This window comes from Pholis gunnellus, assembly GCF_910591455.1.
Source record: "Pholis gunnellus genome assembly, chromosome: 4".
NCBI classification, from domain to species: Eukaryota; Metazoa; Chordata; class Actinopteri; order Perciformes; family Pholidae; genus Pholis; species Pholis gunnellus.
This window is the reverse complement of record NC_136530.1, coordinates 20467897-20612075: the sequence shown is the minus strand read 5'-3', so window position 1 is coordinate 20612075 and position 144179 is coordinate 20467897. Positions and strand designations below refer to the sequence as shown.

The window sequence follows — 144179 nt, the reverse complement described above, 5'->3', positions numbered from 1 at the left end:
ATTATGACTTTATCTGCATCTCTGTAGATGTTTCTTTTCTACTTTCCTCCCTCTTTTCTTTTTTTTTTTTATGTTTCTGCTCTTGCACTCACTGAAGATACGGCTGGGTGGCATGAATGGCCAAACTGTTTACACCAAAACAGAGGCAGTAGCCACACACAGATCACAAGACTGATGTCTGCTGATGTGTGTGTGTGTGTGTCTGTGGGCTTGTTCGCCTGTAAGACTTACAAAAACATGTTATTGACTTTTCCCCTTATTTTTTTTCTCACTTTCTTTTATCCTGTTGTTCTTTATTAAAGCATGGACATCTCTATAAACCCAACAGCGTGGACTATCGGGGACAGACAGACAGCCCTGACATTGTCCCTGCTACTCCGGCCTTCCCAGTGTCTCCTCCGACGCCCTACGGTAAGAGATAAGGTCAGAATGGACACTTGATGCGTCTTCATGTGGGTGTGTCCGCAGTTTGGAATCTTATCAGCGTCTGCCGTCTCTTCCCAGCGAAACAATTCTCAGGATTTTCCCAGCTCAGGACTGGTGGGCAGTGGGACCAACACAGCTGGACACAAGGTACACTTCCCAGAGAGAGTGTGTGTGACCATGTACTGTATATGTATATGTGTGTGTGTGTGACTGGCGAGGCCATTAGAGTTTGAACGCTTGAGCTCCTGATTGCTGCCGGACAGGGTTCAAGGGCCGGCTGGAATGTCCTCTTGGCATAATTTACCAAATACACACACACACACACACACACACCTGTGTGTGTGTCTGTCCTTTGGCCTGTCCTTTGTTGGCTGGATATGTGGGCACGGCTCTGTTTGTGGTAAGTCGGGTCTGGCTTGAGGTAAAAAGTGGTTGGATGGGTTGATAAAATGGATTGGGTTATCCATGAAGGGACAGCTGATACTGGACTCTAATAATAGTTGACGGTAACAGAGGAAGAGACCACTGCAGGCAGGATGTCCACTCACTTCCTGTTCTGGGAGGGGGCGGGAGGAGAGGGGAGGGTCTTTTGTTGCTGGGACATCCTGCCCGAGGAGATAATGTACCACACAGCTGCAGAAGAAATTGACTGTGGTGTCAAAAAACACAAGCGTCTTTCAGCGGTTGTGTCTCATATCTGATCCGAGTGCCATGTGCTTTTGTGCTTTACCGCAGAGGGGAAAAAGACAACATATGATGTGACAATAATTAGCACAGGGAGGGTGCCACTGTGGGAACACGACCAAAATCTCGGACAAAAATAATTTCAACAGTTTCTGTTGACTCATTCTGTTGTGAAGTAGGAAAAAGATGGTAAATCCATCTTTGTATCCTGAATTGACTGCCTGCCTTCACCTCAGCTAAAGGTTTGGAGGAGCTGCTGAACATAACTGGCCTCTGCAAAATAATGAAGCAGAAAACAACATCAAATAGCAAGTTGTTCTACTTTAATAGTCCAAAACCAACAAAAACAAATGGCTGAAAAGGCACAAAGTATTTCTAAATATGTGACCCTCTGCGAGGCGTCCAGGTGGGTGCGACAGAATACATGTATTCAGCAATATTTTGGCAACAATAGAATGAGTATTCACAACATTTGTTAAAGGTAGAACCACTATTTCATAAAAACCTTTATAAATGATCATATGGAGGCATTGAGTCATGAAAGGGAAGTAAATGCTTCCTGTTAAAATGCTCATTTTGAAGAGATTTAGCTGATTGCTTGTCAACTGGATACTACATAATGTACTCTACTATCACACACTGGATTCATGATATCATGGCAAACGTGCAGAATTCTGCAGTATAATTCAAATGCAGCAGAGTGACTGAGTTCATGACTGTATAAGTCTCTGCATTTTGACCATTTGCACATGTTAAATGCTGAATTATAAATGGTATACAGGGCTGTGTTTAAGGTGTTAAAAAACAGAAACAGATGGCAAAACAGACAAAAGTGATTTCATCGCACCGCACAGTTTTTTTTAAACTCAACTCAAGAACCTTTATTTAAGGGTTGTTTGAGTTTAGGATGTTAATCAAGTCAAGCTTGTTTCAATCTTAAAATTGAACGGCAAACATTTCAATGGCAAATCTGTTTATTATCAGTTCACATCAAATATTGAGACCAGAGCATATTGTCATCCATTTATTGATAACAAAACCAGAGAACTATTTCTGATGACATGTTGCTCCGTATTGCAGACGGATCAGTTCATTCTCTTAAAGGGCAGATCCGCCTGTTTATTGTAAACACCTTTTGAACAGGCCGGATGGAGAAGGAGCTGATGAAAGAGTCATTATTCCTTGTGTACAGAAAAAACACACCAGATTACTTTTCTCCTCTGGATGGACAGAAGAATTAACAAAGGACACAGAATATCTGGAGCGCACCACCAGTCTGGGGGGGGCAGACGAGAGTTTCCTGTTTCCCACGTTAAAGGCAGACGATTGTCTGGAAAACAATTCAGATTCCCCCATTTCAATTATTTGTACTTAACGTTAGTCATTACCGTGATCACAGTTTGACCCGAGGCTACTGTAATGTGGGCAGCAGCAGATCCAGCTCCAAAACAACAGCGGAGCACTCAGCCAGCCGTGCTGAGCCCTTCAGCTGTGCTCCCACTGTGTTATCACCGGGCTGATCACACTCTGGCGTTCTGGGCTCCTGGTATGTGATGTGCATGCTGTGAGGTTATTGTACAGATATTTACAGAAGTACACAGTGATCCAGGGAGGTACTGTTTGGGGGATGTTAAGTCCAAAACGTCTACACATCAGTGAAAAATGCATAAATCTAGATTAAAACTAAACGGTGTTTCTGTAGATCATCAAATCGCTCTAAAAGGGATCTGCCATACACTTGAGTCCGAACGATTTTTAAAACGACGGCCCTGTTTCAATACTCCATAATCACGTGTTTGCGTTACGGTGCTGGTGTGTACCACCATCATCAAAAACTGCCCTGACTTTCCAAAATGTCACGCTGCCCAAAAACACCAACACATGTTCTATTTTTATTCCGACTTTTTCCACTTAACATCACTGCAGCTGGAGGAGAGGTTGATGAGAGCAGTAAGACTGAACCAAAACAGTACATTTATAGTGCTGCAAAACCAAAACAATGAGCTGCTAGAAACGCTCTGCGGAGCTGAGGGGAACTGCAGAGTTTGGTGATAATTTGTCACTATGAGCGACTCCTTTCACGTTACACATTTCATCCATGGTTAACATGGAAATATGGATTATTGTTGCTTTGAGTTGAATTTCTGCTCAAATTTGACGAGAGTTTACATAGAAGCATTTCAGGATCTACATGTCAATGTAAAATAGTTTCTAACTACATTTTGACACCAAATGTCTCCCAGTTAGACCACTAGGTGGCTTTTGACCTGCAAAATCACCAAATCAGTCCTTACAGAGATTACTTAAACGCAGGAATGTGGCTGATGGGTGACACACATGTCATTTGAGAAACCAACCTGCCTTTGGCTTGAAGATATTGTCGTTCTGACTTTATCTGTTGGGTTTTAAAAGTATTTCATCAAAGAAAATTCTTTAACCAAAGACAGAAATGTAAATCAACAACATTTTTCAGTGTATGTCAACAGACGGACTGCATCCTTTCTGTCTCTTCTATACTTTAGCCATCGCAAAGCCTCGACAGCATTTTGCCTTGCATCAACCCAAAGACGAACTCTGCTGCTGCCTCTGTATACTTTCATTTCCTAGTGACGACAAAGCGCAGCCCTAAAATGTTACTTAATAACATTTCCTTCATGGACTTGTGGCCGAATCAAAATAAACAGCGATAAATGCAGAAGCTATCAGCCACCGGACGCAGGTTTCGGCCAAAGGAATGTAGATGCTGTGAGGAGCCGAGGCTTTAGCGAAGGCAGATGGTTGGTTCAGACAAACACTTGACTGTCTGAACCTCAGGGGGTCAAAGGTCAGGAGAAAGTACCGGGGAGTGGGCAGAGAGGACAGGGGAAACCTCTCCTCCTCCTTCAGATGATTGGATTTGTTGTCAGTGATGAACGAGAGAGACGATACATCTTACAAGTTTTCAGTGCTTCCCCCTGTTTCCAGTCTTTACGCTGAGCTACGCAGCTTCACACTGAACAGCCGTATAGTGGAAATCTTCTGACATGAACGTGAATAAACGTAGCCAAAATGTAAAAACTACTCCTTTTAATACAGGGACGGACACTAGACAACAACACACTCTTAAGTCATTGTCCTTTTCTAATGCTTTCTGAGGTTGTCACAGATGGACAGAGCTCATTTCCTGTGACACGGGACAGGTTCAAATAATGCACGCAGCACATGTCCCCGCCGACACACACAAGTCAATTCAACGCAATTCAATCAAGAGCTGTACGGTGTAATTTATGACGCGCTAAGATTAGACACATGGCAGGAGACATGGTCAGTGTGTGTCTGCATGCCTTTGTCTCTGTGTTTGTGGCGAGCAGATGGTGGGAGTGGACACACATGCCTTGACAGAGAGGCCATAGAGACACCCCCCTCCCCCCCCTCCCCTCCCTCCCTCCCCACCCACCCGACCACCACCACCACCACCTCCTCCTCTCGGGTCCATAAAAGGCCACATATGACCTCTGACCACTGGAGTCCATTCTGATTGGGGGAAAGTGCTTGCAGTGGCCCAGCAGGAACAATGCTCAGTGGTCAGTGAGAGGAAGAGGAGGGAGGGTACGTAGACATGCATGGAGGGGAGGGGGGAGCAGCTCTCTACCTCTTGTCCCTCCCTCCATACAAACCCAGAAGTGAAGCTGTGTCACAACAAGCCAGGAACAAACGGGGAGCTTATTTTTTTTTCCATCTGGGGGAACGCAAGGATTCGGGCATGGCGGCGAAACAATCCAGCCACTGACGAAAAAAAAAAAGACCAAAACTTCTACGAGTCGGGGCTCAGATTGCTTTCAGGAGAAAGAGGCGAGGAGGAGATTCTGGTAATAGGGAGAGTTTCATTCACACTGGGAGGCAAAACATACCAGACAGAGATAGAGACTTTGGAACAGGAAGGTGAAGGAGTGATCCTAAAACAGGAAACCGGGCAAATAACGGGAGACTTCAGAGAGTGTCACACCATGACTGCGTCTCTCGGTACGTACGAGCATGCACATGTGTGTCAGAGAGCTTTGTGTGTAAAAAAAACCCTCCCAATCTCTCCAAGCCGCTTATGAACTCTTAACACCTTTTCCCTTCCTCCTTGCGTTCGATATTGTTTCTCCTTCTCTCAGCAGGATTTTTTATTTTTTTTCCTGTTTTCTCCTCATTCTCTCTCCTGTTTATACAGCGTTATCTCTGTCTCTCCTGGGAATTTTAAGGAGGGTACACATGCACAGAAACACTTCACATCTCTCCTCCAGGCCGCTGGTATTTGCAGACAGCTTCTGGAATCTTTTTTTTTGTCAGATGCCTTTTTCTCTTTTCAAGAAACAACCCCCATCCAAACTTTGTCTCTCTGTCTCTTTGTGCATGAAAACACTTTTTTTTGTGTGGCTCTGGACAGCTTGTATGTATGCAGCCCCTCTGACATCGCACACTCGGTGGGATGATGAGATGGTTTGTTCCACTGCATCGTTCATGATCTCATCCTCTTAAAGGCTATTTTGGACTCCAACGTGCAGCCATGGAAGACTGATGTATTGGTGGTTAACCGATGGAGGCTTTTTTTCCCCCTTTTTTCCTGCAGAAGCCTTTCGAGATTCAGCTGTTTTTTTTCTTCTTTTTGTCGGGGTGCTTAATGCTTCCCACATCTCCCAGACATGTCATACACGATAAAACTACATCTTGCTGAGCCACGAGTTTGCAGTCATTTCATACAAAGAGAACATTGGAAGTCTAGCACATATTTTCCACGCGTGTTAAAACTGGAATGCTGGTGTGCTCGATGCCACTTCCATTAAGTGAAATTTCTCAGCCTTTACAGCCCCCCAGAAGTCATGTGGTTTTGCAGAGAGCAAACTCAACTAGAGCAGAAACAATTAGTCGATTAATCAATCAACTTGAGCTTCTCATTTGTGAGGATTTGCTACCAGCTACACCTTGGACCTCAGCAGATTGGACAATATTTTACCTCTAATTTCCACAACAGTTTCTGGATATAACCTCGTAAGTTGGTGATGGTAATAATAGGTAAAATAGCAACAATGTGTTCAAAACATTTTCAAGTGATGTATTCCGATTAACTGCAAGTGTAAACTCGGAGTTCTTCAGTCACTGCACACCAGCCTTCATGCAAAAATGTCAAATGTGATGACAGGCAAGCATACAATTCAAACATATATGAATCGATGAACACTGAATATTTACCTGGATTACCAAACTGTGCATATCATTTCTCCCTACTTTATGACATATTGTAGACCAATCAATTCTGGATAAATTCAGAAAATAACTGTCAGATTAATTTATAGTTCCGCCCCACAACAGCAACGTTTGGCCAGCGTTGAAAGCAGGTTGACGACATTCGCTGCCACATGTGAGATTGGGGGAAATCAATAATTTCCTCGGGGAAAAAAGTTATTAGGGAGCGCTGCTACGAGACGCTGTACAGACGTCTGCTGAGAAACATTCGGCTTTCACAGGACTGCAGGGAATTAAGGGCAAAAAAAAAGGCCGAAGTTTTAAGCCACAAGGATGGAAAATGTTGACAACGCAGTGGAGAGAAGGTCAGTTCAGGGTGCAGAGACCAAAGTGTAAAAAGGAAACAAGGATTTTGTTTGCAGAGAGCGTTGCTCGACAAGTGGTCTGTGGTGTCACGAGCTCAGTCTGTGTGAGATGTACCAGAGCATCAGTGTTCCTATATGTAATGACGTAATGGTGTCTGGTATATCTACACTATACAGTAGATAACATGGCAACAAGACACTTAAAACTACGGACAGGATTGGATCTATACGCAGACTATGGGACATGCTCTCTCTAAGGAAAGCAGAGAAATGTTGTTAAGTATTTCCCTTCTGTCCTTCAGCCAAGACTTTGAGTTCATGTTAGTTGGCTTCTTGCTGGGAGGGGAGGTTATTTAGTTTTCTTGTGCCCTAACCAGTAGCAAGCAACGTTTTTATTTATTTTCATATATTTTTTTCAAATTTCAGTTGAATTAATGTTTTTCTGGAAGATTTAAGAAATATTCAAAAGGATTAAAGAAACTTTTCTTTACTTTGTGTTTAACTATGCTTGTTGTCATTTAATGTTGCTGTATTTTTAATGGATGTAGCTAGCTGACGATGATATTCTTAAGTTCTGGTGTTGAAATATCTGTCAACACCAGACTTAGTTGGATCCTTAATAAATGAGGGATGTAGGTGTTGATTCAGAGGTCTGGAGCCAGGATGCATATGAAATAACTCCCCCAAAAAACCTTAACAGTGGTACAAGTTGGCTATAGGCAAATTTGACAAATCCAATCAAAGCGATCATCAACAATACACAGGATGTTGCACAGAAACCAGTGCGACAGAGTACAGCTTTGTTCTTCCAGCGTAATGATCTATTGTGGATTATTGACCGTGTAACCTAAAATACTGTGGATGCACTTGCAGATAAAGGAAGTAAAACACAGTGCTAGTGAAGTTCAGGAACCTGGAGTCAGTGTGACCTGATGGCATCAGAACTGTGGACAGCTCCCGGTAGACACTGATAGTGGTGTCTTGATTAAAACTAAAGCTTTGAAGACATTGAGGTTACATGTTGTTATTTCATCAGCATGAAGTAGGTACTCACTACAACTTAAACTGTCAATACACAAGTTTCTTTGCTTTAACTTATCGTTATGAAGTAAATGTTGATTGCACAATGCAATGGCAGAATAATGACACCATCAGCGTTTATATTGGTCCCCTATAAGCCTCGTTTTCAGTATGTTATTCTTTCTGCCACCGGATACGATCTCCCAGGAAATGAAGGCTGGATTTACATACATAAAGGGCGTGCATCAACCATTGCGCAACCAAAACAGGATTTCGCTTTTGTTTTTCCTGGTCACTATCGGTAGCCATCCCCAACCAACGAGTATCCGTGCAAGTTTCTTGCAGTTACCTCCCCGCAATAGCGGAAAAATGGCAGACAGTGGAACAACCAAAGTAACTGGAAAACAAAGTGCAGTGTTGTTGGTAGTTTCTAAGATCTTAGGAAAACGGACAGTGATCCGGTTGTCTATGCAACAGTACTACCATGCTAGGGGAGGAAAAAGTTGAAAAGTGTCTGTTTCCACTTTAAAATCAATTCTTTTGAAATAGTATTGAAACAGATTAATGTCCTAGATGTCTAAACAACCTTTACTTTTTTGACAGCCACCCAAACTTTGTGATACAGTTCAGCTACAGCTGAGCATCGTCTGTAAAGAGCTTTCAAGAACAACAAGTTCTTCCTGCAACACAGCGGCATGTCATAACTACAGACATGTTTGGACCCACCAGGAGAACTACTTATGATCCATGATCACTTCCCCAGATGGGTGAAAGCTGAGGAATTTCACTTGAGCTTCAAACCATGATCGAATATCTAGGACAATTCTTTTGCAGTTAAGACATCTGTATCTCCACATATGATCCTAAACTCAAAGAGAGAGTCAGACATATTCTTCATTAGTCAAATTGTCTCTGCCTTCGGTTTATAAAGTCATCAACTTATTGCCAGAATACTTCAGACACCAATAAACACCTCGCTGATGACAGTATTCTCTTCCAAAAGCTTTTCTTTCAAATCCGCCGTTACTCCCGTTACTCTTCACCCTGTTTCTCTCCCTCCACTTGTTGGTAGCGCTGTTATTCTTCACTCCCTCCTCAGCTAGCTCGTAACCTTAGCCTCTCCTCTGCTCACTGCGCTAAGTCGATAAAGCTGTCCGTTCGCACGCCAAGAAAGAGCAGAGGAATCTGATTTACAGACGAGCGCCTATACTAGTTTGTCCACTTTTATAGGAAAATTCTCTGTTTCTGTATAGGAGGAGGAGGAGAGACACAGCCGGGTCTGAGGCTGATTGATTTTTACTGAAGGAGGGAGGCCACTGGGCGACAACTGATCGCATTCTGATGCAGCACCCAGTGATACCAAGGAGAGAGCTGCACATCACAAATCACTCAATAGTTCTTAAAGCTCTACTAAAGCATTGTTTTTGTGTTATTATCAAAGGGTCAGATAACTACCTGCTAAGGATCACAAGGAATTATCACAAACTCTGCAGCTCTACTGAGCTTTAAGCCTCTTTAAGCTCATCGTTTTTGGTCTTACAATCATTTACAGCGTAGTTCAGTCGCTCATCAAACCCACAGTGAACAGCAGACGACAGACACAGCTAGCGACTAGCTGGTGAAGAAAGTGGAGCAGTGAGCAGCTGGAGAGTCAGATAATGTTATTGGTGGAGACCAAATCAGAGCTAAAAGGAGAGTGAATGATGGACTTCTATTCATCAGGTGGACACAAACATGAGAGCAGTGGGATAACTGTGTTGCTCTCTGTCTGCTGGACAGCCATGATGATTACAATGCAACGATATATTGGGTGTTTATCAGGTGTTGGTGGTGGTCATCTGGCCAGAAATGTATCAGTGAATACAATTTGAAGACACTGGCTGAGGATTTTGTTGATCACATATTAATTATAGGAATTCCTGCCATTTGCTTTAGAGGTCAATACTGCAGCAACATGTATAATATAAAAAGCAACGTTATTGTGTTTCTCTTCCATTCAACGTGCATGCAAGAAGTAGGGGATGTGGCGACGGAAATCCCTACTCTGTGCCGGCTTTACACAACTGTTGACACTTGCAAAAAGGTGAATTGAGTTTTGACAACTCCTCCTCATTTTCATGCCTGAAAATACTCTCTACAGTCGTGAAACACTTGTTACTAAAACTTGTACCCCCGATCCTGAAAACAGTCTTGTTTTTATTCACATATCTGATAATAAGATACTGAATTTACCAAGTCAGTTCACAGAGTTAAAACAGTATCGTGATTGATCTGCCTCACAGAGTTTAGCTTTATATCCCTCGTTTTAATTTAACGCAGATTATCAATAAGAACTTAACTTTTTAAAACCAACGCATTATTACTCAACAAATATCTTTCAGTGGGCCGAGGGATCACAGCAGGTGTCTTCCTCCTCATTGTGTTCCTATTTCCTCTCAGAGTTATTCTTTCGCTCCCTTTTCCCTTCGTCCTCCTGAGAAGCCGAAGCCTGTGATCGCTGTGAACAGCTGTAACATGCCGTAGACCTTCAGACCTGTCAGCCTCAGTCTCTGTGTGTGTGTGTGTGTGTGTGTGTGTGTGTGTGTGTGTGTGTGTGTGTGTGTGTGTGTGCATACAAATGCTTGCGCTCACATTCCTGTGGTCAGCAGGGAGTCTGCGAACCCACTGTTGTTCTGCATAACTCCACATGCATCCCTGTGTTTATGCATGTGTGTAGGCTCACCCTCCTGTCTAATGAGATGCTGCTCAGAGAGTAAATGTTTGGATGCGTGAGAGGGAGAAATGAAGAGAGAAGCGTTTCTTTGTCACAACACAACACAGGAGCTCCTCAGCTTCAGCGAACGTGCGACGGCTGTATGTTTCTCGTCTTTCCCCTTCTCTTGTTTTTCGGTGCCTTGCCTTTCATACCATTCTGTTTATGCTACCACCTGCGTGGTCTGAGGTGAGAAATATGAAGAGAAATATGAGCTCCAGATGACCTCACTGTGGTTTGATTGATTAATAGGATTATCGGCATACAAAGCATGAAGGTATGCGCACAGTTTCAGTCTGAGCCATGTAACCGTTTCTCTCCACGATCAGGAAAGTGTGTGTGTGTGTGTGTGTGTGTGTGTGTGTGTGTGTGTGTGTGTGTGTGTGTGTGTGTGTGTGTGTGTGTGTGTGTGTGTGTGTGTGTGTGTGTGTGTGTGTGTGTGTGTGTGTGTTATGGGTTATGGGTTATGGGCGGGGGCTATTGGCTGGTGGAGGTTGGCAGGCGTGCCCACATGGGTCTGTGCCATCTGGAATTGGTTTTGCACGGTTCGACCCGAACTGAAGAGGCTTTTGTACTCACCCGGAGCTGCGCGAGGGAGGAGAAAACAATAGACAGAAAACAACACAGTTGAAAAAACAAAAAGGTTAAAAAAAAGTTGAAGCCCAGAGCTGAGTATCACTCGGACTTGACCAAATACTGTGCCAATACAATGCCTGACATTCAGTAACAACACCAAAAACATACTTGCTTTGTGAAGATATCGTGCCAGTTATGCAAAAGTCCCTGACTGTCCGTCCACAAAAAGCGTCAGCATCAGTCGTGTCAGAGAACACCCCGAAATGACAAACTCCGTGTTTATGTTGGCATAAAGAAGCCGAAGCACAACATTTATGAAACCGATGAGAAGGTAGTGATAATATTTCACATCCAGACGAGAGCAAACACCACAAACTGCTGTTCGTTTCCTGTCTGCAACAGACATCAGTCTCTTATTACCACGACCACCATCGCTCCCTAACCATAAGTGTTTGCTATCCTCACCATGACGACGTAGCTCCACTAACGCTAATGAAGTACTTATTCTAACCCAAACAATTACCTTTCCCCAACCCAAAGCCAAGTTTTAATGCCTAACCCTGACCAAACCTTTAATCACGGCATTGCAAGATCAGAAAACAGTAGTTAGTGTGACTCTTTTGGAGGCACCGACAAATGATGTCGTCCTGGTTATCTATATGTGGGCTCGTTTCCCCCGGACATAACGTCTCATTTATTTTATATAACTTCCCGTACGGGCACATTTCATTTGGTACCTATTGAGGTTCGATACCCTGACCTCTTTCTGGATATTTAGAGAGGGAGAATGCTCTTATTTTGTTACATGTTTTGGTGAATTTTGAGAAGATTTCGTGGATTTCACTTTTTAAAATATTTGGAGCATTAAGACAATTGCTTCTGTTGCCCCGTCTGTTTGACTTGAGGCTCGCTAGGGGGCTGTTCTCCCTCTCAGTCCTCTCTCCAGGTTTCTTCAGCTGAAAGTGAGTAGCTATGGATACTGTGTCGGTGTGGATACAGGCGGTGAAAGGTGTGTTAGGGTGTAATGACGGCCAGCGGAGCCTCACAGAGCTCGAGTCTGGTCTGAGGTCAGGGGTCAGGGTGAGGTCAGCCATCGTTGCCACAGACTTGGGCTCTTCTGTAATTAACTGGATGAGCTGCGGTGCAGCAGATGTGACGAACCACGGTGAGGACAGTCAGCCGTGGGAACGGAGAGAGACGAAGCTCGGCTGCTTTCAGAGAAACGTCCCAAGAGAGAGAGAAACTGACAGGGACTGTGGGAATGTTTGAGGAATCCTCAGAGCATTCCCCTCATTTTGTGTTTGTTTTCTTCATGGAGCAACAACAACTTTAACTGTGGATTCTCTTATTTTCTGAGCTGCGCATGAGTACGAGTCTGCGCGTCGGCGATGAGAGGTTTGGGTCCAATCAGAGGCAGCTCACAACATAACCAGCTCACTGAGCCCTAAGACAGCAAGTTGAGTACTGAACCTGTGTGGTGTATGAGATGCTCCGCTGGGAGTATCAGATGGCACCAAACCATCATCACGTTTAAATAGACAATTATACATAGCAAAATGTATACTGACTGACGCTGGTTACATATTCTTGAGCAAGTATAACCAATATATGAAAACAGTGATAGGCGCAGTACTGAGATCCTTAACTTAAGTAAAAGTATAGCAATATAGAAATGTAAAACAAAAACTCCTCCTCAAGCAAAAGTACTGCAATCTAAATTCACATTCAAAAGCATGAAAGTGTTACATTACTAACGCATTAACATGTAAGTAGCACTGGCTCAAGTAGAGCCAAATTCATGTTGAACCTTCAGCAATGGATGATAATTAATATAATAATCAAATGTTTTGTACGTCAAACTTTTAAATCGGCCATATACAGTAAGTAGTGACCGCAGGCAAATCAAATGAAGCAAACGTGAATTAAATTAAAGTACAAAAAAGTACTCGCTGAAATTTAGTCCTCCAAATCCTGAGTAAATATACTCATGGTCAATGGTTGTTATTAATTCTCAATTAATATATTGTGTGCTCCTATAATAAATAAATTGATGAACTGACACAAAAACAAAATGTTTAGTATGTTTAATTAAAGAGTCCGGCTCACAGTAGCTGCCAGCGAAGTCAGACTTGTGGACATCTGATACTCCGCACGTAATGTTGCCACTATAGAAGTGAGTGTGGGGAACATCCAGCCGTGGGAAAGTCATGTTGAACCATAAACAATTAATCAGTGGTGGAGCAACTTCAGATCCTTTAAAACTTAATTTCGTTGTATCTTTTTACGATGACAATAAATCCTTATCCTTATCCTTATCCCTAAATAAAAGTAGCAACGGCAAAATGTAAGGATAATGAGCTAAAACTGACCGCGTCTATTTAACTGTCATCATAGTTGTTCAAATTCCATAACAATTAATCAGCTTTTGGGACTCTTGGGATTCTTCAAATTCATTAACAGCCCACGTGTGATTATATAATCCACTCGAAGACGATGCAGCTCGTCCAATATGATCACAGACAAAGCTGAGTCCAAATCCCTCCATCTCAGAGTGCTTGAATGGAGGGAAGGAGCGGAAGAGAGGGGGGGGGGGGTGGAGAGCCGGCCGAACAAGGAGCCTCTTTATAATGAACGACTCTTTACACGGTGACTCATCGCACTTCACAGGCCCGTCCGTGGCCTGAGGAGGTCTGCCCTCGTGTTTGCTGAATGACACACTGTGTTGTCAGAATGTCATGTTTGGAGTGCTCCCCCCCTACATCCCACACACACACACACACGCACACACACACACCTACACACACACACACACCTCTGCTCCTATTGTACGCTGTCAATCTCTGCTTTACTGTCATGATTATCATGATGCAGAGTGCTGCCGGTGGAGTTTGTACAAGGCCTCCGCAGTAAGCCTAAAAAAATTATAATTATCATGCCATGCCTGTGCTTCAATTATGGGGCCGTAGCAGCGACCTAGCTTAGCATAAAGAGTGAAGGTTTAGTTGGAAACAGCTAGCCCAGCTCTTTCCAAAGATCTAATATATTCGCTTAGCAGTGTGTCCAGTGGTGGACTGGTGTCTACGGGGGACAAGGGAAACAAGAACTAACTCTTTGTTTTCTTTGAGGGTTAGGGTTAAGTAAGCACCGTATTATTAGACGCGAAGGATTCAGACTGATTAAAATGGCAATCTGAGGATATTACATTTTGATTGCTTCAGATCTTGCTGAAACAAACACACTGAGGTTTAGGAAAGAAATGCTGAGATTTTGAGAGATAACTCAACTAAAAGGTGGCAATGATGTGAGGAAACAGTCGCAATTTTGGTTAAAAAAGTCTTAGTACTGTGAAAATATGAAAAAAGTACATTGAAACTATTTGGTAGTTATAGACAAGAAGCTGACAAGATGACGCGGCAGGAAAATATGATGTAATAGATGAGGTTTGCAATATTTGAACCCTAACCCTAACTTTTCTTATTTGTAAAAATGTCCTATTGCTGCCGGATTCATTGCCTGAATAAATGAAGGTAAAAGAAACGGTCTAATTCTACTCTGCCGATACACGTTGATGGTTTTACAATCCAAAGAAAAGTCCGGTCCCAACCACAGCAAACACAAGTACCAGTAGTGGTAGTAGTATAGACAGTTATTATAGTTTATGGAACAAAGTCACATCAGTACGCCTGGTTAGTATTTGATATTTGAGAACTGCGTGAAAAAAGAGTTTTGAGGATTTTTTCTCTTGTGTGTCTTTTCCTCAAGATTCCCGGAGTTTCCTGGACAGTTTGAACCACGCCGGCGGCTCCACAGAGGGAGAGCTGTTCAGATCAGAAGTGTCGGTCACTCCGGCTTCCTGTCAGAGGATCTTTGGCTCCATGTGCTCGATGTCATCAGACATCAGCCCCCTCACACACACAGACAGGTACACGCTTCCGGTCCGTTTCTGGTGTTTATACAACAGCGTGCCATGTAAGGGCCGGCTAATGGCACCGCATGATGCGTTGTAACAACAAGAAATCATGGCCAAAATAATGCAAAAACTCAAATGGGCTGATTAATGTTCATCAATTTCCAATTTCTATGTCTTTGATACTAGACTTTTAATGCTTTTATTCATGTTGTTCAAAATATTGACATATTTACGGATTATTTGGACACTTGTGTGTCTTTCTATCTCTCCTCCTCCCTACTTCTCTTCTGCAGCTCCACTCCTCCTCCTGTGTGGCATGACCGAACTCCAAACTCCCTGAACTCCCCGTATTCCCTCCAGCCCTCACCTCCCCTCTCCCTCAGCACTCCCAATGCCCACAGCTCTCCCCGGGGGGCTCTGAGAGGCCTGGGTGGAGGTTCGGGGGTCCGCAGGGAGACAGACAGCGCGGACTTGTCCTCGTTGTTGTTGGGGAACGGAGGCCTGGAGCACAGCCTGCTGGAGGCCATGGAGGGCCTCGGGAGTCTGAACCTCGGGGGAGACGGGGGCCTCCCTCCACTGCTGCCTGAGAAGAGGAGAGGGGGCGAGGGGGGAGAGCTTGGCTCCCGCTCCCCGTCTCTAAGCGGGTTTTCCAGCCCTCACAGTGGCAGCAGTCTCAGCATCCCTTTCTCATCCTCCGTGACCCCCGACCCCCTCAGGGGACTCAGTGGGGCCCCGTCGCCTGGAGCAGGTATACTGTCACAGATTGTTGTCTCTCTGTCTCTGGCCTTAATTCATTTATTTCGTTCCCTCTCTCTCTCTTAGCGCCAGCTAACAGAAAACATTGAACACTGACCAATTTCTGAGGTCATTCTTCAGTCCCTCGAGGAAGCAATCTCAAGACTTTTTATTTTATTAATTGTTTGTATTAACCTTTTTTAAAAAAGGAAACAGAACTCTCTAGTCCTGGCTAAAATAAGCAGTTGCTATTATATTATACTGTTGCACGGCAGATTTCTTTCGCAGGATCACATATTACACGAAATCCATCTTGTCAGTCTTCAAGTGATGCCTCTGTGTCCGGGCGTGACTTGGGTGTGTGTGGGACGACACAGAGGTGACTGTTAGTTCTAAACAACGATGGAGGCAATCGTTTGTAATCATGAAAAAGACGTTTTTTCTTTGCTCTTCTCCAGACTTCTCCTGAATGCCATAAAATGTTATCAATACGTGTCGTGCTTATGAAAATAATTCAGTCCAGATTTGATACTAAAGTCGGATAAAAAATGCCAAAAATCACAAGAAACGTCAAGCTATAGTTTTTGATTACATTTGGGAAACTTAACAGCAGCTTGTCATTTTAGAAACATCGTCTCGGTTACGGTTTGGAGATGTAAATCTGACATTTTGAGAATAAAGTACTTTCAAAAAAGTCACATTACGAGAATGAAGTCAATTTTACAAGCAACAGTCAGATGAGAAAAAGTCCTAATGTTGAGAACAAAGTCATGATATTACAAGAAATGTGTTAATATTCTGGGATAAAAACATGTAACATTTGAATTATAACTTATACTCCATCGTACTGCTTGCAGGAAATTCTGTGGATTTGTCGTGAGGAGCTGGGACATTGCTTTTGTAATTACACATTGAGTTTTTAAAATGTGCAGCTTCTTTAGAACCACAAACAGCATTGCTTATATATAAACAGGGTTGAGTGATATTTGTCATTTGGGTGTACTGACCCTTTAACCGTTCCCTCTTTATCTTCTCTGCCCTGTCTTGCCTTATTTGGGCCAAAGCCAGTCTGAAACCTAACGTAGAGTCTTAATCTGTGTCTTGCAGACTTCGGCAGTAAGCAGGACACTGTGAAGTTTGTTCAGGACACTTCCAAGTTCTGGTACAAGCCCGACATTTCCAGAGACCAAGGTAAATATTGGTGTTGGACAGGACAGGCGAGCCAAGCGGACACTTCCATACAGATAATAATACTGCTCCCTGTGCAGTATATGAACACGATGATTCTAACTTTAGCTTATCTCTGTTTCCCTCTTCCTGTTGACCTACTGAACAGCCATCACAGTGCTAAAGGACAAAGAGCCAGGCTCGTTCATTGTCAGAGACAGCCATTCATTTCGCGGGGCGTACGGGTTGGCTATGAAGGTGGCCACGCCCCCTCCGTCTGTATTACAACAGAGTAAGAAAGGTAGGCCGACATTGTCAAGAATTTTTTTTTTTTTACAGAAACTGTCTTCTATTGGGAGAAAATATACATACAGCCTTAGTGGTGGTTTCTAAACACATGCGTGTGATTTTTATAGATACAAAAAAATATTTGGGAATTGATCAAAGTTCCAAACAGTTCTACCAACATGTTTAACAACTGCAAGTCCAACACAAAAGAAAGCATCACACCTTTCACATTGTTCTTTTCAGTGACTCTACACGTTCTACAGTGTGATTCACCGTATTTCATTTTTTAAGTTCTTTTTTCTCTGAAATAGATTTTCTGAGCCACTGATATGAAGACGAAGGGATTTAATGCTGTTTTTATTCATATGAGTACATTTCCAGAAGGTTTTATCTACCAGTCAGTAACAAAACGTATCTATGCAAATGAACCAAAATATACTAAAATATGCAGAACATCTTGTTTGTTTCTGCAGTGGGAGACCTGTCCAATGAGCTGGTGAGACACTTCCTGATAGAGTGCTCGCAGAAAGGAGTTCGTCTTAAGGGCTGCCCCAATGAGCCGTACTTTGGTGAGAATACTGAATCTTTACCGAGAGTCTTGAACAATTTATCACATTTTGTGACAGTTTAGCCAAAATCTAATCCTAAAGAGTCATCGTAGTATAGCCAACATCTACGTGCACGTGATCATATCACCTCTTCGATGCGTTATAAAGAATGAAAAAACTCTGGTACAATTAATCAAAGAGTCTTGAACGCAGGATTTCTTGTCAGCCAAGTGGATAAATAGTGCTTTATTTTACAGGTCTGTAATTATCAGGAAGTTACTGACCTGTAAAACCAATAAGCGTTGAAGAGTGATATGAACAATATTTCCCTCTGAACTGCAGTGGAAGAAAAGCATAAAATTGCATCAAACAGTAATACTAATTGTTAAAGTAAAGTACAAGAGCTCTCCACCAAACCAAGTCCAGAGTTGTTATACTGTTGGTCGAGTCACTGAGCTGACATTGTGTCTCCCTCTACTGGGCAGCGTGATGAGGTGCAGCTGGCTTCCTTATGAATCGTACATGCATCATGCATCTGGATAGTGAGGCTCTTTGTGAAATGTTTATTTTTCCTGCCAGGAAGTCTCACAGCTCTGGTGTGTCAGCACTCCATCACCCCTCTGGCTCTGCCCTGTAAACTCATCCTGCCTGACAAAGGTGAGCAACACGAGCTTTCATTTCAAACTGCAATCAAATTTGAATTGCAATTCCCAGCCCTACATGCGTGCGTGTGTGTGTGTGTGTGTGTGTGTGTGTGTGTGTGTGTGTGTGTGTGTGTGTGTGTGTGTGCCTGGTACAAATGGCTCGTTTGCGTGCATGGATGAAACAAATGTGTTTCTCAGTCAGTAAACTCTCCGTGTGTCGTTGCTTGCAGACCCGGTGGAGGAGCTCAATGACTCGTCTGCACAGACGGCAACAAATTCAGCAGCTGAGCTCCTCAAACAGGGAGCAGGTACGGGACAGACACCACATAATGTTCACAAATCTGTGTGCTTCTTTTGACTTGTGTGTGCAGGACATTCATTTATTTTCGACACACACCCTGCATCGGTTGGAACGTCAATTGAAGTTTACAGCCGCTTTGAAGTACACAAATCAAATCAGGAGATGATAACTTTAAATTGCATTTTGTGGTGAACTGCTCTTTTACTTTGTGTGGTCCTTTATGGCACTTCATGTAGCGTGTAACGTGTGGTACCTGGGCTCTGTGGAGCTGGAGTCTCTGACAGGACATCAGGCGGTTCAGAAGGCCACCACGCTGACCCTCTCCATGGACCCCCCTCCGGCGTCCACCGCCGTCCACTTCAAGGTGTCGGCGCAGGGCATCACACTCACTGATAACCAGAGGAAGTGAGTGTGCAGACATTTAGAGTCCAAGCAGAGATAAGGGAGTGAATCCACGTGTTCACACAGGACTGTCTCCGTTTGTCTCCCGCAGGTTGTTTTTCAGGAGACACTACGCGGTCAACACTGTCATCTTCTGTTCTCTGGACCCACAGGGCAGGAAGTGAGTGTCATATCTTGTAGTTATTCATATTGACATTTAAATACAAAGCACATCTCCTCCGAGGCGGCACAGTCCTCTTAAAATGTAATCGACCGGTAAAGACAATTAGCCTACCGTTTCTCTGTTTGTCATTGGGCAACATTGATTTTTCCTTCATGCACAATTTGGGAAAACACACGGTTGCTCCTTCATAACAATAAAGGAGATTTTAGATTGAGACCTCAGATCAGAGGCTATATTTTCGAACAACTGGAGTTATTAGTAGCAAAATACCACAAAAGGTCGAAGGAATCCTAATACATATTGTATCATACATATTATATAAGATGGTTGCAAAAACAGTCCAAAATTGGGATAGTGTGTATTATTATTTGACAGGTCCTTGTCCTGCTATGGCCATATTTTGAAGGACCGTCTTTTATATTTGATGTAATATTAATGTCTATATGTGATGTATAAATATAAACCTTTAGTGGGCAATAACAGTGTGATAACGTGTGTTGTTCTGTCCCAAACAGATGGACGAGGGGCAGCGCTTCTACTGCAAAGTAAGTGCCTTTTCTTTACCGTATGTATCGCCCCCTTCATTGCTCACTTCGCCCTGCTATGACACAATAAGTGTTTGAATTATTATTTTGTTTACTTAACAACTAAAAAAGTGTATTGCATGAATTGCACATTCACACTGATACAACTGATTTTGAGATAATAAGTATATCTTAGTTTCCAAGGAATTGGCCAAGTTAGATGTTCAGAGTTTCAGCACTTAATTAAGATTTAGGTCGCCTCGAAATGATTCTCCATCCAAGATCTGTCTTTAAATATTGAACACAACTCTGCACGGTTGAAAGGTGGCTGTAAAGAGATTCCTTTGTTTCGTGAAGAAAGGCTGGGGTTAGCTTGAAGTCATGTCAATGTCTATGCTGCAATGTTTTCATGGCGCATTTGAAATTATTGCGAGAATTATTGCGAATCGTTAGTAGAGACATAAGAGGTGGATATAATAGACATAATAGACAATGGAAAAGTAAATTTAGTTGCAGGAGTCGTCTAAGAAATAGTTTTTCTCCCACAAAAACTTGTTTCAGTCAAAACGGAAACTACAAACCTTTTTACGGTGACATTTTAAGCCTTCAAGTGATACCCGAAGAAGTACTGAACTTCTACCTGCCCACGATTGTCATTTGAAATCAGTGAAATGTAGTTAAGCTCTTGAATGAGCATTCCTGTCATGTCTCTCGTCCCTTTCTTCCAGGATCTTTGGATTTGTAGCTCGGAAATCTCAGAGTGAGACTGAAAATATATGCCACCTGTTTGCTGAACACGACCCCGAGCAGCCGGCGAGCGCTATCGTCAACTTCGTCTCAAAGGTCATGATCGGGTCACATAAGAAGTGAGGAGGAGGACAGAGTGAAGAGCCTGGACTGGGGATCAACTTCCAACCCCATCATTGTATAAATATATGAGTGTGGATCCCAAAACAAAATAAACAAACTCTTCCTCCCAAGAGCCAAAAAACCCCTCTAAACCCTCACACTCCAGCACCCTGGTCCTGTTGGTCCATCCGAACGGATAAACGTGTGTATTTAGTACTGACTGCACTAAAGGATGCCGCCACCAGAGGGAGCCACGATTGTCACGTATAAAGTTAAACTCATCAGCAGGACGCTTTAAGATGGATCCTTGGGATTTAAAAATAAATAAATAAAAAATGGTATAACATCAGCCCTTTCCCCCAGGGGATCTAGTATGAAAATCAGATTTCTACTTAATCTGACTGTATCTTCAAGCATACTCTAAATGTACCATATACTGACTTTGCTTTCTGCTGGCAGTCACAGCCCAAACAATACAACACATTTACTGATACAACTTGGAGAATATCTGATATTCTGCACATGAACATTTTTTTTTTTTAGTATGACTATAACTGTAAAAGCTTTTTATTTTTGGTAACATGTGTGAATCAGGTATCAACATCACGTTTGTGCGAGCCACAGGCCCATTTTTCTATGTTAAAACAAAACCAATGATATCGTCACACGACAAAGCCAGTAATGTGGTCTCCTTGTACTTACGATGGATTTATTGTGTTCTGTTTATAGTATTTATCCCTTTTTACAGATGTGACAGAAGTCTTTTTTTCCCCTAAATATACTTGTCATATATTTTTGTATATTAACATAGTGTACATTAGGTTTAAAGGCAGTGAACCTTAGAATGTATATGTTTATTTCACATATTGTTGAAGTATTTCACATACCAGTAAGATACTACATAAGCTGCCCACTCATACTTGTTGTATTACTAATACGGATGTCAATATGTTCCTTTTACAATAACTCGATACAGATTTATGTAGAGTTATTGTGCCATGAAAAACGTTATTTCCGATTTTCTCTAATAAGAGATCAAATACAGTCACTGTGAGAAATGTCACGATTAAAGTCCGCCTCACTATTATTTCCTTTCACAGCTTCCTCTGTTCATCACAGGCATCTTGATTTGCTGATTTGTAAATGAACGTCGGTCATTTACCGAGGCGTCTCTAATTCTGAGATCATATTAAAGCGTTGATGCGCCAAAGTCTCACCAAGAGAAAACATGTTGTTATTTGCTCTCTGTGGTATCCAGCCTTGCAGACTGTTATGTTTCATTTTTATGATGAGCTCTTTTTTAATGTTGATTTAACAGATGAAAACAACAATGTGGTGGTGGTGACCCAACCCTCCTCATAATTGCCACAAGATCTGCAAACAAGTTAATATTGTCACAGTGACACTTCTTGGATTCACACAAACAAAAAGCATGTTAGAAATGATTTAGGCCAAAAACAAAGTAAGGCTCAAAGCAACGTATACAAATGGTGATATTCACATAAAGAAGGTTTGCCCTGCTTTTGAGATCCACTGTGTTATAATGGAGGAGATTTGGGATTGTTTTTGATTTAAATTTGAATGAAACAGTTTTCTAATGAATAGCTCAAAACCAACAATGTGCTGGTCTATCACTCAAAACATACCTTCATATACTCTGTCTGTGGCTCTCAGGCCCATTCGGCGCTCTCCTGAGTATTTGGGGCAGCAGGACAGTGTATGTAGGATGGAGTCAAAGAAAATACAGAGCGCGTGTTCATGGTGATGAAGGAACATGTCACCCTGTGCCACAGTGTGGCTCGTTGATGGCTTTTTAGTAGTTTCTAGACAACAGTGGAGCCCTGTGACACAGAGGGAGATCTTATATCTGGCTTTGATGCACACACACAATGCGTGTTAGCATTATTGGTGTTGTTCTTTTCACTTGATTTGTTGACAATAAGTCATGTGAGTGTAAAACGAGCATTTCAAAACCTCGACAAATAACAGTAAAACCAGTTGCATGTCTAGATAAACTCGATGTGAGCGAACATGCTGTTTTGTGGTGAGCTGACACTTTAAAATCTAAAGTTGCAGTTTACAGTTTTGCTAATAGATGGCAGTAATCAGCCACCAAATTTCACACGTCACAATGGATCCAAGTACCGCTTAGTTAAGCCCGCGCTAGACTGCACAGAACTTGAAGGTATTTTGAAAATACTCAATTTCTGGATGATTTTCTGAATATTTATTTCAGATTTTAAAAGTTATTCTCTTCCTTACTCGCTTTTCTACTCACATCAGTTTTATACCAAGAAACAGTTGCAAATGGAGCTGAGTAGGTCCACACATGCAGGAAGAACCACCACTCTTGAATAAACTTGGCAATGTCAAAGTATATCCAAGCTTGTGCGTGCGTGCGTGTGTGTGTGTGTGTTTGAGACACAGGGACAAAAAGGTGGTTTAAAAGCCCGATAGGCCTCCAGGTGCCTCACAGACCTGCTGATCCATCTGTCTCCAGCCTCTCTGTGTGTTAGTTGAGGCTTTTAGAGGCCAGGTCATCAGATACCAGTTTTTGAATGAGGCTTTATTCAGGTTCCTGGTCTCTGTGGAGAGAGCTGAGGAGCTGGAAGTGGGACAGATAGACCTGGGGACACATCCCAGTCCTGCCCGGGCCTGGAGAAAGAGGGACTGCATGAGGGGAGTAGAGGGGGGTGTAGGGATGGTGTGTGTGTGTGTGTGTCTGTGTGGGGGGTGGGGGTGATGGAGGTGGTGGTGGTGGTGTGGGGGGGAGGGTTGTCGGTGGATGACCTCACCATTACGGGAAACTTTCCCACAGCCTGCACACAAAGAAGGCCGTCAAAAGGTAAAAAGGATGAGAAAGAATAGAAATTTAACACAGTGTGTAAAAAAGGAGGCAAAGTGTGGAAGAGCGGTTAGTCGATGAGAAAGAGGCTCTTTCGGAGGGGGAGTCGTCTTCCCCTTTTCAGCGATTCAGAGATTCTTCGGGGTTATTAGAAGCTCGGAAAGGCCTGAGAGAGAAAGTCTGCTCACAGCAGCAACCTTCAGTTTGGCTCCTGTCCTCTCTCTCTCGTGCTGAGTCACCCGCCGCCATTTTGTCCCGAAGCTGGAACTCTGCTTGCACTTCCTGCCGCACTTCCTGCCAGGCAGCCCACCAGCACCTAGTGGCGCGGCGGTTTTCACAACCGCCGCCGCCGCCGCCGCTGTTGCTGTTGCTGGACGACATCACATTCCTGGCATTGCTCGCTCCGAATGCTGTTTGGAAATCCAAAGTCCGGCTTCCGTTCGGGAATGCCTCCCTGACAGAGTCCCTCTCAGCCTCTGATCCCCGGCCTCCCCTCACTTTATTTGAGTTAGCTATTTAAAGCCCGTGCTAAGTGCGCTGCTGCTCCGGCTGCACAGGGGAGCAAACACACACTCCATCGCACACACTAGAACCACAACGGCCCACAAATAATCCCTCTCCTATTTTTAATTTGGTGGGCTGAAGGGACACAGCCTGCGGGGCTGACTGCGAGTATGTAATTAACTTTTGAAGATATGAAGATTTACAGCAGTATAGAAATGAGTGCGATCACTATTTACGCTGTTTTTCGCAGGTGACGAAACATTTACTCAAGTATTTGTACTTCTTCTGCAATACATTTCATTTGTAAATATGACATAGCTTCAATGACTTCAAAGAGTTGGAACAAGCTGATACAGAATAAGCTATAATGTACATTATACTGTCACATAGTAAGCCACAAGGAACAAAGAAGACAGAATTGTAAGAAGTTACACCATTTACACTTTTTCATTTATAACGTTTTAGTCAAACTGTGTAATTTGTAATCTCTTTTTTAACAGAAGTACCTGCAGTATTTGTTCAATATCTCTGTGTGTATTATATGTTACATCATTGACAAAATATGCTGTGAAATCATAGAAATTGAGATTTCCTATTCAGTTTATATCTGAGTTTCTTTACGTCTCTTTTTAAATCTACCATTGAGCAGGACTGCCATGGCAATATGAGATCTGTAGAATCTTCGTGTCAATGCGATGAAAATTCAGGTATTTAGCCAAAAAAAACACTGACATATCACTAGTGCCTCTTGGTTACCCTACAATCCATGTTTCTCCTAATGCACGAATACACCTGTATGTTAACTTGTATGAGCAGGAAATCAGCGTTACTCAGCATCAGCTTTTTCCAGATTTATGATTTTGACTCTTCCAACGACAGCAAAGCATTAACGCACCGCAGAAATATGATTCTAATACACCGCAGCATAAGAAACTCACACAGTTTGTGACTCTTACCACACTTACACACACACACACACACACACACACACACACACACACACTCACTCACTCACTTACTTGCTCACCAATAAAGATTTCTAGCCTACGTGCTCTCAGGCACATGCTGAGAAAGCAGTGCCTTTATGGCCGGCCTGTTCATTGCATTGTCTCTATAACTGACTGAAACACATTGTTTCACACACACGCACGCACGCACACACACACACACACACACACACACACACACACACACACACACACACACACACACACACACACACACACACACACACACACACACACACACACACACACACACACACACAAAAGGCCTGGCTACTTGGGTATCAGCGTCAGTCTTAATGAACCTGTCTCCAGGGGGCGGGGCCGGGGTAATGTCCCACACAAAGAGCTCCCGCTGGGCCAGCGAGCCAACCAGAGGCCAACAGATTAACTTGAATTACATCAGCATCCCCACAATACACCTAATGAGGGAGGGATTATGTATGTGTGTGTGAGCGTGAGTGTGTGTGAGTGTGAGCGTGCGTGCGCGCGTGTGTGTGTGTGTGTGTGTTGGCTCTCATGCTATTGCATCACTAATTAAATGCCATGACTCACTTTTGCTGATTCAGTGCGCAAGCAGCCGCGTTTTGGAGCGACGTATCTTAGCATACTAATAACTGTCCTAATCATTCATTTTATATTACTCTAACATTGGATCACATGACTGTGTTGTGAAAGGCGCTGCCCGCCGTGAAGAAGCCACAAAGAATTATCTTCAACTCAGCTCTATGGAGCATCTTAGCGTCTTTCAGATCAGTGTTTTTTGATTTTGTGGCAGTTAATACAAGTTTAATATCCTGATAAACCCACTACAGTACCTACTCAGCAGAAAACAGCTGGTGAACAAAGTATAGCATTTAACGGCCAAAAACCCAGATATTTACCTCAGGAGTTGATAGAGACCAAAAACGGAGCTAAAAGAAAACATTAGACTTGCATTCGTCAGGTGGACACAAACACGACGCGAAATCAACGCAAGATTCACCGCATTAGATATATACATTTTGTGTTTTCCGCTTGTTCAGCTGCCCCCTAGTGGTAAAGAAAAGTCAGTATTGCAGCTTTAAAGATTCATTACAACTTGAGGCTTACCTTCATTATCCTCATTCCCATTGAGGACGATAAAAAGAATGTTCTCACCAGGTTTATTTCTGAGAGGACATTATGACAAAGCTAAAAGGACGTCGGACAAGGAAAGCAACGTGATCTCACGCCGTGACAGTACGTCATGTGACGCATACCAATCACTGAACTTTTGGTTTTATGCAGGACACAAATGGTGGTCCCCTGCCCGTCTAATAATGACGCGGATGGGTTTACGTTGGAGTTTCTTCAAAGCTTGGTGCGTCACGAAGCAGAGGGCCACTGGCCAAGCGAGGGTCTTTGATGATAGTATGAAGGTAAAATCATGAGCCAAACCGTCTTTTGTAAACATCCATCGCAGTTTACAGACCCACTTGCTGGTTCACCTTTGACCTGCCGCGCACTGCAGTTTTTTGGTGCATTGAGGGATTCCTTTTACTCACTCTAAAACTAAAGTAAAGTGTAATTCCCCTTTAAGATGACAGAATTGACATGCTAGCGTGCTGTGTGAGTTTAGTTTGGAGTGAGGAAAGTCAGCCGAATGGTGTTTTTGTGTGTCTCTTTGTGCTGGTTCCTGCCTCTCTCCACAGTGTTTTATTAGACCCGACGTACCTCTGGGTCACGTTTCAACTATGTTTTTTTCCATCTTCAGTTTCAGCCTCATTCTTTCTTCTTTTCTCTTTTATTTCCTGTCTTTTATTTGGATTTGTCTGTGCACTTAAAAACTTTACAGAATGTGGGAACAAAGTAGTGAGTCTACATGTCTCTCCTGTGGAGAAAGACACATGCTGCCTGTGCTGCTTGGCCCTCTGCATCCAACTCTCTTTTCCTCTTTCTCTCTTTGCCCCATCAGTATTCTCATTCAGCATTTCTACCTCGTGAGTTTTTTTGGATGCCATGACCCAGATTTCTTTCTGTCTGCTGTCAAGGAAAGAAAGCAGAGCCTAAAAAGGGGGCCGGGCCAGAGGGGGACTCTCGTCAAATCAACAAATAAAATCAATGGACTGATTAATTGGAGAAAGAAAAAGTAAGTAAACTCTGAGTGGAGTGAAAGATGCTGATGGACAAAATGAGAGGGGCAGACAGAAACTAGAACAGGGTCGTTTGGGATGGCTGCACAGTTTAGAGAGCCTCCAGTATCTGTGCTCGCTGCCCCACATCTCTCCTGTCACACCCCTCAAATTTAACCAGGGGTTGCCCTGGGTAACGGGGGTGTGAGGGGAGGGGGGGGGCGGAAGGCATCCAACTGGCCCCGCGAGCCTCTAGTGTCTGACCCCTATAATCGAGAAACATTACGTGACTGCAGTTCGTGTTGAGGAATAGGAGTGATGATCACCTCCTCAGTCAGATGAACAGCATGAGTTACTTTCCAATATTTAAATATTAGGCTGTGATCTGACAAGAAATATCGGCTGACCTGACGATATCTTCTTTCAATATCTTACATTTGATGCCAGCTTTCGGTATACTTGACAGTTTTCTGTACTCTTTCCTACAGAAACACTCGGGTGCTTTTATCTGTGGCTAGATGTACAGATATGGCTTTTCCAGCCTAGCGCTCAGTGTAGTCAAGTTCCATTCTCACAGAGGTTTGCCTTTCTTTAGAAGGATTTTAACTTTAGTTCAGTTTTAGGGAGCTTTGCCGAACAATGTCAGTCAAACCAAAGTCTGGACCAAGATCGCCTGAAAACACGTGTCAATCTTCTTCACAGTGAATATAACTACAGTGCTTATACTGACAACACAAAACAGTCTGACTACACTATATCTATCAAAGCATGGCCACATTTCACATAATTAATCAGACATTTTGTTGTCTTTAAAATAATTGTTTCCATTTTCAAAAAGCTAATCCAACAGTTTCTTATGAAACGTTTTGAGTTATGTTGCACCACTTTCAATGCGATGGCTATACCACGTCCCTCCTCACGTTGCAGTAGAGACTGATTCCTCTGAGCATCAGCTGATGCTCATATTCTGTAGGTTTCTCCATGAAGGAAAATCAGACGCAAGTTAAGTGCAGTTAAGTGCAAATTAAGTGCATGATCTGTTAATTTGTTTAGATTTCCCTAAATGCTAAAAGGCATCCAGTGTTACATGCTGGCAGGTAACCGAAATACCACCTAAGAATACTAAAGTGATTGTTTGCCCATGTGACTCGATTTGCAAAGGGGCCGTGTAAACTGGTGCTTATGTCATAAATATAGGATTACTAAATTTAGGGTGACCAGATTTAGTATTACTAAATTATCAGGACTGCAACCCACTCTGACTCTAAATCAAGTCTTCTGAAGTAAAAATAGCTCCTCTGGATCTCACTTATTTTTGCAGCTAACTTAATAATCCTGCCTTGTGAGACGGGCCTCCGGCACTCAGATCAAAGAAAACAAACTACAGGCGTGAGCGTGTCCTTGTTCTGCTGTCAACTGCTCTGGAGCGAGGTTTACCATGATAATTACCAGATGTGTTGCTGAAATGGCTAATTTGTCTAACGAAGTCTTATACGAGGCTACTGGATTAAACCTCATCTCTCTCTGACCCCTACTGAATCCACCTTCTAGTTTTTTTTCACCTGGAACAGCTAATTGTGTCAGACAGGACTGATGAAATCTCGCAGTCGTCTTACTTTACTCATTACTGAACAGAGGCGAGTATTCAGGCCGAGCCCAGACAGTGTCAGTTGTCAGCAGGTCTGTCCATGCGCTGCCGGCCTCGGCCCTCCTCCTCCAGACTCCCTGGCTGTGTGTGCTGATGATGTCATGCTGCAGCGGGGGTTCGGGGGGGGGGGGGGGGGGGTTTAGGGGTGTGTATGGTGGAGGGCGCGGGCAGGATAACAATGTTCGCTGAACCCTTGACCTTCTGGTCGTGACCTTCTAGCACAGAGTCACCAGCCGGGTGGAACCTCCTTGCAGGAGCGGGGGCTGACCCCTCACGTGGCGACTAGCCTGCTGTTAGCATTAGCATGGGCTAAAGAACCCGGGCTCTCAAACTCCGAGGCCAGAAGGTCAGGGGTTAGACCCTGAACCAACACCTCGTTTTCGGAGCACTCGCATACCTGCATACAAAGCCCAATCGACTGCATTGCTGCACAAAAAAACAACAACAACAAAAAAGCAAAAGAGAAAAACACAGGTAACCTGATGCGCGTTCACACACTTCAGGGCATAGACTTATTCAAACCCAAATACAAGTATGCATGCACGCACACACAATCCCATCCAGGTAGGGTTACCTCTAACATAAACATCTACACCCAAAGAAAGCAAAACACCCTCTTGGGGACACATTCCTGTATCCTAAGCCCTGCCACAGTTAAGCGTCTTGTGTGACCGGGACACATGGGCCGAGTTTGGGCTAATTCAGCACCTGGGAACCCCTCCGCTCTCTTCCTCCAACCCTGTCTAACTCCCTCTTTGGGAACAAACCCAGCCTTGTGCAACTCCCAACAATGTCAGTGACACTCTACACTGCCCCATTGCCACTAATTGTTAGCTCACAATGCTTCCTGGTATTGTGTTCAACAATGCCCACTCTGAATAGAGAGTCTAACCTACTTGTATTGTCGCTAATTGGTTTCTTGAGAGGAGTAGAAAATGGGGAGAGAAAGGGAGAGAGGAGATGTTGGTAATGGACTGCAGTTTCATTGGAGTCGCCAGTAAATAGAGTTCACAAAGGGCTTTGTGGGGTCGAGGGCCGAGGGTCGGAGGTGAAAAAGAAGAGGTGCACCTGCACTCTCCACAGGCTGACAATGAGCTTATTCAGCCGCTCTGCCCAGCAAAACCATGGAGGACGGAGGTAGTGGCTGTCCCACAGCCCCGCGGAGACAACCAGACACACACACACACACACACACACACACACACACACACTTAAACAGTCAGGGCAGAAATAAAAGAGAGACAGAGGGAAGGGGGGGGGGGGCTTGAAAAAGACAGTATCTTTACATCTTAAAGAGAAGTAACTATTAATCTATTGTTCTGTGCAATAAATATTTATATTCCTTTGTAAACTAATGACAGACAGAGAAGAAAAGAGAAGTGAAGTGTCAGAAACAGCAGAGAAGAAACAAAGACAGAAGAGAAGATAGAAGAAAATAGAAAAATGGGAGTAAGAAATGATCGGAAAACACAGGATGTAAAAAAGGAGGAGACAAAAATGGGAAGAAGAGTTGAAGAAAAGGGACAAAAGAGAAACAAAGGATAAGAGAAGAAAAGTACGAGGGAAGAAAATGGAGGAAGAAAAATGGAAACGTGTGCGAGTTCACTCGCTCATGCATGAATTGACGGCTACGAGAAAATCCGCATGCGTGCACAACAAATGTGAAAATTGTTGTGTTTGGATTTCAAACGGATACAAATGGATAAAAAGCTGATGTAGCAGCACAGGGGTTTTCAAAAAGGGTTTTGGATGTTTTATAACCTTTTTGCTGTCTTTCGTTCAGCCTCCATCGAAGTCCGTTTGCATTGATACACTTTCATTTTTCGGGCGCTCTGCTCTCCTAAACGCCATTCAATGAACAACTATTTCTGGGACCATTAATTAAGGAGGTGAGTACTATACACAATTTATATTGGTTGAACTATTCCTTTAAGGGTCAGATATATTTCTCAGGAGTCGGTGGAGAACAGAGCGAGAAGGAGAGTGAGTGTTGGACTTACGTTCATCAGGTGGACACACCGGACACGACGGGATGCTCTTTGTTTACTGGATGCGAAAAAAGGCAAAAGTTTGCTAACATTGTTATCCAAAACACTGCATTGTCTTCGGCCCACCAGAGTTGGCTGAAGTTAGTTCGGCAGTGTGTGTTGGTCAGCCGATCTTGTTTGTCAGTGCTGATGCTGTTAGTCTGAAGGTGACGGGGTGCAAAACATTCAACAAATACAATCTCGAAAAGCTAATTATTAAGTCATTGAATCCAAAATGTTTGCGTTAGCTAATATATCTAACTTGCCAAAGCTGATTCTAGCACTCGTAGAAGATTTTCAATTCTTCTGTGAATCATTTTTTCTACCCACCCCTATTGCTCAGGGGCTTGGGTAGTACGTCACATCTTTCAAGTCATGACATTCACGTCCAAGTAAAGCCAAATGTCATCAAGGCTTTTTAAAATGATAATCTTTTTATTCTGTCAAGTCTGAAGTCATCACATTTCTGACTTGGGTCAGATGCAGAAAGCTTTTGCCGGTAGCCAAAACACGAGCTGATAAACCTTGCAACATCGCTGCACAGCTCCACACCTTATAAGGACACAGAGCTCATAACCCTGAGTTTGCAATGCATTTAGGAAGGATCCTTTGTTGATAGGACGAAGTGAACTGTTCTCCCTTAATGAGCTTATTGGTATTTCAAGCCTAATGTCTGAAACTCAGGGGACTAATAACAGGGCGATATGTATTGTGTACTCATTGCTTGCTGGTTCATGTTCCTAATCTCAACCTCTGCCACTAATTTTCTCTCTTGTTTTCGTAGTCCATTTTTGGTATCTCTTCTCGTTCCCAAGCCCAGTTGTTCTGCATGTCTCGCTCTAAGGAATCTGCGCTAACATTTAGAAACAACAGAATACTCTGTCTGTGTTTTTACTTCAATGTCACACAGATACACAAACCTATAAACATGCATACCGAGAGAACACACACACACACACACACACACACACACACACACACACACACACACACACACACACACACACACACACGTTTTTGTTTCCGTTGTAAATGTAACAGGGTAAATGCAGCCACTGCTGACAGAGGAGTCCAGGTGGTGGGGACACTCCCAGAATGTAAAGCCTGCAGTATTGAGTGGTTACGCTCGCAGGGTATACGTGTTACACTGCGTGTAATGTATCTGTGTCTGTGTGTGTTGTTGTTGTAAGTTGGTCTGTGTGCGTGCATTGATGTGTGCTATGCAAATTGATACATTGTGAAAGTAACTAAGAACTCAGCGTTTTACATGTGCATGAAAACAGATCTATATGTCTGGATCAGATCGTTGCGGAAGGCCACGGGAGCTGACACACACCTCCACAAAGAAATGACTACATGTCAGTGAAGACACTTTACAGGAGCTTGGGCTTCTTGTGTTCTCCTACATGTTTCCAATTGATTCATAGATTGTTAATAGTGACAACATGCAAGTTGAGGTTCTCTGCTTTAGTGACACAAGAAGGGCTGTTTTTTACAAAAGCTTTCAACGATCCGTATTTACATATTTTTTACAACATACAAACAATAGTCTGGAAAGTTACCGTATTGCTAATTAGTTATCTGTGGTTGTGGCGATTACAAGGCATCAGCAGAAATAGAGCCACTACCTAACAGTATTCTGCCCGTGCATTTGCACACATTTGATTTTCTAACACAGTGTCTTGTTTGCTATCATTTAATGTTCAGTGTTTTTTCAGCACCAGAAGGTTGCCGCTTGGCCAACTCATAATCTGATGAATCACTTTATTCAAATTGAGGATTTGGTGCAAGGATTTGGTATCTTATTGTGGTGATGTTGGCGTAAAATATGACGACAGACAGTCAACGCTTCATTAAGAACACCTAAATAGAAGCTTTGAATGAAAAAAAAAAAGGCATTCAGTAGGCCTACAGCCCTAATTACAGTACGACGCAGATTCTTCTCTTCTTTTGGTGCGAGCGGTGAGAGATTTCAGTGGAGTGGGGAGAAATCTGAGCTGAGCGCAGAGCGATATTAAGCGAAGCAGCCTGGAGCGGCTGTATGCGGAGGAGCGGAGGCAACGAACAAGCTCGGGGCGAGGAGAGGAAGTTCTCACCCCTCCACTCAGGTCACCTTGTACCTCTGCAAAATACACACCAGCAGCATAATCAAGCACGACAAAACACCGACTCACGTTATTTCCTATGAAACCCCTCCTAAACCAGCAGGTTGACAGTTACTTCAACTTGTATGGATACGCTGTCCTCTTCCCCAGCGTCAACACTCTCCAGAAAGGCAACAATATTTGTACATGTGCTCCCTGAGTTGGTGCATCCTGGCTAGTTACTTGACTACTGCTTCCATATCTGGTGTGTTTCGCGACACAGTCGATGGGTGTCGTGGATAAATGTGAGACGTTGACAAGTGAGACTCTGGTTCATGTGCCGTTTCTCGCCATCATTTTCCTACCAGCAATTCATACTAACCCAGAATGCAATCTTCTTTTAACCAATTAGATTTAGATGCAGCCAGACATGAGGCATGGAGGTGGCAGATCAGGAAATGCTCATGTGAGTGGAAAAAGTATTAAGGATATAGCCTTAGAAGGCACTGAGAAGCTAGCTGTATTGTCCTACAAGGACACACTGCAGAGAAGAGTAAAACAGGCTTTCAACCTGGCCTCCTCAAATTGTTCACAACCCCCACTAGAAGATGTTGTGAAACAGAAGTACTGGATCCACAGAGAGAGATACAGTAGAGGAAATAAATGCAGCAAGAGTCGTTGAGGCAGGAGGGAGCAGGAAAAAAAAAAGACAGATTGAAAAGAAGGGGGATGGGGGAAGGGAGTGCAGGGAGCAATACAGGGGGAATGGGTGAGGGGTATGTTATGAGGTTGTAGGAGAGCCAGTGCATGAGATAGGGAAAAAGAGTGGAAGAGAGAGAGAGAGAGAGAGAGAGAGAGAGAGAGAGAGCGATAGGGAGAGAGAGAGAGGTGTTGGTGCTTTTTAAATAGCCTACGTGGAACACCAAATCCCCTCAGCAGCACAAATCAGCTGACTGACACTTGCCAAGGAGCGCTGAAGGTGGGGGTGGTTGGGAGCGCAGGGCTTATAACTCTCTCCACTGACACATTCGCCGTGCAGAGACGAGACGGAGCTTTACCCATGTTGGCCCTGGAGAACTCTATCCTGTCTAAACATAGACCTCCTGGTGCACTGGGGGAGGACCAGGCAGACCGGCACGGAAAGAAAGAATGAGGGAGATCAGCTGTCTTTCTCTGTCATTATTCATACGTTCACTTGACTTTGTGATCAGGCTGTGACGGTGCATTTTACAGCTTTATTCCCCTCGTGATAGTTGATCACTCAGGTGTTTCTTATTCCCACATACGAAAAAATCTCCATCCCGTCAAGTCATTTTTGGCAATTTTTCGAACTAAAACTTGTGCTTTGAGTAGGGTTGGGTATCGAACTTATCAAACTGAATACCTTTAACAATGAGTATAGAACACAGTCAAGTACTCAAAAAGGGTCAGATTCATAGTTTAGGTGTCATTACAGAAAGATTTCAAACAACCGTTGGAACTCATTAGTTGGCATAAATTGTTTAAGACAGATATTTCTATTTTGCTGCTGTTCAAAAGAGAAGGCCCTGCTCTGCAAAAAGGGCAATTCATTCCTCCACATATCCTTTCTCAGCCAATTATCTGTGTCTGGGTTGTGGTGGCAGGCAGCTTAAGGCCAAAAAAGAACCGGCTGTCCCGCCACGTCCAAAGGCAAAAGTCTTTATAGCTGTTTCTGACGGCCACACTTGAAGATGGGGTAGACTGCCATCATAGAGAGGGGAACGAAGCAATAATTGTTTAAACATGGCCGCACATTTTCAGCCCTCTCAGGACGGAGGACGCAATCGCTGCTTGAAGTGAGCACGATGAAGAAATGTTCCAATGACGCATGAAGTGTCAACCAATCCTATGTTTTTGTTCCGTTCCGTCTAAAACAATGCCAGTGCTAATTAACAAATAACTACGTCAATGAGCGCTTGAGCAACAGTTTGGTAGAAATGTAGCTATGTAGCTGGCCACGCACGGCCGTTTTGTACGGTGTTAAAACAGCCAAGCGTTCGCAAACAAATGGCACGTAACTCGAAAAACACAATGCACAAATGAATGCAGTATGATTTGTATCTGTAACTCTGTATCGATATCTGTGCCTTTAATTTACAGCTAACATATCATCATTTGAACATCAACTTAGCATTTATCAAAGAAAAACCGACTTGTGTGGATTCTTTTGATACTGTTTCACACAAAATCCACAAATACAGGAAGCATCTGACTCGTTAAAAGTCACATGACTCGTGTCTCGTAAAACACAATGCACAAATAAATGACAGGGATTTGTATCTGTGCCTCTAATTTACAACTCGTAAATCATCATTTGTAAATAAACACAAACAGTTGTACAAGTTTAACTGTTAAATATTTGTTTTTCTATGCGGCATACATAAATGTTGCATTACCACCATCTACTGGAAAAGGCTAGTCTTCCCTTCACTGAACTTTACCTCACTACATTACTTACTACATTGTGTATGACACAATGACGCAATAAAAAAAAAAGTGGAGGTTAACAAATATATTTCCTTTGAAAAATGCTAAGTTGATGTACAAATGAATGATGATATATGAGTTTTAAATTAGAGGCACCGACACAGAATCACTCAGCATTTATTTGTGCATTGTGTTTTACAAGTTACGCAACCCAACGTTTGTTTGCCGATACAACAATCAGCGATAGTCGAAGAGGTGTCGGGGACGGGGCTTCCAGACGCTGTTCGACCCTCTGACATGTTTTGTTACTTTTGTTGGAGTATCATCTTGGGGAATCCCTATAAGATGCTGTTTGATGATCCAAAAAGGACTGTCAGATACCCAAACCGCCTCAAATGTCCCCTTTTCGACATGATGCGCTGAGGCTTTACTATAACATGTATATTGACTCAAGTTGTATTGCCTACATCAAGTGCTTTTTGGTAGTTTGAGATAAAAAAAATCCTACCAAGTCATTATTGCTCATCCCGTTGGCAAATTTGTTTGTTTGATCCTAGTAATTACTTTCAATATCTTTTCACAGTTTCCTGGACTGCAATCACAGGCCGTAGCTACAGTCATATGTCTCCTGTGAAGGTTTAGAAGAAAAATGATTATGAAATACTCTGAGGGATCGAAGATGAGCGACAAAGGGAGGGAACAGAGAGAAAAGGGCAAGATATATATACATATTTGTTTCTCTTTTTCTCTCACTCTGTCTCCCTCTCTGCTGAGGTCCAGCCAGTTTCCTGCTTTCCCAGAATAATGCACAGTTTATGAGGCAGGCAGAGGGCCACGCTTTGAAACACTGTCGTTTTAGACGTCATTTGAACTCGCTCTCTTAGTCCCTGTCCCGCTCCGTCGCCCTCCTCCACTCTCCACGGCAGTTCGTGGCATTTGCGTGAATGCCTGTAATGGTCTGACAATAGCGGCTATGAAGAGGCAGGGAGGTGTTGTGTCAAAGTGGAATTCAGTCACGGCGCACTTTTCACGTGTTTGGCCTCTTTTGCATCCCATTTTTAACCTTCCCCTTTCCCTCAATCCTTCACTTGGTAGAACTGTCACAGTCTCCTCCTCATCCCCCTCAGCTTGGCGTGAAAGGTGACCAACAAATTGTCGCCCTCCACTCCAGAACTGTTCCCTTGAAACGCAACTCTGAATACGAAGGTCTCGTCTCGTCTTACTCAGCCATCGCCTCAGTTCTTACCCTGCCGTGTTTCTCTTCTTTTCTTCACGGTCTCGCCTTTGTTGGGTGACTAACATCTTGGAGGATGAGGGTGGAAAAAATGCTTAACCGCCCTTAATGAATATCAGAGACGGGTGTGTCACATGTTTGTGATTCATATCCTCTGTTATCTCAAAGGCCTCCTTCAGCATGACACGAATCCCAAACACGATGAAGAAAGACGCAAAGGAGGCCGGTCCGAGGTTTGGCCAGGACCTTTGCTTCCAAGTTGACGAAGCTGATCCAGCGAAGATGTGATAATTAATGTGAACTCTGCTAATCTAACACATGTCATACTCAGATGTACATCCTAAAGGACGAGTGTGTTATTTTAAATCATCACACCTAATCACTCTGCCAATAAAAAAATAATGTGCTGCTGAATTCTGTCCCCCCCCCCCCCCCCCCCACACACACACACACACACTATTTACCATTTCCATTAACTTCTGTATGGTATATCATTAAGCAGACTTTTAACATCCATCACAGTGAACATAAAAACTACATTTTAGTATGATGACATAGCTGCAGACTTCTCAAATCACCCCGTCCTTAAACTGTATCATCATGAATCCATAAAGTAAATTGTTAACAGTATTTTCTTTTAAAAAGTGCAAAGAGCTGCCAGTGCTTGCACAATGATTCACTGGTGATAATTTGTATACACCAGTGTTTCCCACAGAATTTTGTGAGAATGTGGTGTGTGGACCTTGGGCCCTCTGAGGGGGATTAAAATGTTGTATATTAAGTTAAATGCGTCAATCTGGTTCACTTTGAGAGCAAAATGAAGAGGCTAGATCTGTGAAGAGCGTTGTGCTCTTGAAAGCAACGTTCTGTTTGTGTAAACATTTTGTTCTTTAGCAGTGGATTGCAACAAAGTGCATTTAAAATAATCAAGTACCCTACTATATACATGAGGTACTTGTAACTTCACTTTTTCCATTTTATGTTATTTTATACTTCTACTCCACTTCATCTCAGAGAGAAATAAGTCATTTTTACTTCACCACATTTAGTTGACAACATAAGCTGATTCTTTATACAAAATATAAATCAACAAATAACCTGTTGTGCAATGTTAAATAGCGTATACTTATTAAGTATATAAAGCAGTTAGCGCCAGATTCAGCAGCTGCAACATTAAAGTGTTGAACACATTATTGGATCAATCACTTGAATACAATGATAGTACACGTATAATATATCTCAATATATATATAATGTCACACATTCATATCATATATAATTCATGATAATAATACATGATTGTGATATTGATGCTAATACGTTTGTGCCTTTCTTTAAGCAACATTTTGAATGCAGGACTTTTACTTGTAACTGAGTAATTTTTACACTGGCTTTACTTGTACTCGAGTAAAAGATCTCAGGACTTCTTCCATCACTGTGCTCTAATAAACAATTTGGTTGTCAAGCTATGAATGGGCGTGGTCAATGGGCATGGTCAACGAGACGAGCTCGTCTCGAGAATGGTGGGTTGCCGACATCGCTGCAGTTCCCTGACGCCCCGTGACAGTCGCGCAAGGAGTACCACCCCTACCCGCAGGGAGAGGGACGCCAGAGGTGCTGTGAAGCCGCTCACCACTTTCCCCGGGCGTTTACGAACCAAACTAAATGCATACAGGTTGGCAGGCATTGCTGATTCACTTGCCTGAGGGCTCAGAAATCCAAAATAACTTAAAGGAGTTTTAGCAGTCTGCTAATTAATGTTTATACTGTGCCATACAGGGAATGTCAAGTATTCATAATTTACAGTCGGCTAATTGATGTTTATACTGTTCCATACAAGGAATGTAAAGTATTCATAGTTTACAGTTGAAGATCTCAGACCCAACCCACTGTTCTCACAGCTTCTTTAACTCAATGCAATTTCTTTCATCGGCCTTTCTGCAAACATGTTTCAGGGGTTTTCTCTCCAAATTCTAATTTAATTAATTAATTTCACCTCTTATTATGAGTTTGGAATCATCATGAAATAAGGTAAGAAGGTGTATTGTTATTGGCATGTCTGAACTAGGTCTGAATCGGACAATCCGACAGGTATGGTGATTTCCTGCAGCGATTGGTCAGGTGTGTGGGGGTATGAAAACAAGGTGCGAACTCTCTCAAGCTTTATTTGTTTTCCAATCTTCACATTACTACTTCCATCCCTTTTTGTCACAAGTGCAACACCACGAATGCCTTTGAGGGAGAGATTGTCCGACTGTGTTCGCCACTATCCCCATTTGAACAATCATCGTGTCTTGTCCCCACCTTCGAGTGCGACAATTCCCGAACAGGTACAAACACTTTTCCCTGCAGACGTGGTTGGCGGAACCCTTACGGACGTCCAATTGTATCACATACAAACTAGTTATTTTCAAGCATACCACAAAGTTTACCACAAAGTTGAACTTTAACCTTCCGCTCTCTCTACGTTTAGCAGTTAAAGAGTAAAAAACTTGAAAACACGCTGGTATGGTCCTTCAGGTATATGACAAACGCTACAAATGACAGCCCCGGCATTCTCTCGCCGAAAAACCCACAAAAGCATGCAGGCATGCAGCGCACTCATGTAACACACACACACACACTCACACACACACACCAGAATCAAACCAGGTATGCATCACACATAAAGTGACTGAGTGGAATGACGTGTGAGAGTAAAGGCTACAGTGTCCTGTCATCCTGCTGCGGAACATAATAAAATGCACTTTGATTACACTCCTCTGTGACCAGTCCTGTCCCACTTTCCATTCTGCTCGCCGCCAGCGAGTGTTTTATGCACAGCCGCACTGTTTTCATGATGCAGGGCAGCGATCTGGAGCCGGTGGGGGTGACTCACCCATGATGCATCCTTTTGATGTCCAGAGCCCGAGACCTCCCAACATTTTATGTCCCACCTGCCACTTAGGTTAGAGGTGGGGGTGGTGGAGCAGAGAACAGAGGAGGAGGGGATGGGGGCATTAAAATACAGACGTGTAGAGAAGGCTGCAGGATTAGTGGGGACATGGACTGACTGCATGAGTGGCTAACATGCGTTTAATGATCTGTGAAGTATTGCATGCATGTGCTCAGGTGAGGGGGGGGGGTTAACCCTTTGACGGCCACAGCCCAGGTAGTTCCTGTGTCTGTTAAGAGCGCGGAGGGGTTGCATCATCTTATCAAAGCTTAGAGCCCAGTCCTCGTCCCGACTGTCCTCAGAGTGGGAGAACTGGAGCCACGAACTGAGAGCTGTTTTTTTTTATTCTTTGCGGGCAATGGTCTGTTTTAATGCGTTACAATGATTCATTTATTTCCCTTACTCTTTATTCATGTTTAGTACTGTTTGTTTTGGTTTGTGGAATATAGTCATGCTGCTATTCAGGCCACGATGCCAACAGATCTCCAGAGACCACCACAGTTAAATTCACGTTTACATAAATGAATGCTACTGTGTGCTACCTTTCCTCCCTCTTGTCTTCTAGCCATTGTTTCCCATTAATTTGATTCAATATTATTTCTTCCTCCTTTATTATATGTTCTTCTTTAAAGTGTCTGTGTTGTCAGGACTCTCTCAAAAAAGAGAATTACATCTAAATAGACCATTCAGTTTAACTTTATGGTTAAATAAAGAAAACACTTACTGTGTTTTACCAATTCAATAGCAATGTTCCAACCATTCCAGACAGCCATAGGTTTTTACTTGATTCTTTACTCCCTTTCATTGTTCTTCCTTTCCATCATTTCCTTCATTCGCAGTTGATGTTGATTCTTAGAACATTACATTTATGGTCAAATGGATAAATGCAACTGTCTTCTTTTTTTTTTTAAACTGAATTTCCTTTTTCCTGCTATTCAGGCCGCCATTGGTTTCCATTAAACTCTTTTCTGGACTTTTCCTCTTTTCTTTTTTTTGCTTCCTCTTCTTTATTTTGTCTCTGTATCACTTTATGTCAAGAGACTTAGATCTAACAGACCATCCTGGTGAAAAATGGTACTGTGTTTTAGAAATGTGAGGATACAAATATACATTTCTATAATTCCAGGCAGTTATCTTTTTTAATTTTTGTATTTCTGTCCATGTTTCTTCTCCCTCTTCTTCATATAGTGTCTGTATTGGTTCATGTGACAATACTGTGATGGGCAGGACTCTCTCCAGAAAGATATCAAGCGACATGATCTAAGACGCATGGTGACAGTTGAAACAGTGTTGCGCAGTCTGATGTGTTGCATTCTGGGTTGACAGAAATGAGGAGGAAAATAAGCCTGACGGTTTTCTGTTCCATCAAGCTATCAGATGATTTGACCAGAATGAATTTCTTTTTAACCCTTTGACTGCACAGCTCAGGGAGGAGGCAGGGCTTCAGCCCAGCTGCAGAGTGAGCCATTGGTTGTAGTACGATGATTAACAGACTGCACGGCTCAGCTGCGATTGGCTGCTGAAACCTCCTGATCTGTCTCCACCAGTCCCCTCCAGTCAGGTGACTGTGACCCGTTGCAAAATCAATGTTATCAATCTGTCCTCACAATCAGCAGGACCACCGCTAATAAGGAGTTGAAAATGTATCAGCGCAATAACTTGTTTCTCTTTCTCCCCTTTAGGAAAAAGCCTGATTTCACCTTCTGTTGCTTGTTTGCGGTTTATTGCAGACTAGATTTATCATCAGGCAGTTTGGGGATCGAATGGGTTATGAGCTGTTTGTGTTTCGTTTAAACTCTTGGCCGCATAAACACTGAATCATTATTGGATGGATATGATCATTACAAAGCACTGCTGAGGCATAAACTGCCGGTTTGTGATGTCTCTGGTTTCAATCTGGCTCACAAACTTCAACATATGACGTCCTTTCTCCTTTCTCTCATCTATTTGGTCAGCGAAATGAATCCCGATGAAGCAAAAGTACCTTGTAAATAATGTTGTTTTGACACAACGTGACGGGAAATGAACTCAATGACTTCTACCCGTTTGTGGTGGGGGTGTGTATCAATTTGTGTCTGTGTGCGTCTGGGTTATTGTGAAACGTCTTTTATCCCATCCTGACTGTGCAGAATGTGTGGTTTCTTGAGCAACATGGACAATGTTTTCTTTTAATCATTTATACATCTGTGTTAATCCGATCAATTGTTTATCCCCTTCTGCCCTGAGACACACACACACACACACACACACACATCCACATAGTACCTGTGCGTCTGAGGTTAACCCGTCACTTCAGTTTTCAAATAACAATATATTCAGTAAATATACTGACCATTACTAATATTTACTAAGTCAAATGTCAGGGTGTTCCTATTGCAGGTATTTTCCTACTAAAAAGGTGACTTAATCATATTCTGTGAAATGAAGAAATAAATTCATCTATTTGACATTTTGTAACAGCACTTGCACATGTTTCATGAAGTCATCTCTACAGTTAAGGCTGGAGCATGCTTCTCCAAAGCTGCATGTGCAGAAGGAGAACAGGAAAAAGGCTCATTTTTGCTTAGCTGCTTCTTTTATACTGTAAGGTTTTTTTTCTTTTCTATTACGAGGAATGTACTACACACAATGTATTGAGTGAAGGTCATCCGCGTTCAGAGCCCAACACACAATCACTGTAGTTCCGCGTGAAGATGGAAGAAAATAAGCTGAAAGTGTAAAAATAAGTTGCAGGTCACAGTTATGCAGGTATAGCGCAAGTGAAACGATTGTTAGACACCTGTACCGGCTGCAACGCAACTCAAGGATAAAGTGTTGACAAAGGTTGACCAAAAGTAGATCAAATGTCTCGTCTTCTGTTAAAAGCTGCACTTGAAGGCACTGCACAGACCACAACCAATGGCCCGCTGACTGCTGATGTTCCCACGCGTCCTGCACAGATGTGTCTGTCTTTGTAATCCCCAAAAAAAGATGTGAAACTTTTTCAAACCTCCATGAACACGTTTAAAATGATTATTCAAGATTAGGTTTGATAAAAAACGTGAAACTTTTGGTTGGAGTTATAGTTTTCTTTGTATTTTTCAGCCGCTGTTCTTTATGCTTACGGAAAAAGAGATAAAACGTCAGAGGGACAAAATAGAAACCACACAAAATGAGTAAATCAGCAAGTGGTGAGGGCTAGCTACAGGCAATGTCGTCAGAGACACCCGCAGGGACTTCAAGTGACGGTCGATGGGCCCTCAGATGCGTAGCAGTCGCCGGCTTGGTGTACTGAGCCTTGAACAAATCAGGTCACGTTGCTTTGGTTTAGATCTGGGAGCTAGAGCGGTCAAGCTCTTGAATGCTGCGCATAAACAAATGTGGAAATAAAAGGTACTTCTTCTCGGTTATGTTAACTGATTGCCCAATACTCACACACACTTCCAGCCTCTCCAGTGAGTACACACACACACACACACACACACAGACAAACTCTATTTGCGCGTGCGTTCTGTTGACGTTGCAGCTCTGCCTCTTGGTGTGAACGGCCTGGCTCCAAAGCACCATGTACTTTTGCGGCGGACGGCGGCACTTTCAACTTAATGAGGCCATGTACAGCCTGATTCATTTACTCTAAAGTACATGTTGCGGGGACGAGAGCAGGGTGTCATTAGAAATCACTTGACTGGGACACCCAAAACAGAAACGTCTCCTTACTCTTTTTCATCCGCACAGAGAGGGAGTGAGAGGCAGACAAAGGCAAAGGGAGACAGGAAGAAGGCAAGGAGAGTAGGAGGAGGAGTGAGAGGGGGCGAGGGGTGTAAAAAAAAGTGTGAACTCCTGCTCCTTTATGACCTGTTAAAATCACTCAGTGAGCATTCAGGGTCAGTGAGGACGAAGGAGGGAGGGGAATCTGTTCTTTCTCCGCTCGGCGGGGAACAGTTTCAGGCTTGACTAACTCTTTGACTCCCCACTGAGCCAATCTATATGCTCTTTCTTCTCCCCTTGCATCTGCTTCTGAAAGTGTGTCAAAGCCAATCACTATGTTTGTTTCAGATATCATTGACCTCTGTGTGCGCGCGCGAATCCCTGCGTGTTTTGGAAGGCAAAAACCTCCGGGCGTTTTTCTCATGCACCGACCGTTCAGCATCGTACCCAAACCGCAATGCAGAGCCTCTCTGGGAAAGCGCAGCGTTGTCCAATGAGTTTTGCGCTGCATGCAGCTCCAGAGGTCTAATTATGCTCAGTTTGAAAGCACAGACACCCCCATGTCAAAGGCAGGCTCTATAAATCACACACAGTCATTAGTGGGAAAATATGCTTTTTTTTCCTATTCTTTCGAGGGCTTGGCAATACAACATAAAGCCATGACAAATAAAAGCAATAAACTATTTATTGTCTCTGGGGTAGAAATGGTTACATCTCTCCGCACAGACAGGAATGGCAATTACGCAAACGAATTGGCTGTAAACGCTTTTTATTTGAAACCCAGGATATAATTAGAAACTTGTGGCTTTCCAAGAAAGAATATGTATGTGTGTGTGTGTGTGTGTGTGTGTGTGTGTGTGTGTGTTTGTGTGTGCATGCATGTGCGTGTGTGTGTGTGTGTGTGTGTGTGTGTAAGCCTGCGCAACAGCGTGTTTTCTTCTCTCTCTCTCTCTCTCACTCACTTTCTCGTCTTCATTATGCCAAGTAGCTCCCAAATATTTTGTGTCAGAAATAAAGTTCACATGAGGAATTTCACAGGTGGTCGCGGCAAAAAATACATTAGACTATATGGTCAGGAAATATGAATCTGACATGCACCAGTTGTTCAGCACGAAAAGAAGCAATCAGGTTTTCTGTCGGCAAAGGGGTTATTTTTGTGTCACCTCAGCTGCAAGTGCATTTGTTTATTTGTCTTTATTCGGCATTTTTTTAATGCAATGGACAATTGTACTTACTTTCTTTGTTTTTAAGACATTTCAAGTCAGCTCTGATGAATTGCAAGTCGCTGAAATTGTAATGCGCGCGTACAAATGCACATTTCACACAATGTGGAAGGTGATAGCTGACACCGGGCATTTGACTTCAGTATTGCTTTGTCATCCTCGTCTTCTCTCTTCTTTACATATGCACACGTTGCTCTTCATTCAATTGCGTTTCTTACAGGGTATAGCAGCTCAAGGTGTGTTTACTGGGCCCAGTGGCCAATAGATTTTCAATCTTTTTGAAGTGCAACCTGTAAAAACAAGGTGTTGCCGTAAGGCTCTCAGTGCTTCTCAGTGTCTGAAATTCAGTTTCAAAGAGGCTGAAATTGGATGTCGGGGTGCGTTCTGCCAGTTTTATGCACATTATGCCTACTACACAGACACTTTATTAATAACAGGGATAATGGTTAAGTGTATGATTTGGATGTGTCTTGTACGTGTTGTACGATTTAGTTTGTTTGAAGCACATTGAGGCCTCGAGGATTGTACCTTAAGCTATACTTTTCAACGAAGAACACTGCAATGACAATAAACTACTGTATAATACATTTAATGCCATATATTAAAAGTACATGGATATAAATAATCATTTTAAATACTAACTGAAATCTAAATATTGTTTTATATAACAAAGAATCTCCTTATCTGCTTTGAATTTTCTTTTGCAATAGCAGTGTCACGGTCAGTGGACTTGTGAACAATATGTTTTGGTACTGATAGTTGATGTTGATGTACTGTGATCTTGGAGGTGAAATGTCAGCATGAGTGGGCACAAAAATGTTATATCAGCTCACTTTCAACAGCACAGAAGGCAGACCACAAATCAGACAAATCTTTTTCAGATGTCACATGCACATGACCTCAGATTCACTTTAACTACAAACTGCCAAGTGGGGAAAGAATCTCCCCGTGGCAATTACAAACAGGATAAGCTGGATGTGTTGTGGTGTTAGGTACAGTATCTTCTGGACTGTTCTCTTTTTGTAAAACAATTCACTGTCACGCTTCTCCGCTGACAGTTTTGCTACTACTTTTCATATATCTCCATCTGAAATCTCTTCAGTTTCCTCAAGGTTTGTGTGTATATCAGCCGACAGACCTCGTTGTCAGCGGCTCTGCAGCCTTTTAACCCATTGCAGGCGGTATGGAAACACAACCTAGAAGAGGCAGCTCTTCAGAGAGATGTTGGCCCATGGGGTTATATTGCTTTCACTCCTGCCATCTTTATTATTGCTCTCTCTTCCCCCAGACTCCCCACAAATCAGATGATATGATGCGCACACTGAGCCCTTCTTCCCGTCTCCCCCCTATCATCCCTCATGACGCCGGACTCCCACACAGACTTCCCGGCACTGTGAGAGGACCGGGATGTGCATGAATTACGCAAGATTAATCTGCCGTTTGATGGGAAGCGTGTTGTTCTCAAGGTCTCCCGCAGGGGAGACAGATTTAAAAGCTGGAGTGAGATTACATTTTCATTCTTCTCTGTTTTTCCACTGCTGAAAGAGGAGCACTGTGTATTTACTTTACCAACCTACTTTACTGCAAGTCCCACCCCGCCACCACCAACACCACCACCACTACCACTACCCCACCACTGCCGCCTCACTCAGCCTCTCTGCTAAGCGATAAACAGGGGGTGCCATTAAATTCTCCCCCCCCCCACATACCCTCAATCTCCTAAACAATCTGCAGAGCTGCACATGCCCTTTACAGAATCACTGATGTCAGGAGCACGGTGAGGCTTCATGTCGTTCAGCATGCAGGAAGCACATATACGTTGGATCATTTAAAGGAACGATCTACTGAAAACATGTTTTCAAGAGTCAAACACCCACCAAAAGGCAGTTCTGAAAAGATCCCATTGCTCTTTCATCATTCAGCTCGGTATGGTCGTTTACTATGGTTAAAAGCAGTATAGGCTCCAACATATATACTGTATGCACAATATACTATATTGGGCATATTTCACCAAAGTAGAGCTCAACCAAAGTAAGCAAGTACAATGACTAACCTTGAAAGTGAAACCGTAGCAATTTTTGGCAAAAATATAAGTTTTTGGAATATATTTTTTTGAAATGACTAAATCTGAGGCACCAAACTTTTCTAATCCACAAAGGGTGGTCATTGGATGCTCAAAACTACCGAATTTTGTTTTTTGAATTTGTTGATCGGCAGAAAACTAACCGACCAACCAATTTTGATAATCTTATCAAGCATAAATACAAAACATGTGCTGCCTTGTGCTTCTCAAATGAGAGCTCTGCTGCTTTAGTCTGTTGTGCTGAGAATAATAGCATATGTGTAGAGTTTGTGCTGTACGTTGGGTAAAACAAGCAATAACAGGCTCTTGCAACTTGTTATGGGCATCGATCGTTGATAATTTATAGATTAACCGATAAGGAAAATGTTCATAATTTATGTATTGCTGTAACAGCAGGGTCCGATAAGTTGGGCTCCATACACCATCTAACATGTCGAACATCATGGCCACACCTCAATTTTCCTATACAGCCTGTCAGCCCTTCCTCATGTATGCCGTGGAAGCCATCCATTAGGCCACAGCTAGGTGCTGCTCAGAGCAGCTGCTAGCCGGCTGAGTGCAGCAGCAAAGACGCGTTTTGGTTGAAGGGCTCCACATCGCGACCTAATCAGTCACCCGCAATCCAAACAGCACGTCAGGCGCGCGGGTTTAGCTGTCGGCGGGGTTCAGCCAGAGCCATTCTGCAGCTGGTGTGCAGGACATGCTGCCTTTTAGCCCATTCTGGCACACACCTGCTCAATGTCAGGTCAGGCTCCAACATGTGTCAAAATATACAGGGGTTACATTCATATATAATCAGCTGTACTCTGGCCTTTTTGGCACAACTCTCTGCAGCACTATAACACCTGTCCTTTTATCAGGGAGAAAGAAAGAGTTTTTTTTGTTTTTTTTTAGCTTTTATCTTTTCAAATCCATAAGCTCCCTTTGCTTTCCATCATCTCTCTGTAATACAAACTTTTATTAGATTACATTTATTTAGCTGTCAATTTTAACCAAAGCAACTTATAAATAAGTGCATTAAACCATGTGGATACATCCCAAAAGGGTCACTTCACGAAAATTCCCCCCAAAATAAAACTACATATTGGTATTGGGATATTTGTTTGAAGAGCTGTTTTTAGGGCTTCTGGGGGTGAGTCAATGTCAAGTCACAAGTCACTTGGTGTGAAGTCACCAGCAAATGTCTTTTAGGTCTTTGAGTACTCATTCAATTTTGTTTTATTCTCTTGTGTTATTACTGCTTGTGTTGTGTTTTTAGCCACATGGAGAAATGATTTAGTTGTTATGGTGAGTGTGTGGGCAAACTGTTCGCTACTTACACATCTAGCAGACATGGAGTAACATTAGCATTCATTTGAAGTCATGTTTCTGGCCACCTGATGAATGTAAATTGAACAGTCAATCTGCTATAAAACCCTGTTTTGGTCTCTGGTTCTTACTGTCGGTTCACCAAAACGTTGTTAAAGGAGATGAACATCAATATAGCAGCAAACAAATATTTGCTGCTAAATATTAAAGATAAAGTGGATTTATGTCTACCTGAGAAGAGAATGAAGTCACTCTCCCTCTGTGTGTTGTTATCAGAGCTTCTCTGGGATTTGTCTACCTAGCTGGGCCGTATGTGCTTCTAGTGCATGTTAGTGCATCTGATGTGCCCCACTGGTTAGCTCATGTCCGCCCTCTGCACTGCTCTCATATGCTGGTTACAGCTGGTAATGCCCAACTGACAATCGTTACGGAAGCGTATCACCCCACCCTCCAGTTCCCCCTCAGGTAAACACGGTTAGCTCTGTCATCGCGTTTGACGCTGTTTGAACCACCGGCTGGTTGTCGCCATGTTGAGAGCCTTTGAGAGGCAACGATATGCTCCCATTATGTTATCTTGCCCCTTTGACTTTGAGAGTTTGCCATTTGGTGCTTGAAAGGTATAGCGTAAAGTTGGTGAGAGTGGACCAGAACGGGTAAAATTGTGGGCCAAAAAAAATGCAGAATTCTGTAAAAATGAACGGCGGGTTTGACACCATTAGACGCAGTCATTTCTTCCATTGTTAATATTGAAATATTGATTAAAGCAGCTATACGTCTGACTCTTTATAATGAGCCCAAGTGCCTGTCTGTGAGCCACGACCCCAACACAGGATCTATTGAGACATGAAGAACATGCCCAGCTCTCCGGATGTAACATCACATGTTGCATGCTCTGTGCAAGGCTCACCGCTCCAAGATCCAAGCTTAGACACCTCTCTGTGTCTTTCCCCCACTGTGTCATGCTTTTCTTCTGTCTGCTCTTCTTCCTTCAGTCTTTTTAAAATCTCAAACCCAATGCATTCCCTTGAAAATCATGCCTATCCAACTCTATTCTTGTGTAGTCTATTCCAACCACCATTACCCGGGAAAAGCGACAGAAAATGGATGCATGGATCTACTCTACTCTGTTTGAAGAGGAGCTACACTGCTGGCCTTTTCCTGCTGCCGACCTGTGGTTACAGTTAGACTTTGTGAGAGTTAGGTTTAAGATTGCAATCCTCTTAGTGAGGACTTTGTCTTTGCAGGGAAACACTCTCTGATCCCGTCCACGCTGCAGGGCCGAATGTCTTCTAGAAAGCGCGGAGGAGTGTCTGAAGCTGTTGTGCCCGGTGAGCGGCGAGCCTGAAGACTTCTGAGTGGCGCTAGCTATGTGTGTCAAGACAGGAAGGGGAAACTGATCCTCTTAGCAGCCTGGAATTGGCCCACTCTCAGGGAAGTGTCACTCGAGTTGGTCAACTTGAGAGCACCAGGCGAGATTGTCTTACCTTGTATCTCCTTCCCTAAGCAGCCTCCTCCCTCCGCCCGGCCAGCAGTGGGAGGACTGCTGACCTAAAGACAGATGGCGACTGCAAGCACATGACTGTGATCTTTCCTCAGCATGCTGCTAAGTATGCCGTACCTGGCCTCCAGGCATGAGTTCAATCCAAGGTGCCACACTGCCTGTTTGACCAATTAGAGGGAGCCTCTGCTGGGCAGGACTCAGACCTCCTGCTGAGAGCTGCCAGGCATATCTAACTGTAGCCCAAACAAACGGCACAGACTTCACCACAAACACATCATAACACATAAGCCCAAACTCTTCGCTTCTCTTTGCTCCCACATGCAGCTGTCTTGATTAAAAACCTAGTTAACTTTTCTTTTTTTTTTTCTCTTCACCTTTTCTAGCTCTACACATTCCTCTTTCTGTCTTCCTCTGCTCACCTCCAGATGTTTCCCTAACCAAGTCATAAAGACAGTGACAGAGAGCAGTCGGGCTATGTTTATTATTTGAATTTATTGAAAACAGATATAACAGAGTTCATTGCTTTAGAGCAGCCCCCACAACAGCAATCAATAAAGAGCGGCTGGCATTTAATAGACTTCAATAAAAGCTATGTTATCATGAGAACACTTTCTGGAATATTTACTCAAAGTCCTGTGTAAGTCCTGTGCTTTCCAAGAAAGCACACACGCAAGTCCTTATGATGGCCGTGGAAACTTTCAGATTCATCCAAGTTGGAAAACACATAAAAACTGAACAGGGCTGTATTGACACAGTTGTTTACCTGCTTCATATCCACAAAAAAACCTAAAGGGAAATTCTAACCATTACCGACACAGTTACAACAACAACTATAGGCCTTGAACTTTCTGGAAAAATGATTCTGTCAGTCTCAACCTCAGAACAGCCAAATGAATGGGGTCTGAGGATGGTGGTTAACAAGGCAGATGTTTACCACCCAAGTTGGCATCCTACAAATGGTTTTATCCAAATCGTCTTTACTACTACTACCAAAAGAAAAGAAAAGGCCATTTTAAGTATTAGGCGGTAATACTAGATGTCAATTGTGATTATGATGGAACTAGCAGATTTCCAACATCCATAAACTAACCCCTCTATTTCTGTACTGCAAGTTCACCAGATTTTACTACATGCATAGAGTCTTGTTGTTTAAAGGCCCCAAAACATCCCAGATGCAATTACAGTATCAGCCTTCAGCAACGAACACAGATCTTCATGTTCCCCCATGACGGACGAGGCCTGTCCTCGCTGTCAGCGCCCCGGGTGAGTTAAGGTGCACCAAATGATTTTCCCCAACACAAAGTGGCAGAACATATTATTTATGTTTTTTTCCCCCCGTAAGCCACAGTCAACATCATTCAACTAAAATACATTTGAACCATTCTCCTGATAGGAAAAGCAACCCAACTATGTACAATAACAGACTATCTTGAAACATTTGGGCTGCGTTATGAAGATGTTTACCCATTTGAAATGGATTGATAAGAAAGACCTTTGTTTGGCTGCTTCATGGAATGGTAAATTAATTTCAAATCTGTCAGCGCCCTTGGAATGTGCTGAAATATTTTTAAAAGAAAACATATGACAAAGAAAACTTGTTCACAGTAAACATCCATCAAAGTTTACAGACTTCCTTCAACTCCGTCTCCTACTACCGTAATTACTGTAGTTGTGCACACAGTTTTCCTGTGAACTTCTTTTTAGTAATATCACCGCGTTCCGAAATCTCTGTAATAGTTAATCATCATTGACAAAAATTTGACAAAGATCGTAAACTCAATATCCACTTACTGGCTTTTTTCTTGGGTTAAAAACCTCTTGTCAGCGTGGTCACCAGCAGATGGAGTTTGCTCAGCTGTCTCTTAGGTCTCACTTAGGCCACTTGATGACAACTAAGCTTTTTCTATGAGAACAGAGCAAGCTTTTTGAAGAAATGTTTTTTGCAATTTTCTGTCAGGTGACTCGCAGATTGACCAACTTAGAATTTACAACCTCGCACTGACTTAAGAACTGTGAAAAACACCAAGACAGGATCCACTTTAAGCACACTGCGGACCAGCTGTATAGCGCATTGTGGTCAAATTGAAAGTTGCCCCACTGAAAAAAACACTAAATAACAGTGCTGTCGACATGATTCATGGTGCAAGGCATGTCAACGTTTTTTTCAATAAAGGGATATGCTGGCCATAACGCGGTCAGCGAGTGCGGTGCGTGCTCATGGTATAGCTCACATATGAATACAGCATATGTTGACAGCAAGACAATTTGCCGCTCAATTCACATGTGAAGGAAGGAAACAAATAAATCTGTCCAGATCCTTTCGTTCCCACAAAGCCTCAAATTATAAAGTGCATTGTGCCAGTGTTACTGAGGACCGTCATTGGCTTTGGGTTTCCAATTAATGATTTACGGCCTAAAATGTGCTGCATTGTGGGAATGCTACGAAGAGGAATGTTGACTGGGAGAAGACACTGTAACGAAGGAGAGATTAATAACCGAAGAGAATATGAGTTACTTTGACAGGGAGAAGACAGAGAGGGTGAAAGAAAAAAGGTGCATACGCAAAATGAAGACAAGATTGTTGAGTAAGACAAATTGTATCTCTTATTGCAGTTCGCTGAGACTGCAACATAGACGGGTTGAACATGTGCCAGCAGTTGTCTGATCTTTTTATTATATCCAAACTGTCCTGACGCAAATTACAGCTCTGTTCCTGAGATCTGGAGGATGCCAATGGATGTGCAGGACAAGGTGAATGTTATGTTGCGTCGCCATTGGTTGACTTTCTTCTGCATTGCATGATATCTGATCAGGCAAAAATGAACTTGAGAATGTCATATCCATTTGGCTGTTTATATATTGTCTGAAGACTGGTTTAACAGCTATTTTCAGCCAGGCAAACAATAACAGCACATTAGGATTAACCCTGTCTCCTTTATGGTATGACAAAATAAACTCTATCTGTATATCCTACTGTATTCACACAAAGGGGGCATAGTTTCCCAAAACTGTCTTTTTGCTGAATTAGTTTAAACGGTAAGGTGCTTTAGGTAAATCATACCCTGGACGGACGGGCAGACAATAAACAAGCCAAAGGTCAGAAGATGAATATTTCAGACATGAAAAAATGCAGGAATAGAAAAAAAGTCAAGTAATAAGAAAACTAATCTTAGCTGGAGACGTTTTCTTGCTATTCTGGGGGTGTTTCATTACCCTTTGCTTGTTTTTCATAATGCAGTCTCAACACTTTTTCTGCTTCTGTGGTGGAAATCACACAATGGCCAATACTGATTGCTTTATTTTCTCAGTGTGTACCCCCCTCTCGCGTTTGTTATTGCAGAACAGGAGGATATGCTGGACAGGGGGGCGATGCTGAGCCGGCAGAATCTGAACATTTTTTTTTCTAATAATTTGAAATCCTGTGGGGGGCCATTCAGGAGAAAGGTGCAGGCTCACCGATGGGACTCATGGGAGAGAAGAGTGTGTGTGTGTGGGGTGGGGGGGGTGGGGGGCGATGCAAAGTGCCAGATCACCAGGTCTGCTCAGTGTATGTGAAAGGTAAGCACCGCCTCTGAAAACTACTTGGGCAAAAGGGTCAGGTATGCAGTCTGGCCGGCATGTGCGCAGTTAGCTGTAGCTGGTGTTCTGACTGACATGTGCATCTGAACAGCTTCTACAGCCCAGAGCAGTAAAGCAAAACCTCTTTGGCTGTACCTTCCATTGAGCATGTGGTCGCGCACAAGTTATATGCAACAACAAAAAAAATCATTGTTTTTGTGGGTTAACATGGAGGCCACCTACACATCTGCCCAGAGGAATGTTTTATCAGTATAGCATGTGGGGGGTACCACCAATGGCATTCACTCACATACCTTTGATGTCAGCAGGGGATGTGGCCAGTGGTGTGGAAACCTCCACAAGTTTGGGAACAGTCAACACAGAGGAAATCTTCCCTGGCGCAGCACATTTATCTTCTGGAGGAAATCTGCATCTGTGCACCTTTTCTGTAACATACAATATGATATCAATAGTTCAATACTACTGAGAGTGAAGATAACCCAACACAGTCATTCTGCCATCTGCAGCTCCCGATACCTGCCTGTCTTTTAACAAGAGGCCAAATTAACAGATGGAAACAAACACCTCTGCTCTTATGCCAGAGCATGAAAGATGATCGGTCCTCAGTAAATTATTATAAGGGTTTAAACGAGTTGAGCGTTTGAGCAGCTCTCTCTCTCTCTCTCTCTCTCTCTCTCTCTCTCTCTCTCTCTCTCTCTCTCTCTCTCTCTCTTCTGACTGGATGTAGCGGTCCCTCATATCGGGGCTCTCCGTTTACATTATTCATACGGAGGAGGGTGTGACTTGTTGGCTCTTTTTCCGCCTGTATAAAATGAGAAGTTCGCGTAAAACAAAATACAGATGGAGAAGGCTAGCTGGCTCGCTGTGTCACAGAAAGTCCCCTTAAGCCGACGCGACAACTCACATACTGTCCCTTTGTGACCAGCTTAATCCGCAGAATGCCCGGTCTCTGCGTGCTCTGTCTCGCCGCCGCACTGGCTGCGTTCAGCGGGCTCGCCGGCACCGTGGGGCCGGTGGTCCGATGCGAGCCTTGCGACGCCGGGGCGCTCCTGCAGTGCAAGCCGCTGCCGAAGGACTGCGCCGAGCGCGTGAGGGAGCCCGGCTGTGGCTGCTGCATGACGTGCGCTCTCGGCGAGGGACTGGCGTGTGGAGTGTACACGGCGCGCTGTGGCTCCAGCTTGACCTGCCAGCACCAGCCGGGGGAGAGCCGACCCCTGCAAGCTCTGTTGGAGGGACGGGGAGTGTGCTCCGGCGCCGCGTCCAAAAAACTCAACGGCATTCTCATACCGGTGCCAAAACAAGGTAAGACGCGCTGTTATTATTTGCGCTTTTCACTGTTTGTTGACAATCGTGTTCCTTTTATTGTGCGTGTGTTGTTGTTGTTGTTGTTGTTGTTGTTGTTGTTATTTAGTGCATTTGACAGGCGCTCTCCCCATGAGGTGTTTCTCTGTGTTGACCAGGTCTGGGGTGTTCCCTGCTCATGGAAAAAAAAAACGATTAAGTGCGTTGTATTGATTGGGGATGAGATAATGATCCTTAGACTGATCTACTGAAGACATTAAGGCACAAGTAAATATGTGCAACGTGTTTTCAGTGGGATTTTTTTGCAGCATGCCACAATGAAAAACACAATTTCAGTCGTGGGCTTTTTAGAAGGGGGACTTGACGTTGCACAGTGATGGTGGGTTTGCCCGGGTTAAACAAGTCCCATAGGCTCCTGGATGTTTGAGTGGATAACGCCAGCTTGGGTTGGAGGTTTACGCAGCAATTAATCTTTGCTTTCCCACCAGGCGGACACTTTTTTTTCCATGTTGCGAGCATCTTTGGACCATCATGCTTAAATTGCCAAATTAAAATGAAGGACTTAAAAGATTGTCGTTTTGCCGTTTGCAGATTGTTTGTTTTAAGAAAAGCAACACTGCTCCTTCTCACTAACACACACACACACACACACACACTTAGAGCCACAAGCACACACACACGCACACAGCCTGGCTCTCTCAAACCAATAGTTAAGGAATGCCACATACATACTGTAAGTATACAGCATTTAGCTGAGGCTGAGCGCAGACCATGTCCTTGTCTTCTGCAATGTCCTTATTTTCCTTCAAGTAAAGCTCATGGATTTTTGTACACAGCATGAAAATATGTGCTGCTGCTTTCCTGATCCAGGATGTGGGCCAAAACATGTCGGGTGTGTGGCAAAGGGCAGGGGGGGGGGGCGGCGAATCATTTCTTTGAGTTACCCATAAGCATCCAACACACACTCAAAGACAGAGTGCACTCTCAAGTAATTACCAACGAGCCTAAACTGCATCTTTAACATTGCGTGCCACCCGGCCAATATCGAGGGACCTTATATCTGCACGGTGTTTTGTGTGAATGGATGCACGCTGCTCACACTGGTGAAACGGCACACATGCCACCTACATGTGAATACACACTGTTGTGTGTTTAGGCACTGCTGACGTCAGGCCTCCAGGAGCCTCTGTGTGTTTTCTTCCTCCTGGTTATTTGGTTTGGCCAAAGTAATGTGTGGTGTGCAGGCACTCAACAGTCACATTGTCATACACACACAGACATGCTTATGCATCCACCAGCGGGCACACACACGCACACACACTTACTTTTTCACCTCCTGTCACTTAGCCTGTATATTTCTCTCTCTACTGCTTTCCCTCTCGTTCTGTCATTTTATATCAACTTATTTCTATTTGCAGCATCCGTCTAACAGCAGTGAGACAGGTATAAATGCATGCTTATTTCCAGTATCTCCACTGTTGGAGATGGGGGGGGGGGGGGGGGGGGGGGGATGTTGGAAATGATCCTAAGCGCCCCTGTTGGTCAGAGTGTGTAAGTGCAGCCCAGTGGTTCCACCACCATCAGTCCCCATGGAGCTCCAGAGCAGCCTCTCCTCCCAGACATTTACAAGCTCTCCTCACCGCAGTTTGTGCTGTTTACCCCTGTCCCATTATACAAACAAATTGCGTAATGTGTTTATCTAAAACGCCCCAGACTTTCTTGAAAGGTTATATAAAAGTGTATATTGACAATACAAATTAATGCTTGCTGGAATCTTAAATAAGGGCTCAATATTTCTGTCCCTGGTTATGGACATTTATGGACATTTTTGCAGGGTTCAGAAAAAACATGTGGAGGCTATATCAGGTCAAAGATCACTGTTGGTTTCTGGCGCTGTCGTGTTCCAGTTGATGTTGTTGTTGACATCCATGTTGTTATTCTAAGTTCTGGGGAGCCTGGGAGACTGTGGAGCCCAATCACGTCACTAATTGATCAGGTGGTCACGGAGAAAGGGTGGGCTGCCAGCCTGCCTGCCCACACGAGCTACACCCCTGCATGCCCGTCCGCCGCCCTCACCGCAGCTCTCAAACACAAAATCTGCTTTGAGTTAACGTTTTAAAACTGTTTGGGTGTGTGTGAGCCGCTGCATGTGTGTTCCCATCGTCCCTCTGCCTCCTCCGGACGTCTCCGAGCTCAGTTAGCACGTGGCGGCATGGCTGACCGGGTGGCACATGGCGGGTAGTTTGGTTCTCTCCTATATTAGGGAGGAGTGTTCGGAGCCCCCTCCTCTCTTCCTTTCGGTCAGATGGTGCCCACTCTGTCTTTAACGATTTGACTGGAATCTTTGCCAGCACCACAGGCTATTAATATATCTGCTCCCTCGTCTCCCACTTTACCTCTTACTGCCCTAACCTCTTCCTCTTTTAGCCCCAATACCCGTTTCCTCTTCCCTACACAGACACTGCACAACATGCTCTTCTTTACAGCAAAGAGTCTTGTTTACACTCAGTTTGTCTCTGTGTCTATCTCTTGGTCTGCATGCTGTGGAAAGTTGTGGATATGAAATCGTCATGTTTCTGTTTATTACTTGGCTTCAGCTCTGACTCCAAACAGCCCACAAGGCAATGAGCTAACTTTGTTTCGTCTCTTTTAAACAGGCGTCTCTTAGGCAGTCAAGACTTCTCTGTTGGATTAAGAAAAGCAGACACTGCTGACATTAAAATGTTTCACCAGAGTACTTAAGTCAAATCCTAGCTGACAAGTAAATTAAGGGAAAAATGTATGACGATATTTAGTAGCTGATTCCCTGTTTTTGCACCACATAGAGTTTTATGGTAAGATATCATTATAAGCTTTAAAGGGAAAATGTGCCACCTTTTATATGGATGTCAAATCCTTGTGAGTTAATGCAGTTCATTGAAGCAATCAATTCTTCAGTGCGTGCTATATTTACCGCAAAAGCTGTTGTTCTTTCTGCATCCAGCGCCGTCATTTGTCGTAGTTGGAGGCAAGGAAGAACTACATTGTTTTTGCTGACTCGGAGGTTCAGCCGACGGGGATCCTCCGGACGTCAGTAGCTCACGCACAAGCATACCGGCATTTAGGCACTGCTGGCACGGCTCTACAAGCACGACAACTCAGCTTTCTCCGTCTAAATAGCACTGAGGAATGTATCGCTTCAATTTGCTACATTTATGATTAGTCATCCACAAAACGGTTGCACATTCTACCTTTAAGGTTGTTTGAAATCTCATTTTAGGATTTGTGTAACAAATTGTTCTTTATCAATGAAAACAAAAAGAAGGGCAATTTTATGCTTTTACTCCATCAAGGCAACTCAGGACCAGGTCACTTGTCAAACCCAGATGATTAGCCTGCAGAGTCTTTATTCTTTTTCAATTCAGGTCACATAAGACAGATAAGAGTGTTTAGTACTTGGTGTAAGTATAGTGATTTTTATTATCTGGGTTTTTATTTCGATACTAAACAATTTTTTACTGCTATAAATGGTGCAAAAACAGAGAATCTGCCACCAAATGTCATAATGTATTCATCTTTATTTCTACGAGTCGGATGTTAATTAACCTCAGCATTGTTCAGTAAGAATGAAACATCTTAAACTGACCGTTTATGATCTGAAAACTAATGACTCACCTTTACCCCTTTAGAGAACGCTGGACATCAGGTAGAAGGCTGTGCCAACGTGACCGCGACGGTGCCAGTGTTGCACGGTGTGGCGACCGCGAAGGGCGGGCACAGTCGGGGGTCGATGGACACCAGGCCTCCTCTGCACAACAAGCTGATCCAGAAAGATCAGAACAGGAAGACCCAGAGCTACAAGGTGGAATCAGTGTCAGGAGGAGCCAATATGGACATGCATAACTTCTCCCTGGAGAACAAGAGGGAGATTGAGTATGTAAGTTACACCCAGCGGCAATGAGAAGTCTGTAAAAAGAGTTATAGTGTTGCTCTGTGGAGGAAAAACGGTAAAGGCAGAGGCATTAAGACAGCTGTATGACTGTGGAATTAAAAGAAATGACCAGCTTCATATTTTGTCTTGGCTTAAAGCCGTTAGCTTGCTAGCTATTTATTCCTCAAGCTTCTTTGTATTCTTTTTAAAATATTTACCATTGGACAAATTTAAATTTGAACTTGATATTGTTGGCCTTTTGAAGAGAGACATCGTTAACAAACAGCCATGTCATTGAGCAGCAAAACAATTTTAGCTTTTTATACAGGAAATTTACCTTTTGACTAAGTAACGCTACCCAGGGAGAAGACTAGAGCCAGAGAGGCTAAAATGTTTTTTGCTAGCTAGTGAGCGCTAACGTTAGCGACCTTGTATTATTCAAATTCAAACTTGAAAACAATAGTGTTTCAAAAATCTACATTATGAACCACACATAACCGCTGAAAAGGAAAGTTTCACAAAGAGTGACTAAAAACGGCAAGTCGGCTAGCGTTAATCGCGGCAAGCTTTCATTTAAAGTATTTAGGCTAGCTTTGCAGCCACTTTCACAACTGAGCTGCCTGTTCAGAGTCAAGTCTATCCACTAAGGTTACCCAGTGCAGCGTCGTGGTTCTGTGCCTTGTCAGGATACTTTCACTGAGACATCACTGAAATTACATACATTGATGATGTGCAGTATTGCAGAGTAATTAGCTATATGTACTGTTAACAGAGCTGTGTCTTTGATTTACAAAATAAATGTAATTGTTATTAGTTACTGTAAATTTCGGCTTCTAATCAAAATGTTGGTGATTACAAAGGGATTACATCCAAATATGTTCTTTTTTGTAAAGTAATCAGGGGTATTGTAATTAAGGTGACACCAAGGTTCACAATTTTTCAAGGCTGTCTTACAACAATTGTTAGGTGCCCCTATTAACGTTAAAACAAACATTACAAACATTTTCTATGCCTTAAAACATTTTCAAAGCTTTTGTTAATATTAGCTTGGCCCATGTCTTTATTACTATTCTCTTTATTGTCTATTTTATTCTTAATTACCACCAACCTCTGTCGCTAGGCATCATCACCATATGCCTTGGAGAGACAGCAGCCTGCAACTTATTCATTCAATTATTCCCACGAAATGACAAGAAGTCAGGGGAGAGAGATGGGGAACGACTTGCAACAAAGGTCCACCTTGTCGCAGTAGAAAAAGCGCAGGTGCAAACAATAAAATGAATCAGCTGCTTTGATGTCAGGGTCCTGGTATTGATCATGCTGGCCTTTGTCACTCTCACTGGAGCACTTAAACAGAACGGAGGAATCGCTCGTGTTATTAGTAACACCTGTGCTATTGACAAAATGTCTGCTGGCCATTTGTTGGAATCAAAACACCTACAGACTTCTAGCTCTCCATGGCACATGGTTGCAGTTTGCAAGAATGCATATCACTGTCAACACGTGGTGTGTTTGCAGCCTCGAGCATGTGCAGGAAAACACAAGACACAAACACTACGGGGAATCTCTCAACAAAACATTGCTTTGCAGAGCAATTTGTGGTTAAACACTCCACAGGCTTTTAGTTTATCTACTGTAATTGAAACAATGTTGTATTCTATCAAACATTTTGTGCGACAAGGTACCAATTTTTCCAGAAAGTTGACATCTCATTTTCGGACCCTCAGTGGGATCATTCGTCACAGCAACTGGATGCTGTTCAGACAAGCAAAAACATTTACATTTTCCAAAAAATAGCAAACTCAGTTTTGGGGACTTTGGAAAAACCGCGTAAGACATTCAAATTATTCAATTTTGATGTGATGTTGCAGCCATGAAATGTATGGCCATCCACGATTTTATATCCCTTTATGTAAATATCAATTAGCTCAAAGGTTGTGTTTGACCAAGCAGAAACCAAAGATATGTTATCATACCGTGTACATGGGGGGAAAGTTAATGGGACATTCAGGGCTCAGGAGGTTAACTTTTATAGACTCTTATGTTCACCATGAACTTATAACTATAATTGCATGGACACTCCTCATGTTCCTCATGTCCGTGATTGTGTCGGGATGAGTGTGTAACACTGGCTGTGTTTGTCATGTTGCTAGGGCCCGTGTCGGCGGGAGATGGAGAGCATCCTAAGCGGACTTAAAATCAGCAATGTGCTCAATCCGAGGGGCTTCCGCATACCCAACTGTGACAGAAAGGGCTTCTACAAGAAAAAACAGGTGAATGGCTCTCCACTCTGTTTCATCTCTCTCTTTCTGTCACACACTTAAACACACACACACACACCTGCGGACATGCAAAAAGACCCACCGCATGCCTGAACACTTCCAAAGAATCCTCTGCGACTCATCCCACCCACCCACACATGCCCAATCCCCCCCTTTTTTTTCTTTTCTTTTTTTTTTGCAGCTCGGGTTGCCTTGACAGCCACATCAACACTATATTATCAGAATGGCTAATAACCATGTATTACTCCGGTAAATGCACTGCAGCCGTCTGACTCATGCCTCACAGGAAATGAAGTCGGTCAGGTGTGTTTGTGGGTGTGTGGTGTGGGAGAGTGTGGGGGGTAGGGATGTAAGAATGTGGTCTGGGAGTGTGTGTGGCACGGTAGATGTGGCGGCAGGGGAGTGTATGTATGGTGCTTGTTTGATGGCGGTAGTTTTGGTGAGGGTGTGTAGGTGTGGGGTGCTGTTGGTGAGGTAAAGAAAAACAAACAGGCTGTCACTGGTTTAGTTTTTCTTGTCGGTGGTACAGCAGACTCAGGGCCACCCATAGCCTGCTCATTTGTAAGACGGGGGAAAAAAACAAGGAAGCTATACTTCATTTGGAGTCGTCCGGCGGCTGATGTGCTGACCTTAAGGGGAGGGAGCGGTGAGGCGGGGTAGGCTGAGGATAGATGGGAGCTGCGGTGGGGCATTGTTGAGACACACGGCATGTCAAATAAATACCACCATCCCATTTCCTGAGGTTGGGAGCCTTATCGGAGGGATTCCACGGAGCTAGAGCCCGTTCTGAGAAATGCATGAGTCACCAAAAAAAAAACAAGCCACAAAAACCATGAGTCAGAGACCAACTCGAGCCATAACAGACACACACACACATACACAATAAAATCATCCTCTCAGATTCCCACCTCACTCTTTCCCCAAAGTCTCCAAAGTGAGGTTTCATCGTTACTTTCATTACAATCAGACACTTCTTCGTTCTTTTCCCGGATTCCAGCAACAAATACCTACCAGGAAAGCGTCAGCTCTGGTCTAAGTGTGTGTGTGTGTGTGTGTGTGTGTAAATGTGTGTGTGCAGCAGTGTGCCAGCCCTTGTCGCCCTTTTCTCAGAGGGCCGGTGGGGTGCAGGGTGTTGTGTTAAATTCATCCGAGGGGATGTGCCTTCACGGTGTGTTGCAGAGATTTATGACCGGAAACACAGCGAAGAGGAGACCGTGTGAACCGTCTAGGGTGACAATACTGTGAAAAGAAGGGAGCAAGGGGGGTCGGGGTGCGTTGGGGGGGGGGATGGGTGAAGGACTAAGCAGAGGAAATAGGGGCATAACCATACACATGATACACAGGCTGCCTTCGTATCTAAATCTTTTAATATCAAACGCTTACGAACTGTTGAAAGGTGGCTGGTAAGAGCTGGTAGTTTTATCTTTCATTTTCCAACAAATAGTGCCAGGAATCAAACAGGGAACTAACACACCCTTTTCAACCAAGTTCCAGGAAGGAAGGATCCATAGTCAAATAAGAACTATACTTAAGTCCCTTTTGTGCATTCCTTATAACAGAAAACAGTAGATAACTGTGACGGTTCTCACACAAAGAAACAATAACATAGAGGAATTGTGTGAGAATTGCGGAAGCGAAAAACCTTTCTCTTGTTTTTTGGCTATAGTCAAGGATCCAGCTACATTGCTATTGTTTCAATCCCATCCCGGTGACATCAGCAACAAGCACTTCTTGCTTTTACTTTGAATGAATACAGATGTTTTGTGTTTTATCAGGGATACTTGACCAGTATGTGATATGAAGTAGTACTGCAGACTCTGCACTAAAAGTCGCACGGCCACTGCAAAGTACTCACTGCGGAGAGGAGATTTATACTCAGAAAAAAGGTCCCGAGTTCCTCATGAGCATCTTGGATTCCTGGAAAACAAAAGCATCTGAGGTCTGATGAGATTCATGTTGGTTACAATGTACTCAATTGGTGATACGTTTTCACAGCAGAAGAAAAATGATCACACACTCCTGCAGCAATATTTGCTCCCTTACGGTCCACTCCACATACTATGCTCAGTATGTTGCAAACATACTGAGCTCTGCCAGAGTATGGCTGTATACACACTGCTGTCATTTGTCACTCTTCACATTTGGCACTTGTGACTAATTGAATGTACTGAGCAAACGGGCGGATTGTGGAATCTACATTAAGGATATAATTGTTTTATAAAAACACTTTTTAACAACCACTTTTTTAAGACTACAGAGGGTGAGTCTTGATACTGGAAGGATTGATTAGGGGGTGGAATCTTGTTTTAAGGTGTCTGCAATCACAAGGAAAAAAAGTCACAGGCATGCATGTGTGTGGTTTTCAGTGTACATGTTGCTGGTAATATGAGTGCCCCAGCAGTGGAGGAGAAGGTTGAGCAGGGTAAGCCTTACCTCGCCTACGGAGAAACCTATTTTTAGCAGCAGTTATATGAATTAGCCCAGTATCCCAGTTCAGGCCACGCATGCCCAACACTGACCCACTCATTACACCCCTCAAAGTCTCACACTCACTTTTCCTCTCTCTCTCTCTCTCTCTCTCTCTCTCTCTCTCTCTCTCCCTCTCTCTCTCAGTCTGTCTCTGTCTCTCTCTCTTATTCATCATTTCACCCACCCATCATTACCCCCATTGTGCCCTTCCCTACAGTCATCCACCCGTCTTTTGTTCTGCCTGCCCGCTCCATCATTCGGTCCATCCTGCCCTTCCGCCCACCTGGCTTTTTCCTTCCTTGTTTGGCCACGAATCACCCCGCAGAGGGTTTGTGAATGGGACGACAGTGTCTGTGTCCCTCTGTGTGCTCTTTCAGAGTTAAGTGTGTGTGTGTTGAGAGGAAGAGGAGGAGGAGGAGGAGGAAGAGTCAGTGGGTTACGGATGTGAGCCAGGTGCCTGCGTACCCTTATCCCTCCTCCCCCACTGTGTCCCGACAGTGCCAGGCCCATAAGGACTGACTTATTGAGCGTGACTCAGAAGGATCTGTGGAAACGTACACACCGACCACAATGGCTTTATAATAACGGGCCAACCTTCGGGGACCCAGACATCTATTTTCACTCTGTCTCTCTCTCTCTCTCTCTCTCTCTCTCTCTCTCTCTCTCTCTCTCTCTCGTTCCGTTCCCTCCCTGGATTTCTAATCCACCTCGCCTTCCTTCTCACTTGGGGATGTGCAAGTCTTTTTTAGGTTTTTTTTGTTTGCCAAGGCTGTTGCATAATAGTCATATTTTTCATTACCAATGCCAATGCGGTACCTGAGTTACAGTGCTGATAACAAAATTATAATTTATTAGAATATAAATATGTTTTGTACCAAACCCTTTTTTTTCATTTAGCAAATTTCAATGCATCAGTGTACAATGTTTTAACACAGTTAACTTAAACAACAAAAGTTATGATTAAGATCAAGAAGAATAACCAAACATTTAATGTCAACTTGTGATAATGTTCATTGCCTGATTTTACAGACACATACAGAAGTATTAAGGTTTGATACCCCATCATGATTTGGCTTCAGAGGCTTCAGATAATAATCACTTTCATTATTGAATGATGCTTGAATCCAGATTATAATTTCATATAAAGTAAACATCGTAATCTGACAATGTCCACAAGGGGTTTGCATCTGTGTGAACACACCCAGTGTTGTATAAAAATCTGTATACGCTCGACTGTGTATTTGAGGTCGTTATGTCTCAAAGATGTCAGAAATAGGGCCTGTCACAAGTCAGCGGATCAGTTATTGACGTCTTTGAATAGTTTGTTGTCCTTATTTGAGAAACCCAAAGGTATTCAATTTAGAATAATATGAAATGGAGCAAATTAACTTACATTAGCGATGCTTTAACTTGCAAATAATTGGAAATTGGTATTTTAAGTTCAGGAATGACTTTGGTGGTAATCAGATTTGCCATTGATTACGTTTCTAGAATCTTTGCAAAGTCTTTCATCACATTCATTCATTGATTTTTTTAGGCTTCTATTTTAAAGTTTGTGTGGCCTCCATTCTTCTAAAATGATTCACTGGGACTCTCATTAAACTATTTATCAGAGAACGCAATATCCTGTAGCTACTCCCAATGCACTTACACACACACACACACACACACACACACACACGCATACAGATGCACCCTCTTACACCAATACATATGCGTGCGCCCCTATACACACACATTGCATTTTATGAGCTTGTGTTTATCCTGTGGTCAGACTAGGCTCTTGTAAATGTCCGTAGAGCCCTGCGGCGCTGCTATTAGTTATAAAGACCGGCATCACAAGAGCACACATTCATGCGGACAACACACGCGCATACACGCCCCATAAAGGTGGCATTATGTGTGTGTGTGTGTGTGTGTGTGTGTGTGTGTGTGTGTGTGTGGGGCGGATGAAATGGGCTTTTTTAGTTACGGCCATGTGGACCGCGCAGGGCCAGTGTCAGCGCTGTAAGGCTCAGAATGCTTGGATCAGTGAGCACCTTGAGGGAATACTCCTCGTCTCACTGTGCTTCATGGAGGACACTTAATGGTAGTCAGCTTCAAGATGGATGCAGCAAATTCCAAAAGCAACCCAGTTTCATAGAAGAAGAAACAAATATCCAAAGAAAATGTTCTGTTTACCGCCATGAGTCAAAGCAACAGGTGGTGAGTGTCGATGAGTAGTCCTTTAGGTGACCAGGAGTAGTTTGTATTTAAAAGGAAACAAGTGTGGAAACAATGTTTACAACAAAGGGTAGAAAAAACTTCTATCAGTCTTTGTCAAGTGACAGCCAGTCCTCAGCAAACGTTTGGCTGTCTTTGACATTCTTGTGTGTGTGTGTGTGTGTGTGTGTGTGTGTGTGTGTGTGTGTGTGTGTGTGTGTAGATTCAAGCCGTAAAGAAAGGATTGCTTGAGATGACTGCTAATAGTTCTCAGATGAAAGAGAGACTGAGCGGAAATTCAAAGGTAGCCAAGCAACAGGGGAATGCACACATGCACATTTTGCTCTTCCTCTCCCTTCTGCCTCTCCTTTGGCTTTTCAACCCTCACATACACACACACACACACACACACACACACACACACACACACACACACACACTCACACACACATTCACACGCACACACCAAGCACATACAGGACTCCATCATCATGAACCAGAGCAGAGGAACACAATGTTAAGCTCCTCTCCCCAGTCGCGTCCACTGGGTCGGGGCCGAAATAGAAGTTGGCCGCAGACTCAGACGATGGCACCCTGAGGGGTAAATGGAGGGAAGAGAGGAGAGAGAGGAAGAAAAAAGAGTAAGACACAAGAGGAGGACGAGGAGGAGGAGAGGAAGGAGGAAAACCGAAAATAATCTCTCGATGATGTTAGTGTGTGAGAATGGGGCGTGTTTGGCTGCGTACTTGCCCCTAGACTGCTGCGGTAGTTGTTGGCGAGGTATTTTAATAGGCCTCTGTCTCTATAAAGCTGCCTTTGATCATGCACTCAGGCTGTACGTGGATGTCGAAGACGCTGGAAACACACCTGGTCACACTCTAAATTCTGTCGGGTCTGTCTGCCTCTGCATCGCTGCGCAGCCGCCTGCAATGCAGTCTGTAAGTATTACGATCGTTTTGTTTTTGGCATTTTGGGAAATATCCCCAAAGGGAGTTCGAAGGAGTACAGAGTGCAGGGGTTCTCCACCTCTTGTAACTTACGGCCCACTTCTGATTTTTCAAAGATTTCCGTGGACCACCTTCCCAAATACATGAGAAAGTGAAACATAACGTAATAAAGAAGAAAAAAAAGCGAACCTGGCTGTTAATATGTGTTATGATTCTCTCAGCTTACCGTTACCCATCACTACCTGCCATTATGAATGCAAATTGAATGTATTCAGGGTAATATTTCCTCCCCACACAATAAGCCTAGAATAAGCTTTTCATACCTACACAGAGAGTGGGTCCTCTTCACGGAGTCCGCCCTGGAAAACCGTTCCATTTTGTGCCCGAGGGAACGTAAGTTAGTCAACAGTGGCAAAACAAGTTTGTCTCTACCTGATGATTGGAGTGGTGAAACATAACCTCCTCGATTCCAGTCTTCATGCTAAGCTAGGCTAGTAGTCTCCCGGCTACAGCTCCATAGTTAACGTCCAGACATAAGAGTGGTATCGATCTTCTTTCGCAACTCTTGGAAAGAATGGGAATAAACATTTAGAATCGATGTTGACTATTGGTTGAAGATGCAACACAGTTGCAGTCTCCAATGTTGAAGTCATCAATATAAGCCAACACACCAGTGGCGTCTTGACACATAACCGCAAGTTATCACGTGTCGGTATAAACCAACGTCCTAATTCCCAGTGTCATTGTTCATCAGCTCTTCGGAAAAAAAAGCAGCTGTTTCATCACACTTGCTCCCCAACTCATCACATCTTGGCTGGTGCTAAATGATGCAACGCTGCCTGTGTGTTTTGCACTTGTGCAAACATTGTTGTGCTACTTCCGAGCTGGTTTGTGGTCTGATTCACAGCTCCTCCTGTCCACAAGGAGAATTCTCCTTGAGCATGACACAGAACCACATTGCTCCCAATGTATGGAAATGAGAAAACATAAATAATGCAGGTTGTTTTAAGCTTTTAAAAGGTACAGTGTGTGACATTTAGAGCAATTAAGTTGCAGAAAATAGAAGAGAGTGATTATGAAGAGCATAATCACCTGAAACTAAGAATCGTTGTGTTTTGGTGAGCCTAGAATAAGCCCATCATATCTACATAGAGAGTGGGTTCTCTACTCGGAGTCCGCCCTGTTGCACCGCCATGTTGCTACTGTAGCCCAGAACGGACAAACCAAACATTGGCAAAAGCCTTTTGCGTTTTCTCTGCTGGCCTAAACAGAATCACAAAGTTATAGTTATTTTATAATTTAATCATTTTTCACAAATACACTACATGTATTATAATTATTTTTCCATTAGCTTATTTTCTCATTGCACAGCTCCTGTCTTCCTCTGTTGCTCTGCTTCCAGCACAGCTTGTTTTAAGGAGAGCTTTCATCCAATCAGATTCAGCCTCTATTTCTCTATGTAAGGAGAGAGGCCCGATGCCCGCTAGGTAGACTTTGCAGATTAAAGTGAATGGGGACGATATTGTTGATGGTCATAGTCTTCAACCAATCAGATCTTTAGTTTGACATGTTGGGCGTATTCTTTGACGTGCCACTGCTAACCAGGTAGCCTGCTAAGTACGTCTGCATTAACGTGCGCCGTGATTGGTCATTGGGCCAGCGTGACTTTTGTCATACAGAAAGCTAGCTTAGGCTAGTTTAGCGTAGCCTCAGCTGTTTTTTGGGGGGGGATTTTGTTCCGGGTTCAGAGGTCACACAGCCGGTTGTCTCCCACGTGAGCGCAGTCCACCGAAAACATTATATTTCCCAAAATGTAAGCATCTGCATTTTCCAAATGCACTAGTATTATTCAAACGTATTGTTCGGTTCGTAAGCCTCGTACCGAACGTTTTAATACGAATACGTGTATTGTTACACCCCTAGAAACAAATAAAACCGTAGCTGTGGCTCATAATTAGGTAATTCAACTGTAGTAGGACAGCACAGAAGGCCCAGGTATAAAATGCACCGCCCGCCATTGTTGAAAAGGGACGGGTGAGAGGAGAGGTATTCAGTTGGATGCAATTTGCAACCTCCCCACTAGATGTCACTAAATCCTACACACAACTCCTTTTAACTAAGGACCAGTGCCGTTTGTTAGCCTTCGACAGTCTTGATACTATATGGATTTGCATGTTGCTCCGAATACCTCTCTTCTTACAGTCCCTGGCAGCCATTGGTTTCCCTTCATTCCTGTACAGGTTATGAAAATGAAGTCCTCTCGTGAAACTTGATCCATCACATTAAACATCCAGTTTGCATTAGTTTAGTCAGGGTTAGATTGTCATTGCGCGGTAATATAGATTAAGTTAAGATTAATGTGAAAAGTCTGCATTAAAAAAAAAGTGTTGTGTAACTTACACACATGAATGTAGACCGCAAGTGTTGTATCGATTGTAGATTCAAGAGTCTGCTAATTCATTTTCATATTGTACAGAAATGGATGGTGACCAATGGCTACCTGTAAGGCAAGTGGTTTACAGTAAATGGGCTAAAAAAATGGTTTAGTCATTTTCATCGTCAAAGTAAGCAGCTGAACCTCACGCCATTGTCTCAATTGAAATCCAGTGTTCTGGTGTACAGAGAAAAGTATATATATTTATGGACTGCCCCCTATGGGACATCTGATGTTACTGCATATATATGTGTGTGTGTGTGTGTGTGTGTGTGCGTGTGTGTGCTGGTGGGGGGTATGTATATGTACAGTAGATACACATCTTGTTTGTGTATGCCTACATGTTTGCTGATGTGTGTTTATGTGCGCTCGTGCACGCGCAGGCCATAATCACCTCCAGATGATTTTTAGTTTCTGCCAGTTTCCCAGAATAGCAGCGCTGGTTTCCTTGCAGCCCTCCAACCTTGGCCTTGGCAAATACTTTAGCAACTCCATGTTTACCTTCACACTCCTTCACTCTCACTCACTCAGTGAGTTCCTCATTCCCTTGCCCCTCTCTATCAAAAATAATCTTGCTTTTTCATCGTTTGCCCCTACTGGTCAGGAGCACATTAGCCTGATAGATAAACAGCTCACAGAGGGGACAAACTCAACGGCCTGCTGGTTGCACGTTGGACGCCTGTGCGATACTCCCCAGCTCTGGTCATTATACATTTATCATCGTCTTTCACAAGGCGAGCAGCTGCATTATGCAGCGTTTCTCTCTCTGATAGTTACAGCACATAAAAGCTGTGCGGCAGCTCCAGACAGCAGGGCATTCCTCTCCGTGATCAATGGTGTTTTGTCTTATTAGAGTTCTGCTGAGGCATGGCTCGGCCTCCTGACAAGCATCCAAAACCTAAAAGCCAACAAAGAGAGATCGAGTCTTATTAAAATAAACACATGCACGTTGAGGGTTGTGTTGATAAAGCTGTGTCAGGGCAACTCCTCACCTTGGAAACGGTAATCTGTTTTCAGACAGTGTGTCCCAAAGCGATAAGTCCTCTGCTACTTTCCAGTCTTTTCTTCCGTCGGCCTCTAAACTAAGGATGGAAGTTGGAGCTTGTCGAGTGATGTTTGTCCATGAACTGTCTGTTGCGAAAACCTTTTTTCTTTTCGAAGTCTGTACATGTTCATCTCTGCATGGCGTTTGGTAAAAGCAAACAATCGGCATACTAATTCTTTTTCCCGACCTGTTTTTTCACAGTGCCGTCCATCCAAAGGCAGGAGGCGGGGCTACTGCTGGTGCGTGGACAAATACGGGCAGCCTCTGCCCGGCTACGACGGCAAGGAGCGGGGCGAGACGCAGTGCTACAACCTGGAGAGCAAATGAGGGGACGAAGGGATGACGAGTGGACGGAGAGATGAAGACAGAGGATGGGTGGGGTGGGGCGGGGGAAGAAGGTAGAAAGACAGAGAGAGAGCCTACTTTGCCCTTGCATGTAGTTTTATGTAAACATTTGAAGGGGCTCTGGGCCTTTTATTTCAGGTCCGATTTCTGTGGGAGAGTTAGGTAGAGAGCAATGGGGGGAGGGGAGGGAAAAGGGGTGGAGCACAGCCTCGGCGGCCGGCCGAGTCTCCTGCCCATCACAGCTATCTGTCCTGTGCTTAGGGAACCGTTATTCTTTCTTTAAAATACAACAAAACAAATACAACTAAGCTGAAAGCTGAGAGAGAAGGGGAAGAAAGAGAGAATCCTACCATCTGCACTATTCTTTTAGAGAGAGAGGAAGGAGGGACTTTTCCACTCACTTTAAAGAGGACTTGTTTGTGACTGTGACCCGAAAAAGAAAAACGCACCACCACCGTTTCTATTGTGTGTGTCTGTCTGTGAGTGAGTAACCGAGAGTCTGTGTGTGTCTTAATGTGTGAGCACTTGCATAACATACTTGTGCACAGCTGCATGTCTGTGCAAGATGGTGCGCTTTCCCAAAAAAGCGTTTATTTGTGTAAATACTGTAAGTCACTAAGCTCAGTTTAGAGTTATCAGACTGCCCATCCCCGGCCCCTGCTCCATTAAAAACAATGCAGAAAAGGTCACCGCTCTCTGGCTCAGGGTCCATTTTGAATTGAAGGATTGTGGGATGGCAGGACTTTGGCTTCTTATCCAGCTCCAAAGGCCCTCCCTGCTGCTTCTGGCTTGTCCCTCGCCCTGCTATAGGGAAGGGGATGGAGGCGAACCATGCAGTTACAGTGCCTTAAAGAAAACGACCTTTTCATGCCTCCCCTCCCCTTCACCCCCTGTAGTCTTCCAATAAAGGAATACTTCACTGAAAATCTACCTTTTGAGTATCAAATACTTTTTCGCTGCAGCGTTGAAATGTGGCTCGAAAAAATTTGTTGCTTGTTTTTTTTTTTTTTAACAAGCGGCTGCAGTTGGCGTTGCTACACCACATCTACAATAGATTTGAAGGATGATCCGGCAAAAACAGCATAAAAACATCCATAGAAACTTATGAAACCACTCCTCCAGCAAGGTACACTACACGCAGCAGACATATATGAGGTGGCGTTTACTGAAGTAACGGATCGACAGCCAATTTAGATGGAAAATGTTCCATCATATGAGCCTTGTTCCAGACCTTTAATGAGGCGCTGATGGAAAAGTCTTTCTTCTTTATTGGTTAGTGCAAAACTACCCAAAATAACAGCTAAACACATCAGATTGGATAATGAAGCAAACATGAAATGCCAATTCAGTCAGACTATCTGGCCTCCGAAATATGGCTGAAGGCACAGCTTTCGCTGTCGCTAGAACAGTTAGCTGTTTATGTTTGCAGTGTAGTTGCGATTGACAGACAGCTGAAGAGCTAACTGTGCTAGCAACAAAGAGAAGTTGTGTATTTACCCATAATTTGGCGACGGTACGAATGTATGGAAAGTGGACAGGTGGCTAATGCTGCTGCAGTGGTTTGAGGAGTTTCCATGGACATTTCTATACTTTTGTGTTGCTCTGGGTTTCCAATAGAGTCCACTGTAACTGCTGTGAATCTCCAGTATTGAAAACTCAAAGGCTAGACTGTCGGTGGAGTATTATTATAAGGCGATCGCATGCCGCCCTGCAGTCCAGTTTAGTTTAGATTCGTCTGTCTTTTGTCTCTTTCCCACAACTGTTCCTGTGCACATCCATGTCCCTGTTCCACTCGAATCCTGCTCTCCCGCGTCCTCCGGCGCTTAGGTCCTCCAATCCTACATGTCTTTAACCCCTGTCTAAAACGTTGTCCTCGTCTGTGTGCCTGATCCCGTCTCCAACCCACTAAACCGCGCTGTTAGTCCCCACTCCAGCACCCTTCCCAGCCTCTGGTCCTTTCTCCTGTCAGTGGTGCAACCTGGTGTAGGCTTGTTTGAACGGGACAAGCCCGTTGTGACCGGCCCGCCCTGCAGCAGGTGCCAGCTGCCCCTATGCTTCAAGCCCAAGCACAAGCACTTAAAGCACTTTAGCTGCGCCGCTACTCATCAATGCATGCAGTTAAAGACAATTGGACCTATCTGCATCTGCATACCTTTCCTTAGAGGTGATGTCAGATGAAACAGTGTGATACTGTAAGAAAACAATAATAACCCGGGGAGGAGGGGGAAACAAAGATCGGGAAAAAAACAACGAAGCTACACCAGGACTTCTGACACCAAACTTAGCGAACAGCCCCTCAGAAATTTTCCATTCAATGCAACTATTTTCTTTTTTGTTGTTGTTGTTTTTGTTTCTTTGAAAAAATGCTTGTATGATCATATGCCAACAAATCTCCACAAGGTGGACACAGCACCAAATATGCATTCACACAAGTGGTAGGGGGTCTGAGGGAGGAGGCGGGGTCCTCCCCGAGGAGCTTCCTGCCCGATGCTCTCCCACATCCTGTGTAAAGACTTGAAAAGTGGAGAGAGTGCCGACAAAGAATGCTTGCCCAGTAGCTTGGTAGCATGAAATCGGCTGTACACGTCCTTTAATAGAGAGCAGCAACCTACAACCAACCTGTTGGTGCTTTATCCCATCTATTCAAAGACTTGATGTACAGGGAGGAACATACATACAAATATGTTTAAGCTATTCCCTCCCTCATATTTGTAAGTGTGTCTTTTTATATATTATTATTATTATTATTATTATTATTATTATTATTATTATTATTTCCTGGCCAGCTATGTGTCTGACTAGACATCATGTACAGTACTTAAAAAATACAATTATTTATCTAAGAAAGAATAATAAGCTGATCCAAACTAGGTTTTCTTATGAACAATTCAGTGACTCGCCGATTGCACAGCAAAGTGTATTTGATTCAGTGTATTTTGGGGAATATAATCACTAATGAATGTTTTTTTCTTTTTTTTTTTTTATGAACCGTTTCCTTCTGTTGCTCAGCAGGGTCATTTGTAAGCTCCGTGCCCAACAGGCGAGTTTCAGCCTCGGGCAGAATCTGTGTCAGTCAGGCACTCAGGTCTCTGGTCATCTTAGTTCACTGCTTCTCAAGGCCGGTGAACCTCTCACCTCTCAATAAGTCACTTCTCTCCATGCACACCCAGCCATCCCGCCTCCGTCTGCAGAGCCAAGGTCACACTTCTGTAATGTCACTTTTTGTTTTCTATCATTCTTTTTTCCCTGCTGGTCATGCTAAGAATCTCTCTGTTCTCGGGTCATTTTTTGTTTTTTCGTTTCAAGTGTATCCTTCAAAGAGGATTTTCTTTTTTTTTTATTATTCAAACTTTTCATGATACTTAACTAGAAATCACACTCACGCTATTATTTTCTCTGAGAAATGAAATGATTTTGATTCAAAATATAATTTGTATTTAATGTCTTTTTTTTTTTTTAAATAAAAAGTGAACACATTTTAAGATGCTGTCCCTGATGTTTGTTTTCGTGTCATCCGAGACTTTTTTTTAAATATCACTGGGAAGAATGAGGCCTGTGTTGTCACCAATAGGACGGTCATCTCCGCTTCATTTCTGCAGGCGATCGGGGAAACAAATGTGCTCCTCTTGGAAGTCCTTGAATGCAATCGGGCTCCCCTCAGTCTTGGAATGTGTCAATAAGGATAAAGCAAAGGTTCAATTTGTAAAGAATAAAAATAAATCTGGTGGTGCCGGGCAGGCTGGCAGTGGGCACAAGAGGTTGAGGCGAATTCCTGTGCCCGACCAAGGCAAACAGAGAGCGGGTCAAAAGGCAGCGTGGAGCTGCATCTCCCCGCGAACTGTCTAAAGTTAGACAAGGACCTCCACTTTAGATTCCCGTGATAACACCGCACACTGCACACGGCGGATATAGAAAATGTGGTGCAGGGGTGCATCTACACACAGACTTTCATAATCATGTCCTGATGAGGCTGTTATGATTCTGATGTTTTGCCACCTATGGATGTTTGTGCACAAAGTAAACCTGTCTGAGGTGAAAGAGAGGCCAGGAGCGCATAGCTGAGGTTAATGTTTTTATTAAATATATCACCTTTTTTTTCTTCTTACATTACATCTCAATTACAAAAGTTTACATACACACGTGAGCAGTTTTTCACTTTGGAATAGACTCACACAAACAATAATTCTTTCTCCAACAGCAGCATGTAGATGAAGAGCGAAGGCGTCCCACGGCCCGGTTCGCCGCGGGACTCGCTCTTTGTGGTCATGTGTTCTCGGTCAGAGAGAACAGCAACATGTAAAATAAACTAGCAAGTCTTTTTTGACAGATACATCGACACAACTTACAGCAGACACATCAATATTGGAGGTAGGTTAATGTAGAAATACCCGTCTGAGAGGCGGCGCAGGGAGGCACTGCCTGTCATGCAAACTGCAACCCCATGGAACCATGGGAAATGTTTTCTAGTACTATTTAAGGATTCCTGACTGAGAGTTTTGCATTCACTGACAAGAGCTGATCATGTATCAAATCAACAAAACAAAAAAACATAACAATGGCAACAAGGTGAAAATGAATCATAAAAACAAGATTTAGAAATATTTCTAAATGACATTTGGTAACTCAGTGCTTCTGTTCTTGCTCGGTTCATCACAAACCAAACCTCCAGACAACTCCTTAAGGGTAGAGCAAGCTCAACTCATTAGTGGAGTTACTCAGGGCCAAGATACATATGTACACTTTATACACCCATACAAAATAATAATATAATAATAACAATAAGGCAAAATAAATGATATAAATACTCATAAAATAATTACAAATAACAAATAAAATGAAATAAAGTTGAAATAAATAAGGCTGAAGAGTAGAAATTTATGCATCAATATTAAAATCTTCTTTTCAGAAAAACAAAAATAGATATTTTTTTCTCTTTGGGACGGGTGTTTGAAGAGGAGGGAGGTTGGGGATCAGGGTATAGCTGGGACCCGAAGCCCCGCAATGACAGTGTACCTGAATTAAACACCACCATGGACAAGATCAATAAATAAACAGCTATCAAAAAAGGAAAAATCAGTGGCTTACTTCTTCTTTTTTTTTTTTTTTTGTGAGATCTGACTCAGCGCTTGGTCTCTTTAATTAAGGGCACTCGGCATCTGCAGCCAGGTCAGTCGAACCTAAAATCTTCTTGCCGTTCCAGGGGTTCACACACCAGCATCGACCCCTCTGTCCGTCCAGAGAGGACTCGCACTGCAGGAGAAAAAGAAACAGGAAATAATTTTATTCGGCTGCTTGAATTTTTCATTGTATATGTCATACACACGTGTATGGTAATGCAGCTCTACCTACATCGCACTAAACGAAACACACACTTAAAACACCCTGCCTGCAACACACACTCACACAACAAAAATCTTGGCTCACACACACACACACACATCTCATGCTGAGTGGAGTTATGAATCCAACACACACTTTAGCTGAAGATAAGTACCTGTTTGGGTTTGTAAAGCCCGTGTTTGTCACAGTTGGGGAGGTAGAATCTGGTTAATTTGTCCCCTAATTTCTGCTGGGATTTGGCAATCTTGTCCAAGGCTCTCTGCAGCTCAACGTGACAGGGCCCCTGTAGAGAGGACGCAGGGGAAAGAAGGGGTTAACTGGGCTCTGTAGCTGTGCGGTGCCAACACACATAATTAATAATGAACACCGCTTTATCATCAGCAAGCACGTGGGCTGGCATCAATATAAAACTTATAACAACAAGCGTCCCCCATTCTCTGTCTCCCCCATCATCTCCTTAAACGGCACGCGAGCTCCCCCTAGTGGTGCACGAGTCCCCTCCCCAAACCTCCCCAAAACTTTTAGTAACATATATACACAGGGGGATTTCATAGATTCCACACAATGATAGGCTACTGGTACAGCGTTTTTTTGAGGGGGTCTCACCTGTTCGACCAGTTTCCTGCGGATGGCGATGAGTTTGGCTTTCATGCTCTCCTGAGTGTCGGCAGCAGCCCTCGGGTCGAAAGGCTTACTGTGGCCGGGTAGGTAGAGGCTGGAGCCGGGGTCCGACGCGATGGCTGCGTTCTCCATCTCGGCCTCTAGCTCTCCCTGATCTTGAGAGAGACATTTAATGAATGTAAAGCGGGGCTGACTGGAAGTAACTGTAATTATACTCGCCAGGTGTTTTGTGTGTGTGTGTGGGGGGGGTTGCAAGAATGAGGATTTGCTGGATGTATAAATGTGGAGCTTTATAGGCCTACCTTGTGTCTGGGGCTCGGGGGTCGGCTCGGGCTCAGTGCTCTCCGTGCACACGGCCTGTCCCCGGGTGAGGGAGTGCAGCGGCCGGGGGTCGCCGGGTCTCGGGGTGCACCTCAGTCCGGAGCCGCACGGCGACGTGTAGATCCCGCACAGCTCCTCAGCCTTCAGGGCGCAGGCGAGGCAGCATCCACAGCCGGGTTCCCGCAAAACCTCGGCGCATTCGGGCGCCACTTCCGGACACAGGCTCAGTTTCTCCGGAGAACACGGGGCGCATCGGATCGGCTCTGGCCCCACCACCGGGGACCCCAGCGTCCCTGTGGACAGCACGGAGCACAGCGCTGCCACCGCGACGTGCCTCAAAGATAATCCACCCATGGGCAACATAGTGAGCTGGAAACTAAATATAGAATATAAAATGTAGAGCAAGGCAGAGAGGATAATCAAAGGTAGAAGCCGGATTCCCAAACGGTTCTTGCTCAGTTGTGCCTTTCGTTTGATTTTGGGGAAAATGTCTAACTGTGCGTTGCGCGCAGCCGTATTTATAGCCGGGTCCTCTGTGAGTGTTTGACGCATCGGCGTTATGAATGATTTCTGGAAAGAAGGTGTGATGATACGACGGGCTCCGATTGGCCAGCCAATGTCCGGTCAGGCAGCTCATTTGAATACAACAATCACGTCAATATGTATTTTGGAACAGGCAGTGTTTGCACGTATCGCTGGTGAGTGACGACACAGTGTTTGATGTTGCAATCAAGGACCCCCCCCCCTTTTTTTTCTCACGCTGGTGCTACACTTAACTACTTTACCCCACGCTGCCACTCTCTCCAGTAGCCTATCCACAGAGGCAGCGCGTTTCTTTCTCATTGTTTGTTTTAGTTGAAATGAAAAGATTCCAACATGACGTCACTCAGTAGCTGATTTTAATCGATTTCAAAGGTGAAACAGTTCCGTGTTTTCTGCTCTGACACGAACGAGCTCCTCTCGCGAGGAACAACGCTGCCTATTCATAACGGTTTCTTTATTAATTGTCCTTCCCGGACTTCTTACACAACTTGGAAGTAAACTAGTAATGAGCGCACATTACGCACGCCCACGCTGCGCGCGGAGAGCTTAGGCCCCGCCAAGAGCGAACCAACGGCTCCAATTTGACATGGGAAAGCATCCGTGCATTGCAGAGGGACAATAAAACCGACTTTTTAGGAATAGCTGCGCAAATGAGGCTCTCGGTTTACGCCACTGAGTCAGGGGGCTTGGGGACTCTGGCATGTGATCCCTCTGTCCCTTTGCGCGCGCACTGAAGCCGGCTTCTGGGCTCAGTCCAGGAGATGTACCGTTGTAATTACCCGTTTCCTGGGATGATTATAAGCCAAAGCTTTGAATGGGGGCTGCGCAGACATGTCCACAGACACGTCCCGCTGCCTCGTCACTCTCTAGGGGGCTTTGATGGTCCCACACTTGGAACAACACGCGCGTTTTCACGGCTTGCTACAAGGCATTTGGTGTCCTGTCACCGCTGAACCCAGACGGGCATGTTGTAGTGTTCCCTTCATTTGAAAAAGGACTCAGAGCAAATCCCTCCTTTAATCCGCCCTCTCTTCATTACGCTGGGTATCAATTTTCCCATTTTACCTCGACTTTTTTTCTGATGCAATCGGCGATCGGCTCCATGCAATTGCGTTATAGTATTGCATCATCTGTCAACTGGCGTTAACAGTCACTCTCACGTGACGCTCAGATTTGTATTCCCCAAAGCCCCGGGCTAAATAATGCTTATAGTGTCATGTGATGTGGCGTGATAGCGTTTTCTACTCCCCCACCCCATGTACATGCTGATATCTGCATTAAGGTGTATTCAATCTGATTATAGCCGATTACAAACCGTGCTGAAGAATAATTACGTACAGGTACTTAGTTTAACTTGGGTATTCCCATTTTCTGCCACTTTGCAATTCTATTTCACTACTATTCAGGGGGGGTTATATTGCACTTCACATGTATATGCCAGCACCAGTTACACTAGTTACTTTATAGATTCCTGATTTCCACAAAATATCTAATCAGTTGATAAAACATGTATGAAATAGAAATACTCAACTTAAGTAAAAGTACCTTACAATTGCCCACAAGTGCAGTACTTGAATGAATGTACTGTTGTAGCCGTACGACAGGAACTAATAAAACATATATATATATATGTTACCGGTAACACATTTGTACTTTAACTTCAATATTAATCATTTTGAACACAGGGCTGGTAATAGAGTATTTTAACATTATGGTGTTACTGCTTTTACTTAAGTAAAGAATATGTTCACTAGGTCCAGTACAGGTTACTAAAAGCAGTCATAACATGCTTACAGTGTTTTTTCTTTGTTGTTTTTTTACCAAATCAACTACAGATCAGTCACAAACATTTCTGGTGTAAAAGTAAAAAAAGGTTTGCAGGAAACATAACTAACTTTTGGTTCGTAGGTTTGTCTCCAGAAATATTGTATGCATCATTTCCCCCAAACATGTAGAATAAAGTTGTGTGGGTTCAAACACAGTTTGGCTTCACAGCAAGCAGAGTTTGTAAAGACTGGCCTGAGGGACACTGAGGTTAAAGGGATTTGTTGTGTCCATTCTTTCAATAACTCATGTGATGTGTGCACATGTGCGACTAAATACAGCATGTCCTACAGGATGTTCCAATGTTTGTTTTTTCTCACTCTCACTGAACAGGAAGTCTTTTAATGCATAACTCAATGTCCCCATTTTCATCATGACAACTGCGGGAGGAAGAGGTACTTCTGTTTCACAGACAGTATTTAGATACTTGAGTAAAAGTAGCACTACATCAGTGTTAAAATACTCCATTACAGGTGAAGGTCGGCCAAAGACTGCATTCAAAATATTCCTTAACTGAAAGTATGGAAGTATTATCAGAAAAATTAGAAGATTTCAAAGTAAAAGTACTCATAATGCAGCAAAATAGAGCCACTGTAAGTGTTATAATATCTCATATGACGTTATTATATCATATATCTGATGCATCAATGTGAATAGCTTTGTTGTGCGATTTGGCATTTTAACCGTTGTATCCTAAATATTGTTCGTAAAATATTAATCAGTGAACAACTACAGCTGTCAGATAAATGTAGTTGAGTAAACAGCATATTATTTTTCCTCAGGAATATTTTGAAGTATAGCCATGAAAATACTCAATTAAAGTACCTTTAAGTCCTATTTAGTACTTGAGTAAATGTAGTAGGTTAATTACTTTGCACCATTACGCTCTGTAGTCTGCATACTTTCACTTTTACGTTGTAGTTAAATGTATATTGTTGTTAATACAGTACTTACTCACAAGTAAAACATTGAATGACCTAAAGAATCACCGCCACGAATCCAAGATACTTGTTTCACCACTGCTTATTCCATTAACGTGTTAAAAGTTTAAGTTTTACAACTTTCAAACATTTCCTGATGTGCATGCAGTATATCTGTTTCAGTCTGTCCTCAGTTGAATTGTGAAAATGGACTCCTAGGAGCTGTAACGTGGATTGGGCAATACTTTTCTTTGTCGTTTCACGCAGATGTTCAACTGTACTTAACATAGATTTATCTCCTTAACCCTCCTTGTAAGGCCTCCACTCCCGTGTGAAGCCTGTCTGCAATATATTATGATATGACCTCATATGGCTGACTGGCTGCTGCTGTAAAGCACAACATGGGATCGTCTGGGAATTAGCAGGTTGATGTAAAGAAGGAGAGGCATGAGGGATTAAACATGTGAAGTATTCTCATGGAACCGCAACATGTGGTTTCTTTTGAGCTGTCAGATGAGAGAGGCAGAGTGGTCAAACAGAACACAGTTATCTCAGGTCAGGAACAGACCTACTTTTTTCAAAAACACATGTACACAGCTGGATCAAGACCCCGGCACAAAAAGCAAAGCCCTTGACTGGCTGCTGCAGGGTTTGTGGGAGAGCGATGATGAGGGGGAAAGGGGGCGGGGGGAGTTCCCATCTCTTTCAGATGTCACATGATGGAGATCAAACAGCGCTTGGCATTGAACGTCCCAAGACTGGAATGTTTACCTTTGACAAGAGCACCGGGAAAAACAGTCTTGTTGTCTCAGGAGCTGCTCACACCCACACAAATCACCCACCCACACACACACACACACACACACACAACAACACCCTTCAGGTTCCATCTAAACCTTGCCCTTTAGAGGGCGTCAAAAGGGGGATAACTTTGACAGATGAGCTCAGAAAAACAGATTACTTTGAAGTCACACCCACAGAAAGAATGCATACCTGTGTGAATACCAGAGGCCGAGACCCAGAGGCTCTCTGGGGTTAGCGTATATACGTATGTACTTCCGTCACTCGGAAGGAGTGGTTCAACTTCTAGTATTACACCTTACTCGACGCCCTCACGTGTAATAGAGAGGTTATCAAACGCGTCTCACAGCCGGGACAGAGGCAACAGAGGGACGAGGATATAAACGCCGACAATCAGACAAGACAGGAACACTTATGTTATTGACTAAAGCAAACAAACGGAAGCTTACAGTCAGGTACAGGTAGATGTACAGGTACAGGTTCCAGGGTCAAGATTTCAGGCACAGCTACAGGTTCAGGTTCCGGTACAGGCACCGGCACAGGTACAGGTACAGGCACAGGTTCAGGTACAGAACCTGCATGAAACAACAATAATAATCTGACTGAGGAAAATGGGCTGGCATGCACTGTACTGACTAATGAGGGAAATGGTGAACAGGTGAGCAGGGGAAAGATCAGGTTATGGGAATGGCAGGACAGGAGGTGAATGCAGGGCAGCAGAGAGTGGCTGGATGTGGGAGACAGATGACTGTGGCAGGTGGAAAAGTGTGTCGTCTCTGGTCCCGGGACACGTCCGCGGCGTGGTCTGGTTAACCAGTGTCCTCTCCCAGGGCTGAGACTCAGCAGCCAGGAATGTGATGTGAGTGGGCACAGTGACGCTAATCCGCGGCAAAGTTGTTCTTTTTCTTCTCCTCTCCTTCTCACAAGATTTCCTCAATCGGATAATCCATCTCCTATTAAACAGGCAGCACAGATCATAGGACGAGGTCTGGGAGAAAAACACTGAAACAGAGCGGGGGTCCGTCATGGCCGAGGAGTCTCGGGACACTCTGCACTGCTTTAATATAGCGAATGGGGATATGGATTTAATGCTGCACCGCAGCGTCTTGGCGTGCTCTATGATGGTTCACATGTGTGTTTGTGTGTGTGTTTCGGTGGGTTTTTCGAATAAGTGTATATGTTTGTGAGCTTGTGATTGTACACTTGTGTGTGTGGGAAACCCAGGAAATCCAGGCTCCCATGCGCCAGCATCCATTGTGTGGAGTTTCCTCCTCTCTCTCTCTCTGAGTGTGTGTGTGTGTTTAGCTGCAGTGCTTCCCTCTCTCGTTGTGGCTCTAATGAGAGGTAGAAGGAAGTCCGAGCCAGAGGATTGCACTTGGCAAAGTTAACTGGAAACAATCTCATGAATGGGTCAGGGGAGCTGTGTTGGTAGGATTTACCATTATTGTGTCCCCATGCAGGAGAATGGAGTTTCCCATCCAAACTCACTGTTGCTCTACTCCCTCCCTCCTCCTTCTCCCCTTTCCGTCCATCAACTGTGGGTCTGAAGATCCTTTCTTCATTTACAATAGAGCAGTCTGTCCAGCACATCCGCACCAAAGGATGCTGTGCAGTAAATAAAGGCTGGAAGATCATATACAGTCAGGGAGTGTTACAGTCGCCACCCTGTAATGTTGCCTGGATTGACTCCCCTTCACTTTCAACTTCATTGTGCCCCAGAGGTCCAGATAATTGTGCAGCATGAAACACATGCAGGAGGAATGCATTTTTTCGACTGAAGAGCACATTTTGTTCAGAGATTATAACAAGCCCTTAATGTGATTCAGATGAACTTTTTGAGGCCCACCAAAGTAGAAAAGAAATGTTCTATGTCAGTTCACTCACATGACGAAAAATACTTATTTTCCCTCACATCTGATGGTTTGTGTTTAGTTTTGGTGTGTGCTCAAAATGTGAGACTTCTGATGCCTTCCTAAATATTTAGTTTTATGTTAAATCTCTTCTGCAAGCGAGACCCGGGCCAAGGCAGCATCATAAAAAGCTGGAGACAAAATAATACAAAACCAAATACGGCAACAGATAAAACAACAATAAAACTGTTTTATTATTAGGAATAGAAAGGAGTCATTTGTCGTAGAATTTAGTCTTTAAGGTCCGGACAGAGGTGGTTTGTTTGGAATACAAAGCCCAATGTTGAGGCAATTGTTCATTTGTTAATGTTTAACACACTGTCATAAACAGAGTTCAACATCCGGGTACATCATGCTAATTCATACACGTAATAATGCACAATAAATCACCGCAAATCATTCTTAGCTTTAGAAGACAAACAGCACTTGTATCTAAAAAGTCTCAGTTTTCTTCACAAGATTTTCAACGCCTTGTATAAAAGAAATTCCATAATTACACATTCTCTATAGGAGATTTAGAGCAAATCTATGATTGAGGGATTGCTTTCGAACGGCTGTCCACATGGCAATGGCTGAGCCGGCGGCTAGCAGGTAAAAGAACGGCGACAGTGCTGATGGAGCGAACAGTGTTTACTTGAGGGGGAACCTGAGGGTTACGCGATGACGGCGTTGGTTGTGACAGCGTTATCAGCTGTACTCAGTACAGAGCTGCGGCAATTAGTTGTATCGTTACGAAGCAAATAGTTGTTTGCTTCTATATTAATGCTCTGAATAGAACCTTTAAGCCAAATACCAAGTAATCATAAGAGATACAAGCTTAAATTGTCTTCCCGTGAATTGTGAGAATATCCACAATGTCTGTAGGCTTCCTCCTTGCGTTAGAAAATCACATCAGCTTTGTTTTGTCTGCATTCAACACAAGCTGGGAGCTGAGACTGTAAAATATTAAAAGGCATACTGCAGTATATAAAGTGTATCCAAGAGTGAATTAGGATTATTTTGTTTGGGCTCCTCAGAGCGTTGACAAAAATGTTTGCAAAAATGAACTGGCATGTCATTATTTCAATTCTTTGAGTACCACAAATTCCACTTGCCTCCGTTGTATTGGGATGGAGGCAGACGAGTCAAAACCTGGAAAAATAAACCCCAAAAGCATCTGCGTGGCGAGATGCCTGCAGGGCTAAGTGGAGAAATATGTATTTATGTAATTGTAGCGATGGGACATCGCATATCTGTCTCCAGATGTCAGTCGGTAGGTCAAAGTTGTGTTCCCCTGATCTGTTTTTCACAGGATTCAGTTTATGTCAGGTCATCCTGATCCGCTCTGTTTCGGGAGGTTATTATGACATTTGTTCCGCGTGTTTTACGGTGTTTTCTCTCAGCACGTCACATTCCATCTGCGTGTACCTTCAGAAGAGACCAAACATGCAGGAGCTGTAGCAGGAGGTTAGTAAGGGTCACTGCTGTTCTTACACAACATGGAGTTCATTGACCCTGTGTGTATCTGTGCTGATGTGCTTATAGGGAAAACATAATGAACAAGACGGAGAAAAACACTCTTGCACTGGGGAAATCCTTGATGAGGAGCATTCTAGATGGGAGGATGTTTTTTTTATCAACTAATCAGAGGGGAGCAGTTTGTGTTTTGGGCATTTGTCGGAGACCTCTAGGAGACGTTTTGTTTCTCAGTTTTTGCAGAAAACTCTGTTGTGACACAAAAGTTCTTGGAAGAACATTTCCAGTTCTGTTCACTGAAAGCATTTGGGCGCTTAATCCTTGCATATGGATTTGATCAAATCTAGAAAGCAATCCTTCAGGATGAATCATGTGCGTTAACCCTTAAACTGTGCTCTGCGCCTGGCAGTGTGACGGCTGTGGGAGACTTAACGACCCAAACCTTTCCACCGTTCTAAAGCTTGTTTGTTTTGAAAATGGCACCAAAAAGCTAATCGTACTTTTGAGTGGCAGAATTGTCTTCTCCTCCTCTTTCCTATCATTGTCAATCACCTGGCGACCCATCAGATTTACCTTGCGACCCATTCCGGGGTCCTGCCCTCCAGTTTGGGAACCACTGATCCAGGGCATCAGGGCATCTTTATTTTCACGGCCAGAAGGTACTGTTTGTTCCGAGGTGAACGCTGCAGACGTAACACATGTTTGATGTTGAGCTGAAAGTTCAACACTGGTTTGGCCTCACTCACACACTCACTTAAACACGGACACGAACAGAGATATACAAACACGCATGCAGCTGAAAAGCACCAACAAAGTTGTAATACACACACACTTTGAGCAGCGGGCTTGTGTGTTTTCCTCCCACGCTCCCAGGGTCCAACTTCCAGTAGGGATTTACAGTAAAGGATGTTATGACACACAGGGTCATTGGGTAAGCAGTGTGAGTCAAAAATCGTCCCCATAGTCTGCGTCACTGCTCCGATTTCCACTCGGCAGCACCTGATTCCAGCTGCTGATACCGCAGCTGTAAACCAGGCCAGGAAAAGGTCGGTTTCCACTCACTTCTATCAGAGTGTGTCATTGGCACTGCTGAGCCAGGCATGTCTGTTCGTATTTGTGTGTGTGTGCGTGTGTGTTAACCACCTGCTGGCTGTAAATGTCTCAGTTATCAACATAAAACAGAGTATTGACGTCCTCTGAAGTGATTTCACGCATTCCAGCGTGAATCACGAAGCCATTAGAGGAAGGTGGAGGCCGGTTCATCCGGTTCATCATTTACTCGTTGAAAAACACGACCCCGATGGTTTTGCGTCAGGGCACGATCTTGTTGTGTTGCCATGACAATCTGTCACTCATTATGCACTGCATGCCACAGCCCTCCCAGCTGCTTCACTCTACACACACACACACACACACGCCAGCAGCAGCAAACACACACACACACACACATTTTCACATTGCTGATGAGTGTTTGGAAGTCGGTTCTTCCTGCGACAGGACTTGAAACATCCCTTCGCACTCAGCCCGACACACAAACAGACACAATGATAAGGCCCCACGTTTGTTTTGCTTTCTTTTTCCTTCTAAAAACACCCCGTTAGATTGTTAGATTCCTCTGTTGTGTATGTGTGTGTGTGTGTGTGTGCGTGTGTGTGTGTGTGTGTGTGTGTGTGTGTGTGGGGCATATACAGAAACATAACCCACACAGAGGTCCGGACACCTTTCTCACACTCAAGAATGTCCTTGAGGAGGACAAAGAATTGCAGAACTGACCTATCTCCCAACAGACAGCGATGCCTTGCACGTGAGGTTTAAGGGCTGCAAGTGTTGGCGTGCTTTGTGGTTGAGTTTCTGAGCAACGTATGCACTGTTTTGTCCACAACTCTTGATGCTTTGCTCAGGTTAATAACCCGCAATGTGGAGGTGTTGTAAAACAGCGATGGCAGTGGAACTCCACATGGTAAAACAATGAAACATGAATACAATTCTGATGGAGTCTGTTTTGCTGATAAGCAGGGTCCAAACAGGAGGAATTCTAAACTGTTGTTTTACAGATGTCAGCTCTTCATATTAGGAGACTCAGCTGCATTGATTTCATATACGATAGTGTACAGAAGGACTTGTCATAAAGCCTACCATGTTATAGTTGAAATGGTTTCACAAAGTGCTGTCCCACTCACACACTCAGACAGTAGCAGTGATGTGACAGGTGACGTCAATTAACTGGGGCAGTCCAGAGCAGGAAATCCACAGGTGTGATTAATTACATGAATGATTGCCCCAATGAGCCAGTGAGCCAACTGCAGCCATGATTAATATTATTGATTGCACCTTGACTTACTTTAATGGAAATATCCTTCAGTGCTGAAGTGGTGAGTTTTAAACTCTAGACTCTTTACAAACTTGTGTTGTTTGGTCAGGCTTTGTTTAAACTTTTTAAAACCTTAATTTCAAGTGTAGTAGAAACATGAAAATGACACTATATATGCGAAATCTGTGAGAAATGTGCGTATCAGGCAAGCAAATGTCAGTTGCTTGTTCCAGCTGCTAGCTGCTCTGTTTTATTACACATCTTAGACTGTTGGCTGGATAAACTTGATGGGATTACTTTCACTTCCTCTGGGTTTTATTATGTTATTATTGTTATTTATTTTACACATTTTGTCATATTTTGTAGACTTTTGCAGCTGTAAATTTGCATTTCTGCATGAATAGTTTTTTCAATGTTGCGTGTCACTTTTAACTTCCACTTTGTATTGAAGCAAACATGAATGTTTTTCTCTTTTCTTTCTGTATAATGTAATGTAGTAGTTACATAGTAGTACTATATACATAAAGGGTATTAGTGTTATTATGAAATTATGAATTGAAGATTTATTGATAATAAAAAAACGAACCTTACTTACAGCCTTCACATGTACTCTATTAAAGGAGGCTACATGTGTTAGTTTTGAATTTAACAACAACTCAACATTCTTTCCATAGTGAACTAATCGAGCCCTGAATATCAGAAATGGGAGGTTGTCACAGTAGTGGTCTTTGTTATCTGCACATATCGTACAGTATCTGCTCTCTATACACACACACACGCACACACGCACACACGCACACACACACACACACACACTCAGCTGTCATGTTTTTCTGGTAGCAGACATGTCCATAACACCAGCATGAGGCTCCTTCTGAAAAACAGGCTGACATTGACCCCGATGTTGCTTCAAACATCTTACATCAGCTACTCTGTTTTTCAACTGTTGCGCAATGTTTGAACTGAGTTTGATGGCCTCTCCATATGCACTGTACATGTGTGTGTGTGAGTGTGTGTGTCTTGGTGAAAAAGAGCACAGGAAGAGCGCTTTTTACTCCAGGAGACACGTCCCCGCTGGCTTTATTTTCATAATCATGATACGTCCATATCATTGCAGTGCAAACACTTAGTATAAAATATCGTCTTTAACAAAATTTACAATCACATAAAACATCTCAATAAATACATCTTCAACAAAAGAACTTGACAAATATCGGATCATTCATAATATATCTCTGAAAAAGACTCTACAATGTACAATAATAGCAAGTAGTACCTTACATATAACAATTGAAACCCGTATCATACAGTATGAAAATATCCAATTTACAGGAAAAAATATTGTACATAACTCCTTTCTATCAACTTTCCATAAACTGTTTAAAGCAAGTGTATAAAAATCCTCATTTTAATCTCTTAGAAACTCAAAGTAAGCATCAAAGCTACTATATAGACTTTACATCTATTTTGAATATGATAAGAAGTACAACTACATTATTTCAGTCAGGTTATGGTGTCCAAATAAATCTCTCCACACTTGCCATCATTTGATCATTGAGTTACAAAACTGTTAAAGAACAGCTCACACAGTAAAAATACAGGCATTCAACAAAAAGGAAAATCCACAACAACCGTAGCCACACATTCAGTTGTGCTACAGCTCAACACCAACAAGTTTGATATGTTTATGAAAATAGGTTGGCACATTTGAAAACCTGCTACCTGTTGACTACAGCAGGAGCGGGGAGGAGGAGGGAACCCCGGCCTGATGTCAAACCGTCCTGAAAAAGTCCTCGAAAAGATTCACACGCCAAGCTCATGAAGAAGACACGGGTCAAAAAAGCACCTTACATTCAAGAGGACCGCTACCGTTAGCGCATGCATGAGGACTACATTAAAATAGAGTCACTGTGTGTCCACTGCTCGACCTGTATGGATGTTTAATCAAAGCATGCATGTAAGAGCCACAGGCTTGCAGGCAGTGCATGCTAGAACAGATTAGAGGAGAGTTAATGGCTGTGGTAAGCCGTACTGTGAGTAGCATGCTATACCATTAAATAAATCATCTGATTTTATAGGAGGAAGCCAGACCCGGAGGTTTGGGTGTCTCCTCATAAACAGCAGTTTTCTTCTCCCGACCAAAGCAGCTTTTTAGTTCATAAAAATAGTAGAACAGAATATCTTAACAATAGAAAATATGTCTTAACTTAATAAACAAGCACGCAGAAAAAAAGGTTTTTCCTTTTTTAAATAGAATTCCACGAGGAAGGAATCACACTCGCACAATTACAGAAAATAAGTTTTTCTAAGTCATGCTTCAACTCCACGGAGATACAGACTGGTGTGGCTAGCTATGCACACTCTATTGGCTACATACACTATCAGGTCAAAATAGGGTCCAGCTGGTTACATGCAAGGGGCTGAGATAGAAGACGAACCGCTTTATTGCTACACTTTGACGAGGAAGAATCTGGAAGTCAAGCATCACAGGGAAACAGACAGCAAACAAGACTGAAATGCAGCAGTGGCATCATGCACTTAAAGACACTGAGCGGCTCGGCTCAGGGATTCAAGAGATAACCTCATGTGCCGTTGGAGGGTTAAAGTGAAGGGGCATAAACGTCCAGGTAATGATTGAAGGCAATGCCCTGTCATACTGTGGCAAGTTGATACCGTTAACTGCCAGTTACAATTATACATTTGGCTTCATCCACTGTAAAAACATATATCTCTTGGACAACAATGCCCCTGTAATTCATCTGAATTGGTGTCCAATAAATCAAGAAAGAATCTAAAAGGCAACAAAAAAGATGGCAAGAAACTACACTATCTACACTATCAATTGTGCAATTGTTTTTTATATTGATGTTGATTTAGCAATTTGTAGTTGTGGAAACAGTTTTGGGAGTCGCCTTGGCCTTTGATTGGTTACAGAGCAACGTGGCTAAAGCATCCTGTACCCTGTTCACGGCACCCTGCGGTGTGAATCAACAAACAGGGCTCCAGTATGGAGGGAGAGTCCGATTGAGGCCCCCCCTCAGACTCCAGTCCTAAACGCAGTCCAGGCCCGAGTCCAGGTCTCCCGTCGGACGATCAGTGTCTCAGCTGCTGAAGAGTGGAGGTCGGCTCTACGTTTTCCTCTCGTAAAATAAACTTTCCGCTACTGCTGTCTTGTTGTTTCCCCACCTTCACTCTCCATTTTTTTTGTTTTCCACTATCCCCACGGAGACAGCATCCGTCACACCGTTGCCATGGCGACAGTGGGCAGGTACCTGGTGGTGCTGGTGGAGGTGGTTGGTTTGGCCATGCTCAGACTCGGGGTCCTGCCGGTAGCGTAGGTAGTCACGGTGGGGGCGGGGCTGAGCCTGGTGCACACGCTGCCCTGGTTGAACGCGCTGGACCGGCGCTCGGCGTTGCCGGACTGGTGCTGGATTTGAGACAGCCTGCTGCCTTGCCTGCGTCCCTCCAGGAAGTATGTAAGCATCTGACCTTTGCCCTTCACGCTGACCTGGCCTCGGCAGACAAAGTCGTAGTAGTCTGTGATGAGACGATGGACGTCTTCTGTGACCTGAAGAAGAAAAATGGGTCTCTTTTGAAACCGATTCTAATCTCTATCAAGCTTTTTCCTGCGGGAAGTAAAGAAGGAGGCAGCGGACTGCTGTACTGCACCTGTATCTTTCCTTGTACTCCAGTGCTGTCCATCCTGCTGGCTACGTTCACTGTGTTTCCCCAGATGTCATACTGAGGTCTTCTGGCTCCAATGACTCCTGCCACCACTGGTCCCACATTGATACCTGGACACATGAACAAAACGCACCCAGAGTTTAAAAAAAAATGAACACACAAGTTAATGATAACTTTTACTCTCAGTGGTGTTTTCGAGACAAAGTAGGCATATAACAATGTTTTGCTTTGGGTTTCTGTAAAGACGTAAACAAGTTTTGAAACAATGTTCCATGCTTTCTCAGTGAGATCACAGTAAACTCCTAATTTGCATGTGTTTTTAATCATCCAAAATACATTTATGGGCTATTTTGTCATTAAAAACAGAAAATATTGAGCCATGTTGCTCCATCAAAGTCTAGCATGAGGAGCAAATTCAGCTTTCGGCGACGACTTTGTGTGCACTCAATTTGACCGAGTGCATTTGGCATGTATCTTTACCATTTACTGTTTATTACTAAATCACTTGCAGGTTAACACAAAGGAAGTTTTTTCATGATAAATAACAAATATGTGTATTGTGTAACATTGATGCACACCCAGATTCATCCATTGGGAGACTGATTCTTTTTCCTTTTTGGTATCAATCCTATTGATGCTCAAAACAAGACTAAGCATCGGAAGCCCACTTCTACTGTATCTCCACGGCAGCCGCTGTAATTCTAAGCCTGTAGAAATAAGTGAGTTACATCACTGTAACACGACATGTCATTGCGAATCAATGGTATTGCTTCTTCTTTACAGCCACAGTTCTTGGATTGTGGTTGGACAGCAGCAAGGCACATGCAGACAAAGTGAAACTAGGCCAAACTTTGTTGTTCTGCACTTACTGGAAATCCAGCACTACGCGGATTATCAAAAGTTGCGTTTCTGCAACAGGGGTTCAGCCAAGAACACAAACACATGCAGTTTTTGCACATGGAGCCCCACAGTCTGCAGACAGGATGGCACTGTGTACACCAGGCTACGCTGGGATTAAACAAGGGCTCCTGTTGCAGGCTCCCCACAGGATACCCAACACAATGGAACCCAGAACTTCAGGGCTCGCGGTGACGAGCTTCCTGGAGGGAACACTCTCCGAGTGATGCATTTCCTCCCAAATTTACCGGCACTGAGCGACGGTGGTGTCCAGTGCAACAGGTCCTCGCTCCAACGCCAATGTTTATACAGACCATTGTGTGCATGTGTGTGCATGTGTGTGTCTTTCACTCACCTACTCTCAGGACAAAGTCGTTGTAAGACTGGTAGTTGATGGCATCCAGGACGTCAAACATATCGATGGCAAAATCTGACACTGTGCATAAATGTGAGGTGATGGACTTCTTCTCCTGTGAATCAGAAAAACAGACAAATGTCAGGAAAACACAGATGAATGCACAAACAAGGATGCTTACATCCAAGTTAAGAAGTTTACCCCTTCAGTTCTGTCTCCCTGATGGGATTTTTACACATCATCATCTTCGGCCGCCACAAAAGCACACACCAGGGTTTTTCCCAAAAGTCAAACCACCTGTTAAGTTTGAGTGAAGTTTTGCAGGCGTTGCAGAAAGGGCTCTTTTGTTTGTCAGCTTTGCAGGATTTAAAGAAACTTTATGAATGCAGAATATGCTGAGCCACAGAAGCCGATAATCCCTCGCAGAGGATTTGTTGAGTGAAACGTGACAGTGTTCTAAATATCAACGCCCGGAAAATAGCTACCTGCAAATATTAGGCCTCTCAAAACTGCCGCTTGCATTCTGAACGGTTTCAAAACGTGCTAATACCCTGCAAACACACAGGATCACAAATAGCTACTGCATGTGTACCTTGGAGGCAGTTGTAGGAACCAGCCCTACTGCAGCCATGTATGTACTCCCAATAGTCTTGATTTTCTCAATCTCCCTGTAGCAGTCTTTGTCCATCAGCTGGATGGGTGAAAACAAAGAAGAAAAAGGGGATAAAAACAGGAGGAAAGCATTACTACAATAACACATTTCAAATCAAATTGCAGTAACTTGTCAGTATATATTATAGGTTGTGTTTGGCAAACAAATCCAAATGCAATTTGAAATGGACTATTTTAGCATGTTTGAGTAAATTGATGCTTGGTGTTGTTGATGATAGATTGAAACAGGCCAAAAGTCATCTGTAAGTAATTCCTTATGTTGAAGAACTTTCCCAACTGCGACCATCGCTTATTATATTGCATCAATAAACACAGTGTCATTTAAAGCCATGGCCACAATGTCATCTTTGAAAATGACGTTATGGAGGTCATATTGCACCAGAGCTTCCCCACAGATTCCCCAAACGCAGAGCAAGCAGACATGGAAACTGTAGGCAAAAAATATATATATGAAAACTGGAGATTTACGATGCAACAAAAAATGTACTCACCTCATCAAAGTCAGCGATAATCTCATTGAGCAGCCTGAGGCACTCAACGCCCATGTTGTTCCCATCCAGCTCAATGTAGAAGTCATTGAAGTTGGCGATGGAGGCGAACAGCACTCCAACCTGAGCGTAGGATTGATAGTACAGGTCCTGGGGGGGGGGGGGGAGAAGTTAGGTCAAAGCAGGACTGCACCACTGTGGGGAAATTACAAAGCATCAAAGAATGTAATTCATTTTTTGGTCAAGTTCTGAGATATGTGTCTTTGAAATGTCTGCCTTCACACCAGTACAATGGAGGTGAAGAGTCCCTCTTTTACACCACAGACCTCACTGTGAACAGTTTTCATATGAGCTACACTTTCCACTGAGGAAATAGTCCACTTAAAAACGGACAACACCGTGTGCTATGGATTATCCAGCCTAACAGAGAAACTGTTTATGAAAGGATGCATTGATGTTACATTTTTTTCATATTCATTTTTCAGTGCTGTGAGCATCACAAATACAGTTTTATTTACTTTTATAGTACAGAGTCAGTGCTTGTGTTGTTCTTTGCCTGTATGATTTTTGCCCATGTGAATACCTTTACTCCTTATTGCGCACTATTGACTCCTGCTGAACACCTCCAAGTGACATTTAATTTACTTTCAATAATGGAACATGAATTCCAGAAAGACCATGATGCCTTGCCTTTAGAGGCAGTCTTTCCCATTGTATATTCTCTTTAGGCCTGTTAATAATGTAATGTAGTTAGTCATTAGTTTAATTACCAGCAACGTAGTATTGTTTTCACCTTGTGAGCCTGTGTGTGTGTGTGTGTGTGTATCATCATGCCAAAATGTGGTCCTGGAGACACCCACTGTAGCAAGAAGTACCACAGAAGCAGTTTTGACTACATTACCACCTGTTTATATTTCTCTCTGTCTGTCTATGCTGTTGTGTCACCGCAACAGCATCACAATCCTGCAAGATGCAGTCACGGAACTTTACAGGTGTGCAATTGGAAGATCAGCAGTTCGATCAGTAGCTCCTCCTGTCTGCATGTCAAAGTCCTTGGGCGAGATACTGAACCCCAAAAATTCTATCGAAGGCTGTGCCATTGGATGTGTGAGTGAGGGTGTATGAGCATTAGATTGGATCCTGATGGGCAGGTGGCACCTTGTATAGCAGCCTCTGCCATCAGTGTTTGAATGCGTGTGTGAGTGGGAGAATTTTGTCATGTATTGTACAGCGCTTTGAGTGGTGGGAAAACTATAAAGGCGCTGTGTCAAATTGAGGTCAAAATGAAGGTCGAGTTTGAAGACGGGTGTGGTCCAAGCAAGGGGGCCGAGTAGGAGGGCTGGAAGTGGGGAAGGGGCCATTGGTGTGATCCTTCGCAAGATTGTCTCTGGTTATAAAAAAGGCTTGTATTATTTAGTCATATATTGGGTACCCAAGTTCAAACTGTGACACGGTAAACTCCTTGTGAATTTACATGATTCAACATTCAAGAGAGGTTCATTGTTATGTTGTTTCTGACAGCAAAATCCCAGTTGTATTACCAAACAAGTGCCAAGTCATTCGGAAATATAAAACAAGCACATAACACTACCAAAGACAACCTTTTGGGTTGCAGTTCACATACTGACTGAGGTTGTGTATGTAAAGGACACAGAAAACCAGCACGTTTGCATGTGGCCAGGCTGTCCCCAATGCTGCAAAACTATTTTTAAATCGCTATGTTGGAGCGGCGAAACTTTGAATTCCAGGCAGAAGAGTCCCACTGCGCTGTGTTATGAATACAGTGTACGGGTGAACTTTAGCCCAGAGGAAAGAGAGGAAGCCTTTCTATACACTGTAGCTCCGAGGGGATCATCAATGTGCCGGGAACATACTTCCTGACTTCCTGCCCCCAGTGTTTACTAGTGTCAGCCTCAGATGATCCCTGCGCCGTCTGATGCACAGCCCGCTGATTGTTAAAGGATAAGACCGCTGTTACTTTTTTCTTTTTTTAAATTATTTTTAGCAAATCCCATGACGAGACCAAACTCCACAATGAATTTAACCTACTTACCAACACTGTGTGTGTGGCCAAAGCCTGTATGGCTTATGCCTCTGCGCTAAAGAGCTCCACTGTCGTTCAAAGAGATGCTGAAAACAAACTATACTGTTGCAACTGGGTAACATATCCTTTGATAATGATGGTCCATCGTCAGTGTTAGCATGGAACCATGTCTCAGAGCAGGCTCTGGCTCAGGCTCAGTTCTGGAGATATTTAATAATAATTTCAATGAAGAACATGTCCTCCAGTGCATAAAGTATTGCTCTTTCATGTATTTTTGAATAATAATGAGCTCATAAGACTCAGAAGCACTTGTTGATATAATCTGTTGCTCTGCAGGGGTCACAGTCAGCTGTGAGGAAAATAACTCTGGATGATGTCATTGTAATGTCATCAGGGCTATTTTTGTATGGGATTGTAGACTTTACATTTTTAACAGAAGGGTAACAAACAAGGTCATGGAGTTTGAAGGACACGGACATTTACCAGGCAAAGTAGCTGTGGTGAAATGAAACTGTTCGGGGGCATTTTGGTAAATGCAGGATCCTGTATTTTCAGAGACTCGATATGTTCTTGCAGTTTTTCAGCTCATTATGCAAAGATTTCCCCATGATTGTTTTAAGTATGCTAAACATAATAAAATCTGGCTTGCAACATCAAAGCTGTGTCCTAATAGTTCTCTTCTGTTTACACAAAGTAAACAAAGTATTACAATTACACGGTCTCCATGCAAATGAACATAACCTTCACGGTAACATTTCCTGCTTTTGTATCTATTTCAAAAGGTAAAAGCAGACTCGATAGTATAAACCATGTAGGAGATAAGGAAGGAAACCCTGCATATTTTAACTTTTAACATTAGAATGTGAGTTTGCTTCCACTTTGTTGCCCCTTGCCCCTTATTTGAAAATGCCTCCTGAAAGGAATTATCAATCTATTTTTATTTGGCACAAAGTTACTGGTTATGGGCCATCAGCTCCATACTTAATGTTTCCGTCCATGTTGTATACTATGTAGACTTTACATATTCAATTTGGATACGGCCATTGCACCTAAAAATGTCGCTACAACGAGTATGCAGCGTAACAAATATGGACACAGCTTAGTGTTTACAAACCAAACTCGCTCTGTTGAGGGGCTATACATTTCCTGAGAGGATGTACGTTTTCATCACTTCCTGAGAAAGGGAGGAGGGGGCTGAGGAAGGAACAGACATCAGTGGAGGGGATGTTCATCAATCAGTGGACACAGACACACAGGGCTCACACTTCCACTTCAACATCGCGGCACATGGTCAGGTCAAGCAGTACCGTTGTCCTAAACAGCTGGGATGTTTCCCACGTTAAGACCCCAACACTTGAAGGGCATTTCTTTGGGATATGGGAAGTCCAAACATGAAGCCTGTAACCTGCTCCAGCAAAATATCTACTTATCCTTCTGCATCATTCCCTAAAAGACCTGAACCATAAAGCTCATTAGATGGTAATATTAGATCTTCTACTAACCAATAAGCACAAATTTGGTGATTTTTGCTTTTAAAGACCCCTTGATGTGTGGGTCACAGTGCTAATGGCTAAATTGAGTTGAAAAGTGACACATTTTTGGTTTCACTGCTGTATGATCTGGCAGTATAAGTTGTCTTTAAAACCAGCGGCAGTATGTGCAAAACCAGCGGTAATGAGACTGAAAAGGTGGGACTAAATGGGCTGTCACAGGGACAACCCATGCAGATCATTAAAAATAATGATCTGCATGGGTTGTCCCTGTGACAGCCATGTCAGTTGCTGATTTACTCATTACCGTTTGCAGAACTTTATCATCCCTGAGATCCAGACAAACATGTTTAGCTGCAGCTGCTGCAGAAGTCTGAGTCTTGTTGAATATTCCATATATTTTTCATGTAGGGATAGAAGAAGTATCGTATCATTTAGCAGGACTGTGTTAAGCACTGGCTCAGTAACTTTATCAGGCCCTGAAAAAATATTGATATGTTTTCTGGTCGGGTTTAGTGCTTGAAAGTGAGTTTGATATACTTGGATTCTAGTATGTAATTTCTCATTATTATAAAATGTTACAATATTGCTGTAATATTAGTATTGAATGTTTAAATGAATCCTTATTTATTTTAGCTTTTTTTCTTAATCGATCATACAGAAACATAAAATCAGTTGCAGCTACTTATATTATATTATAGATTTTTTTATTTTACATATATTTTTGTATCGTTTTTGCTGTGAAACCAGATGCCCTGAAGTACACATAACCATTGAAACAACATAAGTAGTCAATGTGTAATTAGGGCTTGCTTCAAATTGAAATATTGTCATTTTAATGCTGAAACAATGTTAATACCGTAGGTAACCTAAACCAGTGTTTCCCTTGTGGAGCCAGTATCTCACGATGGGTCATACGATGCGTTTAATGGCTCATGAGATGAGTAGTAGTAAAATAATTCAGTTTTCAGACTTTTCACTTATATGTGTTTTTCTTCTTGTGTGTAACTGTTTTGAACTGCTCGCAACAGCACATCGCTCCAGTCAATGCTCTTGAACTTTAACCTGCTGTCTTTTCACCTGTAAATTGGCAAACTAGCACTTCCTGGGTGTATCAGGGAACACTGGAAAGTCTTTTGCTGGTTTCAGAGGCCTTAACTGCCTTTAGTGTGACGATCCATGTTGGACGGGCCTGGACTTGTCTGTGGATGCTCACCATGTTCCTGGGGTTTGACATGAGGAAGTGCTGAGCCACATGAGCCGGCAGCAGGTTGAAAAGGATCCTCTTGTTGTCCAGCTTCACCTTCTCCATGTCGCCTCGCTCCTCCTCCGCCTGGATCAGCAGTTAACACAACACACAGGTGGAGAAGGAGAGGTGAGTCCTTACGGAGGGACAAGGATGTAGATAAAAAAAATGCTGTCCAAATACGATGGACCTTTATTGTCCCACAGCTCGGAAGTCGATGCACTTGCTTATCCTTATCACTAGAGGGAGATAATGATTTTCAAACGAGGCAAATGTTCACTGTCATTCTTAAAATAGAAGCATTCACACTGACATGATGCTGCAAACACACACACACACACATTCAATTCCAACATTGAATCTCAAAACTTTTGTTTTGAACAGCTGACAGTACAGCTGACAGTACAGCTGACAGTACAGTGACAAAGGTTCAACCGTTTCCATCGCAAAACCACACGGTTCTCTCGTGTCTGTGTATCTCCTTCGTTTTGGTGAATTTGCAATAATTACATTAGAGCTAGGTGATTATAAAAAATCTAAAATCTAAATAAATGAATACATGAAAAAAGACAGAAGGGCCAACAAAACGTTGCACAGTTTGATATAATCAGTTCCTAAATACAAACGTCTTCACCCAGTGGGGAGCATCTGTTACACTTCTAACATTAAAGATAAATCCTCACACCAACATGCATACCTATGTGTACAAACACTCACAAGGTCTAAATCAATGCTGTAATGACTGGGGAGGAAAACAATATTATACTGGTCGAAAAAAGTAAAGAATAATGACACTTGAGTTGTAAGCTGTAGACAGGAAGAGCTGAATATCAAATGAACAACTCTACAATTAACAGCCAACCTGCCCTACGACCTGAGCTACTGCCATCCTCTAAATATGACATTTACAGACAAACATCATACTTGATAAGAAGATGTTCTGCCGTGCACAAGAACAAATGTACACACACACAAAGCCGTATGCATACATGAGCAGTGACAGGTGTGCTACATGTTCATACAAACACACCTGTGTTGCCCAGAGATAGTCGAGCCGCAGCTTCAGGTCCAGCTGCCTTGAATGCAGAGCAAGAGCTCCAGAAAACAGCAAGGCAGCCAACACAGGATCATAACCCCGTGAGTGGAGAAACCCTCCTCTGGAAGACACACAGAGAAACAAAACGGGCTGTTTGCTTTTTTTTAAAAGTCCCTTAAATTACAAGAGGAGAAGAAGAAAACATATAAATGCGCTATATTAACAGCATTGGACCACAAATACACACATATTTTCCACATTCAGACTACACATCACGCGTAGCTCAGTCTTACCCCACGGCTTGGCGATAGCCACTGGTCTCCATGACGACGGTGTAGGTGACAGAGAGGAGGAGGAGAAGGAGGATCTTGAGGAGCGAGGAGACTCGGATGTAGGGGACAAGAGTGAGGGTGCCGGCCACGCAGGACAGCAGGGAGTACGCCATGTTGGTACAAGCTCTGTCCGCTGCCGTGCTGTTGGAGTCTGCAGGGAAGTCCTCAACTGAGAGGCTGGAGTTTGTCCCAACTCTCTCCCAAGGAACACATCCCACCTGGGGGGGGGGGGTATGACAAGGAAGGGGGTTACTTAGGAGGACAACCGCGAATATATGTAAACTTTAAACAGTCGGAAACTGTTCATGATGATGCAATAAACTGGTAAAGATACACAGCACGGTATGCGATGCTGAAGAGATGGATTTAATGTCTGAATAATGAAAATGTGTCCTAACTGACACTGGGAGGGCTTAGTGCTGAAACGATAATCAAGCTACAAGATGAGTAGCTGATAGTAACTGTTTGTATCATGAGTTATAACGTAGGCTATGTTACATACCATTGGTTGGACAGAACTAGAACTGGAGGTGTCACTTTTGACTGTGGACAATTCTCACAATTTTCTCTATTTTCACAAACCAAACAATCAATCAATTGATGGAAAAAATAATCAGCAGATGAATGCGTGAGTAATAATGATTAAATGACATAATCTAGCCTAAAATAGTGTAACAATGACAGCGGGCACATCAAGTAGCTAGGCTGTAGGCTCAGAGAGCTGCTAGCCTGGCATGAATTTTTAGGTTTTGACCGTTTCTTTCACAAAACAAGCTGTTCAAGGAATCTCTTCAGGCTCGGCTTCATCTGGTTCATCATAGACATTTTGTAAACTTCATTCATTAAATAAAAAACATGCGATGATTATATTAACCGATAATGAAAATTCTAAAAAGGCTGTGGGATCATTTCTTCACTACATGCTTTGCTTGATACTTCATGTATTTTTACACCTACGGTAGTCCACACATCCACACAAAGACACACATCAGAGCCTGACCGACTCCTGGGACCGACGCTGACACCAACCAATTTGCTTTTGAAATATTTTAATGGGTATTTTACACTTGAACAATGCATGTTTTATGAGACTCTGCAGCCCCATCTGCTCGGCTGTGACTCTGCCAACTCATGTAGTGCAGAGACTTGAAATGACAATGAAATGATGGCACTGTTTCCAACTCTTAAAATTCTTTTATTACCATTATTTTCATACAGGCCTTTCAGCCATTGTATGGTGAGATCAATAGTTTTAGTGTTTACCATTTACAAGCAATTAATAAATGATTTGGAACGCGTTGACAATGCACACTGATATCCCAGGCTTTCGTGATATTCTGGTTTTGGATCATATTAACGACATAACGTTTACATAAAACACAAAGAAACCTGTTTTTTTCATATCACTGCATGCATAACTCTAATGGGTTTCTGATCATCTACAATGGTGCAGACATGTCTTTGATTGAGACCGATATGAGCCGAAGACAATGAATAAGGTAATACATGTTTTATAACACACTATTAATAGTTGTAAAGCATCAATCATGCTTTTTTTAGTTTAAGTATATCTTCATCTGACACAAAAAAGCCATAACTTAAGGTTCACATAGTTACATTCTCTGGAGCTTTCGACTGTATCTTGTGATCTTCCTCAGAGACTTGCATTTGACATCATATTACTGAGGGCACATCGGGACAACTTAGCAAACGGCATCCAGTCAGGAAGACCATGAGATGTGGCTGAAAGCCACATAAAAAGTTAAATTTAACTTGTGTAAAGGTCAGTAATGAACTCTCACAATCTATATTTATTTTTACCTTTTTATTGTCTTGTCACTGTAGAGCGCTTTGATTTGATTTTTTTAATCATGTTTATTCTTCACAAATAATCTTGAATTTAACTAAATAGTATATACTGTACATGTAAAAACTGAAATCTTACCACACAGGCCTGGGTAACAGAGTAGGTGAGCAGAACGAGGAAGACACACAGCACTGTTCGGATCTGGATGGTGAGGCAGCCCGGTTGGCACTAAAACCGGAGGAAAGAGTAGGGGGGGGGTAAATGAAGTACACGTTTATCTGCCTCAATAGCATTTTGGTCACATCATTAGCCAGGAGTGGAAATGAAATGAGCGCATTGTGTGGTGTGGCTCATTTTGTGCAGGCCCGTTAGAGGAGACGCTTAAAGGATATGATGACAGTTCAATGTAGCATGATACCACAGTGTCATCTGGAGCGCATGAACGTGATGTCAAAGCATAGAGAAGATGTCACAGTCACTCCAACCTGACTGGCAAGTATGCAGTGGTGGAAGAAATAAGAAGTAAGCAGAAGGGAAAAGTGTGACTGAAATAAAGGTAGCGACACCACCGTGTAGAATACTTTGTTATAAGGAAAAGTCCTGAATTTAGTTCTTATGTGCTCCTGTACTTTGTATAATGGCTCATTTCATAATAAAGTATTTTTTATGATTATATGCTAAACATTCACTAGTTCTATATATATAGCAACTATAATGTCAGACTAAGAATTGTTGACTCCTTAATCAATAAAGTAAATGAACTTTAGTTGCAGCCCCAGTGTAATGTTATCTTCCTGGTGGGAGCTACAAAACCGTCTTTGTTGTCAATGTACGAGTGTATTTTGTTCTCTTTAACCATTGAGAGCATCTGTTTTGCCACTCCGCTGTGTCAAAGAGGGCGGCGTCATGTGAAAAAGGTGCCAGCAATGAGGCACGTTTCCGAGCAGCATCCTGTGGGAGGAGGTCTGGGACTCTTACCTGAACACTGGCGAGATGCAGGTACATGACACAGGCCACGTGGAAACACACACAGAGCAGCAGCAGCAATAGCACCAGAATCCCCCTGAGAGAGGAGAGGAGAGACCAGAGTGAGAAGGGCTTTCCCCACTGTTCCACTGACTGCAGTGAAAACACCTTCCTTGTATTATTGTCTCACTACACACTAGCGAGATCGATCCAATTACGCTGCAGGAACGGAGAAACTGCAAATGGGGAAGAGTGCGTGTTTGTGTGTGTGTTTGTGTGTGTGTTTGTGTGTGTACGTACTGTGGGATCATGAGCAAATAGATAAGGCCAAACAGAGCAGCGAGGATCAGAGAGAGAACCACCGCACTGATGAAATGGTCGTCGTACACCTGGTGGTACTAAAGGACAAAACGGAGAGAAAATGTCAACATAAGAAGCATCCACCCATCCGTCCTGTCAGATGTTTTTCTACGGTAAAAGCAGGAGCAAGACGTCCTTTCCCATGGGGAAGTGTGACATTGTGCACGACCAATTTCTTCAGTCGTAGAGTGTGGTTGTGCGCTCCAGAGTATTTGCGTTAGGGCTGCAGCAAATGTGCACGAGGGGGGTCTTTGGAAGACATTTGCATAAAAGTTAATGTCATCCATGAACGTCTTAAATGGTCTTAGATTTCGAGGCAATTAATCCATCCCTTGGTTGTCAAGATATATACGACGGAAGAGTCGTGGCAACGGATCGACCGACTGACTAAAGAATTACCTTTCCTGGAGCCATGTGCAGGGAAAGTGAGAAATTATAAAGTCAGCAGGACCAAGGTTCGAACAAGAGATTAGTGTTATTGTTTTTATCTTGTATGAGCTCAGATCTCCCCACACAGCAGAGCCCTAGAAGTTATTCTTTACTTCTGCAAGAGATTAAAGCTTTTATTGCAGCAAATGACATTTAATAAATATAGACTAATCAGCTGGATGTGAAATGATCTAACGTTCCCATCAGATCTAGAATTATGACGTGCGGTTTGATCTATATTTCTGGGACAACGAACATGTCCTGAACTATGACTATAAAAGATGTTTTTAATCGTAGTTGCGTGGGAGCGAATAAACACTAATTTGAGTATTAATTTGTTTTCCGCTGGTGGCATTTCTTTTTCCTGTAGGGAGAGACTTCTGAAATCTGTTTAAAATGAGTTTTTACTGTGTAGGCATTTAATTTGTCTGCTACCAGTTTGAACGTCTAGATTACACAAAGACAAAGACATACTGACACACACACACACACACACACACGCACACACACACACACACAAACCCGGCCCTCTTCTGTGTCTCCTTTATGGCTCTACCCACGCACACACAGTAGAAAGATATCACGTGTGCCGCTCAGACGTTCCCAAATCATTATCTGCACCCCCTCCTGAGAATGTGGGTGGATTCCTCATACACACACACACACACACACACACATACACACACGCATACATACATCACAGACAAGAGGCGTGGGAGAGAGGGAGAAAGGGGAGAAATTAGAAATTAGAGACTGTGTAGGGTGTTTGTGAGAGAAGAAGTGGGGGGAGGGAGGTGCAGTCACGAAGCAGGTTACGTTCTGTGTGATGAGGAAATTACATATTTGTTACATTTTGTAAACATGAATTCAAGTTCTCGAGGCTTCTCTGCAGATGTTCCGGGCGTGTGTGCGTCCTCACCCTGCGCTCCCTGTCTCTGCTTCTGTAGAACAGGGTGATGTAGTTGAGGTCTGTTGTCTCGGACTCAGTCTGCCGCGCTTCGATGAGCCGCCCAATGTAGCGGTTGACTCGTGTTCCCGGGGAGTGCTGCACGGCCGCGGCTGAGAAGGACGTCCGACTCATCAGCTTCTCTGGCGCAGTCCGCATGGCTCTCCGCTGTCAGACACCGAGGAGACAACCCAATAAGTCTCTGCAGAGACGAGGCCTGTCTGATGTGTTGAAGTTGACCCGCGTTGTGAGGCATACCAATGCAGAGTGTTGTGAGGTCAGCGTTTTACCACTGTGAGATTTTGTCATAACTTTACAAAGACATCAGACGGAACAAGATGAAAAGCCTGCAGCCACGCCGGGCTGGTCCTGTGAGGCTACGAAGCGCGTTATACACCAACAAATATATATATAAATTGTTTGATCACATATGGATAGAGAACTTTAAACCTCCTTACCATAAGTGGGTTGGAAAAAATGTAAATTTTGTCTTTGGAGGTCTTTGGAGTTTATTATAGTGCTTTAAAAACACAAATAGCAGCAGGTAGCTCTACAAATACACTAATGTGAAACATATATACACATATATATCAGCCTTTTTCACTGAAGATATTTTGACAATTGTGACAATTCACAGTAAGAAAAGCACAGTTGTAAATTAAGGATGACTAATTACTGGCTACAATCAGGTATAAAACATTAGCCTGTAATTACATGGTGAAAAGAAAGCCTAATAAAAGAGTCTGAATCAATCCAATCTGCAAAGCAAGAATATAAAAATATGTTTAAATGACAAAAATAATTACAGGCTCAGCCAATCTGATGTTTTCAGGTGAAAAAAAAGGAAAAGTAACCCAATCATGTGATTCAGTAGTTAAAACGCCAGGGTTGGAAGATCTAATCAGCCATCACTGATAAGATTTTAAATTAGATTTTATAGTGGACAGGGGGCTAGTGCAAGGAGGCAAGAATGTGTGCATGAATGGTGTCTTTCTTTAAGTCTGCACAGATGTTTAGCAGTATCATTCTGCACAAATTGTTGTCTGGGAGATTCCAGAATAGCACATTTCTGTGATAATCGTGCATGGACAATTTTCCTCTGGTTAGAAGCAGATGCAGATGTCCTATAAATTAAATTATAATTTACCTAAAATCTGCACAGCAGCCCATATGTCTCTGACACAGAGCCTTAACTGCAAAAGCACAGGTGTAATTAATCATATTACTGATGGTTCTGTTCCATTTATGTGTCCCAGTAAGGAGCCAGCATGACCAGCAGAGCCCTGACTGGTAAACCTAAATAGACAGCAGGACATGATTCATTTTCTAAGTCACCTGTTTATGAGGGCTCAGTCACACGGAGAAGTCTCTGAATGAAGCCAGTGCAATGGACAACTCAGTTCGCCTTTGTTTAATGTTTATTACATTGTTTGGAACTAAGTGGGGAAAGCACACTAGCAGTATAGTAGCTAGCATCAGCATTTTACGCTTCCCAGCCAGCTTAGCCTTACATTATTTCTAGGTCCTTTTCCCCACAGTGTGTAAGTGTACAGTATACCATATGTTGCTTTTTAAATAAGCTGTACCTTGTCAGCCTCAGGTGTTTTTTAGACTTAGCGAATGCTAAAAGGCTAGCAAGTCAACAGGCCTACAGTTAGCATACGGCATTTATCATGTAGGCTATCATTTTATTCTAGCACGTTAGCTAGGTGTAATGCTAATGTTTCGTTAGCATGTATCATATTTAGCAAGTTAGTAAAGTAGCTAATGTTTAGAAAGAAAACGTTTTAGTTAGCTTGTTACCATGTTACAGTAAGATAAGCCCATACTTTAACATGGGCAAATCTAGAATGTCACACTAACCTGGTAACATGCGATCAAATTTGAATTAATTCATGAACAAGAGGACATTTTTATATTTCTCAGTTAGAAAGGCCTAATTTACAATCTGAATGAAGTATGAACTTGCCAGCTGCTAATTAAATGTAATACTAATGTCATAACAAACTGAAGTTCCTGGCAGTACTTATTGAGAAAATCAAATTTAGGCAGATTCCACATGTGGTTTGATTTTTATTGTGCATTTTACAGTAATTTACTTTTTTTAGTCATGTGGATGTGTCCTGAGGAGATGTCTTTCATTAATCTCAGTTGTTATGACTCTAATAAAATAAGGCTCAAGTCGAAAATAACCATAATTATCTGTGCAGCAAACTGTAATGAGCGACACACTAGAATTATAAAAAAGTGCATTATTTATTATTTTTGTCTGTATGGGTGCGTTTTGTTTTGCATTTTTAAATGACCTGTAACTACAATTACTTACTTGATATTCATTTTAATGTCATGTTTGTCAAGTTTTAGAAGTTTCTCCTTTTTCCGAGAATGTTGTGTTATTTGTGAATGGGAGGAAGGTTCTCTTTTTGTGGATGGTTTACTTTTTTCTATTTCAAAACTAGTGCAGTGCCCGTTGTGCTGTTTACTTGACCTCTGGTATTGCTGCTCGCCGCTTTCTCGAGAACTGTTCATTCAAACAACTTCACACTCGGCACTGCACTTCCTTGGGTCCGCAATACACACGCCAAGGGTGAAGTTTGTCGTATGAAGGGTTGTCAAGAAAGTCAAAGGACAGACAGATAAAGACTCCTTCTATTTTAGTTAGATGAATAAAAAACATAAAGGATGGTATGCAACAGATACCATACAGCATGTTATTATATGTGCGTTATCTGTCACAAAGCAGGCGCATACTGTACGCTATACTTATTTAGTTAAAGTCGTTAGCTATTATTAGAGCGGTTGCCAGTCAGTTCTCTGTCTCACTTATAGGCGTTTGACAGCTGCAGCACAGTATCATAAATAGAATGTGAACATTACTTCAAATTTACATCCGCTACTACAAAGTGAAATTGAAAACAGCTCACTTAATCATCCAGCTGCACTGGAAGTGATGCAGAGGTTGTAACATAATTACTGTTCTGATCTTAGATACTGCACATCAATCTTAACAGGTAATTGAGACTCATTTTCATCTTTCAAGGTTGAAGGTGATTCTTGTAAAAATGCAAATGTTCCTGGTGCAGTTTTCCTTGTGTCAGAAATTGTGTTGAACAGGGGGCCATTATCTTGAAACAAAACAGAATAAAGTAGATTGCTGCTCTAATGTCAAGAACACATCAATTTTGACACATCCTGAAACAAGCGGATTTGTAAACACAATAAATAATTGCATCTCATTGGTTGATCTTTTGGCTCACTTTAGGTTCACTAAAAAAATGAAGTCTGCAGAATGCATTTAGAGGCACCTAGTGTGCACAGGGGTTGAAGGATGCAAATGATTATTTGTATTACGAAATACTAACACAATTATATATTCACATGCAATTTATGGACAAAGGATTTTGGAGAATCTAGCAGAAGTTGAAGTCTTAAGAAGCACCTACACCAGATGTATGCCATACAGCTGTGCAGTCTTGCCCCATGGAAACAGGTTTCACTTTCAACAACTACACCATGATGAGTAATATTATTTTTGCCCAAATAATGTTCACTGTTGTAAATTCCACTGTGTCACAATGCTAGGATTTTGGCTACTCGGGATAATCATGTAACAATGTGGCTAATGCTATTAGAGGAGATGATACTAGGCTGTTGGTGATTACCAGCAGTCATAGTGAAACCTCATCAGAATCAGTATTAAGTACTAATACCTGGCCAAGCTCACACAGTTGGGCGGATTATGGCTAGCAGGCTATTTCTGACAGGCAGACCCTGTGAGTCCACGACACCAATCATCGACCACCAAACATCGATAGACTGAGGAACAAACCGGTGACTGACTCGAAGCAAGCAAATATACTCAAAAATATGATGAACGACACGTGAACAAGCTCAAATTAATGTTCATATACACATGCACATATCAGCTCCACGTGTACACACACACTCAGCCAGTGCTCAAAGGTTGCTCATAATATCTATTGCACTGGTTTACTTTTCAACAAGTAGTTGCAGGCATACAGTAGGATTTATAAGGCTGCAAAATCTAGAAATCCAGATTACTGTATGCTGGTGTGTGCGTGTAGCAGATTAGGAATCCAAGCAGGATTGCACTCACCCACAAACCCATTAAAAGGATTTCTCTTACTAACCCAGATCTATTTCTATCTATTCTGCACAGTAGCGGTTCACACATGCATGCAAATATAAAAAAAAGTGATGATTTTCTATGAGGTACTCTGTACCTTTTAAATACCTTGTCGTCATCGTCGCAGGTCAAGGCGTTGGAGAAGGGGATCTCGGCCTTGAACATCTTCCTACAGTGCATCAGCTGCACCAGCAGGTAGCACACCGTCTTGAACTTCATCCGCTTGGCTGGTTTGATGTCTGACAGAATAAGACCGGGAAAGATCTGGAAGTGAGGAGACGAAGATAATGAGATGAACAGGAATAAAAAGAACAACCTAGATATTGAGAGGTACGGGAAACATTTTAAGGTTTTATTTTGCTCCTGGTAACATATATTATCTCCTAACACACTGTAAACAGTTCTTCATTCAAGGCCGAAAACTATAACCAGGCTGTGTTTTCCACTCTCTGAATCAGCCTCCCACATGTTTAGAGCATGTGCACTGTCTTTCGTAAAACATTTTAACTTCAAATATAAAACTTTGAATTGAACCATCATAATGTTATTCTGGAAAATATGAACTTAATAGTGCTAAAATATATCAACATTTATATGGACAAAACTATATCCAAGAACAATAATCTGCTCAGATGGGGGTATTCTGTAGCATCAATAGATGTCCAAACAGGTTTACGAGGTAGACTATCAATTTGTTAGAGAGCATATACAAACACAAATTATAGGAAAACATGAATATAGTCTGTATGCCTTTATATTTGACATTCATTAAATAAAATGATCTAATCATTTCATTCAGCTGGTTTGCCTAATTTTACAAGCTTTAGATATAAAACTAGCCCATACTTTGCCACTCAGTACAACTTCTCATTTTCAACAAGCCACACATTTTTGTTCTGCATTTAAAGGTGATGCAGGTCATCAAATGAAGTAGCCTAACAGAGTTCGCCGGAGCGTGCACTGCTCACACTACTCACACTGCTACGTCCTGCAAAACCACGCCCATCCGGGTGTAAGGCCACCTTTTTAGCATTTAGCATACCACAAGCTAATTTCATGTCGGTAATGTTGAAATGAAAGAATGCTTAGATTAGTGTTTTACGTATTAAATTAAGATATTATACGTACACAAACAAAATTCCAAAGACAAACACAATTTGCTATAGCTAAAACTCTATTATTTCAATTCATTTTTAAAAGTTAGTCTAAAAATCATATTTACAAAAGACGAGGCAGTGAGTAATTGTACAGTCTATTGTAATTCAAACGTGAGTTAGAATGTTGTTTGGCATCCTGTATTGTTTGGCATGTTAGTATGTGTAGGCCTTTATTTAACATGGTATGTTAGCTTAGCATTAACTTCATGCTACAGTTGAAGCTGATAGGAATTCAGTAATATATTCTAGAGGTAAAAACCAAAGAGTAGGACAAGTGGAAATGTTGCTCTTTCTATGGTGCTAAATTACAAATGTTCTCTAAATGTAACCTTAAAACTCATTATTCTCTCTTTTACCAACAATCTTGAGCACAAATTTGAATGTGCTTTTGGAGAATTGTCTCATTTACGGAAATGAAGTAGGCCTGAGTGGGATTTTTACAGTAAAATGTGAGTGTGCATCTTTAAGAAAAACCTGTATATGTCATGTGTTTATTTGTGTGTGTATGCATTGCTCACACAAAGACCGTAGCTGCGGATTTAAAATGCCAACCGTAGACACACACACACACACACACACTCTCTCTCGGCTCTTGTGCACATGTACAGTAAGTGGTGAGAGATAGTGATCCTTGCCATGTGTATGACAGCTTAACGCTTGGTCCGCCTCCCTCTCTGCATCAGAGGATTAACTGTTATAACACTGATAGATGTGTCACCTCTGGAGCAAGAGAGAGAATGCAAAAAAGAAGATGAGAGTGGCGTACTTTGCGTCTGTGTGATGGCACGATGAAAAACGTCTCCATGTTATGTTTCTGAAGGAAGGCATGTCTCTCGTGGCCGAAGCCCGGCTCCACCTCGTAGTCTCCGTTCAAACACTCCAGGGTGGTCCTTGTGATGTGCACCTTGCTGAGAGCACAAGAAGAGCAGAGGGCGCAGGGCAGTTAGTGAGAGAAGTCTGACTCTAAGGTCTCAAATCATTATCACGCTCATTATTTTCAGCGGCCTAATTCTTCAGAGCAAAGACATTTTCATCCCAACGACTCATTTAATTCTCAATCCCAAACTTCCCTTGAAACAGGACCAAATTGAGCCAATGAGGTGACCTCATTTCATTGCTTTTTAAATGCAAATCAGCTAGTTACTGTACATGAGTTTTACTGAATGAAGTATTAATTTAATACTGGTGGACTGTTTTATTTTAAGCTGCTTATCCTTTAAAAAACCTAAAACAAATCATCCCAATAACCTTCTAAGATCGAATATGAGATAAGGTGACTATTTTATCCTTATCTATTATTAAAAAATCACATAAAAAGGGCAAAACCAACAATTAATTAATCCTAGTAACACATATAGCATCTGTAGCCAAAGCCTAATAGAGCTTATATCTCTCTGCCATTAAACTTTATCGTTGTTAGAAAACCTGTGCTACTGCATTTGGATATATATTCCTTTTTGCATGCGCAAGTGCTCTCTCTCTCTCTCTCGCTAATGATTTATTAACATATTGATATAATTCGGTATCAGCTGACAACAAGAAATCTGTCTGATACACTGTTATTGGATTTTTGTAACGCATTAGATTCTGACTTCTATATCCCATAATTAGGTGAAAAGATCTGATAATTATTTCATAATAACAAAAGTCCGGATTATGACATCCTTACTACATCCATGTTTAACTCTTCGTACAAAATCATAATTAAGAAAACTGTCTCATAATTATATGAGACAGATCTCATTAAAATTAGATAAAAATCTAGTAATCATAATAAAGATTCATAATTACAAGATAATGTATCCATTTTTTTTTCCTTTGGTGAATGCAATGTGCTTCTGTAAAGTAGTTTTTGAAAAAAATACATCAGGCTGTGGCTATATGGACAATACCAATACAGGTGGCTCAATTCATTTTAGTTGTTTGTCTTTTCAGTAGATTTGTTATATATTTGGTTAATCAATAATAAAGTCAGGCTTATACTTTATGCCGGACATATTGACAAGTCTATGGAAAAACATGTAGTATTGCTGTATGCAGAAAAACTACATTTCCCCTTCTGTTACTACTGTGATTAGATGCACACATTATAAGTCTGTATTCTATTTCTGTTGCTGGGATACCGTGTGTGTGTGTGTGTGTTCGTTTGCACTGTGACTGCTCAGAGTCCAGTTTCAGTGGGTGTAAGAGTCAGCACTGACCCAGGCAGCCCTGCAGTCTCCATCACATTTGCCAGTGTGACATCGTTTGACCAGACGTCATACTGCCATTTCCTGAGGCCCAGAACACCACACAGCACCCGTCCAGTGTGCAGACCAACACGCATGTTCAGATCCACCTCTGTCGCCTCCACCACCGACCTGCAGGGGGGATGAGGGGGATCGAAATTGAATCTCTAAAGCTGAAACAAGACCAAGACAATTTTACTTGCAGGGTGGTTTATTCATCTTTCTCCGTTTGGTTGTTTGTTAGCAGGATGCCAAAAATCTTTGCACGTTTCCACGTTCCTGGTGGACATTTAGGCAATGGATCAAAGAACAAGTATTAGTTTAAGGGTGCTGCTCTGATACCATGGTGTGCATCCAAGAATGTGTGAGAATCCAGGTCACTGTCAGATGGAGCGTCCACTGCCTTGGCCACAACCACGTAATGAGCGGTTAAGAGGTCGTGGTCATTTCATATATTCATGTAAGATCACGTTGTTTTTATGCTGTTTGCATGCTTACACACTAAACTAAGATGGTGAACATAGTACACATCATACCTGCTAAATACCAGCATGTTAGTGATGTGCGATTGAGCACGTCAGCATGCTGATGCTAGCATTTATATCAAAGCACCACTGTGACTAACAGCCTCATAGGGCCGCTATCATGGCAGTAGACTATTAGCATTGTTGCTCTTTCTTAGAATATAACGCCGAGGTGGAGATCTGTTCTCTCCAAGTAGTTTCTGGTTTCCTTTTCTTCTTCAAAAGGCCTTAAAACTCTTTACTATGTGGGAGAAAAGCTCTCCATTTTGAACAAAACAAATACAAGTACCATATTTTTGCATGTAAGTCAAGGTAGCAGATCTGGTTTGCCTGCTGACTCTATAATGCATCCTCAAAATGAAACCATTCTGCATGCATGTACGTGTGTAGACCACCTTCACCTCCCCTTGTTGTGGTGCACAGGGGGTAGAGCGGGACTCCTCTCCAGTAAATCCCCACACAAAGCTCCGCATCACCAGTGAAAGGTCAGCCACCATGTTTGTGTATTTGTTTACAGGGTGGCGGAAAAGAAAATTTGGTCTGCGCATCAGGCTGAAGGACACACACACACACACACACGCACCCACGCACACACACGCATAGAGACAGAGGGAAGAGTGTGTAAGGCAGCACCTGTCTTCTGAGATAAAGGACTCCTACAGCAGCCTCCATCCACTCAGACAGAGCAGCAGGGAAAGAACATGACAGGCGAGGACTCACACAAGGGAATGAGGTAAAGGCTGTGTGTGTGTGTGTGTGTGTGTGTGTGTGTGTAGGTGTGTGTGTGTGTGTGTGTGTGTGTGTGTGTGTGTGTGTGTGTGTGTGTGTGTGTGTGTGTGTGTGTGCGTGAGTCAACATGCAGCTGGGGGGTTGGGGGCAAGCATGTGTGATTGCAAATTTGTCACAAGTTGAATTTGTCTCAGCTTGTAGAATATCTGTTGTCAATATTAAGACTTAGATGGATGTCTCCATGAGTGCTTCGTTGTGTCCAAACAAAACAAAGCACCTCTTGCTGCTGAACCCCTCTTACGTCAGGTGTCACTACTACATGTGTGTTGCATTAATGTCGAGTAACCTTAAATGTTTGGCAGTCTTCTCTGTGACAGGGTGAGAGAAAACTGGAAGAAGAATGCTCAATTTAGTTTAAGCTGATCAAAATATCTCTTAGAAACTGGAGACACAGTCAAGCATCTTTGACTAATGACTGTAAGCCTCTCAAAGAGAGCGTGTATGCAACAATGCTGCACTTTTTATTACAACGAGCAAATTAGCAACTGTTTTTGTGCTCATCCAAATATCTTACCTTAAGTTCACAAATAGTGTTTAGATGTACTTTAGTACATTTAAAGACGTAAACTTCCACTGCACTGAGTCCATCAGTTTCATTTTTTGAACATAGATTACTAATAATTGTCAGTGTTGGAAAGTAAATAAGTACATTTATTCAAGTACTGTACAATTTTGAGGTTAATTGTGTGTTTTCATTTTAATCAACATTCAATTGATAACTTTAGTAACTCAAGTTTAGTTACTAGTTACTTTGCAGATTCCAATATATGGTACAAAATAGAATCGACAAAGAAATGACGATGTAGTATTATGGATTTATGGATTAATATAAAACTCTTTTGATTCCCATGGAGAAATTCACAAGCTCCCCAGCAGTATATAAAAGAGTTTACCAGCTGCAACATTAAAGTGATGAACACATTAATGCATCAATAATCATAACCTAATGATATAATATACATTATTCTGAAATGAGCCATTCTGCATGATGTACTTTTACTTTGGGGACTTTACATTATTCTGATGCTTTTACTCAAGTAAACATTTGAATGTAGGACCTTTACTTGTAACTGAGCTGTCACTACTTTGACTTAAAGGTTCTTCAGGTTCTCAGAGCATTAATATAGCATCAAGCAACTATCTGCTATATATGAAGATATAGTGAAGTCATGTCTACTTGAGCAGAGACTCTCTGTGTGTTGTAATCCAAGCTCCTGTATGTGCCGGGCCGGCTGCGCGTGCCTTTTAGTGCCCAAATGCATGTTGTAGAGAAGCCGTAGGTGTGTTTGTGTGTGTTTACGTTGGTGTGAGTGACTCACGCAATTGTGTCAATCATGTCCAGACCCATCTCCACACAGCAGTGGGCGTGGTCTGCCTTGGGTTGGGTCAGGCCTGACACACAGTAGTAACAGTCCCCCAGGATCTTTATCCGCCTGCAGTGATTCTCCTGCAGACGGACACAGAGAAAGAAAGACACGGATTATTTGATTATTTATAACAGCGTTCTGGAGTCCACCACATGGACTACGTGAGTTGGAATGAGGGAAGTGGTAGCCACTCTTTTTTTCCTGATCATTCATTCGACTAATTAGCATGCTAACACACAAAGCTAAAGATGTCGGCCATGGTTAAAAATGATACCTGCATAACAGAAGCATGTGACATTGTGAGCATGTTAGCAATATGCTATTAGCATTTAGCTAAAAGCAGCATTGGGCCACTAGCATAGCTGAGCTCCTGAGTCTTGTTTTAAACAGTAGACCTAATAGTCCATCATAGATTGTAGGATCCAATGCTCTGGCTTTGGATTTGGATCAGGATCGCAATTTTTATATAGTTTTAATGCCACAAGTCACTTATTATGACAGGACCATTGCTATTTCAAACCTATGCTGCTGACGAAAAGCAAAACTTGATGACTCCGAATAGTTTCTCTCGGGAAAGAAGCAAAAGTTTGAAATCATGACGTAGACCATTTTTCACATACAGCTGAAAGTTGGTCATGCTTGACATTAAGAAATGTTATACTTCTACTCCTGTTACAGGAGATCTAACTGTACAGCAACTGCGTGGATGCATCTCTACTCATGCAAATTGGATGTGTGTGCTTGTGCAACCATGTGTATGTTTGCATTTGAGGCCAACTCTAATTGCTCTGACATGCTCTTGAAGTAGAATCCCGCCCACACATTCCCAGACAGATCAGCTATTTGTCACAGTGCACATTGTGACCAAACTCTGCAACGAAGACAGAGACACCAATACACACACAGACACACCTTTACAACACATGAACACATAAACAAACATACCTGCAGAAAAAATCCCCAAACAGCAGCATGGTTACATGCAAACACACAGTGCTGGTATTTTGGTTTTGTTGTACACACACAGGGTTTCCATTTGGCGCTGTATCACAGTCATCAGAAAATGGTAGACCCCACAAAGCTTAGCCTGCAGGCAGCCTCTGAGTGACAAACACACACACACACACACACACACACACACACACACACACACACAAACCCACACACACAAACAAATACAGAGGATTCAAGACAACTGCAGGGTTAGAGGCGGAGATGAAACGGGGTGCTCTGGTTTTCTGCTCATGGGAGCAGAAAGATGCTGGCGTGGGAGGATATGAGGATTCAGAACGTGGATGATTATCCCAGCACTAGGAAGAAAAATGTGTGTGTGTGTGTGTGTGTGTGTGCGTGTGTTTGCATGTGTGTGTGTGAACAGAAATGAGAGAGAAATTATCATGCCATGTCTCAGGAGAAAGGTATCTGTGTGCGTTTTTGGAGACGAAGAGGTGACGTTTTGCCTAATTCGGGGGAAAATCTGTGTCATCAATTTGGCTTGATTCATTTCGGTTAGGGCAGTTAGGGTTAAGCCATATGCCTGGTATGGTTGCGTTAGGGTGAGCCGAATAAATGTGTTGTGTAGCATACAGCAGTCAGACGGGCTCAGTAGCTGTGACAGAGCCGGTTTAGAAGTGAATTTCTCCCTCGCTAACACGACAGGGTATAAATCTCAATTAGGATGCAGCTGCAGCTACACACACACACACACACACATGCACACAATATATCCTCATCACAGGAGTTCCATATAATGGCTTTCTGAGAGCTGGCGCACTGATAGCAAGCCACATATCACCTTGTATCTTGCTCTTTCCCCCCCCCCCCTTCTGTCTCTCTCACCCCGCGTTAAGCCATGACTGATTGCTGAGATGCAGAATGAACTCAAGAGGGATAATCCTGCTGATCATGTGACTTTTTTGTGTGCATATGTGTGTGTGTGCATGTCGGAAGAGAGAGTAGTCTGTGTGAAGCGATATCTTGGGCCTGGTAGAAGAAGAGGATAGACGAGTGGCATGCTGAGCGTTTAGTGCGAATGGGGTGTGACCAAAATGATTGGCCAGATTAACTTTTATATATGATCTGAAGACGCTGATCCTGGTGAGACCCGTTGATCACAACATAACAATTTGAAATCAATAAAATCCCTGTACAATGACTAAAATGTTAAAAGAAAAAAACAACCAAAATCTCAAGTGAAAATCCGAAAGTTACTTTCAGAGCAAAACGTTCTCGTTTCAGTTGACACACTCACTGCAGTGACGCCACTGCGGTTAAAGGGGAGGTGAAGTGTGGGCTGCACTTGATAACTGTAGATGCTAAATACTTGAATCCTGTTGACAAGATGTTTTGATAGTAAATATAAATAAACTGTACCCTAAATTTAATTAATAACCTTGTGAATTTAATGAAACACTGTAGTGCTTAAACAGTTAAAAGATGTTTTAAAGTTGCTTAACATTAGGAATTTATCCTTAAAATTGTAAATATACTTTGAATAAATTGTTATAATTTATATTAATGTCTAAATAAACAAATAACTCAAACTCTAAATCTGTTGTAGCAAAAGCAAGGGAAACTTCAGTCGTGTCAGTACTGTTTTTGCTTGTTCACTGCTGATGCTGGAAACGAGGTTGCTGAGAGCGCCGAGACTCAACCATAAATGTGCAGTAAAGTCAAAATGTGGAGCTAAAAGATGCAAAAAATTCCCTACGTAGGTATGAATGGCTTTTCTAACGAAAACATAACGATTCTTAGTCTCAGGTGATTATACACTGATTACAACAAAGTTATGCATGTTATATTCATAACTATCATCCTTCAACATATGACAACCTGATCACGTTTACACTTGACTGTAGGTCGCCCGATGATAAAAGCTGAGCCAACGCCATCTGCTGATGAAACCGTGAGATATGGTAGAAAGTATATAAAAATATTCTGCTTATTATTATAATTTGCTGCACCTTGTTGGTTATTTAAATGTATGTGTATGCGTTGAGGTAGTCTTAGGCCTAGTGTACTGCCAAACTATGATGATAAAAGTATGTGTGTAGGTGTATATGTGTGTGTGTGTGTGTGTGTGTGTGTGTGTGTGTGTGTGTGTGTGTGTGTGTGTGTGTGTGTGTGTGTGTGTGTGTGTGTGTGTGTGTGTGTGTGTGTGTGTGTGTGTGTGTCTCATGCAGTATTAATATTATAGTAGATAACCTATCACTTAATCTTGTTTCCCGGAGAACAATGCTACACAGGCTTACTGACACAAAGTGCACTGTGTGTGCTACCATACACACTCTCTCTCTGTCTTTATCAAGTGCAGTAGTCCCAATAGTGTTCTCTCTCACACACACACACACACACACACACACACACACACACACACAGAAACACTCCACCTCCTCAGCCCTTATCTCCCCTCTGTCTAAAAATCGGTTCACTCATCTCTCCCGCTCTTCCGATTCCTTCTCCTTCTTGACCTTCATCTCCTCCTCTTCCTCCTCTTCTTCCTCCTCCTCCTCCTCATTGTCAGTCAACCTCTCCGGCTTTACCTTCACTATTGGATCAATATATGCCTTTGCATTATAAATAAGCTCCAGGGCTAAATAATACATTTCATTTTCTTGGAGGCTCTCTGTGTTGCAGAGAAACAACAGGCTGACCAACTGTTCGGTGTCACTTGCCGCCAGCCTGCCTCCTCGCTGTGATGGCTCAGTGACAATTTCATAACAGAAGCTATGATTTAAATGGACCTACTTTCTTTGTAAGTTGCTCCACTAAACTCACTGAAACCAAGACCGAATACACATCAGTATCAGCGTATTCATCAGCTGATAAGTTATGTATTGTTGTGTGCACCTTCCAACAATGGAAACAAAGGACAAATTATAATTTAAGACATGAAGTAAGTACAAAAATATGTTTATGTTTTTTTGTTAACATTATGACGTACTGTGTTCATCAAAGAATATTAATACCCACAGTTAAAGCTGCTATTATCTGTATTATTATGTGTAGTGTGAAAGGGTTGCTTGCTCAACTCTGCAGTCCCCTTCAACTCACAGTTGCACATCTACAGCTTCGGTTCAGTCTTATCGCTGTCAGCATTCTCCTTTCTAGCAGCAGGCGGCTGTTTCATTATGAATAAGTACTCTAAACCCACTGTGCGCTACCTGCACTATCTGGTGAACATAGTGGTTAAAGAGACAGATATTTCCCTCCAAACACAGAGCTAAAAGGAGAATAAATATTGGAGTTACATTCATCCGGTGGACAGAAACGTGACTCTAACTAAACGTTCATGTCACTGCGTCTGCCGAATATGTAAGTAGGCAATTGTTGGCTAATTGTTTGCCATATACACTTCATAAGGTGATACTTTGTTCAGCTTGTTTAAGAATATTACATTAAAGGGGACATATCGTCATTTTCAGGTTTATGCTTCTATTTTGGGTTTCTACAAGAACTTGTTTACGTGCTTTAATGTTAAAAAGAAAAACATAATTGTTCTCACACTGTCTGAATATACCTGTATTCAACCTCTGTCTGATATGTTCCGCTTTATAGTGCCTGTCTCTTTAAGCCCCCCTCCCGAAAAAGCCCAGTCTGCTCTGATTGGCTCGCCGGAAAAACATGGCGCCCCTCTGCAAAGGTGGTTCTCAAGTTTTGGTTGGAGATACCCGATGGAGTGCGATTGATTCTAATGAACCTGCATGCGACATAGAAAGCGGAGCCAAATCTAAAAGGCCTATTTCATCATGTTTTCTCATCTGAGTAACCCACAACACTGTGGCTGGGTTGTCACACTACGCACTAATGTGGGTCTGTGCACAAGCATTGAAAAAACGTTTTTTTCATTATATGTCACCTTTAAACATGACTGTGTTGTGATGACCACCTGTATATGGGTATATATAATCACCAATTATAGGAGATCCATTAATTGTTCCTGAGGATCATTTATTCCCTCCATCATTTTCCTTATGAAGCAAATGAACTGAGGGGTAACAGCGAGGGTAAGGGAGAGCACTTACTGTAGCCAGCTCATCAAACTTCCCGAAGAGTTCGTTGAGCAGTTTGACCAGTTCCTGAGCAGTACACTGAGAAGCCAAGCTGGTGAAGCCCACAATGTCTGCAAACAGGATGCTGTCAGAAGAGAGAAAGACTAATTATAATCTGATGTGAAGAGCTCAACTTGTCCTGACAGCGGATTTCCTTGTGTTCTACAGGAAGGAAACACTCTTCAATTGTCAATACACTAACAAAATAAATTCTACAGAAGCAGAGAGCAGTTGACTCCACAAACAAGTATTTTAAATACCCACAGATCACAGAGAAATTTGCTAATAATAATCAGATGTGAATCAAGAGCACCATAATGATAAGTGAAAGCATCTTTTAGGCCAACCACTAAATCAATTACAGAGCTAAACTGCCTGCTGCTGGCTAGCTGCTGTAATGGGGTAGAAGAAGGCGTTGAAAGCTACTTAGCCCCTCATTCATTTGCTGAGACGCCAGATGGCAACAAGGTGTTATGGATCTTATTGACTCTCAGTTCAAAATAAATCACTGCCTCCAGTCGAGTAAAGGCATCACGGTGTAGAGCTGTGTGTAGAGCTGTGTGTAGAGCTGTGTATGATTAACAAATATGTCATACTATGGCTGATATGAGACCGAAACAACACTTTTTTGATATGTTACTCAGATATTTTCCCTAGAAAACTGTTAATTTCACTAAAATTGTCTATTCGAAAACAAACAAAAGTTTATTTCCTTTCACCAAAACTAAACATTTGTGTACAAATGACTGCTACAAAAAGATATATATGATTTTGTGGTCATGAATTTTTAACTCAATGTCCTACTCAATGTCAACTAGTTTTTTCAAAAGCTGTTATCCACTATCAATCACTGGAAAAGAACATGAGAAGCGGTTGAAATTTTTGTTTTGTTTCCGTATACTGTGGCGCCGCGCTATGTGATCCCAACTCGGTGACGCATGATGGATGTAGCAGTGCAGGGCCCAGGATTTACGAAGAGGTGAAGAAACGTGTCAAAACATCGCTCCCCCATCGTACCACTTCCATACAATCTGACTTCTTTTGCAACCGGAGGAGACACCCCCTGCACTTCAGTAGAGAGGATGCAAGATTTAAGACACTTTCACATTGGCTTAACTCGGCAGAACCTGAGGTTGACAACAATTTGAATGAAAACCACAATATTTTGTTCAGACATTTATGGCCTCCAATGGATCAATTGTAATCACTTTGGTGATCCATTCACTTTTTATCTAATGACATCATCAGGTCAGAATATGAATAAGTCCAGTACATTAGTTTACGACAAAATACTTGCAATGGCAAGCTAATGGCATTCCCATCAGCCCTTCTGTTACTATACCTCTGTTTTAGTGCTAGTTAGCAAATGTTGGCATGCTAACATACATGCTAGTGTTTTATTGTGAGAACAGTCTCGCTAAATGTTGTCCAAACCCCAGCAACCGCACATGAAGGTTGTGTAATAATTTCAGTACTTGACACCTTTTGATACTCGTTGTTAGGAAAACATTAATTTCTGAGATTTAATAACCAGCTCTAGTAGCATAAAGAGGGCCTTTCCTCTGCATTCGAGAATGAGTTGCTATGCTCTTTTTGGCAGCGCAATATAGTTGCTTGGGAGCCTGATGTATGCAAAGCCGGGATCACGACAGCTGCTCGGCAGAAGAGCTCTGTTGTGTGATTTGTCTTTGAATGGCGCTGTTCTGCAGGTGGTGCTAGTGGGTGAGGAAGAGAAGGCGAGAGGAGGGCAGGGTGGGGGAGGCGGTGGAGAGGCAGAGCTAAATAGGTATGGGATCAAACGTTCTCGGGGCCACATCAAAGGGGGGCCAGATCAGGGAGATGTCATGCCCCTGCTCAGCGAACTAATGGTGACGGGGGTTTTTTTGTGTTTTTTTCTACCCCCACGTGTTAACGGGTTCATGTGTGTCTGTTTGTAGCAGCTCCCTGGAGAAGGGCGGGCTGCTGAGAAGCAGTTCGGGGTTGCTCAGGGACACTTCAGCATAGGACATGTGGCAGCCAGGGATCGAACCGCCAACCTTGCAGTTACCGGACAACCCTCTCTACCCATTGAGCCATGGCCGCCCGCAAAGCGGGTGTACAAGCGGTGATGTTCCAGACCTGTGTGGGAGCCGAGCGGATAGAGAGACAGAGAGAGACGGAGAGTGGAGAGGACTGTCTCTTGACAGGAGTGCTGTTGACATGCTACCTAGCCCTCCACTCCCACACTCAGCAGCACTGATACAGCTCTCCATTTCTCTTTCCTGGCTCGTTGGAACGTAATCAGCTCAAAGTCGGGCCAGGTTCTCACGCTCTGTAATATTTTCCTCATTACAAGTGCAATAGAGGTGGCTGCTGAAAAGGCTGATGGAATTTACAGGGATAGGGCAGCAAAACTTCTTCTTTCGATTGTTTTCATTGTGAATTTTCTTCAACTTGTTATATCAAATGTTTTTAAAAGATGGCCATCACCAGTTCTCAGAACCAAACGGAATGTCTTCAAATTGCTTTTTTTGTGCAATGAGCATTCAAAAACCCAAAGAGATTCAACTTACTGTGCAGCGATATAAAACTGCGACAAATCAGCAAAACTAGAACCTGTGAATGTTTGCTGTTTTATATGCAAAATCAAATCTGCCAGCAAAATATAATTAGCAGTTGTTTCCATCATCAAGTGGTCGATTAGTTAATGATTAGTCAACTAATTGTTTTGTCGTATATAGTGAAAATATGCTGATCAAAGTTTTGTCTGATCAACAGTCCAAAACCCAAAGACATTCAACGATGACATAAAACGGAGACACCTTGCATTTGAGGTGCTGGAAACTTGCTTTGGTTGAGTTTACATGCCGTCAACTTTTGCCCGCTGCGACCACAAACCATGCCATGAAAGCGAGGAGAGTGAACCAGAACTAAGTTACAACTGAACTGCTACACAGTGAGCTGAAACCAAAAGCTCCATTCAGACCTTGTTACCTCCACCAAGGAGGTTATATTTCCGGTTTGATTTGTTGGTTTGTTTGTCTGATTGACGGATTACGGAAAGACGACTGGCCTGATTTTCATTAGACTTGGTGGAAGGGTGTCGCACGGGCCAATGACGAACCCAAGACATGGAGCGGATCGGAATCACAGGACGAATACACGCATTATTTGACTAATGATCTGCGCTCTCTGAGTGCTCTTCCAGTTCTCTGTAGATTCATCAAGCGACCCCTGTCACGTTGTCATTTCATACATTGTTATAATAGAAATATCAATTGCAGCTTTAAATGTGTTATTAAAGTTCGGTTAAGCCACAAAGCTGCTTCTGCTCAATATTTCTCAAACTTCTGGACACGGTGAATTTGCTGCAAAGAGCCCGTTTCATCAGTGCATTTTGGTGAAAATGGAAAACTTGCTGGTAAAATGTCACCAGTGTGCTTTGTAGTCATACAGACGTCGTATCAGTTTGTCACAAAATAAAAAATAGTCATTTGAGTCTCACAGATAATTACACTGATACTAAGTGAACCTTGAGTTGAGAAAATCGCTTCTAATAAACCAACAATTAATAAATAACATTACATGCACTGCTTTGGTTAACACGCAACGGCAGAGGAGCTTTTCTAATCTATCGGCGGTGGCAACAGTGCTTTGTCCGTTTCCTCTCTCTACCTTTTAGGTATTTTGATTGCATCTGCATTAACGGCTAACTTTAATTGGACTCTTTGGCGTCACAGCAGGTGACTTTAGAATCAAAACACTCTGGCCCCTCCGCACACCTCTGCTGCCCACAGTTGTCATGACACCCCCGTACCTGACATTGTCATGACGTTGGATGTAGATCTTGTGAAAGATCCGTTCAGGCGGCTTCAGGAAGTCCTCCTTCATCTCCATGGCAACATTCCTGGGCAGGAGGCTCATTAGCAGACGTTCCTGAGGAGTGTGTGTGTGTGGGGGGGGGGGGGTAAAACAGAAGAAAAGGCATCGTGAGGACTTTTAACTGGGAAGACATAAAATGTATATACTGTATGTTTGCATTCATGCAGCTGTAAGCACACAAATATGAACAATTTGCTCTTTGCTCAGACGTAAACAGAATTCCAAAATGACTGAAAATGAAAATGTCTTATTTAATCAAATATTTTGATGATCCGTAACTAGATAGGGTTATTTTTTGTTGTTTTTTGTGTGTGTGAGTGAATCGTCTCAGTTGCAGCATCACAGAGTAGCTACTCTGGAACGCAAGATGTCAAACGATTGTGAATGCACAATGAATCATCAGGCGGCTCTGCTTTGCTGAATGGCTGTTGAGAGGCAAGTTATAAAAGCAGCCGGGGCTCTCCTGTGTCTCCCTCCAGCACTGTTTCACATTAGACATCCATTCACACGGCTGCGTCTGACCCGTGAGTAGAAAACTAAACTAGAAACAGCCATCACACCTCCCTGTTGGAGGCTGTGTGTGAAGGTGGGTTTGTCCATATGTGCTCATGTCAGGTGTAAAAGTGATGATAACCAAAGTGTGAAGGTGTGGTTGTTTTAATGAAATCATTCATCTCTGCTTTATTAATCTCTTCCATTCCTTCTCCCTAAACGTGTTCTAATTCCCATTTCTCTGATCCGCCCTCGGCTTAATTCACTGTGTGCTCCGTTTGACTACGGCTCTCCTCATGGTGGTTTATTAATGAACCACTGGCTCACTCCCTCTCACTTAAAAAAATCCAGACTCCCTGTCCTCCGGATCCATTCAAGGGAATTCCAACAAAAACTCTGCATCTTTGAAATGAACGCTGAACTGAAGGAATATACTTAAACCTAAGTCCCTTCATGACAACTGAGCAAAACAAAGACTGTGAGATGTTTTTGGAAAGTTCTGAAAAAAAGCCAGTAACTGGACCGTGAGTTAAGGTATGTTTCACAAAGGAGCTATGTTTTGTTTTTCTCAGAGGAGAAGAGTGGCTGGATGGGCATGACTTTTGACTAAACCAATCCTTTAAGTTGTCAGATCAGGTGGTGTTCCGATTAAATCGTTTTTGTTATTGTCATTCTTGACTTTGGAAATAGTAAACCAATCCCAAGACAAGGTCCGCCACACTACCTCTTTTTTCCTGGAGCTTTCATCCATAACACACAATCTTCATCAGAGCTCTGGAGATGGATCTGTTGAAGTGCAAGCTCAATAGCTGCTGAAAGCTCTGGAAATACGTCGAAGTGGACCTTGAGATGGGTCTTTCTGTTGCAAAACTACTATTTCTGTGGTCAAGAATGAACTTTAATGCTTACATTTTAAGACAACATGGATGGGAAGTCCTAAACGTACTATGGATGAAGCCTAAATGACAACCGAGGAAATGCTGACCGTGCGGTACGGTTTAAAGGTTCAGAAAAGTAAAACTAAGTGAGTAAACCTTGTGTTGGGATTGTTTTGTTGCATTCATGTTGGCCAATCTGTTTTTTTCATCAGAGATGTCAGCGTGTCTTTTTTTAACAATGTCACATTTTGGAACAGCGGTTGTGCTGTTTCCTGAACGCTTCACGTGAGTAAAGAGGAAACTAAGCATTGCCTCTGCGCTCTGAGCTGACTATTGAACTGAGAAGTCAATCTACCACGCAGACGCCCAGCACGCAGCCGACACATGTTGAAGAATCGATACAACCTATAGATCCAACTCAAAACCCGAGCAACAGCCGAGTGACAACCAGAGACCTGTTTGAGTAGCGAGATTCAAAACCCGGGCTGTTTGTTGGTGGTCACATAAACAGCAGCCTGGTTGCAGGCTGTTGGCTGGCTGTTGATGGATCCCAATCAGGGGGTCTGTGTGTGTTCCACTCACCCAGATAAACTGCGACCTTTATTGGAGTAGGGGGGGGGGGGGGGCAAGAAAGCAATCTGCTTGTGTAATTACCTGTCAGAAGGGAGCCTGTTACTGCTGTGGAAAACACAGCATATCATCAACTAATCTACAAAGCACAGCTGCTGCGTGTGCGCTCACCAGTGTTGTGTATACCGAAGGTGAGACGTATATGGAGGCATATTACATACATCGGATGACTCATTCTCTGTGTAACAACTTGTGTAGGTTGGTTTGTTGCCGGGTGGGGAGGTGCAGGTCATAACAAAGTGTTCCTATGTGTTAAAGTTGCCTGATTGTTCTTTTGTTAAGTCGCTGTAGGTGCCGCGCACAGGGGGGTGGAACGTGTGGCGCTGGTGCATGTGTCACAGTAATTGTTCCTTCCTTAAATAGCCGCTGTCATAGTTACTGCGTGCCTGTGGGCAGGTTGTTAGAATACATTGGCATCTGAAACCTTTAAAAAAAAACAAAAAAAACACTTCTCGAGAGACTGTGAAGATCTCATGAACATATGCCCTCTAGGCGAGGTTAAATGTGTGCACACATCGTCGTCTTGCTGTCTGTTTTCTATCTATCTGTGCATGTTTGTGCAAGTTCACCTGCTTCTCATTTTCATCCTCCAGTTTCAGCCTCTCCTCGATGGAGTTGCGGGCTTGCAGGAAGACTTTCCTCTGGGTGCGCTCGGTGAGAATCCTCACAAACACCCCGGACAAGTTGACGCTGGTGAACAGCACCGCGTTGGCCACCAGCTGCACAAGAACAAGAACAGACATGCCAAACAAAGCTGGCAGCATCTACATACTGCGTGTGAGCCTGAGGGAACACACATGTCCATATGTGCATCTTTGTGTGCAATCATACATCCTGGCTGGATTAGACTTCACAATCCTTGATTAATCCATAGGATGGATTAAATGGCCAACCTCCAGGTCGTCACATTGATTACAACATGAATCGCACTGCGGGTGTGACTTAAAGAAACAATAGCCATACAGTGGAAATGGCTACCAGAATATGTGCATTATTTATTAATGATCCGAAAGTATTGGTCGTGCCATACACTTAATTTTGAGGATGAACTCTGTAGCCTTTCTGTGGTGTTGATTCCTGAAAGGTCAGGGGTGAAAGGTCACACTTCATTACATCACAGCAAGATGGATAACACACCACATCATTAACTTAAACAGGACTTCATAGCGCTCCCAACCAAAGGATCTGGATTTATGCAAAGGGGATGCAGAATAAACCTGAGGGGTCGTGAAAGGATTAACAGCAGGGGAAACCATATTTCTGTTACATAGAAGGATGTTGCAGTTTTCAGGTCTTTAATGCTCAAATATAGAAAAAGGTTCTATTTGGTTGAACTAGGCGCATTTGTTGATTAGTGGTAAGTTAACTATAGCACACGCTGCAGAACCACTGATTTAGTGCATTCACATTTTCATTTTGTGGATTAGTTGATTATTTTACATTTTAAGACACCAAAATGTCAAAGAAAGCAATTTGAGAAGGAAGAATTGTGGTTAGCCAAAACGGTCGGGAACTACGGTTTTATAGGACCAGAAATATCAAGATGTTCCATAACTCAGAAACTATTTTTAACCTACAATATGGGGCACAAGGAGCAGTCAATAATAAACACTAAGTTGTGTATGCGGCTCCGCAGGATCCTGTTTCAGCACCGGCAGCTGGACAGCTCCTCGTCTGCTTCATTACTGAGGTGCGCTAAAGGGAAACTCTCTGCTCGCTTCCAATTTTACACCTACAGTATCCTGCAGCTGATATCGATCACTGAGGGTGTTTTATTTTAACCTTTTCTTCTCCAGGGGAAAGTCGGATGAGTAAGCATGTTGTTATAGCATCACCACTTCCTACATTTAGTCGGAGCTTATAGGCCTACTGTGGTCTTCACTGGAGAAGTTGCTCAAGGGTACTTGGACTGTAGTTTTTGAGTGAACGGGTGACTCAACCAGCTAGCCGTTCGATAAGATGACACCCTTAAGTGAAAGAACCGTTAACTATAAAGCACAAGTCAATAAAGTTGAGTGACTTAAGAGCTGGACCAGGATGCATGGAGCAGCACTTACCGGTCTCCACAGCTTCTGTTTCCTTCCCGTGAACGACGTCGCTATGACAATGAAGTGAGACGTGGCCAGCATCAGCCCGAACAAGACGGCGAGCAGCGTCCGCACCGGCAGCAGCACGTAAGCCACGAGGGTGACCAGCATGAGCTGCCACACGCCTTGCTCAGGGGCAGCGGCGTTCAGCGGCTCCGACGTGCCGAGCGCCAGCGGGAACGGACAGCAGAGCAGCGCAAAGGTGAAGCTGAACAGCAGGGACAGCTTCGCTATTTGCTGCAGTTGCGTCACCTGTAGGTACTTGACGTTGGTGACGATGAAGAGCGACAGGAACACCACGCAATGCACCGGGTAGGAGCCCTTGGACAAGGTGAGACGCGGACTGGACAGCAGCTCCACCAGCGACAGCGACGACGCGGCCACGATGAGCACCGCCAGCGCTTTGAGGGTGGCGGTCTGCTCCAGCTTCAGGTTGTAGTTCTGGAAGAGAGCCTCAAGATCCTGGCTGTTGAACTCGTCCTCGCAGGTTATGGCGCCCAGGCGTGCGCCCGCCGGGCAGTGACCCTTCCTCCGCCGGGTCTTGACTCTTTCGGAAGGCACCTCCTCCATGTTCCGGCCATTCATGAAGCGGGAACGGCGCACGACCCCCCTCAACTTTTCGGTTCCTCGTCTCCGTTCGGGAATCGAACCGGCACCCTCTCCCAGTTCATGCGTCCTGGATGTCCGAGGGTCGGGCTCGGTGTCAGAGGGGGAGAGGGTGGCAGCGGAGGGAACAGAGCACCGCGCGCCCTATCCACAGGTTGACGATTGTTGGTGTGTCGTCAGAAAAGTAGCCCGACCAATGTGCATCACGCCTCTCTCTCTCTCTTTCTCCCTCTCTCTGTCTCCCTCTCTCCCTCCCCCTCTCTCTCTCTTTTTCTTCTCTCTCTCTCTCTCTCTCTCTCCCCCTCTCAGACCACCTGCGGTGCCTCACACAGGGTTACTGGTGATCCTGCGCTTCAACCGGACTCATTGGAAGGATCAAGCGCTTATAATAATCAAAATAGCTCACCACGAGACTCGGCGAGCGCTGCTCAAACTCATTTGACAATATTTTTCCTGGTTTACTTTCTCTCCTTCTCTCGCGCACGTACACACACACATACACACATACACACACACACACACACACACACACACACACACACACACACACACACACAGTTAATATTATACTCTGCCGTGTCCTTCTCCCGCTTTAATTCGCTTTAGTGAAATGTCAGTGGTTGGGTGAAGACAGAAGCAAAACAGCGCTGGTGATTTCCCCTCACAGTGTCTGCAGTCAGTGCTGATGTAGTTCCCCGCTAAAAATAGCTCAGCTGCGCCGGTGGATGGTCCAATATAGCAACAATTTGGTCTTTCCCGCATTTCTTCCCCTCATATATTTTATTGCAAAGTCAAGTGCTCATTTCGCGCAGAGAATTAACAGAAAAAAACCTAAGAGAGGGATCGTATATAATAGTGCAGGGAGGCTAAAAATAGCCCTCGTCCCGAATTAACAAGGAAAATGTATGAGTAATCGGCGTGCATCTTAAATTGTGATGCACCATTGTTATGATTGAGGGCATGTTTTGTGCATATTTTAATATTGTGCGCGTGCATTTGTGCATATAATAGGCTATGTGCATTTATTTGCAATATGTAGGTTTGACTTTGAGTTAAAACTTGAAAACCCAGGCGGATTTCAATCTGGCCGTTGCAGAACAAATAGTAATAGAAAAAGGACACATCAGTATTATTAACAGAACTGTGGAATAAAGTATGGGAAGTGAACTAAGGATGAATAGTCTGCAAAATAGTGGAAGCTGCAGTAGAAAAATGCAATAAATGACATGAAGAAAAGTAAAAAAATAAAAAAAAAACAATCATCTTATATAAGAATATAATGATATCCAAAAATGTGCTTGTATGAAAATGGAGATGAGTCATGCAAAATGGGTGTTTATCATTTTCTGGTTATTGAATATGAGTTTAATTCAAAATTCAGAAGTTGTAGAACAAACACAAACAAAATAAAGACCTACTTCAATTAAAAAATAATCAAATTAATATAAACTAATAAATATAAACAATCAATATAGAAAGAATACATTTCAGCAAAATAGCATGTAGCAGAATTACATCATGCAAAAAAATCATTGGAAATGCAGAGGAATAGGCTGCATAAGATTAGAATGTGTAATGAATAAGAATTACACATCAAAAGGGAGAATATTTTAGTTGTAGTGTAAACTAATTGGTAATATTTACAGCAGAGGTCTTTGGATATCACATCAGCTCACCTGAGTACCACTCTGGGAAGTATTTACGTGCATGTACACAATGAGCACACGTGAGTTATATGTAGACACCTTACCATAACATTCCACTTAATGTGACACATTCATGAGCATCATTTGCTCTTTTCAATGTCATCATCACAGCTATATAATATACTAAGGCTATATAGAGGAAGACTATGCAATAGTAATACTATGTATTTGAATATAGCACCACATAAAAGGTGTCCATAGTGATTCATAATGTATGCAAAGATTACCTCCTTTGGGGGGCCCGGGGCAATGCTGGACCCCTATTAACCCCTTGTTTCTCCATTATTGCTATAATGGAGTATCACATGGCCCCAGGTTTGGTGTGTGCTGGTAATCTGATTTAATAATAAGGAAACATGCGTTAGTATCAGTGGAAATATTCTAGTCTTAAAGGTGCTCAATTCCGAATTTAGAGCATATAGGATTGAGGAATTGCCTCCAAATGGCTCTCAACATGGCAGCGGCTAAGCTGGCAGCTAGCAGCGTACAGGGCCAACAGCAGGAACAGTGCAAACAATGGCAACAGTGCTGAGAGAGCTAACAGTGTTTACCTAGCTGGGAATTGGATAGTGGGTGTTACGCCTCTGTGACGGCGCTGTGGGTCGGGACGACATTATCAGCGGTAACCGCTGTATGAGAGCTGTGCAGAGTGGCGGCCATGAGCTAGCCAGTAGGGCACAACCGAGAGACTCACATGCACCCAAAAAGCATGTATAGTGGGATCAGTACACAAGGAAAGCATCGAGAAGCATGGAATACAACACACAGAGGGAGGGACTTTATTCTCTTTTCAGGTAGACAAAGGAAGGTTTTCAAGACAGAACCTAAAGATTGGATGGTTTGGACCTTGCTTTAATTATTTTATGACTATCAGCAACAACCGCTGTAGCTGAAGCTAATGGGGATCCAATAAGATAAACAAATAAACCTAGACTCTTATCGCGAAAGTTTCTTTTTAGTTTTAGTGGTGATTATGAAGATATTTCTGATAACCAGTTTTCTGCAAAACTACAGTGAACCTGGGCTTTCTGGGGGCTCCATGGGCGAATAGGGTAACTTCAGTTCTAATATATTTCTAATCAAGGACCTATAGAATCTGTCTTTCTGTTTGATTGATTGGGAAAAATAGACAATAATTCACATATTAATACAATCCTTTATCAGTATGTGTTAAACATAATTGACTCCTTCTCACAGCTTAACGTAAATAATGTTTTGGTGGCCTGACCCATCACCTTGCTTTTTGTTGTCACACGTCTCTCAGATCGCTAAGACCTCTGAGGAAGTCATCAATGAAGAAGTCAATGTGAAGCACTTTGAGCGCCGCAACACAAAAAGTCTCTCCATGCGCACAGTCAATTACTATGTGGTCAATATCCACTATCGTCCCAGCGTGTTTGAAATCAATAGAGTGCAGAGACGAGATCAAGAAGAAAGACGTTCTGATCCCTACGTGAGGGTAGACCAATACGATTTCTTCTAATGGTGAGAAGAGCTCACCCGCTCTCTTTCTAAATTCCCTGCACTGTCGTACATTCAGTCTGAAGATTTCAAGCTCAAAGCTTGTGTAAAGATATGTCTCTTAAGAGTGCAATTTCTTTCTAATTTCTAAGCAGTTCATCAATATAAAAATTAATAAGTCTAGGAGGACAGAATCATCAACTGAGAAAACATTGCTTTAACCGACTTCATCACTTTTGTAAATTGTAGATTGAACTCACTGACTTGCGCGTTTTATCCTCAATAGGTCTACATGTGTTAACATTGTGTCTGCCTTCTTCTCTCTTGTACATTTTTGTCATAGGGAACAACATTCCTTTTTCCTATGTGGTGCTATATAAATAAACCTCAAGCCGCTACAGGTTGTTTTGAAGCATCAAATCCAGCATTATTTCCCATCTTATATCCCCACTGGCTCCGTTCAAAAGTGTCTCATCCTTCCTGTTCGGCATCTTACCCGTGAAGTGAAGTGAAGTGATACAGCAGCCAGACAGCGCAAACACAAACACGCTGGCTCCATTTCTCTCTCTCCTGAAGTAAGTGACAGCTGCAGATTTTCGGACCATCCCTCCCACCAGGATGCCTCGACAGTCCCCCGTTGCCATGGCAACAGAGGCAGTAAGGGTAGCAGTTGTGACTGATATGCTGCTGAGGTGTTTCCCAATCTGACACTCTGGCTCTCTCTCTCCCCCCCCCCCTCTCTCTCTCTCTCTCTCTCTCTCTCTCTCTCTCTCTCTCTCTCTCTCTCTCTCTCTCTTTGACTTTCTTTCAGGTGGTTTGAGATGATGAGTGCAGCTGATGAGTTTGCATCTGTCTGCGCCGCGGTGACACAGCGCCCTGCCCTGCCGGTTCATTGTGCTCACTGACATTTCTCTGAATTGAGACTCTGACATCGAGGACGGGGTGCTGTGCAGATGAAAGCTTCAGAGGTGACGGCCGAACCACACAAAACCTTTTCCACCGGCCATGCAAAAACATAGAAGGTGGGTGAGTGGAGGAGGGGGGAGAGATGCAGTGGTAGCTGTGTGCGGTACGAAGATGTGTGTAGAGCGAGTAAATCCATAAATGTATAATAAACTTTGAAAAAACGTCAGACCAAGTCTAGCACCACCTCAAACCGGGTGACCCTGAGATTGCAGCTTTGATTTTGATTTGACAGGCGCCCCGCTTTCGTAATCATAGCCAGGTGATTTGCTGCTCATGGACCCGGTGTGTGTGTGTGTGTGTGTGTGTGTGTGTGTGTGTGTGTGTGTGTGTGTGATGGCAGCCAGTTGGCAGGGAGACACAAAGACAGATAAATGGGGGACCTTAGTAGACTGGGATCTTCAGCACATTCATGAATAGGAGCCCTCTGTCGAGGCAGAGGAAGCTGCTGCAGTGTTGTTTGCATTCATGAATAAACCTGCTTGCTGTCATTCATACAAACATAATTAGCTCCATGCCTCTCTTGTGGAAGACAGGAATAGATGAACACAGAAACCAGCTCTCATGCATAAACTGATATTCATACAGCCGCTAAAAGACCTTGTGAACCGCATTGTCCGCATAATCGCTGTGCAAAGCTAAATGGATTTATTCCCAAGTCTTTACATGATGTTAACATGCATGCATAAAAATGCTACAATAGGGTGTCAAAAGGAGAAGCGAATGAACAAAACCTTTAAGTCTGTCTTTGACACCTCTGCACCTCTGTGTGCACAACAGCCAGCAGGTTGTACGTATGCATCCATATGCACAAGAGGAGAAATGAAAAAGATGAGACACAAAAAGAGTCTTCAGCAGTAGGCTGTGTGTTAAAGTGTGCAAATGTGTGTGTGTGTGTGTGTGTGTGTGTGTGTGTGTGTGTGTGTGTGTGTGTGTGTGTGTGTGTGTGTGTGTGTGTGTGTGTGTGCACTGAAAAAAATGATTCGGCCCCCTTGTAAATGTTACATGTCTTAATCTAGTTTATTTAATCGATTTTAATGTGTAATTGAATCCTACGTATCTTTTTTAATTAATCTCAAAATGTTCTGCGCTCGTTTAAAATGAGTTAATTCCATTCAGGTAAAAGTAATGAGAAAAAAATCTGTACAATTTAATTTCCACACGCTTTCCTGTCTGCGCATGGGCAGACTACTAGAAATTCAAATGGCGGGATTGTTTTCACTCTGGGGGATTTCCGTTAGAAGCTCCCGCACTGCCATCTGTCCACAGGTCTGTTTTCGGTAAGTAAGCAATTTATAACCATATGTTTGTTATATTTGTTCTAAAACAGAGTTTTCGTTACACTTTAAAACAGTGTTTGATAGAAAAAAGCATTTAGCTGACACTATCAATTGTGTGTTTGCTACTTTAGCTAACGTTATAACAGCTAACGTTAGCTTAGTTGCTACTTTAGTTTACTTTATTACGTTATGTTGCTGCAGGAAGCTGCTGGTAACGTTAACGTTATTTTGCTGCAGCAAGCTGCCGGTAACGTTAACGTTATATTGCTGCAGCAAGCTGCCGGTCAGTCAACACAATGACGCTGAGTGGCAGACAGAGCACCAGCAGCAGCTCACTTTGTGTAAGTCTTAAGTCTGAGTTCACCAGAAGCTTCAGTAAAGTGAAAGTAATCACCAGGTTGTGCTTTATGAGAATAACTATAAGTAAAAGTAGTAGGCTCATGTAAGCAGAACTAAGATAATTAATTATTCCATTAAGAGAATGTATAATGAAGTCAGTGTATTTTTTAAGGTCACTATAGGTCCTATAGATATTCTAGACATTTTTTGTAATTATTGATGTTTTGAGGGATATTTCAACGACTGTAATTCTTTTCTACAGGCGACAGGTGCTTTCAACCTTAAAGGGCGGCCATCCTCCAGGCATCCAACTTGAGGAAGATGATGGGCATCTCATTCTGAAGTATATGGTAAGTCAATGTAACCAGCCACATGTATACTGTTTTGTATTACAGAAAATGTTTTAAGATTCTAATATCACTAATAGTTACAACAAGTCATTGCGACAGCACAAATAACTCAGTTCACACAAGTCATTGCGACAGCACAAATAACTCAGTTCACACCTGTTGAATAGGTATAGAAAATGTCTGTGATTTTGAGTAACAAAAACAATGCTGATTTAATCTCATACTCGACTGTTGTCTGTATGTAATTAAATATATAACATAAACACTTTTTTCTCATATTCTCTTTCAGTATACAGGACATCAAGGAGATGACATCCTGAGAGACCTGAAGATATCCACCATGTGCATACATGTCATCAAAAGAGGGTGGAGAAGCTGGATGTTATGATGACAGTGACATTAATGCTGAAGGAGTAATCATTCTGGACAACATTGGATCCGTAGCCCGAGCTCCTTACAATGAGGCCAGGAGTCACCTATGCACTGAACACGTGAATTCATTCAGAAAGTGCTTTTGCTTTCCCTCAAAGTACTTTGACCAAAGTCAGTGCTGGACTGGTGGATTTCTTCAGCCGTTCATGTGAACTCTGTTAATTAAGCTGCAATATTATTTCTGGTTTGGAGGTGATGGAGAACATTTACTATAATGTGAAATGCAGCTTAAGAAGATGTTGCAGGCTGAAAAACATGTGTTGGACTGTTGTATTAACACTAGTGTGAACCCTGGACATAGGGGCTTGTTTTTGTGAGACATTGGGTATTATATTCAATGCATCCTTTTGATGTACGTGTTGGTACTGGTGCATTGTTTTTTTTGTTAGCAATGGCACTGGTATAAGTAAATGTCCTGCATTCAAAGTCTTAAGTAAAAGTGTTGTCAGCAAGTATTCTCATCAAAATATACTTTTACATTTACTGCACTATCAAAAGTATTGTGCAGTAAATGCACAATAGAACTAAAGCTTTCAGACAAATGTTAAAATACAATATTTACCTCTGAGATGTATGGGAGGAGAAGTGGAAAGTATAGCATAACATAGAAATACTCATGTAAAGTAAATGTACCTTATATTTTTATGTAAGTACAATACTTGAGTAAATGTACTTATTTACGTTGCTGGTAATGAAGATAATAAAGTTGTAAAAAGTGAGTATTTTTGTTTGCTTCATTTGTGTAAACATGGAATGTATTGAAAGTTAAGATACTAGTAATAGCTAAAAATGTTTAACTAAATCAAACTTAATTTTAGTTTGTAGAAATTAAACCATTAAATTGATCTCAATCTACTAAAAAAGGTAAATAGTGATTGAGGTTACATAATACATTTGAGTATACTGAACATGAACATAGTGAGTAAACTACTCAAAATAGTTGAGGTAAAATTATGAATATAAATTAAGTAAAGTCAACTTAAAATATATATCTGGATTTAGATACATTTATTTCGTGCAACCACTTACCTAAAAAAAATTAAGTAAATCCAACACAACATTTTTTTCAGTGAGCCAGCAGGTTGTACGTATGCATCCATATGCACAAGAGGAGAAATGAAAAAGATGAGACACAAAAAGAGTCTTCAGCAGTAGGCTGTGTGTTAAAGTGTGCAAATGTGTGTGTGTGTGTGTGTGTGTGTGTGTGTGTGTGTGTGTGTGTGTGTGTGTGTGGCCTCTTGGGTTGCAGTGTGTGTGTGGGAGTGCTATTGAGAGATATTTTTAATTCTGTGTGTCAGCTCCTCTCATCTCTCCCTGCAAGAGATGTTGGAGGGAAGCTGAAAAACATTTCCAATGCAACTATTTTATTTAAATACACACACACACACACACACACACACACACATTCACACAAACACGCACAAAACACATGCAGTTTCAGAACTCTTTCATATGGCACCAGTTGCGTCTTTGAAAGTTATAAAAAGCCTGTCAGATTGTCGGTGTTTTTCATGAATTTCCCTCGGAGCGCTTGTGAGGGAATTCTACATGAACACGATTAAAATATGAATGTGATCCTGAAAATGGATCAAATTTCAAATGAATGATATAATCTTCCTTTCATGTGATAAAAAACACTTGAATCTGACACTGAAAGTAATAAAAGATTAAAAAGACTGCTCCTCGTCGCTTATGAGAACAAATAAACAATTTCTGGTCTTTAGTTTGAAAGGAAAAGGAAGCTTTTAATTCTCCCGACACCTCCGAGCCACAGTGACTAAATAATACTCCATACACCATACGGTAGATAATGACAGTAATATTTCCCTGTGGAGCAGCAGTCGTCAACCTAATGACTTTCTTCCGTGCCACTGCTTTTAGGAGTGTGTAAAGTCCCCGTCGACTGCAAAGTAGGATTAAAGTCATCCTAGTGGAATATAGCGCAGGATTTCTCTCAAGTAAAATAGGGTTAGTGGGTTTCGCTGACACTGCTATTCTTAGTGAAGCTTGTGAACAAATAACACGTCCCACAGCAGGTTGCATCCTGAGTTTATGTGGCCACCCTCAGCATGAAAGATGCTCTATTTCTATTTGACGACCCAGGCATGACAGATTCACAGATATCTAAACTCTAGATGTACACGTAAATAGATAGAACATATGTTTCAAGCCTCTCTTGATGCACCAGCACATTGTTCGTTCTAGCCGTTAAACATTTTGGAGGTGAGTCCCAGAAAGATTAGAATGGTTCCTCAAATGATTCAGTAGAAATGTAGTTAGAAATATATACTTCAGGCTGCAGAAAACACCTCTACACGACATTGCAGTCCATACGTATTAAATGTTATAGTATTGAATCATGTCAAGGTTTTCCTCATCAGAAGAACAGCAGATGCTCTTATCGCCGCAAAAGCTCTTAAGGTGCTTTCAGCCACTCGACGACACAAATGTTTTGTATTTTAAGTGGGCAACCAGTGGTGGATATGAACTAATTACATTTACTCAAGCACTGTATGGAGGTATGATTTTCATAAACTTGTACTTTACTTGAGTATTATACTTCTACTGCATTACCTTTCAGAGGGAAATATTGTTCTTTTTGCTCCACTTATTTTACTCTAATCTGATCTAAAGAGCTTTAGTTACTAGTTGCTTTTCAGATTAAAATGTTATAATGTTATAGTAACAATAATTGTAAATTATCACCACAGGTGCCATTGATCTGCTGCCTAATAGATACTTGTTGCTTTTACTTTTACTGAAGTAACATTTTAAATGCAGGGCTTTGACTTGTAACATAGTACTTTGACAGTGTGATATTGATGTTTTACTAAATACTTCTTCTTCCTCCTTTCCTACAAACGACCGGTACCACACACTTCAGTGTGCTTCTATCCAGCAGCTCTGACCTCATGACAGTGAGGTGCATCATGAAATAGAGGAAATGATGAGCGATGTGCTGCACCAGGTTTAGATTTCAGCCCAGCAACAGAAGATCAGACTTTGAAGTTGATGTTGATTCCAAAACTATTTAATGTTAATTGTTTGTTCACAGCCGGTGGAGAGTTACTCCAGATACCAGTAAAATTAGCTCATCTATTTTTCTTTTGAAGTGGTTTATGTGGTTGCCATAGTAACACAACGAGTCACAGCGGCAAACCTGAAAAGGTTTGACCGCCATCGTCTCAGATGGCGGTGGGAAATCACATCACATCTATGTTGCAAACTATGGAGTAAGCGACGGTAACTACTCACCTGTGGGAGGTTTAAATGGACAGTTGGGAGTACAAATAAAAGAAACCTTGGTTATGGGCAGAAGATCTGATCATGTGATTGTTCTATCGTGTGTTTTGTCGACTGGCACCGGATCAGAAAAGGCTCATATGGGTCATTTTTTTAAGGTAGATGACATAATGCCTATTGTGTCGTTTCAGTTGGAGGAGTTGTCCACGTCAGGGGAACAGTGTCAGACACATAGCTCTTTTTATTTGCAATCTGAAGATTTAAGGATAGTGGGAAAATGATCCAAAACATGCAGGACAGGGAAGCAGGCTGCGGTACAAATCTGGCAGAGACTTCAGGCAGTCTAACTTCAAAGGATCCGACAGCAAATTATGAATATAACTTTATATATGGCACTGCTTATTTGTCTTAATACTTTTGGCATCTTAAAGTTAGGGAACTGTTTATAAATGGGCAATCATTTCAACACTGTTATGCCCAATCAGGCATTGCAGTGATTGCGTGGTTGGCCACCGCAGCATGACGCCGTGAAAGTTGATCCTGGTTCAACTTTCTCTGGCTCTCTGGACAAACGCACTACCCACATTAAAATGAATGGGAGGACTGGCTTTTTCGCTGCAATTTGGTGTGAATGCAGCCATAATCTGGTGTGGATGTAAACACCCACTTTAAACTCCCGTTAGTTATTTCTGTTTGAATGGGCCATCATTTCTATTGGTTAGAATACTATTGTATACCCACCAAAGTAGTGAAATGACATCTGGGAAAATTGCAAATGGCAACAAAATCTGACAAGACACGAAGCAGATTTAGTTTGGTGTATAACCTAACAAATTGTAGTTATTATGTTTTTTGTAGTAATTTAAACAAATGAGCCATAATAGGGTAATTAGTGAAGGCAGATTATTTTACTTTTACAATTGGATAAAGCAAAGCCCGCTGATTCCCCTGCGTCCACTCCTTGTGCTAAAGTAAGCTGACAGGCAGATGGTCATAGCTTCATATTCTCATCTAACTCTCAGCATAGAAATCAAATAGCCGTATTTCTGTACTGTTCCTTTAATCTAGTGGGCTTGTATTGAATATGTACCCTTTGTTTTTGCAAATTTGGCAAATGTCCCTAAATATAATAATAAACGGCAACAGTTTTCCCCCAGGGGCCTCTAACAGTGTCTAACAGCCAGATGTCTTAACCACTTCATGTGGAGGTACATTGGAAAATAAGTGCACTTGAAACAACCCACAGAAGCAACAGCCAGTGACACAGCATCGAAAACATCTCACACAGACAGAATTTTCGCTCTCAATCTTCGGCAAACATGTTCAGACCTTTAAATTACAGGTAAAAGTCACAACCTTGTGGATAGAAAGCTTTATAAAACCATAGACAGTCTGCTCTTACAGCATTTTTTTCTTCACATTATGTTGGAGAATATCTATTACAAAAGAAATGTGCAAGTCCAGTTTCCTTGAACTGACTTAAAGATGAGTCAGATGAGAGTCTTTATGTTGAAGAACACATTTGTCAGTTTGAGTTTCAGGGTCAGTTCCATCTGCGTTCCTTTCCATTGTTCCAAATGGAAATGCGCACTCAGCAGTAAGCTTAAAGAAGCAACACCACAGTACGCTAATGGATAAGGTTGAGAATGAATAATGTGAATGGTAGCAAAAGCTGAGTCAAAGTTTGAAATTAACTGAAAAGGTTTTCTGAGTATACTCCTGTGGCTATGTGGTTAAATGACAGTTTTTGTTTGTTTTGTGCATACACTGTAGCTGGTGATAAATGATGGATTCAACCTGTGCATTTGTTATCGTTGCTGCAGGACGCCTTGTTAAGCTTAACTGACGAGAGGTTAAAGTCACATTGTCGGTATCGGGTGCAGTTGTATTCGAGTAGTTTTACGAATACGAATACATGAAGACAATATTGGACCCGATACCTGATTCCCTAATGAGGAAATATATACAGTATATATAGGTGTATTTCCATTTGTGTTGATTTCTTTTTTCTGGATGACTCAGAAAAACTTGAGTTTTCTTCAGGAAAGGAACCTTTTTTGTAGCAGATTATATTATCCAGGCCTGAGAGGGAAGACAGAATGTTTTGTTAAAGATCGAGCGGTGAAGTAAGCTGTCGTTTTGTAATTGAATGAAACTTAATGAAATGTGTGTTCACTGCAGCTGTATTTTTGATGTCTTATAAACCCATGAGGGTTGAGCATGTTATGTGCATGTCACAAAAGTAAAGATATCTATCCATCCATCTATAGGCTTGGGAAAATATAATTCTGACACTAAAACATACGGACTTCGACCTAAATTACAATTTTCGGATTTACCGTATAAGATACACCACTAGGAAGCTACAGAATGATCATCCTGACAACGTGTCTCTAACAGCAGGCTCAGAAGCATTGATAAAAGAGAGAAGACTGTAATGAAGGTTCCCGCTCTAAACGATGTGATGTTGACACAAGTTAGAAGCATTTCTCTTCTACTACCTGTTCAGGGAGTGCGGTTCAATAGTTTCATTATTTTCAGATGAGGGAATAGCAGGTGGTCAGTCTGATCAATGCAGGAGCCGTGGCCGTGAGACTGAGATACCCTCAGTGACCGTGGTCTGGGGTCAACTTCACAATCAACCTGACACATCAACTATTCAGCACTGGCTAGGTGACACTTTGAAACAGCTCACGTTGGAGAGAGAGGAGGGAAAGCCAGGGACGTAATCACAAATCACCAGGAGCTGTGTGTGTATGTGTGTGTGTGTGTGTGTGTGTGTGTGTGTGTGTGTGTGTGTGTGTGTGTGTGTGTGTGTGTGTGTGTGTGTGTGTGTGTGCGCGCGTTTCGCACTCCCCTCAACAGATTATAGCTCCAGACATTAAATATTAAAGCGCTGGTGTGAATTATTGATCCCAATCAATGTTTGCAGATCAGAGCTCTCAGCTGGCTGAGGAGGCGCTAATGAGTGGGGGCTAAATGGAGATGAGCAGCACTCTGGAGCCCCAGATACATCCTGTTGTACAGAGGTGCCGAGGATTAACTCTGCGATGCTCATCAAGACAACTCACAGGTTACAAGCCGACCAGCATCAGATTAATTTAATACGTTTGTATTTTATCAGAATGAATCTCAATCTCTGAGAGCTTGCAAATTGTTTTTCAAATTCTCAAGAGCTTTTCTAAAAGACGGTCAAACTGGAAGATTGCTTGCCAATTTCACCACTGTCTTTTCAAATAAATAACCCAATTCAGAACCACTTTTACAAGGCAAAAATAAAACAACAAATAAAGCTTCAATCTCAGCTAAAAGCTTACCAATGACCATCGTGCATAGGCCTCTTTTTCTCCAGAACTTGTCTTTTCGTGAGATGTTGCAACTCGTTGAGTGTAATTATACCAAACTGGGCTGAGAAAAACATGCAAAACCATCTATTTAGTGTTTCAGGGTCTGTACTTCCATATTGGAACAACAGCAGTCCCCAATACAGCAAGACACATGCAGGTCTCTAGTTCCTACACTGTTTACCCAATCTGAGCAAAACACCCTCACAAAAACAAAAGCTGAAAGTCAGCAGCTTCACTCCTTGGTCATTGTATGTGAAACAGAAGTCAGAGAGTCTTTAGCTTCTGCACTGTGTATTTTTTACAGCCAAACTGAATATTTGATATTTAAATAAAGTCCCTTGCGTTTGATTAAACCGCTAAAAGGTGGGCAGGCTTAAGCGTTATTTATGCCTACCGCATCCGCGAGTGTCGCGCGTTTCGGCACGGCCAAAGTGACGTCACACCATGAGACACGGCCCTTCACCGGGGTTTCCGCCCTGCAGATTTTTACCTGTCCATAAACATCCAACATGTGCTAAGGAGACGCGGATGAACGAAGAAAATGGAGAACTTTGAGGAGCTTGTTTGCAGCAAGGAGAAACCCGCACAGGAACGTCATGTCAATCAAGTGACAAACGTTCCCTTGAATATATTAGACCTCAGCCCTGTTGTTTTGGAAATGAAAACAACGTTTTTTGGCCACTGATATCCGAACACACATCTCCACCTATCCCTCCATATTTCTCGGTTAGCTACTGCGATCCACAAACGGTGATGTGTGGATTTATATGACTGGTGTGGCTTGCTAGTTGATTCGATGATTTTTAAGAAATACCCCAGAGTACTGTATAATTTATTAAACATTTGAAATCTTTTGCAGACAAAAGGCAGGGATTTGATGGGTCTTTGGTGTATATTTAGCATCCAACAAGAGATAAATGAACACAGGGACACAGGATTAAAACTGGGAACGTGTATTTTCCATTTCACATAGACCTAATTTCAAATCCAATATACTAAAAGACAGAGCCAACACCATAAGAAATATCTCACTGTCCAAATACTGCACTGTATTGCTCTGTCTGTTTTTCCTGCTCTCTCTCTCTCACACACACTCACAGGTAGAGCAGCTGTGAGCCCCACATCTGATTATGTTATTGACACTGGGCAGGAAACACAAGTGGAAGCGTGCCTCATCTGAGTGTAAAATACACAGAGGACGAGGCTTCTCCATCACATTAAATGACATAACTACATCACGGCTGCTTTGCTGCGTGCAGGGAACAGAACTGGCAGATTACAGTGGAGCCTCGCGATCCATTAATCGGTTTGTTTATGTACTAGAACTGTTAATGCAGCGTGTTGGTTTGCTAACCTTAGTTGTGCCTGAGCGTCTCTAAACCCCCGGGGTCTGTGCTACAACTGATGATTAGCATTTACATAATGAGCTAAATGTTAGCTGCTGCCTTTAACTACTACTTCTCAGCTGTAGGGGCCAAGCTGACCTCCACAGAAACAAACTGGAGGGCTTAGGAAGGGGGACAATGTTAATATTGCTGTTATATCGTGTAGTGCTATTCTACACATGTTTTACTGTCAACAAAAACCACAATACCCAAAGCAACAGTAAATACTCCTACTAGCAAGTAGTCTATTGTGTGTGTATCAAAGCCTGATATATCTTCTTCCTCTGTGCTGTCGAGCTCCATTGTTGTGCAAAAACATTATAAACTCATCGATGAGCCACACGTTTGCACTGGGGCACATGTTACTCGTCACCATGAACACACACATACATTTACAGTTTTCCTTTTCTTTCTGTTGAGCATCAAGCATTGTCTCTAAAAGATAAACAAAGAATAATGGACACATGGGTGATGTCTCTCACAGGCCAGTACTTAGGATTTTACAAATACCGAGTTTGGCAGTCCAAGTTCCCCGAGCCCCACCACCTCGGAAAAGATTTGGTAAATGCCACCAAAAAGTCAGTCGTTTTTGCACATGTATTTATTCATTTAATTGATCAATGTTCAACGACATGTAATCTCATTACGTGATGGTTTTAATGCTGCTTCACATTCTAGTAGAGAAATGCTGAATCAAGTGGTTTTATATTTAGTTCATTCATTAGCTTATTGGCCAACCATCAAAGTTACAGATAATGGGATTAAAAGATATCATAACGAAAATTCAAAACCCAATTTGTAGCTGGTGTGGAAGAAAAACTCGTCCTCTGGAATACAGTGTGGTGTTTGAAAGCTCCCGGATAAACGAGTAAGTGGACCTTTTGTTGTTGGACATTTTGGGAAATACACACATTTTCTTTCAAGTTGACGGTTTGATAACAAAAACTGTATACCATTTCAATGTCTGTATGCTAAATATGAAGCTACAGCCAGCAGCTGGTTATCTTAGCTTAGCATTAAGAGTAGAAAACAATTAGACTGGCTCTAAAATATGCCTACCAGGACCTCTAAAACGTATTAAATAACACTTTATATCCTGTTTGTTAAATCTGTACAAAAATCAAAGTGTAAAAATAAAGACATTTTGATGTTTTTTTGCAGGGGGGGTTATGGACTATTTCTTGGACGGGACCAGTTGCCAGGCAACCAGCGGAGACTCTGGGAAGTTACTGGTCATGATGAAGAAATCCGGCACAGAACACATTGTACAGATCAAGCAAACAAGATGAAATAACCAGCTGCTGGCTCCAACTATTAACTGTACTAACATGAGAGTGGGATCAATCTTCTCCCGGCAACAAAGCAGATAAGCGCATCGGTGTCACACTGTTAAACCCTTTAAACCCCCCACAATTCACAGAAAACTAAATGCACAGGTCATCAGTTAATGGTTTGTCATTTGAAAAATCACCATCATCTCCTCTAAACGAGACACTAATTCTCTGGCACTTCCTCGTCCTCCTCCTCTCTATCACAATCTGTCTTCCCAAAACACAGACAGCTTGCCTGACCGCCTGGAATACACATTCGGATCTGCTTGTCACTTCACATCTCCCTCGTCTTTGTCTTCCCTCCTCTCCGCCTCTATCTGTCTTGCTCTGTTCCTCATAATCTCTCTATCTGTCCATCTCGACCCCTTCTATATGCGAGCACGCTAGCCGATAGAGATGTCCTGCTTTTAATTCTGCAGCCAAGGGACGACCGAGAGCAGGAGAAAAAGAGGGGGGGGGGGGGGCTCTAAATCTAAAGAGTTGGGGCTCTAAATGTAAACAGTGGCACGCAGAGCAGCTTAAGAGGGCTATAAATAGAGCGCTCGAGCAAGAAAGGGAGCAAGCAAGAGAGAGATAGAGCGAGAAAGCTTTGCTTACGGAATAAAAATTGTTCCCGACAGTCAGGGATTAGTGCTTCCATGGAGGATGTTCACTCCAAAGCCCAATCTGGGGTGATTGGGAAGAGCACCAGCTTCAGTGATCTTACTTCAGTTAAATCCTGCCCAACAGGCAAGCAATAGACAACGTAGATGCATGTTCGCATGCAATCATACAGAAATATACAGCCAGCATACATACATGTTTAGCTGGCAGTAATACAAAGTGAAGCAGGGTGACTAGGCGGTGTCAGTTTGAGGGGGAAAAAGGAGAATATAGAAATAGAAATGTGGTGCACACTAGTTGAGCTGGTGCCGATGTATAGCTGTGTGTTTTAGTAATTGTAAGATACACACAAAAATACTGCCATGTATGTACACACACATTCACACACTCACACACACACACACACACACACACCGCTGTGAGCCTCATTACCGGCAGATTACTCAGCACCTGATCCTGCTAAGCTTGTTAAACAACACTGTTCTGCAGCAAACATACACACACACACACACACACATACACACTGAGTGAGGTGCTAAGAATAACTATTGTAGTACAAAATAAAACAATAAGGGAACAGTGTTACCAATAAAAATGGCTGACGTTCACATGTTGTCATGGAGAATGGATGCTGCATTTGATCATTTTCAAAGCGGCCTTTATCAGTATTTAGCCACTCGGGGAAGAAACATTTTCAAACCGGCTGACAGATACACTGCCAGGTTCAGACTGCACAGTATCAGCCCATTAATGGCCCGACCCAATACAGATAGCTCATTTACGCTCTACTACAATCCCATATGGTGTAGTGTGGTGAGAAATCCGATGAAGCAACTGGGACACATCGAAACGTCTCTTGCCTAGTACAACTTGTTGTTGGTCCTGTCAGGTGGAACATCAAAGTTAGTCTCGTGTTACTGAACAGACAAGCAGCCCTGACATAATATCACCTTATTAAGTTGTTTTGGCAGACGGTTGCCTACTTTTCCAGAAGACACAAAGTAACATTATCATCCCATTGAAGTCGTGTTTGTGTCTAACTTATATAGTTAGTAATATAAGTCCAATATTCACTCTCCTTTTAGCTCTGGTTTGGTCTCCACCAACTCCTGAGAATTTTTTTTTGCTGCTACATGCTCCGTTTTCTTGACCAGCTAGTTTCTAACTGTTTGGTGCTGAGCAGGTAGTGTACGGTAGGTTTATCAGAGCTTGTTTAGTGAAAACACTGAGACTGAAGAGACATGAAACTATGAGCTTTAAGAGGCTAAAAAGGTCGTCAGAGCTGCAGCCAAGAAATCCTCAGCCCTTCATTATTACTAATCAAACCCTATAAAAGCCTTTTGGATCATCTGACAAAGCTTTAACAAGGTTTTTTTGCCGATGAAAGGTTTTGGAGATAAATGTCTGTGTACGTGCAGAGGCC

The 144179-nt window shown here is 42.7% G+C and overlaps 4 protein-coding genes across 4 annotated transcripts in view; 2 read left to right on the top strand and 2 right to left on the bottom strand.

The window, feature by feature from the left end:
* The window catches only part of LOC306695082 (tensin-3-like), a gene marked incomplete at its 5' end in the record, with an annotated part of 38406 nt that extends 16590 nt beyond the window's left edge, over nt 1-21816 (top strand). Inside the window, 13 exons of the mRNA XM_079158220.1 lie at nt 303-411; nt 505-573; nt 14794-14953; nt 15235-15689; nt 16784-16867; nt 17013-17144; nt 17605-17700; nt 18259-18336; nt 18554-18631; nt 18861-19029; nt 19118-19186; nt 19705-19734; nt 20442-21816. Of these exons, the coding sequence (XP_079014346.1) occupies nt 303-411; nt 505-573; nt 14794-14953; nt 15235-15689; nt 16784-16867; nt 17013-17144; nt 17605-17700; nt 18259-18336; nt 18554-18631; nt 18861-19029; nt 19118-19186; nt 19705-19734; nt 20442-20583 (1671 nt within the window). The 3' untranslated portion in view covers nt 20584-21816. The remainder of the gene's footprint in view (nt 1-302; nt 412-504; nt 574-14793; nt 14954-15234; nt 15690-16783; nt 16868-17012; nt 17145-17604; nt 17701-18258; nt 18337-18553; nt 18632-18860; nt 19030-19117; nt 19187-19704; nt 19735-20441) is intronic.
* A 31803-nt stretch (nt 21817-53619) lies between these two features.
* Nucleotides 53620-69716, top strand: igfbp3 (insulin-like growth factor binding protein 3). The gene is made up of 4 exons (XM_079158326.1): nt 53620-54067; nt 57736-57983; nt 60131-60250; nt 69558-69716. The coding sequence occupies exons 1-4, from the start codon at nt 53704-53706 to the stop codon at nt 69681-69683; spliced, it is 858 nt and encodes a 285-aa protein (XP_079014452.1). The 5' UTR covers nt 53620-53703; the 3' UTR covers nt 69684-69716.
* A 4158-nt stretch (nt 69717-73874) lies between these two features.
* Nucleotides 73875-76535, bottom strand: igfbp1a (insulin-like growth factor binding protein 1a; the record flags this gene model as incomplete). Its single annotated transcript, XM_079158592.1, has 4 exons — nt 73875-74951; nt 75196-75324; nt 75648-75817; nt 75965-76535. The coding sequence occupies 4 exons, from the start codon at nt 76533-76535 to the stop codon at nt 74841-74843; spliced, it is 981 nt and encodes a 326-aa protein (XP_079014718.1). The 3' UTR covers nt 73875-74840.
* A 12450-nt stretch (nt 76536-88985) lies between these two features.
* adcy1a (adenylate cyclase 1a) lies at nt 88986-126295 on the bottom strand (the record flags this gene model as incomplete). The annotated part of the gene is made up of 20 exons (XM_079157723.1): nt 88986-89315; nt 89417-89541; nt 90684-90798; nt 91276-91374; nt 91847-91993; nt 96594-96710; nt 97654-97780; nt 97953-98209; nt 99937-100026; nt 100777-100861; nt 101065-101162; nt 102473-102667; nt 106755-106910; nt 108570-108707; nt 110001-110163; nt 112664-112791; nt 117736-117847; nt 121559-121677; nt 124193-124342; nt 125681-126295. The coding sequence occupies 20 exons, from the start codon at nt 126293-126295 to the stop codon at nt 88986-88988; spliced, it is 3366 nt and encodes a 1121-aa protein (XP_079013849.1).
* Nucleotides 126296-144179: the final 17884 nt, after the last annotated feature.

Excerpts from the sequence above, each read along its gene's own strand:
- igfbp3 (XM_079158326.1), top strand. The coding sequence starts at position 53,704 with ATGCCCGGTCTCTGCGTGCTCTGTCTCGCCGCCGCACTGGCTGCGTTC. Across the intron at positions 57,984-60,130 it reads ACAAGAGGGAGATTGAGTAT|GGCCCGTGTCGGCGGGAGAT; the intron begins GTAAGTTACACC and ends TCATGTTGCTAG. Across the intron at positions 60,251-69,557 it reads GCTTCTACAAGAAAAAACAG|TGCCGTCCATCCAAAGGCAG; the intron begins GTGAATGGCTCT and ends GTTTTTTCACAG.